Source organism: Pelophylax lessonae (genome assembly GCF_965119305.1).
Source record: "Pelophylax lessonae genome assembly, chromosome: 1".
In the NCBI taxonomy this organism is placed as follows: Eukaryota; Metazoa; Chordata; class Amphibia; order Anura; family Ranidae; genus Pelophylax; species Pelophylax lessonae.
Window position 1 is genome coordinate 223076479 of NC_138768.1, and position 144179 is coordinate 223220657.

General features: G+C 44.0%; 1 protein-coding gene across 2 annotated transcripts; it reads right to left on the reverse strand.

The window, feature by feature from the left end:
* Positions 1–23826: 23826 nt before the first annotated feature.
* On the reverse strand, positions 23827–101725 carry TRAFD1 (TRAF-type zinc finger domain containing 1). Of its 2 annotated transcripts, none has more exons than XM_082253498.1 (12): positions 101596–101725; positions 89154–89206; positions 85407–85542; positions 75718–75771; positions 57239–57638; positions 52021–52323; positions 46952–47022; positions 33583–33753; positions 29495–29636; positions 27003–27231; positions 24298–24319; positions 23827–24179 (listed from the first exon to the last, which is right to left on the reverse strand). In XM_082253498.1, the coding sequence occupies exons 2-12, from the start codon at positions 89195–89197 to the stop codon at positions 24132–24134; spliced, it is 1620 nt and encodes a 539-aa protein (XP_082109624.1). In that variant the 5' UTR covers positions 89198–89206; positions 101596–101725; the 3' UTR covers positions 23827–24131. The 2 variants fall into 2 exon arrangements, with proteins under 2 accessions (XP_082109624.1, XP_082109625.1); XM_082253499.1 differs by lacking the exon at positions 101596–101725 and adding an exon at positions 93745–93767.
* Between the last annotated feature and the right edge of the window lie 42454 nt (positions 101726–144179).

Genomic DNA, 144179 nt, shown 5'->3' on the forward strand with positions numbered 1-144179 from the left:
ACAGTCCAGCGCGAACCCGTAGGAGACGCGAAAGGGTAACGGGACTGAAACCGTTAGGTACCACAAAAGGGCGTTTGTAAAATACGCCATTGTTCGTTCACCATTTCGTGAAACTCAGCGGAGCAAGGAAATACCTGTGCCGCTGTCTGGGTTCTACGGGGTCCCCAAGGAGGACCACTTACCCAGCGGGTTGGGCTCATCCTCTAAATGCAGTGTCTCTTTAACCGAGGAAATAAGCGCAGACATAGCAGCACGTTCTTTGGCCATCTCAGGGGGGGGGAAATCATCCCGATCCTCATCCTCCGCCTCCCCAACCCGAATGGAAGGACTGAGACCCCTCAGGGGGTATACTGTCCAAGGCAACCATATCAGACTCAGAATCAGAGGATAGTGAAAGCCTAGGCCTTTTGCTAACAGCCCATTCTGACATCAATAAATACACCTTGGATGCTAAAGTCGCAAGAGCAGCAGTAAGGGTAGAAGATTCAGGCGTACCTGAATCACCCACCAAAGGCTGGGGGGAATTTGCTGTCCTGGGACTCCATGAAAATAAAACAAAAGTTTGTATGGCGCGGGCCCTTTAAAACGCAACGGCGGCGATACCCACCGCAATGCACCGCAACCAGGACCATAATTGAAGCACCCACAGATATTAAAAAATAGCCAATAGCAAGAGAATATCCCCCAAAACAGCAAGAAAGACCCCCAGGAGTGTTACCCCGCTGCTGAACGATTCCTCTGTATGCAGGAAAGGAAGTGATGTCAGACCGCTAGAGGCCAAGCAAAACACAGGCTAAGGAAAAATGGATGCCCATTGATTACAATGGGAGGCTCCGGGAAAATGGCCGCCAACACGTGTAAACACAGAACCGTGCCACACACAAGATGGCGCCCAGACGGCGCCAACACTGCAGAGGAAAATGGCTGCTGAAGAGCCCACAGTGAGGCCAGACAGCCGCCCACACCCAAAATGGCGGACCCACAGTTTTTTACTGCATCGGTCCGCCGCCACATGTCTGAACCCCCACACAAACACAAATAGTGCCGACAGGGTAGGGACCCTCACAAACCCCCACACAGCGTTCCGCACACAGTAACTCCCCTGCAGGGACCAGGAGGATGCGAGCCCCAGACACAGACATGAGGGAGTGAAAACAGACGCAGCAGACTGTCATCTCACACAGAGGCCCCACACAGAGTACTACTTACCGGACCAAGATGGCGTAGGTGCCTCTCCATGACGAGAACCTCCCACCCCAGATGGTGGGGGTGCCGTCCGCCAAAGACAGGACATATGCCACACACAGTCAGACCGCAACTGAGGCATCCTGGCGAGGTGGCCACCTTACGGGCGTTCGCCCCTGAGGACAGGGGCAGGTCGTTTGCGAGGCCAGGGCATACTCATAGCCTGCTAAACGCTCAATGGCGGGCTGGGATTCCATAAGATCCTCTGTCCTGGGAATCCAGGACGACCAGTGCGATTCCCAGCTCCGCAACGCTGTAGTCTTCCGAAGATTCGACTAAGCGCAGGAACAAAAAAAAAATCGAATAGTGCAAAGAAAAAACACTAGCATAAAATAAAGTAATAAAAACAGAAGAGAGGCTGAGACCGTAGCCCCAGCACAGGGAAAGCCCATCTTACTCCTACTAGGCAGAAGACAAACTGAATTGGGAATGAGGCTAGCCGGGGGTATTTGACCAGAGGGACAGCCCCCTGTAGGTGTGTCTATGTAAATGCTTTGTTTTTAACAAGTCTTATGCCTAGCTTGCTCCTGTGGATAAGAGGTCAATACCCATTGGTGAAGACTGTATGAGTGGGCGGCAACTGTCAAGAGGACGTAAGAGAAAAGAAGCTGGTGACATTCTCCATAGCCGACACAATGGGGCATCCCAGGAAGATTGTCAAGGCTTTTATGGATCTTTGGCAAATGGTAGAAATAAGGCACGCATTGAGGCGGCCATAGAGAGTGTCACCAACTTCTTTTCCATGTACATAGATCATTTCCTCCAAGCCCTAGCTCCAACCATCTTTGCCTATCCTTTACATCTGTCTGTAACCCAACCATCTTTCTTTTCCGGGATTTAGAATTATGCCACACAGAAACCAAAATATTCTCTAAAAACTACATCAAGCCAATCCATTTCCACAGCTCCCCTCATCCCTGGTGGATCACAAATATCGTGAAAAGTCAGTTTTGTCACCTTCAACACAACTGTACGCACAATGAGGACTGCATATCACAAGTACACCTTCTCCACCTACCTGACAGAACTTAATCAAAATCCCAACACCACACAATCTCAACCAGTTAGGTTCATCACGAAATTACACAACCAATACAAGAAGATGGAATATATCTTTCAAAGACACTAGGAAAATACTCCGCGAAGCTCCCCATCTAAAAGAATCCATCACAGATGCTCCAAAGATTACATACAGAAAAGCACAGAACATAAAAAGTATGATCGCCCCCAGCATAAATGAAAATTAACCAAGACTAATACTATCTCCCACCCTACTTTCTCCAATGTGAAGGGAATGTTCCAATGTCAAAAATTAACACGCCTTACCTGCAAGCATGTAGAACACGGGCTCAAACAATTTACTACGAAAAATATAACTGTTAAAATCAATGACTTCTACACCTGCTCATCGGAATTTCTCGTTTACCGTTTCCTGTCCGTGTGGTCTCCGCTCTATGGGACACACCATTAGAACATTACGCAAAAAGTTTGGAGAACACAGGCAGGCGGTAGAAAAAGGGATGGATACATCAGTATACCCAGACATTTCAAGGAATTTCATCCAAAATCTGCTGCAACACTCCGAGTCTGGGTCAAAGAATCCATATCCAAGGATCTCCCTCGAGCAGATCATCTTTCAAACGTCTCTGCAAGAGGTAGACTTACTGGATATATACCCTTAATAGTATGCTGCCAGGAGTACTCGATGAGGATCTAGACATCCAATCTATCCTATAACCTTTGCTCCCAACCTATACACCATTATTATATACTGGTGTGCATTTGGTATACTAAGCACACATCTACCCTGTCTCCTGCTACTGTCGTCAGCTGTGGTACAAGTTGGGAGGTAGTTGGTGTCGGCGTGCTGAGCCTTGTGATTAGTGTTAATTTCGACTAAAATATTTTCGTTGACTAAATTAACACTATTTTAGTCAACTAAAATATGACTAACTAAAACAATTCATATGACAAAAATACAACAAGCTAAAATAGCATTTTAGTCAAAAGACTAAAATACGAGTAAACCTAAAATGGCATTTTAGTCAGAAGACTATAACTAAAACTCAATCAAAATTTGCTACCAAAATTAACACTGCTTGTGATCCGTCTACACCGGCGCTCCTACTTAAGTACACAGCTATGATGGCCGCCCGGGAGTCCTGAGGAAGGAGCACGCATGCTCTGAACGCGCACCGTTTTGACCACACCCATCGCTGCCTCTTAGTCTCCTCTGTGATAATAGGCTGATCACTCACTTGGGTTCATGAAGAGCAGGGCCAACTTTGTGGTTGGATACCAGCTCTATAGCAGAGACACCTCAATGGGGAGGGTGCAACTCTTGTGAAGGAGAGGATTGCCAGAAGGTGAGAGGAACTTTTAAATTAGGATGGGGGGGTGGTGGTAACAGTTAAAAGTATACGGTGCAGTGAACAGGGGTCAATAGGCTCCATTCACTGAATAGTATCTTACTGCATCCGAGTGTGTGGTAAAATACCGCACAGCGTTTTTCAAAAAATGTTTTTTTAATTTACTAAAACACACTACTAAAATAGCACATGTGCTTTTATGAAGTGATGCGGTATTTTAGTAGTGAAACTGTGCGTCCTTAACCACCAGTAACTGTCATGGTTAAGGTGCAGGCCATGGTGTCCTTAACAACCGATGAGTCATCAGCAGGGAAAAGTTGAGAGCTGAATGTAAAGAAAAGAATTGCTGGCATTAAAAAAAAAAAAAAAAAAAAATCATGGGAGAAAAACTATATGACCATTCAGATTTGGTATGGATTTTGAGGGGAGCCCCCATGCTTAATCTTTTTTTTTTTTCCCCAACGGCGTGTGACTCCCCCCCCCCTAAATCCATACCAGGTTCTTATCTGAGCGAGCGCCCCCCTTCTAAACCATATTAGGCAGCCACATGGCCTCAACAAAGGGTAGAGAGGGGTGGTGCTTTGGCTTCCCCCCAAGCACCTTGGGGACAGGGGCCTCTTGCCCACAACCCTGGCCAATGGGTGTGGGGATCTCCAGGTGGGGGGCTTATCGGAATTGGAAACCCCTACTCATTGACTAAAACAAAAAAAAGTGATAAAAGTTAATAAAAAAGTGCTGGTTGAGAAACCCCTACCAACTCATTAATACTACTAGGACAGATTGGGAGTCGGCAGACTGTATGGTATAACAAGAATAAGTGCAGGACTTAAGAGGACACATTTTCCCCCATATATCATGATGACCAGGTTTAATACACAGTTCGCTTTAACTATCACTTTAATTCTTACATCATCAAGAAAAAAAGAAAGAAGAAAGAAGAAGAAAGAAGAAGAAAGAAGAAGAAAGAAGAAGAAAGAAGAAGAAAGAAGAGCCACTTACCAAAAAAAAAAAAAAAAAGTCACACTGGTAATTCTGCTGGCTGCAATTCAGAAGCTACAGGAAAGTGATAGGGTATGTTGGCGCTGCCAAAATGTAAGAATGGGGTATATGGGAGAAGCAATAATCCTTATAAAACACCAAGCAAATATAGTAGTACACCACACTTAAGCCACAAACAGTGCTTAGGTAAACGTCTATCAGTTATAGGTAATTTATGCTATACCAATAAATAGGTTAAAACTGCAGACATACTTTGATATAAACCATTAATAAAAAGTGAAGTGTAAACCTTAATGTGACTGAAAGCAGTACCTTAAAACCAGTAGGTAAAGTGCCAGTAATTTTCTGTGATCAAACGTAGTACTGTATATATAAATAAATTAAAGTGACCGGTGTAATAAATATTTTAAACACAAGGTGGCAGTGATGGTGTTATATAAATATAGATATCCGGGTGAGAGATATAGTAATTAAATACATATATGGTGGATTGTGCCAAGTGAAGTAAAAAGATAGATTTGGATAACTAATAAAAATATCTCAAAAAATTATTTTTTCCCGTTTTGGTGTTAGTATAAATAAGTGATGACTGGTGATGGAATAAATAAATGTTCCAAAAAATAAATAGATAATCACTAAATGTTCCTTAATAGATACTTGTAGAAAAAGTCCATAAATGCAATATATTTAATAGATATCTGAAGGTGCAGCAATAGTGCAAAATAAAAGTGTCAAAAAGTCTCTTAGAGGAGAGAAGTAAGTCCCAGTGATGGATTCAAGATGTGGGTGCTGGGTGAGGAAATTCTGTGCTCCCCTCTCAAAACAGCCCGCACTCACCAGAGAGCGGCACCCATACAGGGGTAACCAGCGTTGGATTTTGGGGATAAACCCTTGGTAAATCTCGGTTGGGCTCTCCAATCCTCCTGGGGTTGGTCTTACTTCCTCTCTCCCGTGATTAGGTAAACAAGCGGATAAACAGTAAGGGATATCAGGAGCAGCTCTCCAAATGTTGAAAACGGTATCCGATGGTATATAGATAAAAGACACCAATATAGTGATGTACCGTTTAGAATAATACAGTTTATTAGCAGGTATTAAGAAGTACTCACATTTAAAAACATGTAGCAGAATCCGTAGGTGAGTAGGGACCGCAAACCCCTCGTTTAGCGGTACTTCCGGGACGCCGTGCGCCTCACCAGCCGGATGTGCGTTTCACAGGGCGGAACTGACGTGCCTACGCTTACCTACGGATTCTGCTAATGTGCAAGAAAATATATAAATATTAAATGTGCGGGAAACTGTTATGCACAGGATGAACGTGCAAAAAAGCAGTTGTTATAAAGTGCGACAAGAAGTGATATAACTAAGCATATAATCAAGTGGGTGAAAAATAAATGAATGTGCAAAACAGTTATTTGCGGGTGAATACAAAGGTGCGGGAAACTTATTCGTGCAAAATGCAAAAGTGGTATTCAATCAGTCCATATAAATAATAAGTGATTGTGACCACGGATAAGGTGAACAGGTATCTTACGGTGACCCCCAGATGGGTGACTGGTGAGTGGTGGGGTGACCCCTAGTAGAAAGACCTACTCACCAGACGTACCCACCCCACACAGGGGTATAGAGCGGGTACTGTAGAGGTATCTCGTTAGATCCTGGCTCTGTGTGGTGGTTCCCTTCTTGGGGAGATATAATGTGGGGTCCGGAGTTCCTCAAATTGGGGTCCGGTAGTGGGATCCTATGCAAATAGTGTAGTATCCAGAACTTCGTGGGTTGGTCAAATGTGGCCACTCAAGGGTATAGAGATGGAAGGATTCATAGAAAAAGAGAGCTCGATAGTGTGATATCGTTTTTAAGCGTTTTATTTATCCAGCAGCAAGAAAAAAAAAAAATAAATAATGGATACTCACATGTACAAAATGATATAACAGCGAGGTATCGGCGTCCCGGAACGCAATGCGCAATACGCAACTAGAGACCGGAACCGGAAGTGACGCAATGGCCCTGTACTCGTTTCGTCATGTGACGTCTTCTGCAGCGTCCTATCACTTCCAGCGTGGGTCCTTTAGTATATCGGACCCCAATTTAAGGAACTCCGGACCCCACATTATATCTCCCCAAGAAGGGAACCACCACACAGAGCCAGGATCTAACGAGATACCTCTACAGTACCCGCTCTATACCCCTGTGTGGGGTGGGTACGTCTGGTGAGTAGGTCTTTATACTAGGGGTCACCCCACCACTCACCAGTCACCCATCTGGGGGTCACCGTAAGATACCTGTTCACCTTATCCATGGTCACAATCACTTATTTATGGACTTATTATTTATATGGACTGATTGAATACCACTTTTGCATTTTGCACGAATAAGTTTCCCGCACCTTTGTATTCACCCGCAAATAACTGTTTTGCACATTCATTTATTTTTCACCCACTTGATTATATGCTTAGTTATCATATCACTTCTTGTCGCACTTTATAACAACTGCTTTTTTGCACGTTCATCCTGTGCATAACAGTTTCCCGCACATTTAATATTTATATATTTTCTTGCACATTTGCACTTTATTTACCATTTTTTGTACTTTTGACCCACCACTATTTATATCATCACTTGCTGAATCAGCACTGCTTGAATTTTTATCAATTTATTCATTGTCATATATTTATTATAATTTATTCCGGTTGTAGTCTGTATTTTACATTACGCCCTCTGGTGGTTATATTTTATACCTCAAATTTTATAAGAAGGTTTTATACTCCTTATAACAACATATTTTCTAACTGGGCATATATAAATGGATTTTTGTAAAATCTTACCGTAAAATCCTTTTCTCTTAGCTCATTGACAGACGTAGTCCTCGGTGATACAGCACCTTCGGGTTATGTTGCCTCCACAGGAGCAGGACTAGACAGGAAATTAAAAAGCTCTGGCCACACCCTAGGGGCAGTCCCAGAGGGTATATCCTCTCTCTCTCTGCCTCAGCAAATCAGTTATGTGAAAAAGCAGTCTTTAGAGATTTTAACCCAACCCAACTCAAAAAACAGAGGGGCGGGGACTACGTCTGTCAATGAGCTAAGAGAAAAGGATTTTACGGTAAGATTTTACAAAAATCCATTTTTCTCTAGCGCTCATTGACAGACGTAGTCCTCGGTGATACAGCACCTTCGGGACGTCCCAGAGCAGTATCACAAATGAGGGGTGGGAAAATGAAAATCAAATCCCAATCTAGAAGGCCCAACCGGTGCCAACTAGAAGTTTACAATGCTCATCCTTAATGATGAGACTCAACAAAAAAGAGAAAATTTTTTTTTTTTTTTTCAAACAGAAAAAACCCTCGAGGTAGACCCCCGGTCTCCTCAAATTGCGGCCTGCAAAACCTTGCGGCCAAATGAGGCATCCGCCGATGCCGTCACATCAATTTTATAGAATTTTGTAAAGGTATGTACCGACGACCAGGTGGCCGCCTTACATACCTGGACCACTGACGCCTGATGGCGAAAGGCCCAGGAAGTACTGAGCCCTCGAGTGGAGTGCGCCCTAACAGGGAACGGAGGACTCTGACCCTTAATAGAATAAGCCTGTACCACCGTTTGTCTAATCCATTTGGCAATGGTCGCGGCAGATGCAGGCAAACCCTTTCTGGGGCCATCCGTGATCACAAAAAGTGAATCCGTCTTACGGAATGATTCCGTAGCTTTCAGGTATACCCTGATTGCCCGAACCACATCTAAGGAATGCAACGCATGTTCCCGATGATGCTTGGGCTGAGGACACAAGGAAGGTAGTACAATATCTTCATTCAGATGAAAATCTGAAACCACCTTAGGAAGAAAAGATGGCTTAGGATGAAGTACTACCTTATCCCTATGAATCACTAGGTATGGGGACTGGCATGATAATGCAGCCAGTTCTGACACCCTGCGAGCAGAAGTAATAGCCACCAAGAAGGCCACCTTCTGGGATAAAGTAAGCAAGGGAATCTCCCTGATGTTTTCAAAGGGAGGTTTCTGTAGAACCGACAAAACCAAATTAAGATCCCAGGGCGGTAAGGGCGCGCGGACTGGTGGAGCCAGGTGCCGCACCCCCTGGATGAAATTCCGCACCAAGGACTTGGTAGCTAAAGGCTTCTGAAAGAAGATTGCTAATGCTGAAACTTGACCCTTGATGGTGCTCAAGGCTAGCTTCTGCTCAACCCCTTGTTGCAAAAAGGCCAATATTCGAGTCACCGAATAGGTACGTGGAGGAAATCCTAAAGATTCGCACCACGCAATATAAGTCTTCCATGTGTGATAATAGACCTTGCTGGAAGTCGCTTTCCTTGCTTTAATAAGGGTAGGAATGACTGAAGTAGACAAACCTCTGTCCTTCAGTACTTGGGTCTCAATGGCCAGGCCATTAAAACCAGCGACTGTAAAGCATGATGGTAAATTGGTCCTTGAGACCACAGACACTCCCTGAGACGAAGTTCCCACGGAACGTCTGCGACTAGCATGTCCAAGTCGGCCAGGCCGGCTTGAGGAGGCCAGCCTAGAATTTCTAGGACCACTGGCGCTGATAGAATCTGAACCAGGCGTCCCTAGAGGTATCTGGCCCCGACCATCCGAGAAAGTCTGGTCGTTTTCTGTTCCCACACATTTATCAGATACCTGATTGTTATCAGGAAGGGTGATCTTTTCTGGTTGAACCTCAGGGACCGAAGTCACCCGACTAGAGGCTACTTGGCCTATCTGGTCAACCAGATCCGATTCCTGTGAGGTATAGGGACTAATCTTAGGAAAAGGTAAAGGAAAAGATCTATTAAGGGAACGGTAACTACCGCTTCCTGTAGTACTTAAATGTTGGAAGGGAAGAATCGCACCGGTAGTAGTGGTTGATGCTCGATCTAATGTCCTGAATACCGGTGAAAACGTCCCCCCACCCTTAAACCGGGTGGGGGCGCACCTTCAGGCTGTGTGCTCCTTTGCTTCGGGTTTGGCTGGGTTGGTCCTCTGCTTGTCCGACCAGCCCTTCTTGAACCCTCCTGGAGGAGTCTTGCCTTTCCCGCTTGTACCAGCCGGGCGCCCTTTATGGGCGGTAAAGAAAGGTCCTCGCTTGTTGCGAGGTCCCTTAGCTTTAGCAGCCTGTGGCAAAAAAGTGCTCTTGCCCCCAGTGGCATCCTTAATGATTTCATCTAGGTTGGCCCCAAATAGACGATTCCCCTGAAAAGGGAGATTTGTCAAGGTCTTTTTGGAACCTAGGTCAGCTGACCAGCATTTTAACCACAGCACACGTCTGAGGATGACCGCTGACATAGATGCATGCCCTAATAAGGGAGTAGTGTCCAAGGCTGCGTCACAGATAAACTGTAGCCCTTGTAAAATCTGTTCCATCAAATCAGATGTCTCCTGGGGAATATCTTTTCCCCTAAGGTCTTGGCGTACCAATCTCGCCCATTCCGTAAGTGTCTGGGAAACTAGACCAATAACAATTACTGGTCTAAATGCTGACCCTATCAGAGAGAAGATGGTGCGGGACTCTGCTTCCATCTTTCGATCCACCGGATCCTTAAAGGACGAAGTGTCCTCCACTGGGATAACCGTGGCTTTATTCAGCCTGGAAATAGGTGGATCCACCACTGGTGGTACCGTCCATTTCTTAATGATGGATTCCTCAAACGGATAGCGTCTAGCAATACGCTTGGAAATAGTAAAGGTACGTTTAGAATGCTCCCATTCTCCTTTAATCTGATTACCGAAACACTTGGGTACAGGAAAAACCTTCACCGTTTTGATGGGCTTATTAGTACCAAAAGGAATCTCTGTTTCAGTTGCCTCTGCCGGTAAAGCCTCAAGTTTTAAGGTTTCCTGCACTGCCACAACTAGTGCGTCCACCAATGCTTCTTCCTGAATTATAGCGGGGGAAGAAACGTCCTCCTCACTGTCTGAGGGGGCTTTACCTGAGACAACAGCCCTTGCAGAGGAACCTGCAACTGCAGTGACCATCTCTGAATCTGAGTCAGAGGTGTCAGATAGTATAGGGGTAGGCGGGGGTCGCTTCCTTGACCCCCGTCCCTGACAGGCCGCCTCCACCCGAGCCACCATAGACTCCAAAATAGCTGTAAATGCCTCTACACTCTGTGCACCGGCGGGTCCCGTGGCCCCCTCGAGGGAAACAGGTGGGGGAATATGTGTGGCAGGGTCCATGATAATTCCAGTCACTTCCTGGATAATATAATTCAAAAATAAAAAACTTTTTTTTTTTTTTTTTTCTTCTTTTTTTTCAGACCCCCAGCGCCACAAAAAGCCCCTTAGTGTTACCTGCTAGGGATCCCTATCGATCGAGAGAGAGAGAGAAAGACCCCCAGGCTCACCACCTGATGCTCAGAGTTTAACTGCAACAGGTTACAGCGCTGTCTTGACAAACAGGAAGTCTTTTGGCTGGCTGCCCAGGAAGAGAGGAGGCGGCTCCGCCCCTCTGCACGCCTTCCGGCGCCTCCCCTAGCTCCACGAGGTGTTTGGATCACCTCAAACATGGCCGCCCCCATGCTGGAGACACGAGGCTACGCCAAAATGGCGGCTCGTGCGATCCAGCAAAAAAAAATGGCGGCGGCCTGTACTGAATAGCGGTGTGCTGCAGGGCACACAACACTCTCTCTGCATGGGGATTTGGCGTGGTTGGCGGTACCGGCCCTGGCGGACCGCATGGCCATTCGGGAGGCCTGCTAATAGCTGGAGATCTGATTAGGAAGGCAGTCTACATGTCCGTGGCTTCTGACTGGTAGGTAGCTTATTCTTATCACCGTAAGATTCCCAGAATGCCACTGATTACAATCTTTTTAACATGTATACAATTAGATTGTTAGCTCCCAAACCAAGCCTCCTGGCTTTTTGCACATAAAATCACACTCAAAGTAGGAGGATCTGTGTCATTTATAGGATAGAGAGGGACTCTATCTTACCATACAGAGAGGGGCCCGCGTTCACCACAAGACCCGTCAGGGGAAAAGGGGGAACATACTACTCACCATACCGGAACCAGGCGGGCACCAACTCCTGACAGTACCCCTCTCCACCGGGGCGGGAGGGCTGTCGACCGATATGGACGCCGTGACTCATGGTCTTTGGCGTTTCAGCGAGACGTTTAACTCGCGGGGTCAGTCCTTTAATGGGACTTTGTCGCGGCCGACCCAGCGCGGAGCTATGGCCTGCACGCACTCGTAGGCTGAACTGGGGTGACCACCGGATCTCAACATCCAGCCCGTCGCCCAGTACAGCTTTCTTGCTTGAAGATCTCACAGGAACACTGGAGAAAAAAAGCTGTCTAAAAAAATCTTTTAAGAAAAAAATCTTGCCAGGACCTAAGATCCCAGCAAGGTATCTAGGTCCTTACTCCTAACTAGACAGAAAATAACTGATTTGCTGAGGCAGAGAGAGAGAGGATATACCCTCTGGGACTGCCCCTAGGGTGTGGCCAGAGCTTTTTAATTTCCTGTCTAGTCCTGCTCCTGTGGAGGCAACATAACCCGAAGGTGCTGTATCACCGAGGACTACGTCTGTCAATGAGCGCTAGAGAAATATATATTTTTTTACTTGGTCATTGATTTTTAATCTCACCCATTCCTCAATCACACCTATGCTATATATTTAATAATATTTAATAATTTTATATCTACTTGCACCTTATTAGAAGCAGCGCCATCACCCTTTATTTTACACATTTAATTATATAGTCTGTTGGCTATAGTTTTAGGGAGGCTGCAGCTCCTTTGTGCATACACCTCACTTGTCCTTTGATATCCTTAGCGCGGATTCATTCAGATATCTGTTTTGAGAGGGGAGCACGGAATTTCCTCACCCAGCAACCACATCTTGAATCCATCACTGGGACTTACTTCTCTCCTCTAAGAGACTTTTTGACACTTATTTTGCACTATTGCTGCACCTTCAGATATCCATTATATATATTGCATTTTTGGACTTTTTCTACAAGTATCTATTACGGAACATTTAGGGATTATTATTTATTTTTTGGAACATTTATTTATTCCATCACCAGTCATCACTTATTTATACTAACACCAAAACAAGAAAAAATAATTTTTTTGAGATATTTTTATTAGTTATCCAAATATATCTTTTTACTTCACTTGGCACAATCCACCATATATGTATTTAATTACTATATCTCTCACCCGGATATCTATATTTATATAACACCATCACTGCCACCTTGTGTTTAAAATATTTATTACACCAGTCACTTTAATTTATTTATATATACTGTACTACGTTTGATCACAGAAAATTACTGGCACTTTACCTACTGGTTTTAAGGTACTGCTTTCAGTCACATTAAGGTTTACACTTCACTTTTTATTAATGGTTTATATCAAAGTATGTCTGCAGTTTTAACCTATTTATTGGTATAGCATAAATTACCTATAACTGATAGACGTTTACCTAAGCACTGTTTGTGGCTTAAGTGTGGTGTACTACTATATTTGCTTGGTGTTTATAAGGATTATTGCTTCTCCCATATACCCATTCTTACATTTTGGCAGCGCCAACATACCCTATCACTTTCCAATACCTAGATATAGCTTCATACTATATTTTGGGGTAGGCTGCAGCCAATTAGTCTCTTCAATTAACTTATCCAATTTGCGCAGAATTCTTTTTCATCATCAGAAGCTGCAGGAACCCTAAGAAAAACGGCTTCTGTGTCACCATTCCCTCACTGGCTGTACCAATGAGGTGTTGCCCAACCTTGATCAGAGATTCTGCAGCATTTCAGCCAGGGAAGGAGTCATAGAAACAGGTGAAATGTTCTATTTAGCGATGATGCCACAGGCTAGTCACTGCCAGTAATAAGAACGCTAGTCTGCCATGGGCCTTAAAGGAACAGAGCACTTAGCCTCTGTCATAACCAATCATGCACTGTAATCATCATTCGGTGCTTAGGCAAAATTATAGACACACAACATCAATTTTTGAAAATAATATTAGGTATGAAATATTTTATTTGTTTTAGACATACAAACGTGAAACACAATAACACCACACATTACAGCAAATAATAGGTTTCTGTAGAAGACTTAAAGCAGAACTCCTGGCAAAGGCTTTCTTTTCTCATTATGGAAGTGTAAATAGTTACCTCTGCTAGGATCTTTTCCATAGTTGTATTACTGCCTTGTCCTTTAATATCACTAGCGCTAGTGTTGTTTATCCACTCCCCATCTAGGCTTGGCACAAAATACATGGCGTTATGTGAATGGTGATATGGTAATAGTTATAATGAAGGACAGTGCAGCAATCTGGTCATGAGATACACCTCAGCAGAAGTAACACACAAAAAAAAAGAAAAAAAATGCTCATAGTTCTACGTTAATAGCTAAAGAAACAAAAATATAAACAGCCAGTGCAAGGTCCAAGCAAACATTTCCAAGAATGTGCCACACACTACTAAAATATAGGACCTATAAAGTCCCTCATAGAAAAACAAATGACAGTTAAGGGAATGACATGACCGGTATCACAGCATGTAGACCAGCACAAGACCAGACCACAGCTATGAAAGATTGTATTGTTATAGCAGAGATGGTACAGACATTTGGTTTGAAAGCCCTCACCTTTCATTAGGGACATGTAATATAAGCCAACATAAATTAAAGCTGAACTCCAAGTAAAAAGTTAAAGTACAACATACTTCTAGGCAAAACTTTTTTTCCATTTTGGATAGAGTAAGGGAGGGTTATAATTGTGGAGATTTCCCTTTACTTCCTGTCCTATACCTATAGCCAAACGGGAATTGAGAGGAAATCCCTGCAAATTAAAAGGAATCTTTTACTTTTCTGGGGACAACCCAATATTTGGGATTTTCCTTACTTTCAATGATAAATGGTAAATGGGACAAATAGAGAGAGTGAATTTGCCTAATGGGGTCACAGCCAGCAATAAAAACTGACAGGTATTCTAATCCTTCTCTAATCTGTCCAAAACTAAAAAAAAAAAAAAAAAAAAGGTTTTGCCTTTAGTTATACTTTAAATACACTGTAGGAATACCCATATGAGAAAGGATTTGTAATTATTTGCCAGTGATCCAGACCATGTACCATACAGCACAGCCAGGTGACATCCAATCTGCACACTATACCTAAAGAAATCCTGTATTTTACCATATGCATGGCAAAGCTACGGTCTGTTTTAATGCCGTGGATGTGCTCACCTTTCCTTCAACCCTCAACTGCTCCATTCAGCCTCCAAACTCAAAATCAGAGCTTACAGAGGACTAAGGTCTTTCTGGAAAAGAGAAATGGACAGAGGGCGCACCAGCCTAGCGCATTATCTTTAAAACAATTTATTGTAATAAACATGAATATACATTATACTCACAAAACGATTATGAAACACGGGCAATAAGCAATGAGGGACCACCAGGGTTCTCCACTGGGCATCCTCAGCTGCCGCAGGCCGTGGAAGGATGTAGACCTCCAAAAAAACGCTTACGCGTTTCGGGGTGTTCCCCCTTCATCACCCTTGAGCTCTGATGAAGGGGGAACACCCCGAAATGCGTAAGCGTTTTTTTGGAGGTCTACATCCTTCCACGGCCTGCGGCAGCTGAGGATGCCCAGTGGAGACCCCTGGTGGTCCCTCATTGCCCGTGTTTCATAATCGTTTTGTGAGTATGTGTATACATGTTTATTACAATAAATTGTTTTAAAGATAATGCGCTAGGCTGGTGCGCCCTCTGTCCATTTCTCTTTTCCAGTATCTTCTTTGGGTTACCACGACCAGTTGAGAGTGGCAGCACAGCCTGAATTTACTACAATTTGACCTGAATCGCATTTTCCAGATACCAGCCGCAAGGCCACCCCTTAAGCGCAGGAGTCATTTGCTCTTTGTACACTAAGGTCTTTCTCCCTGTACCAAAAAAAGAGCTGGGTCACGAGAGGATGATGGACATGCTTCTCCATATCTAGGATTACTGGGTATTTTCCATACCCCTGGCAGCTAAACAGAACAATGAGGAAGTGAAGGAAAGGGGAATATGTGCTTGTGGAGAGGGAGGCATTAAAGCAAACCTTTGTATAGGCAAAACACAAGGTAACTTTGAGGCCTCATGCACACTGGACGTTATTAAAAAATAAAAAAAGCCAGTAGCATTAGCTGTAGAAAGCTGTAAAACGGAATTTTTGTAAAATCTTACCTGTAAAATTCCTTTCTCTGAGTCCTCCGACAGTCGCCGCCCACTTCATATTCATCACCAATGGGGTTATGTCCTTTATTCCGTAGGAGTAGCTAGGCAATAGAATATGTTAGTACAAAGACTTTTAACATATCCCACCCCCAGGGGGTGGTCCCCTCAGTACATAACCCTCCACTTCCTGTATCCAACTCAGTTTCAGTGGAATAGCAGTAGAGAGTACATCAAAACCCCAAAAGAGGGGCGGGGGCGGCGACTGTCGGAGGACTCAGAGAAAGGAATTTTACAGGTAAGATTTTACAAAAATTCCGTTTTCTCTTACGTCCTCCGACAGTCGCCGCCCACTTCATATTCATCACCAATGGGGATGTCCCAAAGCAGTGTAAATATGAGGGGTGGGAAGAACTCAGCCGCGCCCAAGGCAACGCCGTCTCCCCATCAGAGAAAGGAACCTTACCAAAGGAAGGAAACCAGTTGGGCATAAGAACAAAACACTCGCTCAACAGGAGCAAGAAAACCCAGGGAAAAAACAAAAATCCCAAAAAGCCAAAGAACCCGTAACAAGGGCTCTAGGAAACTGCCGCACTAAGAACCTTGCGGCCAAAGGAAGCATCAGCCGATGCCTGAACATCTACTCTGTAGAATATCGTGAAAGTGTGTACAGTCGACAAGTCGCCGCCTCACACACCTGGGCCACAGAGGCCCCATGACGACAGGCCCAAGACGTACTCAGAGATCTGGTAGAGTGCGCCTTCACAGGTACAGGGGGAACTTTCCCCCTCAAAGCATAGGCCTGATCAATGGTCCGTCAGATCCATTTGGCGATTGTAGAAGCCGACGCCGCCATGCCCTTCCGAGGACCTCCCGGAAGGACAAACAAGGCATCCGACTTGCGAGAAGACTCAGTCGATTTGAGATAGACTCTAATCGCCCGGACAACATCCAAGGAGTGAAGCAACACCTCCGTCGGAAGCTTCGGCTTCGCGCAAAGCGAAGGTTTGACAATGTCCACATTGAGATGAAAGTCCGAAACCCTTTTTGGAAGAAAAGAAGGGTTAGGTCGCAAGACCACCTTGTCCAAATGCACAACCAGACACGGAGACTTGCAGGACAAGGCTGCCAGCCCCGACACTTGACGAGTCGAGGTGATAGCCACCAAAAAGGCGACCTTCTTGGATAACAAAGACAGCGAGATCTCCCTGAACCTTTCAAAAGGAGCACGCTGCAATACTGATAGAACTAGATTCAAGTCCCAAGGGGGAAGAGGGTCCCTCCTAGGAGGGATCAGATGACGTACCCCCCGCACAAAAGTGCCAACCAAAGAATCAGATGCCACAGGCCGTTGAAAAAGAACGGCCAAAGCAGACACCTGACCCTTGATCGTGGCCAGCGCCAGACGCTGGTCAACACCCGTCTGAAGGAAGGGCAACACCCTAGACACCGAATAAGCGTCAGGAGAGAAACCCCTGGATTCGCACCAGGCAAAATACGCCTTCCAAGTACGGTAATAAACCTTCCCCGAGGAAGACTTCCTCGCATTTATTAAGGTGTGAATGAACTCAGGGGAAAGACCCCTGTTCTTCAGGACCTCGGATTTAACAGCCAGGCCGTCAAGACCAGCGACTGTAAAGCAGGATGGAAGATCGGTCCTTGCGACAGAAGATCTTCTCGAAGAGGCAGACGCCACGGGGCGTCGATTGCCAGATATACGAGGTCTGCGTACCAGGACCGGCGAGGCCAGTCCGGTGCCACAAGAATCACCGTGGTCGGTTCCGCGAAGGAACCTGGACAGCAATTGAATCGGTGGGAACGCATACATCAGTTGGTGCTGATGCCACGGGGCAACCAACGCGTCCGACGCGTCTGCCCGAGGATCGCGCGTCCTTGCCATGAACCGTGGTACTTTGTTGTTCAGACGAGACGCGAACAGGTCTACCTCCGGAAGACCCCACCTCGCGCACAACATCTGGAAGACAGCCGGGTGAAGGGACCATTCCCCCTGGTCCAGGGTCTGGCGGCTCAGATAATCCGCCTGCCAAATTTTCTCCCCCGGAATGTGAACTGCCGATATTGCCGGGACATGCGTCTCGGCCCAAGACAGAATCGCGGCCACTTCTCGAGCCGCCCGGGCACTCCTGGTGCCCCCTTGGTGATTGATGTAAGCCACCGCCGTGGCATTGTCCGTCTGCACCCGAACCGGGTTCCAACGACGAAGACAGAGGAGTATCGCTCGCAGTTCCAGAACGTTGATCGGAAGGGAGGATTCCTCCGTCGACCAAACACCCTGGGCGGACAGAACGCCCAGAACACCACACCAGCCCGACAGGCTGGCGTCCGTGGTGATCACCGTCCACGAAAGGGGACGAAAAGACTTGCCCCCCGATACTGAGGGGGATTGAAGCCACCACAGAAGAGCCCTTCTGGTCTGAGAACTCAATGACATCTGGAGATCCAGAGACTGCGGACGCCCGTCCCACTTGGACAATATCTCCGCTTGGAGATGTGAAACTGGGCGAAGGGAATCGCCTCGAAAGCCGAGACCATCAATCCCAGACACCGCATGCACGTCCGAATGGACGAAGATGGAACGTCCCTGAGGGACCTGACTGCCACCTGAAGAGCTGCGAGTTTTTCTTCCGGCAGGAAGACCTTCGCCTGGACAGAGTCCAGAATCATACCCAGGTAAGAAGACCGAACCGATGGGCACAATGTCGACTTTGGAAAATTGATCGTCCAACCAAACTCCTGCAGAGTCTGCAACGTGACGGACAGATCCTTCTCCAGACTCTGGCTGGTCGCAGACCGAACCAGAATATCGTCCAGATACCCCAGAACCGAAATGCCCTGGGCCCTCAACAAAGCCAGAACCGGTGCCAGCACTTTGGTGAACACCCTCGGAGCCGAGGCGAGACCAAAAGGCAACGCCACAAATTGGTAATGATCTTCCGCTATGGCGAATCGAAGGTACCTCTGGTGACCCTCGAAAATCGGGATGTGAAGATACGCATCCTTCAAGTCGATGGAAGCCATGAACTCCCCCGGAACCAGGGCAGCCACCACCGACCGCAGGGATTCCATGCGGAACCTGCGCACCCGCACAAAGCGGTTCAGCGCCTTCAAGTCCAGAATCGGACGCACCTAGCCCTCCTTCCTGGGCACGGTGAGCAGATTGGAATAGAACCCTCGAAATCTGTCCCGATGAGGCACCGGGACCACCACTCCACAAAACACACCATCTGCCCAAAAAAGGAACATGGTAAACCGCCGCAGCGGCGCTGTAATGTGCCCCAAGCATGAGAACTCAAGCCCCACAGCACACAGCCGTTCACACAGACAGAAAACTGACACAGAGTGCAGCCAGCCCCCCCTCCTGCAGCCCACAGCATGCAATGTGAGAGATAGGGAAAACGTAATAGTGTGAACACAGGGCAAGGTACACAGTCCCAGACTGACACCCCCCAGACAGACAGGTCCCCACATAAATGCACTTACCTCTTAAATGGCGTGGGGGACCCGCACAGGCGAACAAACCGCTGCACATGAGGCAGGGAGAGTCGCATCCAGGACGCATCAGAAGGTGGGTTGAGAAACCGCACAGCGTCCAGTGAGGTAGCCACCTCACCTAGCATCCCTGCACGGAACAGGGATGGGTCGTTCAGATAACTCAGGAGCGATACCTGACTGAACGCTCGATGGCGGGTCAGCCCGAGACGCAGCCCGCATGATCCTCTTCTTCCGAAGAACTAACTAACGCTGGTAAAATAACAGCTAACAAGAAAGAGAAAAAACTGAAATAAAATCCAAAGAAAGGAAAGAGAGCTGAGACAAGGTGCCCCAGCACAGAAACTTCCAGCTACTCCTGACAGCTAGACAAATGAAACTGAGTTGGATACAGGAAGTGGAGGGTTATGTACTGAGGGGACCACCCCCTGGGGGTGGGATATGTTAAAAGTCTTTGTACTAACATATTCTATTGCCTAGCTACTCCTACGGAATAAAGGACATAACCCCATTGGTGATGAATATGAAGTGGGCGGCGACTGTCGGAGGACGTAAGAGAAAATGAGTTTTTCAGCATTTTTCAGCTTTTTTTTGTAGCAAAGCTATACTCCTACACAAGCTTATGGCTCAAAAATGCCGATAAACATAGAATAGCCATGTTTTTCAGCTTTTTTTAAGCTTTTGGCACAGTTAGTATTTTTACAGCTGAAAAACTCCTCTCAAAACCCACTAGTTCTGGGTTTTTTTTTCCAGCCAGAAAACACCCAGGCCATAAAACGCTGATAACAGCCTATGTGAGCATGGACACATAGGATAACATGCTGGGGAGTTTTACTGGCTGCAGAAAAATAAAATAAAATGCCTGAAGCCAAAAAACAGCAGCTGTAATAATGTCCAGTATGCATGAGGCCTAGAGTCGGGTACACACTATTTGTTTTTTTCATGCAACCCCGTGGGTTAAAAGGAAAAAAAAAAAAAAAATGGTCAGCTCCATGTTTGGCTACACCGGTCAGTATGTTGGCCATTGTCTCCCGACATTCAGCACGAGGCATAAGTGATACAACCTGGTTCAGGATCCACCTCAACCTGTGAATGCCCAATGGAGATAAAGCAGCGCACAGATAAGACCACCCTCCTGTAAGCATTGTCATACTGTTAAGAGTGACAGCACTCTGCAAAAGCAATAGGCATATTGGTCTCCAGAAGTGTCAGCCCTGCCTTTTTGAGCCCCGGTTCACACTTGTGCGTGTGCGGGGTTCGCATGTAATGTCGGAGCGCACTGCTCCGACATTACATGCGATCAGCTGTGCGGTGCGAGTTTAGCCATACAGTTTGTATGGCTAAATTCGCATCGCACCCGCAGCAAACACGCACAGGAGGCATTTTTGCTGCCGCATCAGGATCGGATCGCACAGCGGTTCACACTTGTGCGATCCGATCCTGTGCGAACTGCACGATGGCACTGCGATATGCGATCAAACTGGGGGTGTCGTTAAGCTTACATTGACACCCCCAGCGTATCGCATATGGCAGTGTTAACTGCCGGGGGTGCGTGTGCGATGCGGGAACAGGCTGCGAATTCGCAGCCTTCCCGCATCGCATAAGTGTGAACCGGCACTGAAGCATGAAAGGCCGTTTCCTGCAAGTGACCTTGATCAGTAATGGAATGAAAATGTATGGGCTAAACTATACAGAAGCCACAGAATACTATTAGTTGCAGAGTACTCTAGTAATATGCATCCAATGGGACTGTAGTTACTACGTGGTGTAGCCCAGATACTTTAAGCTAAACCTTTAAGAGGGAATTTCCTGGAAAACGATTGCTTCATTTTCAGTGAAAGCAGATGAAACAACTCATTGGCCGCTATTGGGAATGTTATTTTGTTTTGCCTCAAATTCAATGTAACAAATTATTCCCATTATCCTTTTTTCCTTTAAAACAGCTCCCAGCAACCAGCAGTGGATTTGTTTAAAAAGGAAAAGCACCTGTCATGGTTTACATGCTGTCACACGTCACTAGAATATTCCAATATTCTGGTTTATGACTTTTGTGTTAGAGGAGGCAACTTAAAAAACCCAACACAGAATCTAAGAGCACATTATGTAGTGCTAAAACAGCATATTAGTATGGAGCTTAGGAAGCTGGCGTAATACCATGTAAAACATGAGAGCCAATGAAAATGTGCCCCATAAAGTATAGCTCACAAAGTCTGCTCAGCGCTTTTTGCAAACATTACTCCACTGCAATTTTGGAAAACAGCTTATGTCTTCATGTAGAAAAAATGCTGTAAGATACAAAAAAACTCAGAACAACCAATCAGATATCACCTTGTATTGAGCTTGCATCAGAAATTATTTCTGGCTGCTGTGATTTGCTGCACTTAACACCATGCGCAGAAGAGCTGCACAATGCTGGATAAAATGAGTATACAAAATTTTTTTTTGCTTCGAATAAAGATCACGATTCTCGGCGCAACATTTTCACATTATACAAAAAAATTGGGCCAACTTTACTGTTTAGTTTTTAAAAATTAATTAAAGTGTATTTTTTCCTAAAAAAAAAAAATAGTGTTTGAAAGACTACTACGCAAATACAGTGTGACAAAAAATATTGCAACGGTCGCCATTTTATTCTCTAGAGTCTCTGCTAAAAAAAAAAAAAAAAAAAAAAAAAAAAATGTATATATATATATCTATATATAGATATATCTATATTTAATATAACGTTTGGTGGTTCTAAGTAATTTTCTAGCAAAAAATATGGATTTTAACTCGTAAACAACAAGTGTCAGAAAAAGGCTTCGTCTTTACAAAGGATTTCCAGGCACCTGTCAAAAAAAAAAATAAAAGTCAGCAGCTACAGAAAGTGTAGCTGCTGACTTTTAAGAATCAGCCACTCACCTGTCCCACGATCCAGCTGTGAGCTCACCCCAGCCATCTTCATCCTCCCTCTGTGGTGCCAGCATTTTCACAATAGGCACCCAGCTGTGACAGCTTGTGGCTTCACATCTGGATGCCCAATGAGTGTGTGCGAGTCACGCTGTGCTTCCTGGATTGGTGGATGCAGTCTTCTGAGATATGTCAATGTCCCAGAAGACTGCAGGGGGGGAAGGAGGAGAACTTCCATTCCCGGGCGTAGCGGCGCTCAGAACGGAAGTGGGAGCAGGTACCTGTCAAAATCGGGTACTTGCTCTCCCACATTTTTTTTTTATTGTGACAGCTAGCAGGGAGGGAGAAGAACCCGGTTAACTGTCAAAGCAGGGATCCGGGAGGTGCGGGGGCCAGTCCGTTCATAACATATTACACCCTGAGTATGGGTGTAACAGGTAACATGTTTTGATAGGTGAACTTATCCTTTAACACACTCCAGAAGAGCAGTTTTTAGTCAGGTCAGGCACCACACCGATTCCCAAAAGTAGGTCCTGCACTACTTTTGGCAACATGAAACCCACACAGATGTCTCTTAAATCACCTCCAGACTCGCACTGAAATGCCGGTTTGAAACTCGCACGATTTCAAATCCGCCTTCAGTGTGAACCTTGCCTTATTGTCAAGTTAGAAGATAGAAGTCAAGCTGAAGTTAGAAGATGATTGGTTACTGTGTGCACCAGTTTTAATAAATCTCCCATATGATGTTACGTATCAATGTGGATAAAATGTCTATATTAAAAAAACCTGTACTGAAATAAATAGGTCAGCTGCCATTGCTTCCCATTACTAAAAATACTAGTTTCCTAGCGATCTTTGGTGTAAATACTTTCCAAATCGCTGACCCAGATCAAGCATGCAGCAACAAAAGTCAAAGCAAAAATCGAAGTCTTAACAAACATACAGATTAGAAAGCCTTGGGTTTGGGGACTCAGTATGGCCGACACTCAAACAGCATTTTCAGCTGTCTGGTGCAAAGACAACTTCACAGACTGTAGGTTTAGAGAAAGGCACCTGATCTCCTAAACCAGACAAGCAGAAAAATTTGTTGTCTGCACCCACCCTGCTCTAACTTTACTGGGAGCCATTGAGAAGTATACTGTGCCCACCACTACAGAAAGTTATGGCATAAAGGGGAGGGAAAAATAGATCATATTCATATTTTATCATCTTACGGGTGACTGTTGGTGTGATGAGAATGCGAGTAACCACTTTATTAAAAAAAAAAAACTAAAGAATCAAAATGCATTGACCAGTCAAAACCCTTCTATTTTTTTTTTTTTTTTACAGGAAGACTTGTTCATTTTCCAAAACTATTATGAGCTTTACATCATGATCTTTTATATTCTACTCTAGAATTACTGAGATCCTTCTTAGTGCCTACATAGCTGGCTTTTGAAACACCACAAAGTTTACACTTTTTTTCCATTAAAAAAAAAAATAAATAAAAATAAGCCACATACACTTATAAGGTCTCTGGTAATGCAAAGTTCTACACAAGGAAAACAGTTTAAAAAAAAAAAAAAATATATATATATATATATATATATATATATATATATATATATATATATATATATATATATAGGTTGGGGTAATTCCCCAGTAGATCTACATTAAGAAAAAAAATTCCCTGGTAAGCAATCAGACTCCAGTGGAATGTTACGTTCATTCACCGTAGGTTACCGAAACATCAAAGTCCAATTATCAAAATAGAATATTAAAAATAGAATACAAAAAGATTGTTAATAGTGATGCAGCTGAAGATATTTTAAAGGCTGGTATTACATACAATTATATTCTAGAAAATGTAGAATAAAAAGTGATTCTGGAGATCAAAAAAGTATTATATACTGTATATAGATCTATAGTGCTCTGAAAATTTAAGTCACAAACACATCATTCTTCCTTATCAACATCTTCAGGATTTATCTTCTTATTTGTCACCTGAATAGGAGTAAAAAGAGAAAAAAATAAAAAATTTATGTACAGAAGAAAATTATATTTTAAATATTTTATTTGAAAAACGTTTTGATTAAACCGGTTATACTTTGTAGCAAATTACCTTGTTTCTGGAGCCTTGATTCCTGCAAAACCAAAAAAATTTGTTAGATTTACCATCCATATTTGGTAGTCTGCCACTAACAGCTACAGGGCGCAGTCTTCCAGCCAGCAATCGTAAATAAAAAAAAAAACATTCAATCACAAAATAAAGTGGTTGTACCCCGCCCACTGTCTGCAGCGTCATTTGTCCCATTCTATGTTGTACAATACCTGGTTGATCATGCCTGTCCCTGTGTCTCCCTAGGTGTGCTGACCACAGTAATCATGGCTGCTGATCCAGGATACCGTGATCAGTTTATGTCCCTCCGTCATCCTGCTCTCTACACAGTGTCTCTACCTCTCTCCATATCAGTTCTGTAGTCTGTGAGCCAATCTACTCCCCACTCCACCCCTCTCCTTCCTGTGTAATTCTAGTCCCTGCAGCTGCTCCAGTAAAAGAAACCTGCATAAATTCCTTTGATCCTTACTAATTTAGGTGTCTGTTGAGCAGTGTCTGTGTGTTTTCCTACAATTATAATGCTAAATACCTTCTTTGCAGAGCTCTGCTGTGCTGACATGTGACCTCCCTCTGCCAACTTGCATTCATCATAGGGAACTCTCAGTCCCTCCCACTGTACTCACTTGCATCGGAAGGAAAGGAGAGGAAGGCCACATGACAGCACAGCAGGGGTCTGCAAACAGGGAATTTAGCGTTATCATTTTAGGAAAACACACACACGCACACACACACACACACACACACACAACTGAATAGGGGCCTAAAACAGAGAGAAAAAGTAGTTCATTCATGTGACTTTACAACCACGAAAAAGGAGTAAAGACTTTGCAGTAACTTACTTTTATTTGTAGCATCCCCACTGCTCCTATATTTGCTGCATGTATTTTTGTAATACATTTCAATGCCATTTTTTTAAAATCTTTTTCAAGAGGTAGTGTGACCACAAAAATGGGATTTTTGACTTACCATAAAATCCATTTATCTGATGTTCCTTGACTGACACAGCTTTTGATCTTTTTAACCATTTGGTTATACTGCCCCCTACAGGAGTAGGACACTAGGCAGAAAAAAGTCTGGCTACACCTATGGGCAGTCCCAGGGGGTATACTCCCTCTCTCTGCTATAGGTACTCAGTTTTCTTACAAGCGGTGTCAGAAGAATTACAACTCCACAGAGGGGTGGGTGCTGTGTCCGTCAATGAACATCAGAGAAATGGATTTTACGGTAAGTCAAAAATCCCATTTTCTCTTTCGTTCCTTGAAGGATACAGCTGTTAATCTTCTTAACCATTGGGACGCCTTAAAGCAGTGTTAAACATGAGGGGTGGGAACAGCGAAAAGGAAATTCCATAGGCTAAACTATAGCCAACCAGGTAAACAGGAGCTCAACAACTGGAGCCCACCTGAAAGGAACAATACACCCTCAAAGAGGACCAGGTCCTCTAAACAACAGCCTGCAAAACCAAGACCAATGAGGGGGGTGCCTAAAGGGAAGGAGGGGAACCCAGGGGTCCGACCGTCCCATGGGGGGAGTCACTTACCATACCAGGAACCAGGCGAGCACCACTCCAGACAGAACCTCCTCTCCATCGAAATGGGGGGCTGTCAGCCAGGAGGAACGCTGCAACTTGGGCCGAGACCTGGTCGTATGCGACCTCGCGAGACATTTAACTCGCAGGCGAGCCCCTGTCCAGTGGGGATATGTTGCGGCCAACCTAGGACAGAGTTGAGGTCTGCACGCGCTCGCTGGCCAGACTGGAGTGACCACTGGATCTAGATTATCCAGCCCGTCGCCCAGTTGATTGTAGCTCTCACAGGAGAAAAACCAGGAAAAAAAATTCTATCTAAAAAGGAAAAAAATTGCCAGGACCATAGATCCCAGCAAGGAACTATGTCCTTACTCCTGACTAGGCGGAAAAAAAACTGAGTACCTATAGCAGACAGAGGGAGTATACCCCGTGGAACTGCCCATAGCCAGACTTTTCTTCTGCCTAGTGTCCTACTCCTGTAGGGGGCAGTATAACCCAATGGTTAAGAAGATCAAGAGATGTGTGTCAATGAACAAAGAGAAACATTGGCTAGGAGGTGTCTAGTGGGCTTAACCCCTTCAGTGCCAATGCCATTGGATTGATGTCACTGCTCTAAAGATTCAGCGGTGTTGTCAACCCTCCCCAGACACACACACTTGCCCGAGCTTTGCAGTCACCTGATCGCTTGGAAAAGTGCAATACTTCCTCAGATTGGCCAAGTTTGTGACATCAGCCGATCTGACAATTGGAGAAAGCTTTTTGCTCATTCATAGAATTCAATGCTCCCTGTTAATGGCTGAGCTGCATTAAGTCCGACTCGATTTTGCTCCGGGAGTGGGACCGAAAGTTCTCATCCCATTGCCGAAACGCAGCACTGTATACTGTATGTAGCTGACGCTAAACACAGCCTAAACAGTGCACTCAGCTGCTGTAACCATTAGTGAAGTAAAATGATTCCTCTGGGCCAGTTTGGTCCAAACTAACAATTTAAAGTTCAATGAAATATGGATATCCGCTTTAAAAAAAGGACTGCAAAACCTTTATAACTGAAAAAAAAACACGCACACACCCCCGATTACATTATATATATTAAATTGAAGCACGTTCATTTTAGGAGCCATCAATAAAAGCCATCAGTGGTATAAAACCTGCATTTTGTACAAATGATAAATAGGTCTACCTATTGGATGCTCCACTAGAAGGTAGGTTGTCATGGCGCTGGTTCCTAAGGAACCTCCTATTTTCTTCTTGGTTTCTTTTTCTTGTGTCCTCCAGGATGGGGTTCTGCAGGGTGTTGTTCATTCTTGGCGACTGGTACCGTTTTTCTGTTAGAAGTGTTGTTCTCGCAGGACGTGGAGGTCTAGCTGCATTCTCCCTTGGGTATCGGTTAGTGCCCACACTGGCATCAACTTTTGTTGGTAGAATAACAAAATGCACATTTTATTTATTCAAAGTGTATTAACTTTTATAAAAGCATCTTTAGCTGCTTAACAGAAATCTGAAGGTGTCCCCTCATGATCTTATTTTTATCATTAGTATATGATATATGTGAATAATCAACTAAAATGACATTAGTGGTATTTACTGACAGGTTAAAGCAGTTGTAAAGCTCAGTATTCACATACACCTATTTAAATTCATAAATGTGTGCACTTCATAAGTCCATCTTTAAATTTTTTTAAAAAAAACTTTCCAATAATTTGTTTTCTGTTTTGCAAACTCAAATCACATGATCGTTGTTTATTTCAGAATTATTCACGGATCTACACGTGGGCGTGCACAAAGCTGGGCCATTCACGTCATTGTAGGAAGTGACATTTACCACCCAGAGTCAGTGTTTCTATAGTAATGAAACATAATCTTACCCGAAGGCATGATATCACTTCCCCTTTCCCCGGCTGCTTCAAAGAGGAGGAGGATCAGCGGAGAAAGCCACTGTCAATCAAGGGAGGAGTAAAGGGTGGGGAGGGAGAGGCGTGGATTTACACTGACCACAAAAGATATAGGCACACTGTGTGCTTGCACAGCGTGTCTGTATCTAACAGTGGGCTGGCAGGGAATCATAAAACGGACCGCACTAACATGGGTTGGCTGCCATGCTTAATATAGTCCATTTACTACCAGAAAGATGGGAACTAGAAGGATCAACCAGTTAATAGAGAAGCACTGCAGGCAAAAATGCAATAGTGATATTAAAAAGCTCACCTTTAGGCTCCATTCACACTGCCGCGACTTGTCAGCCTGACAAGTCGTGGTCCCTTGCGGTCCATTGACTGGTACAGGACCCGTTCTAATAGGAGCGACACAAGTCGCTCCGACTTAGAAAAAGGGTCCTGTACTACTTCGGGGCGACCTGGAGGCGACTTGCATTGACTTCCATTATGTGAAGTCAGTGCAAGTCGCGCCGAAGTCGCCGTGCACGGGACTTCACAGGTCGCCCCCGAAGTCGTGCCGCTTCAGTGTGAATGCGGTCTAAAGAGACAGAATTTTTTTTTATTTCCATGTTTAAAAACACTTTAAACTGTGGGTCGTTTGTTCTAAAATGGAAAACGATAACAGATAAGCAGGAACAAGAGCCCTTTGTTGTTTTATTACCAATTGTGCAATCAAATAGCAAACAAATAGAATCCATTTTGTGCTAACCCAACTTTAGCAACGTAAATTCTAAGTGGCTGCAACAGGTTACTGTACATGCGCATATTGGTCAAAGTAACAGTTTCACTCTTCTCTATGGAACATTAGAAGCATGTACTCCTCTTCCACTTGCTTGCCTGGAATTCCAGTTCACATTTAGGCAGGTTCAGATTTCTGTGAAGTTGTGAACTCTTGAGTAAGTTGAAACTTAAACACGAATTGTACACCCCTCCCCCATTCCTATCTGCAGGTACTCATGCCCGGTCACTGGCTACTCATTCACCAAACACTGCATTGATGGGAAGACAGGGGGGATATCAAGTGTTACCCCATAAATAGAAGTACCGGGAGGAAAGGGGAAGGTGGACAGGACATGCTGCTTATGTTCTATAAGTAACTTGTTCCAAAGTTGCTTGAACCTGACTAATGTACAGATTCAATAGAAGAAATGGCATTTAAAGTATAACCAATAGCTTGGAATGTTTTGGATAGTGGAGAGGGATTAAAACATTTGTCTTATTTCTGTCTGTGCCCCCATTAGGGAGATTTACCCTCTCTATTTATCCTGTTTACCTTCATCAAAAGTGAAAATAATAAAGAAAATCTTGAATTCTGGGTTGTCCCCAGGACAGTAATAGAGGGAAAGTCATCCAATGTGGACACTAGTTCTAGTGACAACCAGTGCTTCCCTCACTTTGGAGAAATTTCTTCTCACTTTATTTTGTCTTCGGGACAGGAAGTGAAGAGAAATTTTGCCAATGAGACACAGATGGTGCAAGAAAAATAAAAATAAAGAAAACTGACAGCAGTTATAGCCCTCCCTTACTCTATTCAAATTTAAAAAGAAAAAGTTCTGCCCTTAGCTATACTTTAAGTCTCTTAGCTAAAAGAGGCTGAGCCTCTTATTGGCCATCGTTTATTATAAATTCTTTGTACATTTTGAATTGAATTAGAAGAAACTGAAGCCACTGCTTCGGTATCGAAAGGTGGCTCTTCTCATCAGCTAAAGTATCCTTACAATGCCATCATCTCACTAACCTGTTTTGGGACCAAGGCGGGACTGAAAAGTTGGGGCTTCATAGGTTCTGTAAGGTTTCTCTTCACGCGTTGCATCATCAGGAAGCAGCGTTGGTGTAAAAGCAGAGATTTTTCCGGAGTCTGGACACTTCTCACACTGATCCTAAACACACAGAAAAAAGGGTAAGCATCCGAGGATTACAGAGAATTGTGCCAATGCTATACTGCTACAGTATTAGCCAGCAGTTCAAGTATATATAAAATACTAAACATACTCTGCCATATGAGAAAATTAGCCCAGAATGACAGCGTTTGAGTAAATGTTAGTTGTGCTGAAGGTAAATAAAAGGGTCTGGGTTTCTCAAAGCAATGGCCTTCCAGTTGCTATTTCTCTTCTGCAGGCTAGAAAAATGAAAGCCATCTGTAATGGGCAATTTGAGAACTTCACTGTCTTGCATGGTGATACAAGAGCTACTGCATACAATATTCTGTTCAGCACAATGGTGGCAGGCCTCATTCATATGTCCTAAATGGCTATGGTACTGTGAGTAATTGAGGCTGCTCAGTTTGTACAATAGACTGATATTGAATGAAATGCTGAAACGAGCGCAGCTATCTGCATATGCGTGGGCACTTTCACCGGTTACCTTCCGCTAGGCTTAGACATCTGCCCCTGGATGCAATATATCCAAGTCCAGGAGCAGACATCTGCCCCTAACCACAGTTAACTGCTGTATATGCAGATACATGATTACAGCCGCTGACAGCCCCAGCTTATCCAAATTGAATGGCATCACAACTAGTGATCGACCGATATCGTTTATCGTTTTTATCGGTAGATATTTTCACACATTTAAAATTTTGCAAAATAAACACAAATCAGTTACTGAACATGTAAAACTTTATTAACAATTTTAACATTAAGGGCTCGTTCTTCACACCTTAACTGCATGAGAACTGATGGGAAAACTTAAATTGCAGGGACATTTAGTTTCACATCATTCTGATTGAGTGCACTACTGCAGGAGTTTATTATGCATTAATGCGCACTCACTGCAATCATTTTAAATCACTACTGCAGTGCAGTCAGTGCAAAACTGCTAGAAAAAAAAAAAAGCTAGGCAACAACAGCAACACAGTGGATTGGATTGAGTCAGTGGACTACCTCTGCAGTATGGCACTCACTGCACTGCAACTACTGCAGTCAGTGCAAAACTGCTAGAAAGAAAAGCTAGGCAACAGCTACACAGTGGATTGGACTGGAGTAAGAAGACTACCTCTGCAGTATGGCACTTACTGCAACTACTACAGTCAGTGCAAAACTGCTAGGAAAAAAAGCTAGGCAACACAACAGCTACACAGTGGATTGGACTGGAGTCCGTGGACTACTGCTGCAGTAGTCCACTGACTCCAATCCACTGTCTAGCTTTTTTTTCTAGCAGTTTTGCACTGACTGCAGCGCAGCCAGTGCAAAACTGCTAGAAAAAATAGCTTAACAAAAGCTAGACAGTGGATTGGAGATGACTCAGTGGACTGGTGGACAGACACTACTACCACACTTTCAAATCAATACTCCCAGTTAAGTAGAACAATATTATAGTGCAGAAAGCATAACATTTCAGCATGTTCACCAGTTAAACAGCTTCTTTTCATAAATTACTGCCACTTCACTAAAAACACGCTCACTTGGTACCAAGGAAGGAGGAGTAGAACGGTATCTTCTAGCATGAGAAGCAAGTCTTTTGTAGCGTGCCTCATTTTCTTTCCACCACTGAGGAGGATCACTTTTTCTGTCAATTACTGGTTCCTTCAAATAGAGATGAAGTTCATCATCCAGGCTCATTATTGCAGATTCTGATGAATCCTCCGCATGAGGCCCCAATAAAAACAGTGAACATGGCATCTATTTCAACACAACAAATTTTCTCTTCTGTCCTTTGTCTTTTTGGACATTTTTCTTCTGCATCCTGTTCTTCCACATCAGAAACCTTCTCTTCTTGACTACTTTTTTTGTCAGGAGGAACCTCCTGCACCTTCTTTTGAACTTGAATCTCTTCTGTCAGCCATTGTTTTGCCTTGGCCAATACATCATCAGAAGAGAAAGGATGGTTCTTGTATCGAGGATCCAAGAGACATGCCAGCACAACATTTTTATTCTCCTCATGCGTCTCAAACCGTTTGGCGAGGCTGTCCCTCATGGCCTGCCTACATGCTTTAATGCCACATGTGTTGGGTCCTTCCCGTTGAAGAAGCATCTTCAGCACTCTCACACATGGGATGACAGAGGACACAGATGAGTCGTAATGACTCACCTCTAGTGTCACTTCCTCAATGGGTAGGAGAGTCTCAATAATGTTGACTACTATGTCCCACTGATCAGCAGTAGGACAAGAATGTCTTCCAAGTCCATATTCAACAGAATATATAGCGAGAGCTCGCTTCTGCACCAGCATCCTTTGTAACATGTGTAGCGTTGAGTTCCATCGTGTTGGAACAGCCTGTATCAAGTTGTTTTTGGATAGGCCAAGGTCTTCCTGAATGCACCCAAGTCACTGCATGGCAAGAATAGAATGGTGGAAATGGCCTGCATGCTTCTTCAGCATGCTAAGAATGTCAAGCAATGCTTTCTGGTTTGACAGACCATCATTTACCACAAGTTGGAGGGTGTGTGCCATGAAACTGAGGTCTGACACTTCAGCAAATCTCATACCTTTAACCATGTTCGCTCCACTGTCTCGCAACACAAGCATCACTCAGTCTTTGGCGATTCCCATTCTTCTAGCATGCCTAGAAACATTTTTCTAATGTACTCCCCCAGTGTGGGATCCTTGCATCACTTTTGTATTTAACACCAAATGGCTTCCTGTCCATCCGCTGTCAATGAAGCGGCATGTAAGACTCATTAGTGATTCTGTTTGTCCTGATCAGCAATCAGTCATGAATGAGAGTGCGTTGCCAGCATTCTCTGGTTGCAGCATAGTCTTTACTTTGTCAAGGACCTTTTGGTGAATCAGCATTTCAGTTCGATAAAATTGGTCACTCTTCAGTGTGTACCTTGGCTCAAGCATTGACACCAACAGCTTAAATCCAGAGAGTCAGACACTATTGTAAATGGCTGGTTATCAGTGACCATCATCTCTGTGATTACTCTGTCCAGCATTTGGGATCTTCCATCAGATTTTTTTTTTAAACATATCTAACCTGAGATAGTGATGTTTCACCTTGTGACTCATTTTGTTTTTTTCTGTCCTGCATTATACAATTCAACATGATGAACTCTTAAGATAGGCCCAAAGATTAGATGTATTTTTGGTTTTCGCAGTTATTGATCCCCATGCTTACATTATTTTTTGCATGTGTTGCACAGTGCTGCTGATTTTCCTTGAGATGGAGAAGAAAAATAGTCCCAGACCACACTTTAAATTTTTCTATCTCCATCCATTTCCATTGAAACTTGAAAAGACACTAATATAGGGTTAAACAAAATGGCTGGCTGGCACCCTGTGGTGGGTGGGTGGGTGGCTGGCACCCTTTGGTGGATGGGTGGCTGGCACCCTTTGGTGGCTGGCACCTGTGTGGGGGTGGCTGGCAGGTACAGGCCCAGGGCCAGTGGGTGGCTGGCAGGTACAATCAGGCAGGGCCTGTGGCTGGCTGGTAGGCCTGTGGGTGTGTGGGACTGGGTGGCTGGCTGGCACCGGGCAGCTGTGGGTGGCTGTGGCGGCTGTGTTACACAACGTGCACTGTCTGTGACTGGTCTTTGATAGAATTAGAAGATTACTCACTGTCCCAACCGACTGTGCACAGCATGCAGAGCAGACTCCAGTGTGGCTGCAGCGGGTACAACACACTGTAACGAGGCTAAGAAGGCCGCAGAAGCTGCCAATGTGCGCAACACACTCGATGACGTCATGGCAATATCGGCAAATCGAAAGGCCTATCCCGATATATCGGGGAAAGTGCATATTGGCCCTCGATAGATCGGCTTTGCCGATAATCGTTCGATCTCTAATCACAACGCACATGTGCAAGATAGAAAACAGCAATAAATATGTCTGCAGCTAAAATCATCTAAACCAAAAATCTTAAGCACACGCTAATTTCCACTATACCTGGTGATGGAAGAGGATTTCTCCCTCCAGCAGTACACCACAGAATTCACAGGGCAGGAGGACCATATGTGAAGTTTGGACAGGTTGGGAGGATGGTCTAACAATTTCTCCAGGAATGGGGGAAAATCTTCTTGGAATATTGGAGGATGTGATAGGACGTCTGCATCCAGACTGAAACCGAAAAAAAAAAAAAGAATCAGGACAAAACAGAAACTATTTTCTTTTTCTTCTTTAGGTGTCATAATGCTTTTACTACCCAAGTTATAAGCATCCTGCATGTGCCTGCAGGAACTACTCATATAAGTGAGTATTATTCCAGTTTTGCATTAACAGTAAGCCATGACAGGTGAGCATTTTAATCCTTAGAAAGATTGTATGTTACTGACAGGATTGCTAGGTGCAAATGGAAAAAGAAAAAAAAAAAAAAAAAAAAAAAAGAAGAAGTGTTCCGAACTGAATGATGCGCACAAAATAACGTGCGAGCACCACTCCCTACTGGAGTACTGTCCGCACAGCATGTTCATTTACACATCCCCAGGGAGTGTGCCATTGACAGGCTGGGATCACAGAAAATAGGTACAGCAATGCCCAAAGAGGACCAGCTGTGATGGTGGAGGAAGCTGGGGGCAGAACTGGGAGGGGGGGGGGGGGAGCACTATATTGATGGGGGTGGGTGATGAGTAGTGATGAACAGTTTCCCCATCTTCTCCCTGGACACTACATGACCTTGTCCCATTGGCATCCTTTTTACTGGATCTGAAGCAGTGGTACTAAAAGCTACAAGTTCCATGTTGCAACCACATAGTGCCAAGATGTTAAAAAAATCATTGATCTGCCAATTTCTATTGCAAATGGAGTTATATAATCCCATGTCATCTGCAGATTTAGGCTGACTTTCGTGGATCAGGTAATGTATAGTTTGAGAGTTGTGTGTATTCACAAACATGTGAGAGTCACATCGCAGTCTACGTGCCTTGTGATGTGAGCCTACTTTTAGAGTACCATAACTGCGATTTACCCTAGATTGTCAAAAGTATTGGGACACCCGTCTTTACACGCGCATGAACTTTAATGCCATCTCAGTCTTAGTCCATAGGGTTCAATATTGAGTTGGCCCATCCTTTGCAGCTATAACCGCGCTTCTTTGACTTTCAAACACTGGTCTTTGAATCCTTCCAGCATGCTGAAACTTCAAGTTTAAAGCATAATTTCCACTTTTGCAATCAAATTTGAGAAATCCCCATCATGCGTTTGTTACCATTCAAACAGCATACCTAAAAAAATTTCTTACCTTTTAGTTGTTTCTAATGAGAAGGTGTTATGGCTAGCTCTATTTCTGGACAGTCCCAAGTGTATTTGTCCCCACACTATCCCTCATTCACATACAATGTGGGAGGGAGGTTTCTACATTTTTAACCCATTGTTAGGACAGACCGCATTTAAATCTAATTTACAGCTGAAAATGAACACCTAACAATACAGACATTTCTCCACAGCCTACTAAATATAAAAAAATCAGGGAGAGCATGCAAAGATTTTAAAAGTAAAAAAAGCACTTAAAGAAGAAGTTGTAAAGTCAGAAGGTTTTTTTTATCCTAATGCAATAAGATAAAAAGTTTTCTGTGTGCAGCAGCCCCCCTAATACTTCTTGTCCCCCTTCTGTCCACGAGTGTCTCAGCTGACCGAGATTCTCCTTCCGGATTAGCTGAGACACAGCAGCGGCACCATTGGCACATGCTGCTGTCATTCAAAGTCCGTCTCCAATCGGGAGAAAGGGGGCAGGGCTGGGTCAGGGCTCCGTGTTTGAATGGACACAGAGAGCTGTGACTCCACTCAGATGCCCCCATAGCAGGCTGCTTGCTGTGGGGCACTGAACAGGAGGGAGGGGCCAGGATCACAGAAGAGGGACCTGAGAAGAGGAGGATCCGGGCTAATCAGTGCAAATTCACTGAAACAGAGCAGATAAGTATAAAAACATAACATTTTTTTTTTCTTAGAACGAGACTTAAAAAAAAAAAAAAAAAAAAAAAAATCCCTTTAACCACTTGCCGACTGCCTAACGACGATTTACGTTGGCAGTCAGCCCCTCACAGGCAAAGTGACGTAGTACTAAGTCGCTAGCCTGTGAGGCTCTAGGGAGCGAGCGCGCGCCGCTGACGGACCCCCCCGCGCAAGTGACCGGTGGACCCGATGTCCGCCGGTCACTCGCGATCGTCGGTTACACCGGGAGAAAGGCAAGCGGCTAATGTAAACAAAGCAGCCTGTCATTCTCCCCTGTGTAACAGCACAGATCATGTGCTGTTACATCACAAGCCACATCCAATCACAGTAAGAATCACGCCCCTAGGGACACACTTTACCCCTCCTTCTCAAATAAAGTTAACCCATTCCCTCCCAGTGTCATTTTTACAGTAACAGTGCATATTTATAGCACTGATTACTGTAGTAATGTCACTGGTACCCCCAAAAGTGTCAAAAATGTCAGTCAAGGGTCCGATCTGTCCGCCGCAATGTCCCAGTCACGAAAAAAAAAAAAAAAAAAAAAAAAACGCAGATCGCCACCATTACTAGTTAAAAAAAAAAAAAACAATAAAAATGACAAAAATCTCTTAGTTAGTAAACGCAATAACTTTTGAGCAAACCAATCAAAATACGCTTTTTGCGATTTTTTTTACCAAACATATGTAGCAGAAAACAAATTGGCCAAAAATGTTAAAAAAATTTGATTTTCACATTTTTTTGGGGACATTTCATATAAAAAAAATGTGAAAAATATTATTTTTGCAAAATTGTCGCTCTTTTTTGTTTATAGCGCATGATCAAAAAAAAAAAAAACGCACAGGTGATCAAATACCACCAAAAGAAAGCTGTTTGTGGGAAAAAAAAGGACGTCAAATTTGTTTGGGTAGAGCGTCGCACGACCCCGCAATTGTCTGTTAAAGTCACGCAGTGCCGAATCGCAAAATAGGCCCTGGTCAGGAAGGGGGTAAAATCTTCCGGGGAGTAAGGGGTTAAACTGTCATTTAACACTCAGAAGCTTCCTCGGTGGAGCGAAATGCATTAAGCAGGTGGATACTTCTGGTTTTGTCACATCCACTCTTTGGAAAGCAAATAGCGACTTTTGAATTCCAGAACTGCGTCATTACATGCTCACATGCCAGAGGAGAGTTTTGTAAGTGTGCAATTGGCTTTAATGTTTTTTTTTTTTTTTACAATAAAAAAAACGGATTTACACTATGGATTTCTCTCCTTATTCCATCTCCCTACATTCATATGAGATTCTTTAACCTACCTGCCGGAGTCATAAAAGAAAGAAAAAACATTTTTTGCCACTGGAGGATTATTTTTGAAACACAGGTGTTTAAACCCATCACTAGTCAGTGAGTACGGGCACATAAGGAGGGGAGCACAACGGCACTTGTTGGAACATACTGGCACTTGAAGAATAAGATAACCAGCACTTTAAAGGACTTCTTGTTCATGCACATTTTTTGCACTGATTGCATTTAATTTTTTTTAAAAGTATTATATATTGTGATTTAAATATTATGTTTCTGAACAAATAATGAATAGAGATACATATTAGGCGCTTTAGTGCCGGTTCACACTTGTGCGATGCGGAAACGCTGCGAATATGCAGCGTGTTCCCGCATCGCATCCGCACCTCTGGCAGTTCACACTGCCATATGTGATACGCAGGGGGTGTCAATTAAAAGTTAACGACACCCCCAGTTGCGATTGCATATCGCAGTGCGATCTGCAAGCTTGCACAGTATCGGATCGCACAAGTGTGAACCACTGTGCGATCAGATTCTGATGCGGCTCAAAAAAAAGCCTCATGTGCGAGTTTGCTGCAGATGCGCTGCAAATTCAGCCATACAAAGTGTATGGCTGAACTCGCATCCGCACATGAGATCGCATGTAATGAAGGAGCAGTGCGCTCCGAATTACATGCGATCTCGCAAACCGCACAAGTGTGAACCGGCACTTATGGTTAGGCAGTGCTGGGTACACACAATACCTAAGAGGAATATACACCTTACATCCCAATAGCAGTCTTGTACACACAGTCTACATACTACATAGCGCGGGGATAATACAATTTTAATATTAGTACTAGTAGTTCTATGTTTTTTGCAAACATAAAAAACTGGCGCAACAGGACTCAAAATGAACCTCAATAGCCTCCTAGGAAAATTATAATGGGAAGATGCACGGACCTGGATGTTGTGTGGCAAAGTCCAAAAAGTCCATAAGAAGCACCGGTCTGTGCACTCCAGAAGGCTGCTGACTCTCAAGTGGAGAAGAAACTTGCAATATACTGGAAAATAAGAACAGCGCCACTCTAAGTGCAATAAATTCAGTACTTTATTTGACATCTAATAATGCTGGGTACTCACAAGATAGAGCGATTAAAAAACATGGTGGATGTGTGTAAAAGATCCATTATTCCGGTGCCTGGGTGAGGGGGGGCTGATGTGCTCCAAACAAGTCCGTCCGACTGCGGGAGTAAGCAGTATCCGGACCCCGAGGACACCTGCAACGCCTCCGGCGGCGGACTTCCGGGTTGGGCGTGGAACGTGGGCGTCCGAATACTGCTTACTCCCGCAGTCGGACGGACTTGTTTGGAGCACATCAGCCCCCCCTCACCCAGGCACCGGAATAATGGATCTTTTACACACATCCACCATGTTTTTTAATCGCTCTCTCTTGCGAGTACCCAGCATTATTAGATGTCAAATAAAGTACTGAATTTATTGCACTTAGAGTGGCGCTGTTCTTATTTTCCACTATGTTTTTTGTAATAATTTTTAGCTGGGATTAGCCGGAGAATGCCCAAAGGCTATGTTTTGTACCAATACTTCTACATTTTTTCAATAAAAAGAAAATTAAAAAAAAAAAAAAAAAAAAAAAAAATCTCCATGGGTGGCGCTTAAAAAAAAAAAAAAAAAAAAAAAAAAGTTTACAGGCTACATGTACACGGGACGTTTTAAAAAAGATGGGTTATACTTACTGATAACTCCTTTTCTAATAGTCTTCCAGGACAGCCCATGAGACCTTAGGCTCCTCCCCCAGGGACAGGAAACCCATTCCAAAATTCAAATAAAAGGCGGTGCCTTAGTCCTCACCTTCAGTATTTCATGAGAACCGTAGGACACCCTGTAAAACATATACATAGATATATATATACACATATCATTTATACATAATACCAGATAAATCGGGTGGGAATCCGGCTGTCCTGGAAGACTATTAGAAAAGGAGTTATCAGTAAGTATAACCCATCTTTTCTCAAAGTCGTCTTCCAGGACAGCCCATGAGACGATAAGCAAGAAACTTACCAGTCTAGGGAGGGACCACTGCCTGGAGCACCTTTCGACCGAACGCCTGTTCCTGAGAAGATAGGAGGTCCAGGCGATAATGTCTAACAAAGGTCGAAAAGTTAGACCAGGTAGCTGCCTTACAGATTTGTTCTGGAGAGGCACCGGCCCTTTCAGCCCAAGACGTGGACAGTGCTCTAGTAGAGTGTGCAGTAATGAAAGGTGGAGTCACCTTTTTCACCATATAGGCTTCTGTGATAGCCTGTTTGATCCATCTAGCTAAGGTTGCCTTAGAAGCTTTTTCCCCTTTATGGGGGCCGGAAAATTGTAAAAACAAAGTATCATTCTTCCTGAAGGTTTTAGTCACCTCCAGGTATCTCAGAAGGGCTCTTCTGACATCCAAACAACTAAATTCTCTTTCTTTATTGTTGTTTGGGAAATTGCAAAAGGAAGGAAGGACTATGTCCTGAGTCCTATGAAAAGAAGAGACCCTCTTGGGCAAAAATCCTGTATCTGTTTTTAGCACAATCCTGTCGTCAAAAATCATAAGAAAAGGTTCTCTGATTGAGAGAGCCTGTAATTCGCTAACTCTTCTAGCCGAAGTAATAGCTACTAAAAATAAAGTTTTTAGGGTGAGCATTTTTACTGACAGGTCTACCAAGGGTTCAAACGGACTGGTAACCAAAGCCTGGAGTACCAGGGATAGATCCCAAGCTGGACACGTTTTAATCCTGGTTGGCTTTGTCCTGGCAATTGCTCTGAAAAAGGCATTCACATTAGGGTCTTCTCTAAGGGAGAACCGAAGGAAGACACTAAGGGCGGCAGCCTGTACCTTTAAGGTCCCTAGGGAGAGACCTTTGTCTATGCCTTCTTGAAAAAAATCTAAGATAGTTGGAATATCTGGGGAAAATCTCTGATTCTCCACCATCCAAAAATGAAATTTCTTCCAACTTTTTGCATATATTTTCCTAGTGACCGGCTTACGACAGCTGGTCAATGTTTGGATGACTCTGTCTGAGAACCCCTGAGAACCTAGAATTTGTTCCTCAGATACCAGGCCGACAGGTTTAGGGTCCTGAGAAATGGATGGACCACCGGACCTTGAGTTAAGAGATCTAGTCTCCAAGGGAAGGTCATTGGAGGTAGTGCAGCCAATGCCTGAAGGCGTGCCAACCATGGCCTCTTGGGCCAGTATGGGGTTATCAGGATCATCTCTATATCTACTAGGATTATGGAAATTAATTTTTCTATTTTCCTGTTTGCCTAGGAGGCAAACAGATCCACTACCGGTAGGCCCCAAGGGGTTGTGACTTTGAAAAACACCTCTTGGTTGAGGAACCAATTGTCCTGGTTCATCTGGTGGTGGTGCAGATATGTCTGTGATACCTGGATGGTCCAGCTTCGCCTTATTGATAGGTGAAGAGAGGATTTCCACCCCCAAAGGGTCCTTTTCAACTTGGTGGGAACCTTTACTTTCTGTTCTAAGGAACTTGACTATCCATCCCAATTCTGTAGGAAGAACATTTGGAGTGGACGTAGTTGGAACCCTGCCCAGGGGACCGCTGGGAAACAGGAGGTCATCAAGCACATCCTTCTTGTGACGTCCCTCAGAGAGACCCAGATTCTTTCTGGATGTAGAAGACAGAACTCCAGCCTGTGTCCTTGGCCTACTAGGTCTAGAATAAAAGGGCTGGAAGAAATCCTCTTCCATAGTGGGAGGAAGGCCCCTAAACTTCCTCCCACCCTGGGAAGGGAGTCATTGGGGCTTGTCGGGGCGTTGAGGAGGGTTAAACAGAATGTTGCCCTTCCCTTTTCCTTTATGCCCGGTCCAATGTTTTTTGAAATTTTGCTGGGTTTCAAAAGACTTCTGCTGTTTACCCCTGCCACGAGCATTCCTCTGAGCATAGGGGAATTTCTTCTTTTCTGGGAATCCCTTCTTTTTATCCGCTGTACGCTCCAGGGCTTCTGTTAGGCCTGGGCCAAAAAGGTGGTCTCCTGTGAAGGGAAGACCACAAAGGCGAGATTTAGAAGTAACATCACCTGACCATGTCTTGAGCCATAGGCTTCTTCTGGCCGTATTAGCCAAAGCTGAGGTCCTTGCTGCCATTCTTACAGCTTCAGCTGAAGAATCCGCCAGGAATCCAATTCCCTGAAACAAGAGCGGAAATGATTTATTAATCTGTTCCCTCGATGTTCCAGCAGACAAGTGTGTTTGGATTTGAGATAGCCAGAGCTCCAGGTGTCTGGCTATGCAGGTGGATGCCAGGGCTGGCTTTAAGCTCATAATGGAGGCTTCCCAGACCCTACGCAAAGAGATATCAGTTCTCTTATCCATAGGGTCTTTTAGAGCTCCTGAATCCTCAAATGCCAAGTCAGTGCCTTTGGAGATTCTGGAAAGGGAGGCATCCAGCTTAGGGATTTTGTTCCAAGGCTGATCCCCACTGTTGTCAAACGGATACCTTCTTTTCAAAGTCTTTGGAAAAAAAGGCTTTTTATCAGGAGAATTCCACTCCTGTTTAATCATATCCAATAGGGAGCTATGCACAGGGAACACTCTAGCATGCTTTTTATGACAAGCGTACATCAAGTCATGCTTAGAGAGATGCACTTCTTCCTCCTCAATTTCTAGAGTTGTATAAACTGCCTTTAGTAGGTTATCTACATCCTCCAAGCTCAATTTAAAGTTGGAGCTATTATGGGAATCCTTGTCTATGGGTTCCTCCCCTGATCCTGATCCTTCTTGCTCCCCACCGGAGGAGTGGGAAGAAGAAACTTCCTCCAAACCCACTGGGACATTCAAGGATGGGGCCTGGGCCAATGGAGCCTGAGCTGGGGTGGAAGGCTGGACTGGTGCCTGCATCTTTTCAAACGAGAGTTTTGAATGAACTAATGGTACTTTTTAGTTCATCTCTCACTGAGGTCAGCATTTTCTGGGTAGAGACTGCAGGGTCGTCTCTGACCAGTTTAGCTATACATGCCCGGCACACTGCTTTGTTCCAAGAGGAACTCAATTTCTCTCCGCATACAGCACACTTCTTTTTGGGGGGCTGAGGTGGGTTATTGTCCTGAGCCTTGGCCTGGAAGATAAAAGACAAGAGAATTATAATCAGGGAAACTTGTCCTCCTCCCACCTCCCGCTTATCCCCCATTTGTGATTTAGAAAAGAGGGAGCGGTGCTGCTTAACCCCTGCCCCTAACGATAGAAAAGAGAGGGGGGAAGCGGAACGGAGTTCCTAACAGGTATCTGCAAATAGGGTGTACATTTCCCCTTGCTTACCTGAGAGGTGCCGATGCCAGAGCCGACTTCCACCGCCTGTGCGGTTACTGTCGTGTCCATCGCTCTGTATGGTGGTCCCAGCACTGCTGTTTCCACCTAACATCGGTCGCCCATATGTACTCACTGTTCGCGCCTTCGGAAACTGGAACGAGGGTTTCCGGCGCCCGCGGATGCCGTCACTGCGCCGGAAGTGACACTGTCGCTTCCCGTGAGGCCAGAGTGGATACGCTGAGTTCCGCCCCCTCCGTTTTTGGCGCCAACTTCAAAATTTTTGCCGAAGTTAGCGGTTCCGGGTACACCGGACTCTGCTCCAAGGAACCGGCCGACCAACGGAGTGGACTCCCCAACGTTCCACCAGACAGCATCCGTAGTCCTGCCGAGAGGCTAGAAGAACAGGAGACAGCGGTCAGCCCCTATTGCGGCACTAAGGGGGTACCGCTATGGGCTGAGGAGATGCATCTTTCCAAGTCTTTCCAAGGACAGTCCAGGAGACCGGGAGCTTCAGTTCCAGGAACATGTTACCCCCTGTCCGGAGGAAACACTAAATACTGAAGGTGAGGACTAAGGCACCGCCTTTTATTTGAATTTTGGAATGTGTTTCCTGTCCCTGGGGGAGGAGCCTAAGGTCTCATGGGCTGTCCTGGAAGACGACTTTGAGCAAGTCATTTGAACGCTGGAATTTAACAGCTATGTAAAGGATGTTTAAAACGTCTGTTGTGTCGGGTTTGCAGCCACGTTTTTAGAGGTCAAAAAATCATTTCCCTTTAAACAGGAAAAACGCAAGCGCTAAACGCGGGTGATCGCGTTCAGTCGCGTTTTGCGTTTGAAACGCCGGTAAACACACGTTCTGAACATCCTGAACGCAAATAATTGCTTTCAAAAAACAACACTGAACTCAAAAGCCTGTAAATGACTAAACGACCCTGTGTACATGGACAGATAAGATAAAATGTAGATGGGTTCAGGGGCTTCTAAAAAAAACGCCCAACTGCTCCTAAACGTCCGTTTACAAGTAGCAGTGTACATGAGGCCTTAAAAGTTAGAGAAGGCAATACCCTCACGTGTGCTTTGAACACGGTTTACATTTGCGGCATAACTTGCGTATGCATTCGCGCTATGCGCGCGCACAAGCACGGAGGGATGTGCGCGCGTTACGTTTTTTTTTATTTTACACTCTCCCTCTAATTTTTTGTCTTGGTTACTTATATATAAAAACATCCCTTGTAACAGAAAAAGTGGGAATAAGGGATATAAAATTATCAAATCACCGTTTCGTCCAATTACGACGGAGTACCTCCACAACTGGGATTGAACTACAAGAAAAAGACACTGGGGAAATCGGGTCAACCCAGTCAAGCAGTTGAAAGGGAGAACAAACCATGATGTAGAATACAAAAATTACCTTTAAAAAAAATAATATCCAATCACAAAACAAGTGTGCATCAAAAACCCACCCCAGACACCTCAATTTAAAAAACCATGGACAACGTTGTCACGCTTGGCACAATCAAGCCTGACCCCAAACCCCTCCTCTGCACTTGAAAGCATTCAAAAACATCAAGATCTGCATTTTTTTGAATACTTTCATTTTAAAACTGGCTCCTTTAAGACTTCCAGTAAACCAAAAGCGATGTTGTGATGTCGCTTCCAGGTTACTACATCAGAGACCTGATCAAAGCCGATTCCAGCATTGTTCAGGTCTCTGACCAGCTGGTGGACATGCTGGCTGGTCACATGGGTCTCCCAGGAGAACCTGGGCGGAGTTCCGGGGGCATCCACTCCCACTGCTTGTTATAACAGCCGATCGGCTGCATAACAGCATCTGTTGTTATTACAAGAAAGCTAACCGCCAGCTCTAAAAAACGGTACCAGCAGCTGCAGCCATCACCCCAGTACAACCACCTGAATCGAAATGACGTACTGGTACATAATTTTGTGGCAAGTGGTTAAACCCACAACATAAAAACGATCAATAAAATGGTTCATTACATGCTGTTCATACTCAGTCACTAGATTTGTTTTCTGTAGTCTGGAAAAAAAAAAACTGGTTGATCCTGCTTGCTCTCTATCTCCACTTTCTGTTCATGTCCCCAATTCAGCTAGCAATTTTACAGCTGTGGTGGCAATTCTGCACATGCTCAGTTTTCAGTGAGTTTCTATGCTGAGCACTTCCTCCCAATCACATTTGAGCAGCCCATGTGACTACAGAATCACACATGTGGGTGGGCGTATACACAGTGGTAAATGACAGCCCACTCCCCCTTCCTCCAAGTCTCACTAACCAGATAAAATACAATAGGGGTGGGATATTACATCTTGATTGATGGTGGCTTCACCTCCCTCTTATTCGATGGTGGCTTAATCTCCCTCTTATTCCAAGACACAGGCTGGAGGGGTTTGGCACAGCCTGTGACTGGCTAAAATGCGCCCAAAAAACAATGTTATTGAAAAAAAATAAAACATTAAAAAAAAAAATATATATATATATATATATATATTATATTTGTATGACAATTTAAAACAGATTATTGATATTATTTATTTTTACTCTGTATTCCAAATGCGTTTTTTTTTTTTTGGAACATGTGACCAGCAGCCGAGGACTAAAAGCTCCTCCTGTTTATATTTCCCAGCAGACAGTCTGGGAAAGATCTGGGTCATGTGACAGTAAGTCAATTAGGAAGAAAGGTGCTTCGTTTTTTTTCTTATATTATTAAAACTACAGTGCCATCATTCACATAGAGAAATAGAAGGGATAATGTAAATTTAACTGTATTTAGTATTTTAACCACTTTAGGACCAGAGGATTTTCCTGCTTTACGTCCAGGCCACTTTTTGCAACTTGGCACTGTGCGACTTTACCTGACAATTGCGCGATCATGCAACTCCGTACCCAAACAAAATTTATGTCCTTTTTTTCCCACAAACAGAGCTTTCTTTTGGTGGTATTTGATCACCTCTGCGCTTTTCATTTTTTGCGATATTATTAAAAAAAGAGCGACAATTTTGAAAAAATAACAATATTTTTCTAATTTGACAGCTAAAAATTATCCAATATATTCAATTTTTGTCATATATTTAGGCCAAAATGTTTTTAGCTACATGTCTTTGACAAAAAAATTCTCAATGAGCGTATTTTTAACTACTTTAAGACCGGAAGATTTTACCCCATTCCTGACCAGGCCATATTTTGCGATTCGGCACTGCGTTACTTTAACGGACAATTGCGCAGTCGTGCGATGCTGTACCCAAATTAAATCTTTCTTTTGGTGGTATTTGATCACCTGTGCGATTTTTACTTTTTGCGATATAAACAAAACAAGAGCGACAATTTTGAAAAAATAAAAATATTTTTCAAATTTTTTTATATGAAATTCCCCCCCCAAAAAAAATGAAAAAATCAAAATTTAACATTTTAGGCCAATTTGTTTTCTGCTACATATTTTTGGTAAAAAAAAAAAAAAAAAAAAAAAATCGCAATAAGCGTATTTTGATTGGTTTGCGCAAAAGTTATCGCAGCTACTAACTACGGGGAAATCGAATCATTTTTATGGTTTGTTTTTTTTTTTTAACTAGTAATGGCAGCGATCTGCGATTTTTTTTGCGGGACTGCGACATTACGGCGGACAGATCAGACCCTTGACTGACATTTTTGACACTTTTGGGGGTACCAGTGACATTACTACAGTAATCAGTGCTATAAATATGCACTGTTACTTTAATAATGACACTGGCAGGGAAGGGGTTAAATATATGCCCGGTGCTTACTGACGTGTGTGGGGGGAGGGGACTGTGTGACACAGGGACAGATCGCAGGTTCAGCTATGTTGAATCCTGCAATCTGACCCTGCCTGTCACTTAGGAGATCCGCCCGCTTTGTTTACACCAGCGGGCTGATCTCCACACTCGATCCCCGGCGATCGGGGAAGAGCGGCGGTGATCACCGCCTCTCCTCCCCTGGCCCGACTCCCTCTGTGCCTGAATACAGCGTGAGCGAGCCTCTGGGGGAGGAGTCCAGCGACGTAGGTCTACGCTGCTGGACTATATCGAGCCACTTTGCCGCAGTACGCTCCATGTGAGAGGTCGGCAAGTGGTTAAAAAGGCAGCTAGCAATTTTACATTTTTTGTAAGTGAGCCCTGGTTCACACCAGTGTGACTTGTCATGCGATTTGACAGTTCAAAATCACTTTACAAGTCGCACCCCATTCACAGCAATGACCCAAGTCGTAGCGACTTTGAAAAAGGTTCCAGCACTATTTCAGTACGACTTGCATTGACATCTGTTAAATGAAGTCACAGATCTCAGCAAGCTGCACATGAAATCGCACTGCTTTGAAGTCGCACTTTTTCAAAACCACACTGGGTTGAACCAGGGCTGATGCTATGGTAATAGGAACATGTAACAAATCTAAAAGTAGGAAGTAGGTGTTATCCGTGCATCACAGAAGTACAGCCAAATTAGCTTTGTCTGTACTTCTCCTTTAAAGGGGCAGAGTTTCCAGCTGCTCCTGGTTCTGCGTACCTTTAAAGGATGAGGTGGGCACAACAGCGATCTAACAAGGTTTTGTAACCTTTGGAGAGGCGAATGGTGGGTGAAATTGGCTGGTAAGATGTTGGCTTGTGGGTGATTGCTGCTACCACAGATATGAGAACAACGGGCATTCTGGTAGAAAGTAATCTCCTGTCTATAGACACCAATAGCCGATTACAGATTTATATAGGCATAACTGTGCTGCTAGGTATGACAAAGAAATGGATCGGATAATTGTACCTGATGTAAAATAAGATCCTCCAGAGGGAACAGCTCTTCACAGAACTCACATGGCAACTGGGCGCTCTCAGCTGGAGAGAAAACGATACACTGTAAACACGTATCACCATGCATGCAATAAACTGACATAAGCTTTAATACATTCATTTTCTATTTCACGGCTTAAAGATGTGCCTCCAAGGGAAAAAAATAAAAAAAATTAACACACTCATAGCCGATAACAAAAAATTCAAAAATTTCTTATCTCTTTATTGAACACAGCCATTAAACATTCACAGTGCTGGAGGAAAAAGGTAAGTGAACCCTCGGAGGTAAAACTATAGGTGCACCTCATAAAATTAGAATCTCAAAAAGTTAATTTATTTCAGTTATTAAATTCAAAAAAGTAAAACTCATGTTTTATTTAGATGCATCACACACAGAGTGATATATTTCAAGCATTTCTCTCTTTTAATTTTGATGATTATGGCTTACAGCTAGTGAAAACCCAAAATTCAGTATCTCAGAAAATAATAATATTAAATAAGACTAATAAAAAAAAAAAAAAAAGGATTTTTAATAAAATGTTGGCTTACTACTGAAAAGTATGTTCATGTACAGTATAGTATGCACTCAATACTTGGTGAGGGCTCCTTTTGCATGAATTACTGCATCAATGCGGCATGGCATGGATTCGATCAGCTTGCAGCACTGCTGAGCTTCTATGAAAGCCAAGGTTGCTTTGATAGCGGCCTTCAGCTCGTCTTTATTGTTGAGTCTGGCGCAGCATTAATTGTGGCAGCAAATTTCGATTTAGTTTTAGTCATAGTCTTGACTAAAATGCCATTTTAGTTTTAGTCATATTTTAGTCTTTTGACTAAAAATGCGATTTTAGTCATCTGAATTGTTTTAGTCATATTTTAGTCTACTAAAATCTCCAGTACATTTTAGTCAACTACAAATAAATATGTATCTAAAATTTTCAAACTATAATATATATATATATACACAGTAAAACCTTGGATTGCGAGCATAATTCGTTCCGGAAGCATGCTTGTAATCCAAAGCACTCTTATATCAAAGCGAATTTCCCCATAAGAAATAATGGAAACTCAGATGATTCGTTCCACAACCATTTATTCATAAATCCTTCAATTTATAGTACATATAAAAAGATTATAGCATTGCGATAAGTTGTGTAACCATACAATGTCCATCCACAAATAGCCGCTTCCACAAGGGCATTGGAAGCAAATTCCAGCAGGAGCTACAGGGTAGCATTATGGTTCCATTTAATGAAGGTACAACATTTAGCAAATCACATGGTTGATGAATAAAACAGGCACATCTAAGTATGCAGGCATCCGGGGTAAAGCTGTCCACATAGACCATCTTCTGCACCGTCGGCTGCTAGACTGTAATCCTGAAGACCACCCTGCAGTAAAGCGACCTGAAAGCGAGGGGCAGCATGGAAAGGATGACGTAGATGATGATGCGGAGGATGGTCTATGTGGACAGCTTTACCCCTGATGCCTGCATACTTAGATGTGCCTGTTCCGATCATCAACCATGTGAATTGCTAAATGTTGTACCTTCATTAAATGTAACCATATTGCTACACTTAGAGGCGCCTCTCTTCTCTTTTATACTCAGCTGTGACTTGAGGCTACTTGTATATCAAGACATCGCTTGTATATCAAGTCAAAATTTATTTGAAAATTTTGCTTGTCTTGCAAAGCGCTCTTAAACCAAGTTACTCTCAAACCAAGGTTTTACTGTGTATATATATATATATATATATATATATATATATATATATATATATATATATATATATATCCCTGGAGTAAAAATCTAATAACATGCTATTTATGGTATTAAGGGTTGAACATGCACTACAGACAGATTTAGCCATTGTGAGATTATATATATATATATATATATATATATATATATATATATATATATATATATATATATATATATATATATATTAGTCTTTATAAATAAAACCAAGTTTTCATAAACAAAAATATTGAATATTGAACAGAAGTGCAACTTTAGATTACAAAAAACTGTAAACTCTATTGGCTGTGCCGTCGTTGCACATATTACCTGAATATATTACCAACATTAAATATTAAGAAAAAAAAATATAAGAAAATTCAGCAGCTTAGTAGATGCCCCCTACTTATGCTTATGTGGTAGTGCAATACATGTTAAAAAAAACTTTAATGTGCTATTTTTACAGGCTTTGAATGGAATTGTTTTGCCGATTTAGAAATGGCCAGCAGAGAAGTGTTAATTTTGATGTCAATTTTTGATTTTGTTATAATCATAGTCTTATGACTAAAATGTCATTTTAGTTTTAGTCGTATTTTAGTCTACTAAAATATTGTTAATTTAGTCGAAAATATTTTAGTCGACTAAATTAACACTGGTCTGAGGTCTCATCTTCCTCTTGACAATTCCCCACAGATTCTCTATGGGGTTTAGGTCAGGAGAGTTTGCTGGCCAATCAAGCACAGTGATACCATGATCATTAAACCAGGTATTGGTACTTTTGGCAGTGTGGCCAGGTGCCAAGTCCTGCTGGAAAATTAAATCAGCATCTGCATAAAGATAATCAGCAGAGGGAAGCATGAAGTGCTCTAGAATTTCCTGGTAGAGGGCTGTGCTGGCTTTGGACTTAATAAAACACAGTGGACCGACACCAGCAGATGACATGGCTCCCCAAATCATCACTGACTGGAAACTTCACACTGGACCTCATGCAACTTGGATTCCGTTCCTCTCCACTCTTCCTTCCACAGAATCTTTATGGGTTCTAGTCTCTGACTGGGCCACTCCAAAAAGGTGTTTTTTCTTTTTCACAAGCCAATCTGTGGTGGATTTACTTCGATGCTTAGGGTTGTCACCCCAACATTATCCTGCAAGATACTTTGTAAACTTGGGAATTCATTTTCTCCAATGATGGCAAGTGGTCCAGGCCATCCTGCCAGCAGGATGTCCAGAATGTCATCAAATTTGTGTCCTTTTAAGGCAATTTTTAATTTTAGAAATAGCCAAAGTGCAAAGTCAGGGGAATAAGGTAGTTGTTCAAGTTTCAGAATGCAATTCTTGGCCAGGAACACAAACACTAAATGCCTCATGTGCGGAAACATTCTCGTGGTAGAGAAGCCACTTGTTAGGCCAGCGTTCTGGTCTGTTCCTCCGAACAGATTTCCATAACCTTTTCTGAATTTCCAAGTAACAATGTTGGTTGACATTTGTACCATGTTCTGCAAACTCTCCGTGAGTTATCCCCCGTGTGATAAAAAGGAAAAACAAAAACAGCATGGTTTTGAACTGAGAACAAGACATGAGTGCTTTCTTTGGACAAGGTGAATTCTTTGTTTTCTACTGCATTAACTGGCATTTTGGGTCCTGATCAAACTGGAAATACCATATTTCATCACTGGTATAAACCTTATCAAAAACCTCTGCATTCGTCAAAAGATCAGATGAAATTTGAAGGCGACTCCTTCTGATCTTCCGTCAAGATCTGAGGCACCATCTTTTCAGAAATCTCCCTCATTCCCAAATCCCCTGTAAGAATCTGCAGCACTGTTTCCCAGTTCATGTTCAATTCTTCTGCCATCATTTGCACACTCAATCTTCAATCTGAGTGTATGGAGGTTCAAACTCCATCCAAATTTGCATCTGTCCTTTGCATTTTTTGGCTGCCCACTTCTTGCATCATGGACATCTTCCTGCCCCTCCCTTAATGATGTTCAAAAACATTTGATTTCTTCATGGAATGTTCACTTTAACCAGGTGCACAGTATATTTACTGCGGCAGTCAGCCCCGGCCAGGCAGAGTGATGTAGATCTACGTCGCTCGCCTGTCACTGGGTTTTGAGCCAATAGCGGGCGAGCGCGCGCCCGCCTCGGTTCGTTCACGGAGGAGTGCGGGCGTGTGACCGGCGGACCCGATGTCCGCCGGTCACACTGCGATCGTCGGTAGAGCGGGAGAAAGGCAGAGCGGCTTATGTAAACAAGCCGCCTATCATTCTCCCCTGTGTAAAAATGCAGATCAGACGGTTCTACATAGTAGAACCGTTGATCTCTGTTTTTACACTAGGAGACCTGTCCCACTACAGTTAGAATCACGCCCCTAGGACACACTTAACCCCTCCCTCTCCAATACAGTTAACCCCTTCCCTACCAGTGTCATTTTTGCAGCAACAGTGCATAATATATATATATATATATATATGTACTGGCATAAAACAAATTGGCTGAAAATGTTAAAAAATTTAGATTTTTACATTTTTTTGGGGGGGAATTTCATATAAAAAAAAAAGTGAAAAATATTGTTATTTTTGCAAAATTTACGCTCTTTTTTTGTTTATAGCGCATGATCTAAAAATCGCACAGGTGATCAAATACCACCAAAAGAAAGCTCTGTTTGTGGGAAAAATGGACGTGAAATTCGTTCAGGTACAGCGTCGCACGACCGCGCAATTGTCCATTAAAGTCACGCAGAAAAAAAAAAAAAAAAAAAAAAAAAAAAAAAAAAAAAATCGCAAAAAACCCCCTGGTCAGGAAGGGGGTAAAATCTTTCGGGGCTTAAGTGGTTAAGCCTGTTGTAGGAATGCTAAAGTTTCACTCGCTTGAGTGTGAATGGCTGTGTGACACATAATGACTTGTAGCAGACAGAAGTAAATGCTTCCTGTACTGCTACGAATACTATGAAGATTTTGCTTACACTGAGCCACTCTCACTGCTGCAAGTAGGAACCGTTTTACCTGCTAAAGAATTGTAAGTTCTGTGTGGTCCCTTTTCAACCACATCTCCAACCACACAAACAGTAGCAGCAGTAATCATAAGTGAAGGGGATAGCGACAGCAATATTTTTTTTTTCTTTTTTTTAATCGATAAAGGTTCTAACCCATCCCTAATCTATTTAAAGCTTAAAGTTTTGGGTAGAATGGGAATAAGGTTTTAAGGATTTTAATACAAATATTTAACATTTGGAAAAATAGAATACAAGACAACATATTTCTGACAAACTATAGTTCAAGATAAAAGAACAGGTAAATACTTACGAGAAGAAGCAGTGGGTACATTGAATTGGGCTGAATCGTCATTGTTAATTTTCTTTTCGTGGGATGTCATCCTCTTCACGTTGTCTGAAGAGTACATATTACTCCAGAAGTCAGGATCCCTTCTAGAGAAGGAACTTTCAGACTCAGAACTGTGGTCAGTATTGTTCCTTAGGGTCACAGGCTGGAAGAGATCAGAAAAGGGCGGGATACCAAATGTATCTTCTTGCAATGCTCTAAGCACTTCTTCGTTCTCTAACCACTGGTCAGCTGGGATGTCATCAAATCCATCTGCCAATGTACTCCCTTTGTCAAGGAAAAAGTGATGTGAAATGTTATGCACATTACCCCTTAGGTCAGTTAACGTGTACAATAAAGCAGTCGACGTGACAAAAATTACTGAAATATCAATATCTATAGCTTAATTTTTCAAAACTAGCTACAAATTTTGAATAAGAGTATTTCTATTCGATGGTAGAGGATATCAGATAAATGTTAATTATTTTATGGGGGGGGGGGGGGCAGACACTATTTAGCAGCTCAAAATTCACAACTTTCCAGGTTACATGACACTTCTGACATTCCACTTTGGGTACTCCTGGAATTTCCGAATAGTGAGTCTACTCCAGTCACCGCCCTGCTTTGGCTCCCACACAAATTACGCCTGCCCTTGTTGAGCCCCTTAATGTTGCATAGCTTGATAACTTGGCATTCCATCTGCTACTTGGACAATCTGATGTACCCTTTTCTACCTCAACAACAAATGGCATTTACATGGTGGTCAGATCATGGGTTAACGCAAGCACATCATTTTCTATTTGCTCACACCTTCCCAACCTAGGCATCGCAGAAAGAGTCTCATGAGGCGCCCCCCTCGGAATCTTTCCATTATTACACAACTTCGACATAAGAAAATGTAAAAACCCCGCTTTCCCTTTCTGAAAATTAATTTCGAACATGTATGTTAATGTTACCTTGGGCCCCAAGTACTCATCTTTGCCATCTACGCCGCTTTGAGCAGATGTAATTCTCTATCGTTCATACCCTACGTGGCACAAGACCTTGCGGCTTTAATAAACCTTGAGGACTGGAGCAAAGCCTGGTCAACAGTAGCAAAATGTTCCTTTAATACTGCTACCCTCAACTCCGTATACAAAATCCTTTTCAGTTGGTATTAGGTCCCTGCATACATAGGTAATAAAAACCCTGATTGCAGTAATAGACATTTCAGGGGCTGTGGCCAATGAAGGAATATCCTTCATATTTGGTGGTCCTGCCCATGGTTGATTGGATTCTACATTCTGGTCTAGTGTCTTTGGCCTACTGCGCATATTATTCCATTCAAACTCCTGCAAAAAAAAGTCAAATTGGCCCTGTTGCATTGTCAAATCCAGGGTCCTATCCCATACCATCAAAAACTGGGGACCTGTTTATTCTTGGCAGCCAAATGAACTATAGTCAAGGTTGGAAGAAACCCTCTGTTTCCTTACGGGAGCTAAAAGATCATGTGACAACCTTAATGATTAACTAAAAGAGAATTTTAAAATGACTCCCACTCTAAATTCCTCAAAGCATGGGAAACACGGCTCCATTACACTCTACATTCTTTATCTCTGGCCAGTTTATGCCATCTGTAGCATGTCACCTGACTAGTTCCTGAGTTTGTGGGGGCTCTCTTCTACCTCCCCACCCTCGACTCTCCCCTATTCTACTTTCTTCTGACTCCAACTACCATGGAGAAGCAATCCAAGGGGAAGAGGAGTGATTGGTTTTATAGAGACTTTGGGGTTTACTAAAGGCAAATAGACTGTGCAGCCTGCAGGTGCAGTTTCGCCAGAGCTTAGTGGTAATGGGGTAAAGCTTCACTTTGCAAAGAATACCCAATTACATGCAAGGAAAATTTACCAGCATTTTTTCTAGCACGTGATTGGATGATGAAAGTCAACAGAGCTTCTGCTCATTTACTAAGCTCTGAAGCAACTGCTCTTGCAGAATGCAACTGCAGTCTATTTGCCTTTAGTAAATCAACCCCTTTGCCTCTGAAAGGTGATCAGGACAAGTATTTAAAAGCCATCAGGTTCCTTCTAAAGCAGAACTCCAGCACATCCAGCCTTTGATGCCTCCGCTGTCAGCATGCATCTCTGAGCATGTCAGCTTCCTCACTGAGGAAGCCGAAAGACTTAGAGAGGCATACTGACAGACATCTATGTGGAGAGATGCAGGTACTGGAGGAAGAGAACCTGATCACTTCAGTGGGGAGGTTTGGTTCTGGAGGGTTGCCTAGGAGACATTTTAACACTCTCCCTCCACTCTACTACCTGGCCAATTCTTTCTGTGTGAGCGCATGCATGCTGCAAACTTTAGGAGCCGTGCACCTGTTCATTCCAGGTCAGGATCTACAGAAATTCCCACTGTACCTCAGGGCTCTCTCCTTCTAGTCAGTGATTTTAAGAGGAAAATGGACAGGCAGTGAGGATTTCTAGTCCTATAATGCTGTACTACCGTGTTGCAATCGCGTGCATTGCAAGCGGTTGAACTCAATGGGCGAGTTTGAGAAGCAGTGCCGCTTTGTCAAGCTCTGCAGCCTAAGTTAAAAATGCAGCAGCGTGTTAACAGTCCCATCCAGCTGTTATTTAATAGTTGGGGTGCACTGCCGGGGGTCGTCAAACCGCCCAGATTTACCAACCTCCCATCTGAAAGACACCTATTTCATAAGCAGTTGTATCCATTTATTCCTAGCAGCAGGGGTTTGTCTTCTATATGTTTACATGCTTACGGACCTACACAGGTGCAAAATTAATACAGAGCAGAATAGGTTTGGACCTCCACAACAGTTTTAATTTATTTTCTTTGGCCCCTTAGGAAAATGAATTGCCCACCTCTAGTGAAGAACACTAGGCAGGTAGGCAGGGCAGACAAGCGGGCAGGATATACATTCATAGCCATCAGGTTTCTCTAGGCACTGAAGACAAATGGTTGGGACATCCTTTTACAGCCATCATGTTTCTCTTGGCACCGCAGACAAGTTTAGGAGGTGTATTTAAAACTGCCATGCTCCCAGAAAAATAGGGAAATTAATGTATGTATAAGCTGCATAAGGAGTGTGTGGGCATGGAAGGAGTCCCTTGTGGATGGGGGATTAAGACATGTGGAGAGGGTCTGGCCACCAGTGGTGCAAAGAGGGAGAAGGGAAAGTTGTGGAGGGAGGAGTGCGATTCATGTGGGGAGGGGTGGCTAAGGTATTGTTAAAACAAGGGGTAGTCGTTTGGTTGTTTTAGTCACAAGAAGTAGTATCTGTGCCATATATTTGTTTTTCATTCTACTTTCATACACTAATTTACTATTTTCATACACTTATCACACACAAAAAGTAACTGTTTGCACACAAAATGTAACACATTGCATCTAAAATGGTCTCCAATTGCCAGTTCACACTGGGGCGACTTGTCAGGCGACCTGGTCACCTGACAAGTCGCCTGCCATAGATTAGCACAGGACCCGTTCTAATAGGAGCGACACAAGTCGCTCCGACTTAGAAAAAGGGTCCTGAGCTTCTTTGGGGCGACCTGCATTGACTTCAATGATATGAAGTCCGTGCCGGCCGCTCCGAGGTCGCAGTGTGAGCTGCGCACCGCGACTTCACAGGTCACCCGGCAAAGTCGGGTTGCGCCTGTGTGAACCGGCTCTTAGCTTAGTGGTTGTGTTTAGGCTAACGGAACTATTAAAACAAAAAAAAGTTTGTTGCCATTGGTGACCTCTCCTTATGAATATGCTGTTGCCTGGATATCACACTGAAAACTTTTGGAGCCGCTGACCTGAATCAAGAACACCAATAAGGAACTCTGAAGTTCATTGCTGTATGCTTTGCCATGTCAGGGATTACATTTTTGCATTACTAGCAGCAATAACACTAAAATGTAACAGAATGAGAGTGTTGGGTCCCTATTTAAAACAATGAAATGCATTACAATGTGTACTGCATATTACTAGTACCTCAAAATCTGTGCTATAGTCTCAGGGACAGTCGTAATAATTTTTGATGTGGTTATAGACATCCTTTGGAAAACATTCAGGGACAAACAGAACACAAGTAACTAGAAAACGTACAATTTCTGGGGAAATTGTGTGAAGTGTTCTTGCCGTGTGTGTGTGGGAGTGGCAGCAATTTGTGTGGTATGTGTGGGTGTGGTGTGTGCGTGGGAGTGGCAGCAGTTTGTGTGGTGTGTGTGTGGGGTGTGGCGTGTGTGTGTGTGTGTAGTGTGTGCGTGGGAGTGGCGGAAGTTGACATTTTGGCAGTTTGAAACAAATTAGATTTTAAAATAGGGCAGAGAAGAGCGGTTAAAAACAAACTGCTCCAACTTGCTCACTTCACTGGCGGTTGCCATTTTCAAACAGTTGTATTTTAAAAAATATAAATCCTACAGCGAAGAGCTTTATATTGTGAGAATCACAAGACCCAGACCTACATTTTGATGCTATGTATGATCATAGTATGTCTCTGAAATATTAAAAATGAAGGCACAGTCCCAGTTTAGAAATTGCCCTTCAAATCTGAGGTGGCTAGAGTAGAGTTTCAATGAATGTCAATGGGCAGCGTGAGTTGCAAACAAATGGTCATATTGTGAAAACTATCAGGACTATGGCTTAGCTTAGCTATTTTTAGTGGCAGCAGGGATAGCTGAGCATTTTGATATAAGATTTGTGTAGGTGGGCTTGAAAATGAGGGAGTGGTGGCAGTTTAGAAATCATGTTCTGATTTTTCAGCTCCCACTCTAGCTTTTGTCAGCTCCCACTCTAGTTTTGAACATTCCGCCATTCATTCCTATGGGACCAATTTCGCCACAAAAACGTTAATATTTAGTTCCACAAAGTAATAGCACACCAATCGGGAACAATCCGCACGTTTCGGTATATTACTGTTTATGTAGTGTAAAAGCTGTGGGAGGAGTTAGGGTGGTAAATTTGGCTATAATAATAAGAATATATATGTGAGATAACATTAAGTGGTCTTGCCATGCAAGAACACTTAATTATCCCATTAAAACCACCATCAACAGAACCATGATTCTATTTCCCTGTTTGTTTGCTAGGAGTATTGAGAAAGAAGAATGACAGAGCTGAGGCAATAGATTTAGTAAACATGCAATCAATTAAATAATTGAAGGTTTATATCCTTAGATTTGATGAGAAGCTAATGGGTTCTAACAGTCAAGAAACTTACCTCTGTTCTGTTCTCTTCTCTTGTTTTGTTCTGCTTCCTCATTTGAGGTCTTAAAAGATCGCGTTAAAACAGAATTCCCATAAAATCTTGCAGGTACATGTTTAGGCATTCGAGAAAACAGATCATCGGTGAATGTGTTCCTAGACTGAGATCTGTCAAACCATGTGCCTTCATAGACAGGATCTCTATAGCTCTGTGCTCTGGCAGGCTTTTTTGGTTCTGATACTTTGCCGCACACAGCAGGATGGTCCTTTAAGTCTTTGGTCATGACGCTGGATCCACATTTCTCACAGCGCTCCGTCCGAGCTCCACAATACTCTTCGTGTTCTCCAAGCTTATTAAAGGCCAGCTCTAGGTCACAAAATTGGCATATGACCAGGCGGAGAGGACAAGAAGAGAGCTACAAAGAGAAAAATCACATTAGCGTAAAATCATGTAGAACAGTTTTTAATAAAATTTACCTTATTTATCAAAGAGTTTATAAGAACTTCCATCCCTATTGCCACATATCAACTAAGGCAGGTCATAGACTATTCAAATTTATTCCCTGCAACCACGAGCGCTGACAGGGGAATCCCTCCTGCTGAGCAATTGCCTTCTCCCGCCCGCCTATAGCAGCCGATTGTGATAATCCCAAGCGAATCCGGCAGGCTGGTTGTACCAAAGTTGATCGATCGACCAACTTGGTACATTCAGCCTTCCCACTAATAATTTAAATCTCAGCCGGTTCCTGCTGAACCAGCCAAAATTCAAACTGTGTATGGCTGGACTAAAACAGAGACAGTGGAAAATGACAGCTGGATAACAGACAAATTCAAATGGATCCCCTAGGGCAATGATGGTGAACCTTGGCACCCCAGATGTTTTGGAACTACATTTCCCATGATGCTCAGCCACACTGCAGAGTGTATGAGGATCGTGGGAAATGTAGTTCCAAAACATCTGGGGTGCCAAGGTTTGCCATCACTGCTCTAGGGTAATGGTTCCTATTTAATGGCACTGAATACACATGGCTCCAACTAGAATCAATCATTCTGTTTTTCTGTTATCTTAATGGTTTCATATTCTCTTTGAAAGCTGGGCTGAATTCTCAAAACTAAAGCAACTGCCTTGCTTTCATACACTAAAAAAATAAAACTAGAAATTTCCTTATGTGTAACAACTATTGGACCAATTTTCTTTGTTCCAGTTTAGAAACATCAGCTACTAAAGGCAGCCATAGACGATTCGAATCTCAGCCAGTTAAGCAGGGACCAGCTGAGATTTGAACCATGTATGGGCAGGCTCATTGCACCCAAGTTGATCAGATACAACCAGCATGTCAGATTATTATAGCCGCTAGCAATAATCACTGTGTGTTCTCTCAGCAGGGATGACTCCCCCCCACCCTGCGAACAGAATAGCTCCGCAGGACTGACTGTGCTGATGGGGAAATTTAGTGATTTTCTTTCCTGCAACCACGAATCAAGCCAGCTATGGCATGCTTTAAAGGAGCTCTTCAACCAACCTCCTCCTAAATTGTATCTACTCTAGGAAGTTTTAGTTTATATGCTCAAGATTTAGCATGCCATTACACAGGAATGAATCAATTCGGATTCCATGTTTCTAATTTCTATCTAAACAGGGAACTTCTTCATGGTACCACCCATCATAGTCTACATGGAGGCTCCACTTTTTAACTAAACCCTCAAAATTTGGACAATTTATAGAAACCGAACAGCAAAAGGTTAAGCTCATATATAATACTCAGAAGATGGCAAGCATTTCTCCATCATAGGCAGTATGACAATTTCAAGAACAAATATATTTTATATGAAAATATCCCTTTAGAAATCTATGAGGTTGGATTCATACTGTTGTGGCATGTTAACGTGCATTAAAGCAGACCATTTGTTTGAGTGGTCTGCCTACAGCACCAATAAAGGGCACACTTTTTTTATAATGTAGCAATGCATTAACCTTCATTGTGTTAAAGCAGAACTAAACCCACTGATTTAATGGTTTAAAAAAAAAAAATAATAAAAAAAAAAACCTGTTAAATTCCGGAATACCGGGAACGCTCATTGTCACACTTGCTTGTGCTCTCTGTGTGGTCACAGCAACAAAAAGAGGTAAGCTTACCCTTTCTCCCACCTGGAGAGAGCGCAGCCCCCCCTAATGGATCCCTGCAGCGCTTCTACCAAGGCGGAGGAAACGCAATAACTGAGGGCATGGTGGAAGAGGAGGAGTTTTAAAGACTGCAGTGTTTCCTGGGAAAATTGGGTGGAGCTGCGCTCTCTCCAGGTTCTGTCCTGAAAGGCACAGAAAGTCCTGAAAGGCCCCGCTTGCATGCAATTGGGTATTGTTTGCTTTCTTTTGGTATTCTTTACCATGCAGTGCACAGTATATTTGCCTTTAGTAAATCCACCTGTGTCATCCAAGTGTGTCATCACTTGCTCTTCTGCCCTGTTCACACCACAACGTTGATGTCACGTCAGTATTTTTTTGCATACATGTTGCAGATTCCTGAGCAAAAAAAAAAAAACGGACGTAATACTAGTGTTGCAGTGTTAACAGGGCACATGGAGAATTTTTTTTTTTTTTGCCCCCTCATTATGCGTGCAGAAAAACTCTGCACATTGTTTGAATGAGACCTAAGATAGCAGTTTCATTGGCTCAAAAATATAGGAGGGTTTAGTTCCACTTTAAGGCAGTACCATTCATTTAAATGGGCTGAGTATCACACTAAAAAAGGTGTATGCACTATATTTGTAATGCAGCATACGGTAGTGCATTACTATGCATGGAGGGGCGCTGCAATGCAGATGAATTGGGAAGCCATAAAGAATAAAACGGCACTGCAGCACTCCTTACCATATCGAACAGATGTGAATCCAGCCAAATGTTATTCTGGAAAAAAACATGACTTTTTCTCATTTTACTGATTTGCAGGCAAGCAAATGTTACACTGGAGGCCTCCCCTTCAACACCATGGAAATTGAGGTGAAAGCGTATGTAAGCCCAAAATCTATTTTTCAGTAGGTCTGGTATCGTGCCTCACTGTGTGCAGTTTTAAAAAGCAAATAAATGTTATGTGAATCTATTGCAGAGTTTCTAGTGTTGAAATCCTGCCAGTGACAGCAATTTCTGATACAGGATGACAAAGCTAAGCCACGGCCTTATATTTAGCAGAAGTGCTGACAGCCTGCCAGCCTGACAACATTGCTGCCAGCATTGGTTAGCCTGATGCAGTTAAAGGAGATGTACAGCCAGTGCTCGTTTGGCTGTACATCTCCTCTGGATCACAGGAGTGCAGTTTGTTCTTCACTCATGTGACCCGTTTTCAATAGAGAGCGGTCTGAAGTCCCCTCTCTGACAGTCAGCAGCTCTCTGCTCACAGAGCTGTCAGAACCGAGCAGTCAGCGGTGTTCAATCGCTCGGTTCCAGTGTAGCGCCAATGCTGCATCCACCTAGGCAAGTATAAATCTAAAAAAAATAAAAATAAACCCCATACATCTCTTTTAAGCCGACCATAGACAAGCAGATTTTTTTTTTTCTTTTAACATTTGATATTGGAATAAAAGGGGACTTTCCTGAACGAAAACAATGTTTGCTGTTAAAAAATGTGTTCATTCAAGAAAAAAAAAAAAAAAAAGTTTCCATCCTGCGCCTTCATATTTTCTCATTGCTGTGGTTGATAAACAATTTAAACCCACCGAGTAGAAAATCCAAATATTCATAAACTAAAAAATGTTGGAACAAAATTCTACTACTGAATGACCAGTTTCACTGTAACTTACAGGTTAAAAAAAAAAAAGATTTTTGCAACAGACTCCCAACAAATTAATTGCTTAAAGGGTAACTCCACTTTCATGGGGAAAAAAATAAGCTAGCAAATAAAAAAAAAATAAAAAATATATTTATATATTATATATATATATATATATATATATATATATATATATATATATATATATATATATATATATATATATATATATATATATATATTTTATAGCATATACAACTGCGACACAACTCATGTTGTAATTGAATGTTATTAAAAAAAATGGATTTTTGTAAAATCTTACCGTAAAATCCTTTTCTCTTAGCTCATTGACAGACGTAGTCCTCGGTGATTCAACACCCTCGGGTTATGCTGCCCTCTACAGGAGTAGGACTAGACAGGAAAGAAAACGTTCTGGCCACACCCTAGGGGCAGTCCCAGAGGGTATATCCTCTCACTTCCTGCTCTAGCAAATCAGTTATGTCACAAAGCAGTGTTTAGAGAATTTAACCCAACCCAACTCAAAAACAGAGGGGCGGGTACTACGTCTGTCAATGAGCTAAGAGAAAAGGATTTTACGGTAAGATTTTACAAAAATCCATTTTTCGCTATCGCTCATTGACAGACGTAGTCCTCGGTGATTCAACACCCTCGGGACGTCCCAAAGCAGTACCACAAATGAGGGGTGGGAAAATGGAAATCAAATCCAATCTAGAAGGCCCAACCGGTGCCAACTAGAAGTTTACAATGCTCATCCTCAATGATGAGACTCAACAGAAATTTTTCAACAGAAAAAAACCCCCGAGGTAGACCACCGGTCTCCTCAAATTGCGGCCTGCAAAACCTTGCGGCCAAATGAGGCATCCGACGATGCCATCACATCAATCTTATAAAATTTTGTAAAGGTATGTACCGACGACCAGGTGGCCGCCTTACATACCTGGACCACTGACGCCTGATGGCGATAGGCCCTGGAAGTACTGAGCGCTCGAGTGAAGTGCGCCCTAACAGGGAACAGAGGATTCCGAACCTTAATAGAATAAGCCTGTACCACCGTCTGACTGATCCATGTAGACATGGTCGCGGCAGACACAGGCAACCCCCTTCAAGGGCTATCCGTGATCACAAAAAGTGAGTCCGTCTTACGAAAACAAGTTCGTAGTAGTCAAGTGTATCCTTCTGAACCCCATCCAAGGAGTGTAATGCAAACTCCCAAGGATGGCTAGTCTTAGGACACGGGGAAGGTAACACAATACTTTTATTCAGATGAAAAACTCTGAAAACCACTTTAGGAAGGAAGGATGGATTCGGAAGAAGAACCACCAGATATGGGGAACGACAAGATAATGCGGCCAGTTCTGACACCCTGCGTGCAGAAGTAATGGCCACCAAGAAGGCCACCTTCTGGGATAATGTAAGCAAGGGAATCTCCCTAATATCTTCAAAGAGAAGTTTCTGGAGAACCGACCACACTAAATTAAGATCCCAGGTGGTAAGGGTGCACGCACTGGCGGAGCCAGATGTCGCACCCCCTGGATGAAATTCCGCACCAAGGAATGATTAGCCAAAGGTTTCTTGAAAGAAGATTGCTAACGCCGAAAACCTGACCCTTGATCTTGCTCAAGGATAGTTTCTGCTCAACCCCTTGTTGCAGACAGACCAAAATTCGGGTCACCGAATAGGTATGTGGGGGAAATCCAATAGATTCACACCATGCAATATAAGACTTCCATGTGCTGGAAGTCGCTTTCCTTGCTTTAACTGGAGGTAGGAATAACTGAAGCTGACACTCCCTTGTCCTTCAGTACCTGGGTCTCAATGGCCAGGCCATTAAGCCAGCGATTGTAAAGCAAGATGGAAGATCGGTCCCTGAGACCGCAAATCCTCCCTGAGAGGAAGTCTCCAAGGAGCGTCCGCGACTAGCCTCACCAAGTCGGCGTACCAGGCTCGACGAGGTCAGTCCGGAATTTCCAGAATAACTGGAATTCCCTCCACCTCTATCCTGCGAAGAAGTTCCCGCAGCAACTTGAAAGGATGGAAGGCATGCCGTAGCTGATACTGCCCCCACGGGGCGATCAGCGTTTCTGCTGCGTCCGCTAGAGGATCGCGGCGCGAGCTACAAACCTCTGCACCTTCCTGTTAAGCCAAGGTGCTAACAGATCCACATCCGGGATGTCCCAATGAAGGGACAGCTAGTGAAAAACCTCTGGATGAAGAGGCCATATGCGATTGGATCCGAATCGGGCTGCTCTAGAGCTGCTCGATCCAGTAAATCAGACAAAATCTGATCGCTCTCAGTTCAGATACCCTTATTGGTAATCTGGATACTATCGGAAGAAATGACTTCCCCTGGTTGAGCATCGGAGACTTGCTGGTCCGCTCGCTCAACCGGATCAGATTGTCCAGGGAATCGGAATTCTGATTCCATTAAAAAAGAATCTCCTTCAGGAGAATTCGGGTATGAAACTGGGTATACGGTACTGCCTCTAAGAAGGCCACCATCAGTCCCAGCCAATTGACGGACAGCAACATCCGAATCGTTGACTGAACCTTCTGGAGTTTCTCCGCAAGGAGAAACTCTTGCCCAGGATGTATCCAACCTTAGGCCCAGATAGTTCAGTCTCCTGGTGGGAACCAGGGATGATCTTTGGGAAAGCGAAAAAACGCTGATGTCCTGCGATGATGGGGATATAAAGATAGGCCTCCTAAATGTCTATGGACGCCAGGAAATCCCCCTGATGCAGGGAGGCCACCACTGTATGGATGGACTCTATTTCTTCCCAAGTCCAGATTTGGACGCACCTTGCCCTCTTTCCTGGGCATTGTGAATAGGTTCGAATAGAACCCCTGAAACCGTTCAATGTTAGAAGGGAAGAATCGCACCGGTGGAAGTGATCGAAACTCGATCCTGTGTCCTCCAGAAACTGGTGAAGACATCCCCCCCACCCCAGAGATGGGTAGGGGCGCATCAGGCTGTATCTTCAGGCTTGGCTGAGCCGGACTTTTTGTTTAGCCGACCAGCGCCCTTTGAAACCCCTCTAAAAGGGGCTTTGGAGGGTTTCCGCCTTATCGCCCGCCCTCGCGGAACGAACAACTCTTTATGAGCAGAAAAGGAAGGTCCTCGTTAGTTACGAGGTCCTTTTATCCTAACAGTCTGTGGCAAGACAGCAGGTGGTACCGTCTATCCTATAAAGAGGAATTCCTTAAACGGATAGCACCTAGCCATGCGTTTGGAAATAACAGGGGTTCGTTTCAAAACGACCCCATTTGGGTAAAGGAAAATCCTTCGCCCTTTTGGTAGGCTAACAAGTACCAAAAAGGAATCTCAGTCTCAGCTACCTCTGCCAGTGTAACCTCAAGACTAAAGGTTTCCCGGACGGACACAACTAGTGCATCCACCACTCTTGTGCTATGGCGGAGGCAGAAACGTGCTCCTCACTGCTGAGGAGATATTACCTGAGACAACAGCCTCTGAAGTATCTGATAAACAATAGGGGTAGGCGGGGGTCGCTTCTTGACCCCCGTCCCTGACAGGCCACCTCCACCCGGGATACCAAAGACTCCAAAACTGCCGATAATGCATTAAAAACAAGTGGGGTACTGGAGGGTACTGCGGCCACCTTGAGGGGATCAGGTGGGGATACCTATGCGGCAGGGTCAATGATTATACAAGACACTTGCCAGCGACAAAAAATGACAAAGTAAAAAACTTTTTTTTTTTTTTGTGTCCCCCAGTCGCAACAGCGCCCCTCAGTGTTACCTGCCTTTTTGGACCCGAGAGAGACCCCAAGGCTCATCCCTGATGCACAGAAGTTTTCATCAGCTTGCTCAGTGCTTGTCTTGTTACAGACAGGAAGTCTTTGGCCCTATTTCCTGGGTAAAGGAGGCGGCTCCGCCCCTTAACACGCCTGCCGGCGCCTCCCCCTGGCTCCATGAGGTGTTTGAGTCACCTCGAACATGGCCGCCCCCATGCTGAAGACACGAGGCTACACCAAAATGGCGGCCTCGTGCGATCTACCAGACAATAGCGGCGGCCTGCACAGATAGCGGCATGTCTGCAGAAGGATCTCGGCCTCACAACCCTTCACCCTCATGGTGATCAGTGTGGTCGGCGGTACCGGACCCTGGCGGGCCGTATGCGGTCCGTGGCCGTCGGGAGGCATCTGCTTAGCTGGAGGAATGATCTGGAATGCAATATACATGTATAGACATCGCCCTGTGGCTTCTGACAGGTAGGATACCTTATACTATCACAGTAAAGTTCTAGTACTGCCACTGACTACAATCATTTTCACATTTTTACAATTAGATTGTCAGCTCCCAAACCAAGCCTCCTGGCTTCTTGTACACAAAAATCACACTCAATTAGGGGGATCTGTGACATGTTATAGGGGAACCCATCCTTACCATTACAGAGAGGGGCCCGGGTTCACCACAAGACCCATCAGGGGGAAAGGGGGAACATACTACTCACCATACCGGAACCAGGCGGGCGCCAACTCCTGACAGTACCCCTCTCCACCGAGGTAGGAGGGCTGTCGACCAATACGGACGCCGTGACTCATGGTCTTTGGTGTTTCAGCGAGACGTTTAACTCGCAGGGTCAGTCCCCGTCCAGTGGGACTATGTCGCGGCCGACCCAGCGCGGAGCTATGGCCTGCACGGGGTCGTAGGCTGAACTGGGGTGACCACTGGATCTCAACATCCGCCCAGTTCAGCTTTCTTGCTTGAAGATCTCACAGGAACACTGGAGAAAAAAAGCGGTCTAAAAAATCTTTTCTAAGAAAAAAATCCTGCCAGGACCGAAGATCCCAGCAAGGTATCTAGGTCCTTACTCCTAACTAGACAGAAAAAAACTGGATTTGCTAGACTACGTCTGTCAATGAGCGATAGAGAAAAATGGATTTTTGTAAAATCTTACCGTAAAATCCTTTTCTCTTAGCTCATTGACAGACGTAGTACCCGCCCCTCTGTTTTTGAGTTGGGTTGGGTTAAATTCTCTAAACACTGCTTTGTGACATAACTGATTTGCTAGAGCAGGAAGTGAGAGGATATACCCTCTGGGACTGCCCCTAGGGTGTGGCCAGAACGTTTTCTTTCCTGTCTAGTCCTACTCCTGTAGAGGGCAGCATAACCCGAGGGTGTTGAATCACCGAGGACTACGTCTGTCAATGAGCGATAGAGAAATTACCTTTTCAATGCGCAGCGCTGTAATTTTTGTAAAATTCAATGCAATATGGCTACCTGGAGATGTTCTGTACACAGAATGTGTACAGGTCACCTCCCAGAAACATCACTGATTTTTCCAGAAGTCTTCACTAAGATACAAGTCAGATTTCAGGCATCCCCTGCAGCAAAAAAAAAAAAAAAAAAAAAAATAGGATTTTTGTAAAATCCTTTTCTCAGTTCATTGACAGACACAGCTCCATATTCTTCACAATAGGGTTATGCTGCCCTCTACAGGAGTAGGACTAGGCAGACAACGCAAAAGCTTGGCTACGCCCTGTGGGCTGTCCTCAGCTGGCTTAACCCCCCTCTCTGCTTAGAGATACTCAGCTTTGTAACAAGCAGTAACAGAAGAATAAAAACTCCTTAGAGGGGTGGGTGTTGTGTCGGTCAATGAACTCAGAGAAAAGGATTTTACGGTGAGTACAAAAATCCAATTTTCTCTTCTGTTCATTGACAGACACAGCTCCAGATTCTTTACCATAGGGATGTCCCAAAGCAGTGCCGAACATGAGGGATGGGAAGAACAAACCCAAGGATAAAACACAAGCCAATCCAAGTAATAGTAGCTCAACTAGAACAGGAGCCCAAGCTGAAATACACCCCCAAGTGGGAACCAACGACCAAGTGGCTGCCATGCACACCTGTGCCACTGATGCCTGATTACTGTAGGCCCAAGAAGCACTAAGTGCCCGAGTAGAATGTGCCATCACTGGGAAAGGGAGGAACCTGACATGTAAGCGAAATAAGCCTGGGTCACCGTCTGTCTGATTCATCTGGAAAAGGTAGCAAAGGAATCCCCTTCCGCGGCCCATCCTTAATCACAAAGAGGGAGTCTGACCCCCGAAGGGACTCTGTGGCTGCCAAATAGCTCGAACATCATCCAGAGTATAAAAGAGAAATACCTCGGGATGACCCGGCCTGGGACGGCAGCACAATGTCCTCATTCAAATGGAAATCAGACAACCCTTGGGAGGAACGACGCCCGTGGTCACAGGACCACTTTATACCAGTGAACCACCAGATATAGAGAACAAGACAAAGCCGCCAACTCCGACACCCTGCAAGCAGAGGTGATAGCCACCAAAAAAGCCACCTTTTGTGACAGCGTAAGGAAAGGGATCTCCAGTATGTTATCAAAGGGAGATTTTGAAGAACCGACAGAACCAGGTTCAAATCCCATGGTGACAGAGGAGAACTTGCAGGCAGGGTAAAATGATGAACCCCCTGAAGGTATGTACGCCCCAATGAATGGAAAGGTCTTTGAAAAAAAGACTGCGGAGGCAGACACTTGGCCTTTCACGGTGCTCAAGGCCAGTTCCTGATTCAACCCCGTTGAAGAAAGGCCAGAATCTTAGCCAACGAGGATGGCCCCCGTGAACCGCACACCAGGAAATGTACACCTTCCACATCAGAGGATAAAGCTTCGAGGTGTAGTATTTCCTTGCCTTCCACATGGTTAAAATCACCAAGCCAGACAAGCCCTTCTTTAGCACATGGCTCTCAACAGCCAGGCCGTCAAAGCCAGTGATTGTAAAACAGGATGGAAGATCGGCCCTTAAGACAACAGATCGTCCTTGAGCGGAAGCCTCTAGGGGACATTGACAACCAGTCGCACCAGGTCGGCATACCAAGACTGGCAAGGCCAGTCCAGAGCCACCAGAATCCCTTTGTCCTCGATCCTGCGCAGAAGACGCAGAAGAAGCTGGAGCGAACAAAGGTGTAAATCAGATGGTACCGGCTCAATGAAGCCACCAGAGCATCTGTAGTGTCTGCCAGAGGATCTCTCAACCTGGCCACGAACCACGGCACCTTTCCATGGAGCCGGAGCGCCAACAGAGCCACCTCCGGAGTACCCCACCGCAGACAGATCTGATGAAACAAGTCTTGATGAATGGACCATTCCCCCTGGTCCAACGCCTGAGGACTGAGGTAATCCGTCTGCCAATTTTCCACACCAGAGAATGCAAAAACTATCTGCCCACCGGAGAATGCCGGACACCTCCAGGGATGCCAACACACTCCACGGCCACAGCCATGGCGTTGTCCGACTGAATCTGAACTGGGAGCCCCCAGAGCTGCTCTGCTCAATGATCCAGGTAAACCCTGATCGCTCGATGTTCCAAGACATTGATGGCAATCTGGACTCTTCCAGCGTTCAACAGCCCTAGGTCGAGTTTGGTCCCAGGAACCCTCCCCATCTGGACAGGCTGGCATCTGTTGTGATCATTGTCCAGTACAAGGGGAGAAAGGACTTGCCCTGTAGCAAGGTTGGGGAGCACAGCCACCAGACCAGAGAACTCTTTGTCGCCTGACTCAGACAAATCATTGTCCAGCGACTTGGGACACTTGTCCCATTTGACCAGAATCTCATTTTGAAGGAGTCTCATGTAGAACTGTCTAGACAGAACCGCCTCGAAGGTGGATACCATCAGGCCCCAACACTTGCATACACGCCCGAAGGGACGCCACTCCTGGGCCAACAGTTGAATCTTTGAAAGTTGAAACTTTCCCAGAGGAAGGAAACCTTTGGCTAGAGCTGAATCCAGAGTCAGCCCAAAATAATCCAATCTCCTGATCAGAACCAGGGCGGACTTCTGAATTCAGAAGCCATTCGATCTCCCGCAAAGTATTTTCCACATCGGCCATATCCCAGCACAGCAATCCCCCGCTGATGCAGCAACTCGAAGACGGGGGCCAACACTTCGTGAAGAACCGAGGAGCAGAGGCTAGACCAAAGAGTAACACCACAAACTGATAAGTGCACCTTCTCAGAGTGAAGCAGATAAAACCCTGATGCCGGGTGCAAATAGGAATGTGCAGGTAGGCATCATTGACATCTAAAGAAGCCAGGGAACCCCCCTTGATGCAGGGACGCCACGACTGTCGGAAAGGACATCATGAATTATAGCACCCACACAAAACTGGGGTTTCGACACTTGAACCAGGACAACAAGTCCTGCCCTGCCCACAACGGAGCTTGCAGCCGAGCTGGGGGCATGTGCACATTGGAAGGAAAGAACCTTTACGGAGGACAAGAAATGGAATTCCATCTTTGAACCAGATACAATAGCCTCATGGACCCACTGGTGACTGACTCAGAAGGTCAAAGGCCCCATGCCCTGTTTAGGAGATATTCCATCCTGACGTCAGTGGTCCATGCGCTCTAAAGGTCTGGCATATCGTGCCAGAGCTTCTTACTGGAACCGAGGGCTCCCCCCGCATGTGTTGGAGTGACGTCATCGCAGCTCTGGCCACTCACAGCGCCGGAGCCTGCGAACCTGGAAGAAGTGCCGGGGGACCACATCAGCCCCCTTAGCAGTGACTGATGCATACTAGCACATGCTGCCATTGTCGTGCACTTTTTTTCTTTTTAAGGTAGGCAACCGCTTTAAAATCCCTGCAATGTTCATTGATCACCCAGGAGGAAAACGTTTTTTTCTTAACAAAAAAGTGGACATTCACATGGACGCACTTAAAGTATAATTAAAAGGTAAAACTTATTTTTGGATAGAGTGGAGAGGGGTTAGAACACCTATCAGTTTTTATTGCCGTCTGTTCCCCTGTTAAGGAAATGCACCCTCTCCATTTGCCCTGTTTACCATGATCATTAAAAAGGGAAAGAAAATAAAATCCCAAATTTTGGGTTGTCCCCAAAGAAGTAATAGAAGGGGAATCTTCCAATGAGGGCACTAGTTCTGGTGACCTGGGGGTCTTCAAGGAATTCCCTTAATTTGCAGGGATTTCCTCCAACTTCCTGTTTGGCTATGGAACAGGAAGTGAAGGGAAATCTACGCAATGGGACACAGATGGCAAAAACAATTGACCGGGGTTATAACTCTCCCTTGCTCTATCCAAAATATAAAAAAACATTTTTTGCCTATAGTTCTACTTTAAAGAGGAAGTAAAGCTTTCTCTGTATCTTGTACCTATAGGTAAGCCTATAGTAAGGCTTATCTATAAGAAATGTAAATATCTACTAAACATGCACTGTTTAGGAGATATTTTCTTTGCATGCAGCCAGTGACATCACTGGCGCATGCACTCGGAAGGAAAGGCCGTTCCTTCAAAGCCCTGTGCCATGAACAGCGGCTCCAGCGCGCATGAGCAGGATTGAGGTCATCGCAGCTATGACCAATCAGATGGCCAGGGCATGCGAATCCAGAAGGAAGACCCGGTATAGATCGACGCTGTGGGGGATTTGTTTTAAGGTAAGTATCTTTTAAAAAATAAATCTGAAAGACAAAGGCATATTGAGCTAGTATGCGATACATACTAGCTCATTATGCCTTTGTCTTTCAGGTTTTTCATTTTTTTTTTTTTTTTTTAATTTTTGGGGAGGTTTACAACCTCTTTAAGCATACACCCATATGAGGGTCAGGCTTTGCCCGCATGGAATGCACAGGTGTCCACCGTGTATCCATGTGTAAGCAGTCCCATTCAGGTGAAATGGGACACAGTGGCTGTATGCACACAGCCACCGCTCCCAATTTGACAGCCAGCGCGGGTGTGCGTTTCTGAACACACACTAAGAGATTGGTTTTTATAGAAATTTTCTTTGTCTAGCACATTAGACTTCTCCTTTTCACTTTTAGTTTGGAACATTTGGTTTTACTGCTGGATGTCCGGGACTTTCCACTGGCTATGAATGGCAACATTTACACACAGATAAGCCAAGAAACCAAAGCCGAAACAGAAAGCTTATGACAATTCCAGTTATCCTTTACACCACAATAATTGCGTTCTGCAGGTATTCAATTGCGTCATTTTGTGTCTTAAAACAAAAAAACACACAAACACTATAAAAATATAACCACCACTATTATTTTTATTATCATCATCAATAATAACAATTATGCCAAGATTTCTTACAACCATTTTATCATGGGCTGCACATGGCACCTAGTCCTCCCTGGGTTAAGGCTGAAGTCACACAATGGGGTTGATTCACCAACCTTTACCACAAGTGATGAGAATCATGTTACTCGTCTGCATAAAAATTATCACATGTGGTAAACTAAAATCAATTCACAAAGAAAAAAAAAAAAAAAGTGCTAGTAAATATCGCATAAAAAGCTCTCAAGTCCAATTCACAAACAGACCAAAGCATTAAAAAGCATGCGATAAATTACCACCAGAGTGTAGGTGGCAGTATTGCATGCGGTATTTGTCAAAAAGTAGCCTGGGGGCCCCACGCTGTTTTTTTCTCAATTTTCTTTACAATCAGCCGTTAGCGGGGAAGCCACTGACAGCTGAAGAGTCATCATTTGGTAAGGACGGCCCGCTGCATAGAAACCAGCATTGACAAAAAAAAAAAAAAAACAGCGTGGGGATCCCGGTCCGCAACCAGCTCAACGTGGCAAATTACCGCATTAAACAATGCAGTAATTGCTGCTAAATCAAATACCGCATTCGGGAATTAAACGGTAAATTCCTAGTGTATTGAATTTTCAAAACTGGATTTACCACATGCAGTATTTTATCGCATTTTATTTGCCATTATTTAATTATTTGTCTCCTATGTATCCCAATCACACTGCAACACCATCTAGGATGGTATACGCGATAAAATGCAGGCATGCAGTATTTTACTGCAGCGCACTGTGCCAAATCGCATGGTACTGTACAGCAGCACATAGCATCACACTGCTACACATTGCCATGAATAAGGTGGACGTTTTGCACACTTTACATAAAAATGTATTTTTTTTTTTTTTAATACAAGAGAAGAGCCGTGGGGTGAGGTGAATTGCGCACAATGCTGCCCCCTACTGCAGCTGGAAAGGGCAGCTAACGGAGCTCACCCTAAACCACAAGTTCACCTTTTGCACCAAGTTACATGTTACACCTGTATTTAGAGTGTAACATGTAACCCCTATGACAGCATATGGGGTTCTCTCTCCACGGCAGTTACTGTCACATTTAAAATCATCATGTCTGTGCAGGACTCCACCCACACAGCCTGGTCATTCATTCACAGGGATCTGTGAACTACAAGTTCTGTCTACCACCATGGCAGACAGTCTTGTAGTTCTCAATGGGCTAGAAGTGCAGTAATCAGTGCACTCATAGTCCATTGAATCTTCCTCCAGCTCTCCAACTGACAGCCCAAACAGATGAACAGTCAGAAAACTGGAGAACTGTCTGCAGGAGTCTGACATTGTACCCTTGATGCACTGATAGTGGGCACAATGCTTTCCAGGCTCCTGTAAAAAAAAAAAAAAAAAAAAGATAACCAATGTACATTTTTCCTGCAAAAATATGTACACTTTTTTATAAAGGCAAAGCTAGACTTTATTATATCCATGCTCCCCTAAGAAGGAGCAAACATTGGGGACCTGTACTCTAATTGTACAGGACCTCTCTAAAATTACATTACATTCTCGAACATTAATTCTGAGGCACTGTGTACAGGGTGGGCGGTAATAAAAATGTCAGCCATGGGGTGACGGAAGCTGCATTAGGAAATTTAATATATGTGCACTGGTGGGAAGTGGGTAAAGTGACACTTTGTTGATGTTTAAAGTAGGACACAGTAGTACACCAATAGGATGGTTAATGTAATGCAAATTGAAAACAAAGGATTTTTACAAATGTCAACTTTGGATTGTTTCAGTCTTCGATAGAGTAGAGAAGCATTTGTACCAGTCAAGTTTTAGTTACAGTTGTATTCAAAATTATTCAACCCCCCAATGCTGTAAAGGGTTTTAGGGAATTTAGTGTACATTTGTAATTGTATTCAGAATGAAATCCTACAAGGACTTCTTAAAGAACCACATGCAACTAAAATGACATCAATTGGTTTTGTAATACAGTAGTAAATGTTTATTTTGTGAATTCTTCATTGACACAATTATTCAACCCCTTAAAGACTACCACTCCGAAGAACAGAGGTTCATTGAAGTGTTTTCAATCAGGTATTGAAAACACCTGTGGATGTCAGGGAGCAGCAATAAAGCCTAATAAGCACCAATTAGGCAGCTTTAAAATGACTGTGATACTCAGCTCCTTCTAGACATTTACTGGTGTGGTTACAAACATGATGAAGTCAAGAGAATGGTCCAGGAAGACAAGAGAAGAGGTGATTACTCTTCACAGGAAGGGCAATGGCTATAAGAAGAATGCAAAGATGTTAAACATACCAAGAGACACCATAGGAAGCATCATTCGCAAATTCAAGGCAAAGGGCACTGTTGAAACGCTACCTGGTCATGGCAGAAAGAAGATGCCGACTTCGACTGCTGTGTGCTACCTGAAGCGTAGAGTGGAGAAAAGTCCCCGTGTGACTGCTGAGGAACTGAGAAAAGATTTGTCAGATGTGGGTACTGAAGTTTCTGCTCAGACAATACGGCGCACACTGCGTAATGGAGGCCTCCATGCCAGAACTCCCAGGCGCACTCCCTTACTGTCTCCAAAGAATAAGAAGAGTCGACTGCAGTATGCCAAAAGTCATGTGGACAAACCACAGAAGTTTTGGGATAGTGTTCTGTGGACTGATGAAACAAAATTAGAACTGTTTGGGCCCATGGATCAACGCTATGTTTGGAGGAGGAAGAACAAGGCCTATGAAGAAAAGAACACCTTGCCTACTGTGAAGCATGGCGGGGGGTCAATCATGCTTTGGGGCTGTTTTGCTTCTGCAGGTACAGGGAAGCTTCAGCGTGTGCAAGGTACCATGAATTCTCTTCAGTACCAGGAGATATTGGATGACAATGTGATGCAGTCCGTCACAAACCTGAGGCTTGGGAGACGTTGGACCTTTCAACAGGACAATGATCCCAAGCATACCTCCAAGTCCACTAGAGCATGGTTGCAGATTAAAGGCTGGAACATTTTGGAGTGGCCATCACAGTCACCAGACTTAAATCCGATTGAGAACCTCTGGTGGGACTTAAAGAAAGCAGTTGCAGTGCACAAGCCTAAGAATGTGACAGAACTGGAGGCTTTTGCCCATGACGAATGGGCGAAGATACCCGTAGATCGCTGCAAGACACTTGTGTCAAGCTATGCTTCACGTTTTACAGTTATAACAGCTTTTAAAGGATGTTGTACTAAGTACTAAGATTGAATGTCACTTGGGGGTTGAATAAAACTGATAATGATGTGAGCACAGAAAAGACATTTGTGGTTATTTCATTATAAAATGTTATGTTATATTTGTGTGACCTACACGTGCCTCTTTGATTTAATTGTATCAGGATGACTGAATGATCAAAATCAATGTCAAACTGGCCAAAACAATCAATTTCAGTGGGGGTTGAATAATTTTGAATACAACTGTATGTCCGGTGCTCTGCTGAAGAAATTTCCCTTTCCTGTCAATAAGCCAGGACAACCTTTTCCCCAGAAAGAAACTAAGGAACTCTCCAACAAAAACAACATACACTATACACTATATTACCAAAAGTATTGGGACACCTGCCTTTACACGCTCATGAACTTTTAATGGCATCCCCAGTCTTAATCTGTAGGGTTCAATATTGCGTTGGCCCACCCTTTGCAGCTTTAACACCTTCAACTCTCCTGGGAAGGCTGTCCGCAAGGTTTAGGAGTGTGTCTATGGGAATGTTTGACCAGTCAAGTTCCTCCACCCTAAACTCACTCCATTTCTTTATGGACCTTGCTTTGCGCACTGGTCTAAATAATTTTGAGGGGGGGGGGTGGGGATTATGGTGTTGGGTTGTTTTTCAGGGGTTGGGCTTGGCCCCTCCAGTGAAGGGAACTCTTAAGGAGTCAGCACACCAAGACATTTTGGCATTCGTGAAGCATTCCCCCTCGCCATTAATCCAGCATTGCCCCGCGTTCCCTCCCAGCATTAATCCAGCATTCCCTCCCAGCATTATTCCAGCATTCCCCCCCACGTTCCCCCCTCCCCCAGCATAAATCCACGCATTTCCCCCACGTTCCCTCATGGTATTAATCCAGCATTCCTCCACAGCATTCCCTCCCAGCATTAATCCAACATTCCCTCCCAGCATTAATCCAACATTTCCCCCACATTCCCTCCCAGCATTAATCCAGCATTTCCCCCACATTCCCTCCCAGCATGCCCCCATGTTCCCTTTGCGGTATTAATCCAGCATCCCCCCCCAGCATTAATCCAGCATTCCCCCCCCCCCCCCCCCAGCATTCCCCCACGTTCCCTCCCAGCATTACCCCACATTCCCTCCCAGCATTAATCCACCATTCCCCCACATTCCCTCCGAGTATTAATCCAGCATTTCCCCACATTCCCTCCCAGCATTAATCCAGCATTCCCTCCCAGCATTAATCCAGCATTCCACCACGTTCCCTCCCAGCATTAATCCAGCATTCCCCCACATTCCCTCCCAGCATTAATACAGCATTCCCCCACGTTCCCTCCCAGCATTTGTGCAAGATTTATTAAAAAAGTTTTAGAGCACAGCTTCATTTTTTTTTTTTAAATGACATTGTGCTATGCGAGAAGGGAAATACACAAAAGGTACTATATACAATAATTACTAACCTCATGCTCCTCCAACAAATTCTTCTCCATGGTCATTTTACATTTACAAGTCACCTGCAAAAATCCCAAATAATAATGGTGAGATTCACTTTTATGTCAAAACAGTACATCATAAACTTACACTGCGAGTTAAGACACCATCAAATGTTTTTTCCTTAACCCCTTTCCAACGAGTGTATGCATATAAGTGGTCTCGCAGAAGTGGGTCTTCATCCGTGGGTCGCATATATGCACCGCTGGGTTTGGGCTGAGATCGCGCTACACAACTTGTATCCAGTACAGAGAACAAGTGGTCAGTGACCAATCCGATCCCCGGAAGGCCCAGTTCCCCATCCCCTGATCACGGTGATAGCTTCTGATTGACTAGCACAGTGATCAGTCTCTGTACAGCCTATGCCTGTGTTGTTTTCTCCTTTTGAATGGTGAAATAGAATCTTCTTCTCCTTGCTGGAGAACAAGATTGGGAAAAAAAAAAAAAAAAAAAACACCACAAACAAGTTCGAGTCAGGTTTGAGACAAAATGTCAGGGTACTTTGGGTAGAATATAAAAAAATTATTTTTTTAAATTATCAGTGTGTTTTTCGGTAAAAGAAAAAAAAAAAAAAAAAAAAAAGTGCATTATTGTTGCTGGGCTCTACTATGAGTACAAACAACAATTAACATACACATGTGATACTACTACAATTGCCAGGAGCAGAATTTATTTTAGGTTGTTTTTTGTGGTTATAGGTTATGGTAATAGTAATTATACAGCTACATTAAAAAAAATTTATTTATATATATATATATATATATATATATATATATATATATATATATATATATATATATATATATATATATATATATATATACACATATACACATATACATACATACATATACACACACACACACTTTACTATTCTAGGCAAGTTTTTTTTTTAAGTCGAAAGTAAAAGGGGAGGAGAGCCTTCCTTTACAATTTACCACCAAATGAAAGCCCAATATTTGTTCTGAGAAAAAAAAAAAAAAAAAAAAAAAAAAACACACAAGCCTTTTATTTATCTAGATACACCAAGTAGTTGTAATAATACAGTATGTACAGTTTTACTAACACATTTCAAAAGTTGTAAAACGGTGCTCAGGCGTTAAAATTTGTTTTACCTTTATCATGTTGTATTCCAAGCCTAAAGTAGAGCCATGGCCTCAGGTTAATATATATATATATATAAAAACAGGGCAGCAGTGGCAGACCTGCCAATTCTGGTGTTCAATGGCAATGTATATAAACTCCTCAAAAAAAAAGTAAAGGAACACTTTTTATTCAGAGTATAGCATCAAGTCAATGAAACTCCTGGGATATTGACCTGATCAGTTAAGTAGTAGATGGGGTTGTTAATCAGTTTCAGCTGCTTTGGTGTTGATGAAATTAAAAACAGGTGCACTAGATGGGCAACAATGAGACAACCTCCAAAACAGGAATGGTTTTACAGGTGGAGGCAAATGACATTTTGTTCCCCTACTCATCTTTTCTGACTGTTTTTCACTAGTTTTGCATTTGGCTAGGGTCAGTGTCACTACTGGTAGCATGAGGCGATACCTGGACCCTATATTGCACAGGCAGTCCAACTCCTCCAGGGTGGCACATCAATACATGCCATTGCCAGAAGGTTTGCGGTGTCTCCCAGTCTCAAGAGCATGGAGGAGATTCTAGGAGACAGGCAGTTACTCTTGGAGAGCTGGACAGGGCTGTAGAAGGTCCTTAACCCATCAGTGGGACCAGTATCTGCTTCTTTGTGCAATGAGGAACAGGATGAGCACTGCCAGAGTCCTACAAAATTACCTCCAGCAAGCCACTGGTGTGAATGTCTCTGACCAAACAATCAGAAAAAGACTTCACGAAGGTGGCCTGAAGGCCCGACATCCTCTAGCGGGCCCTGTGCTCACTGCCCGGCACCATGAAGCTCGATTGGCGTTTGCCATTGAAAACCAGAATTGGCAGGTCTGCCACTGTGCAAATTTGATAGACGTGAAAGGGTCTGGAGAACATTATGCTGCCTGTAACATCATTCAGCATGGAGGGACGCACAGACTTCTACAGGCTAGACAATGGCACCCTGGCTGCAATTTGGTATCAGGATGAAATCCATGGACCCATTGTCAGATCCTACGCTGGTGCAGTGGGTCCTGGGTGCCTCTTGGTTCATAAAAATGACCGTCCTCATGTGGTGAGAGTATGCAGCCAATTCTTGGAGGATGAAAGAATGGATACCATTGAATGGCCCCCACGCTCGCCTGACCTAAACCCAATAGAACACCTCTGGGACATTATGTTGTTTCGGTCCATCAGATGCCACCTCGTTGCAGGTCAGTCTGTTCAGGAGCTCAGTAATCCCCTGGTCCAGATCTGGGAGAAAAATACCCCAGGACACCATCCGTCCTCTCATTAGGAGCATAACCCAATGTTGTCAGGTATGCATACAAGCACGTGGGGACCATACATACTACGGAATACCATCTTGTGTTGCTGCAATGAAATTTCAGCAAAATCGACTAGCCTGCTGCATCATTTTTTCACTTTGATTTTCGGGGGGTGTTGAATTCAGCCCTCTGTAGGTTGATAACTTTATTTTCCATCAAACAATGTGGCATTCTTTCATTCCTAACACATTACCCAGTCCAGATCAGTATAGATATCCAGCTATCCAGCATGATATTTTTCCTCATTGGGATCTGATGTGTTTTCAATTAAAGTGTTCCTTTCATTTTTTTTTTTAGCAGTGTAGTTAGGTTATTATATATGTACTAGTGATTGACCAATTATCGGCAAGGCCGATATATCGAGGGCCGATAGTGACTTTTGCCGATACTGTATATCTGTATCGGCCCCGGAACTGGCCGATATTCCAAATATTGCTCACGTAAGGGTAAAATAATATCACATAGCATAATTCTGTTTACAAATGTTATTGAATATGCCACTCACATACAGTGGGTACGGAAAGTATTCAGACCCCCTTAAATTTTTCACTCTTTGTTATATTGCAGCCATTTGCTAAAATCATTTAAGTTCATTCTTCTTCCTCATGAATGTACACATAGCACTCCATACTGACAGAAAAACAAACACAGAATTGTTGACATTGTTGCAGATTTATTAAAAAAGAAAAACTGAAATATCACATGGTCCTAAGTATTCAGACCCTTTGCTCAGTATTTAGTAGAAGCCCCCCTTTTGATCTAATACAGCCAGGAGTCTTTTTGGGAAAGATGCAACAAGTCTTTCACACCTGGATTTGGGGATCCTCTGACATTCCTCCTTGCAGTTCTGTCAGGTTGGATGGTAAACGTTGGTGGACAGCCATTTTTAGGTCTCTCCAGAGATGCTCAATTGGGTTTAAGTCAGGGCTCTGGCTGGGAAATTCAAGAACAGTCACGGAGTTGTTGTCAAGCCACTCCTTCGTTATTTTAGCTGTGTGCTTAGGGTCATTGTCTTGTTGGAAGGTAAACCTTCGGCCCAGTCTGAGGTCCAGAGCACTCTGGAGAAGGTTTTTGTCCAGGATATCCCTGTACTTGGCCGCATTCATCTTTCCCTCGATTGCAACCAGTCGTCCTGTCCCTGCAGCTGAAAAACACCCCCACAGCATGATGCTGCCACCACCACGCTTCACTGTTGGGACTGTATTGGACAGGTGATGAGCAGTGCCTGGTTTTATCCACACATACCGCTTAGAATTAGGGCCAAAAAGTTCTATTTTGGTCTCATCAGACCAGAGAATCTTATTTCTCACCATCTTGGAGTCCTTCAGGTGTTTTTTTAGCAAACTCTATGCGGGCTTTCATGTGTCTTACACTGAGGAGAGGCTTCCGTCGGGCCTCTCTGCCATAAAGCCCCGACTGGTGGAGGGCTGCAGTGATGGTTGACTTTCTACAACTTTCTCCCATCTCCTGACTGCATCTCTGGAGCTCAGCCACAGTGATCTTTGGGTTCTTCTTTACCTCTCTCACCAAGGCTCTTCTCCCCCGATAGCTCAGTTTGGCCAGATGGCCAGCTCTAGGAAGGGTTCTGGTCGTCCCAAACATCTTCCATTTGAGGATTATGGAGGCCACTGTGCTCTTAGGAACCTTAAGTGCAGCAGAAATCTTTTTGTAACCTTGGCCAGATCTGTGCCTTGCCACAATTCTGTCTCTGAGCTCTTCAGGCAGTTCCTTTGACCTCATGATTCTCATTTGCTCTGACATGCATTGTGATCTGGAAGGTCTTATATAGACAGGTGTGTGGCTTTCCTAATCAAGTCCAATCAGTATAATCAAACACAGCTGGACTCAAATGAAGGTGTAGAACCATCTCAAGGATGATCAGAAGAAATGGAAAGCACCCGAGTTAAATATATGAGTGTCACAGCAAAGGGTCTGAATACTTGGGACCATGTGATATTTTAGTTTTTCTTTTTTAATAAATCTGCAACAATGTCAACAATTCTGTGTTTTTCTGTCAGTATGGGGTGCTATGTGTACATTCATGAGGAAGAAGAATGAACCTAAATGATTTTAGCAAATGGCTGCAATATAACAAAGAGTGAAAAATTTAAGGTGGTCTGAATACTTTCCGTACCCACTGTATGTACAAATTAAAGATATAAGCAATTCCACATTAGCAGATCTGCTGGCAGATCGTTATCTCTCACCCGCTTGCCGTAAGTGATACCCGGGTGACACCGCTTTGTTCGGCATCCACTCAATACTGCTCTCTCACCCGCTACATCTCCCACCCACCAGTCTCTCACCCACTTGCCGTAAGGCACACCCGGGTGATACCGCTCCGTCCAGCATACGATGCCGGGCATGACCACGCACGTGACCTTCGAGATGGTATGCCGGAGGGAGTGGTATCCCCCGGGTGTCACTTATGGCAAGTGGGTGAGAGATGGATCGGTACTGGGAGAGTGGGAGATGGAGCGGGTGAAAGACAGAGCAGCATTGAGTGGATGCCGAATGGAGCGGTATCACCCGGGTATCACTTAAGGCAAGTGGGTGAGAAATACCGATCTGCTAATGTGGAATTGCTTATATCTTTAATTTGTAACATTTGTAAACGGAATTATGCTATGTGACATAATTTTACCTTTAACCACTTGCTGACCGTCGCACGACTATATACTGCGGCGGTCAGCCCCTCACAGGCAGAGTGACGTATCGGTACGTCACTAGCCTGGGAGGGTCTGGGGAGCGAGCGTGCGGCGCGCTCCCGAGCGGTCACGGACCCCCCCCGCGCGTATGACCGGCGGACCCGATGTCCGCTGGTCACTCGGCGATCGGCGGGGGAGAAAGGCAGGCAGCTTGTGTAAACAAGCTGCCTGTCAGTTCTCCCTGTGTAGAAACACTTATCATACGGTTCTACTATGTAGAACCGTTGATCAGTGTAACTACACCTCAAGCCACAGCCAATCACAGTTAGAATCACGCCCCTAGGGACACACACACAGCCCCTCCCTCTCAAATAAAGTTAACCCCTTCACTGCCAGTGTATTTTTACAGTAACAGTGCATATATATATATAGCACTGATTACTGTAGAAATGTCACTGGTAACCCCAAAAGTGTCAAAAATGTCAGTCAAGGGTCCGATCTGTCCGCCGCAATGTCGCAGTACCGCAAAAAAAAAAAACGCAGATCGCCGCCATTACGCGTTAAAAAACAAAAATCTTTCCCTTTGTTAGTAAACGCGATAACTTTTGCGCAAACCAATCAAAATACGCTTTTTGCGATTTTTTTTACCAAACATATGTAGCATAAAACAAATTGGCCGAAAATTAAAAAATTTTTGATTTTTACTTTTTATTTGGGGGAATTTCATATAACAAAATGTGAAAAATATTGTTATTTTTGCAAAATTGATGCTCTTTTTTTGTTTATAGCGCGTGATAAAAAAAAAAAAAAAAAAAAAAAAAAAAAAAAAAAATCGCACAGGTGATCAAATACCACCAAAAGAAAGCTCTGTTTGTGGGAAAAAAAGGACGTCAAATTCGTTTAGGTACAGCGTCGCACGACTGCGCAATTGTCCGTTAAAGTCACGCAGTGCCGAATCGCAAAATACCCCCTGGTCAGGAAGGGGGTAAAATCTTCCGGGGCTTAAGTGGTTAAATGAGCATCACCACCTAATGGTTGAAAGAGGAGAAGACTAGTCTTGGACCCTGACATAGGATGTACAAAATATCGACCCATATTGGCCGATACAGATATGCGATGGCCAAAATATCGGTATCGGCAATCCCTAATATGTACTGTACTGCATCTGAGTTTACTCTTTGCCATTTGGTACCTCTGCAAAGTCTACTGCGCCCCAGTGCACAATAGTGCTCACTTACACTAGATGTTGGTGGGGGGTATAAAACCTTACAGTTGAGCTGCACTTTTACTGTCCCCAACCACTATTTCCGCCAGTGTTCAGTGGTATACATATATGATGCTTTGTCTAGAAAGGAGGGCTTGTGAGACACAAATGGAGGATTTGTCTGATCCAAAACAAGGTTTCTTTTTAATTTAGAAAGCTTTTGTCTCACATACTATCTAGATTTGAGACTTGTTTAGACTGCCTTACAAGAGCCTTTAGATGTACTTTAAATTCTTATATTTTATTGGAAAACCATCTAAGGCAATTTTACATTGCAACATTATCATAGCAAATAAAACCAAGTTAGTTTTGAGAAGGTACCCTTGGTTTTTGTGTGACGGAACCGTCCGGCACCCAGCTTGGGTGTCTCTGTCAAGATACAGCTTGCTCCAGTCTGGAACCAGGAACCGTGTATTTTAGCTGAGCACCCAAGACTAGGCGACACTAGCTTAGATGCAAACTGTAACTCTTTGTTGAAAATTCACACATAATTTATATAGCACATACCACCTCATCTCAGACTATCCAGCACCAGTCTATGAGGCAATGTTCATATCATGTTCCAGCAGTCTGAAAAAGTAGAATTTATTGCTCTTCAACTCTTCAAATATTGTTGATAAATATTACTTTAATCAAAAAAAAAAAAAAAAAAAAAAAAAAAAAAAAAGGTACAGTGTGATAAATATTCTGTCCCAAGTGGGGGACTTCTCCAACTCTGTAGGAGAGCCACCATATTTCCTCTGACTATTAACCTGTGCAAGATTAAACTTACACCCTTCCATCCACTCCAGAAAGGAAGCCTAAGGCTCCTTTCACACACTATGTCCGTCAAACGGACTCCGCTTTTCTCAGCGGGGGAATCGAGCCGCCGATCCCCCGCTGAGCAGAAGGATGACAGCTGTGTCTCTGCGCTGTGTGCGGAGACACAGCTGTCAGTTCCCCATGCATCTCTATGGGGGAAATCGGATGGGAACGGACCGTCGGTCCGTTCTTATCCGATCCGCTGGACAGATGGAAAATAGGGTTTCCATCCGTCCAGATTTGACTGATCGGATCGGGACGGATGTCAGCGGACATGTCTCCGCTGACATCCGATGCCCCATAGGAATGCATGGGGGGGGGACCGTTCAGATCCGCCAAAAAAACGAACAGGCGGATCTGAACGGTCCGCCTGTGTGAAAGGGGCCTTATTGTCTTTATTCAGAGAATTAATCCAAGCTTCGCTCTCAGCATTTCTTTAACGTTGTTGCACATCATTAGGGAATGATCTGCTCTCTCCATGGGATCAGAGGCTAAACAGAGCTCTTCACCATGCTCTGACTGGAAGGAGAAGATAAAATCTCCAGTCTTCCTTATGGGCCATAATCAGTGGGTAGGAGGCTTGCCCCTAGTCTCCTCCAAAAGCCTCTGTTCTGGTTGGTTCTGTCACACCTTGATCATGAGGCAAGCCCAAAAGCCTGTATTATCAAAAGGAAACAAGATTGGATCCTCTGATGAAGTGCCTTATAGGAACATTTTGATGCAGGCAGTTCTGAGGGACAGGTGTGAAAAGGTGGCAGGTAGGTTAGATGGCAATGAACTAAAGAAGGTAACGGCATCTGCAGTGATAATTTCTATGTGCGACATGGCATATTAAAGGATAGGTTTACTTTTTTCTAACATGTTTCACCCGTATTTAGGGTGTACCATGTGCATTTTATAATGCCTACTCCTTGTGACAGTGGTTTGGGGGGGGGGGGATCTTCTCCCTGCACCCCCTGCCACAATTCCAAAACAGCACGGCTGTGCAGGGCACCACCCACACAGCCAAGTCATTCATTCACAGAATTCTGTTACTGAGTGCCTACAAGTACCATCAGCGATTGCACAGTGACGGCTTGAATTTCTCAATGAACTGCGAGGGTACCGGTGTAACGTGAGAATTACCTACCCCGTGAGAAAAACCTACCCCTCGTCACTTCCGGCCAGGAACAGCTGAGCAGCGCAGCAGTGCGCATGCTCACAGCCCCGGATACCTAATGGAAGAGCTGCGGATCAGACTAGTGCGCATGCGCACTAGTCTGAAACGATCTCGGTGTCCGTTAAAAAAACCTACCGACGCGGCGGTGACATAAAATAGCTGTGCTGCACTATGAGTCATCTCCGCTCCTGTCCCGGTCACTTCCCTGATCTTGGCTACTAAATATAAAAGCGGCTGGCGGCTCCGTGATTTATCTTTTCATACAGCCGCCGCCGCTTTTATATTTACTAGCCCAGATCAGGGAAGTGACAGGGACAGGAGCAGAGATGACTCATAGTGCAGCACAGCTATTTTAATGTAACTGCTCGCGTTAGTGACGAGGGTAGGTTTTTCTCACGGGTAGGTAATTCTCACGGAACACCGGTACTTCGGTAACTGCCTGCCCATATCAGGAGGTACAGGTAGACAGTGTACCGACAGTCTGCAAAAGCCTGACAATGCACCTGCAATCTTATAAATCACAGGTGCAATGTCTTCCAGGCTCCCAAGAAAATAAATAAATGCAAATTTTTTTACTTACAAAAAATATACGCATTTATTATTATTTATTTTTTTAAAAGGTAAACTTATCCTTTAACACAGCACCAGATCATGCATTCGTACATCTTATCTTACTGCCTTACTGTTTGTAATTGTAATCTGGCAATCCTCTGTATTAATCACCAGTGGTAATAGAAGTATGGCCAAAGTTTGTTTTTTTTTGGCCATGCTTCTCTTCTGGGTCACAGGAGTGCAACTATGTCTGCACTCCTGTAGCCCATATTCAGCCAACAGGCTAAAGCCCGCTATTGACTGACGTTGCACAGCCAGTTCAGACCAGACTTTGGATCACAACTTTAAGGTTCTCATGCTCTCTTCGCAGCTCAGCGCTCCACTGGGCACTGGAGGGGCAGGGTCAATGAAGACTGAGAATTGAGCGCTCAGCGGTCATGTGATAGCACAGTTCTTGGTCTTGGAGCCCATGGGGGACAGCTGCCACCATATAGGCGAGTATGTATGTTTTCTTTTTTGCTATCCCACTTATTCTCCTTTAACCTACAACTGTTAAACTGGGTCTGTTTCATCAGCAGAAGATAATCAAATGGCTCTGGTTGGTCTAAGGCCTCATTCACACTATGTTCAGAGACACAAGTTTTTTGCACTTTTTTTCTGCCAGGGCAAAGAGAAACAAAGGTTTCGTGCCCTGTTCACACCACAACATAATCATTATGTGTGAATTGTTTTCTGCGCAGGAATATCTGTAAAATGTGGGCTGGCATACTACTTTAAGAGGATGGAAGTATTTGGTCATTACCGGAACATGTTCAGTGTCCATGTGCTCCTCCATGTCGCTGCTAGGAACTGGCTCTTTGCATATCTTGCATATGCGGATATTACGTTGACAGTGAATCTCATGAATAGTGAAATTGACCATAGGGATGTCACGTTTACTAGAGAAAAAAAACAGTAATTAGTAAGGTAATGTAAAAAGGTCTATTTCGCATTGTCTCATTTTCATACAATCATAAAAGGTAAGTAAAGGACCTTTTTTTTTTTTCAGTTGTCTTAAAGACAAAAGTTGTAAAGCTGGAAAAAACAGGTACTTTTTTGTACAGGTGCCTCTTCTGGTCCCTCTATTTACAAAGACGTAACATAATAGTACAGCCCTCTGCTTGGAAAATCCCTTTAATTGCACTTCTCAAGTATAAAACAGGTTGAATTGCCCTACCTGCTGAAGAAAAATGTTCCCCTCAACCACCACCCCGGTTGGCACTGCATGAAAGCGAGTACTAACATGCTACACATCTGGTAGTCCTGGTCTCTAATCTTGCCCTTCCTGATGCAGATCCTTACAATACATTAACTGGTGACCAGTGGCGGCTGGTGTTTAAAATTTTTGGGGGGGGGCGCAAACAGAAAAATGTAATAGGCATTGCTTTGCAGCAAAAAACGCTGTAAAAAAATTGTGTGACTTTGAGGTCACAAAAGTGTGAAAGGGGCCTTCAGTAATTAAGGTATAGTGTGCCCCTTTCAATGCAGAGTGACCACAGCATGCCCCCTTACAATGCAGAGAGACCAGCGTGCCCCCTTTCAATGCAGAGAGACCAGCGTGCCCCCTTTCAATGCAGAGAGACCAGCGTGCCCCCTTTCAATGCAGAGAGACCAGCGTGCCCCCTATCAATGCAGAGAGACTAGCGTGCCCCCTATCAATGCAGAGAGACCAGCGTGCCCCCTATCAATGCAGAGAGACCAGCGTGCCCCCTATCAATGCAGAGAGACCAGCGTGCCCCCTTTCAATGCAGAGAGACCAGCGTGCCCCCTTTCAATGCAGAGAGACCAGCGTGCCCCCTTTCAATGCAGAGACCAGCGTGCCCCCTTTCAATGCAGAGACCAGCGTGCCCCCTTTCAATGCAGAGACCAGCGCGCCCCCTTTCAATGCAGAGACCAGCGCCCCCCCTTTCAATGCAGAGTGACCAGCGTGCGTGCCAAGCCCCCCCCCCCCCCCCCCCCCGAGACCAGTACACTTACCTTCAGCGGCAGCTTCTCCTCAGTCCTCCCGCCTCCTCCTCGGCCAATGGCATGGGGTTTGCCTTTAGGCCAATCAGGAAGCGGGTCTCAGACCCGCTTCCTGATTGGCCAGGAGGAGGATCTGTGTGACAATAGTGAATTTTCATTTGCTATTGTCACACAATGGGTGGGCTCGGGGTGCACTGCTCTGCGCCCCAGGTCCACCCTCTGCTGAAGCCTATTAGAGCCTCTGGCTCTAATCAGGTGATTATAAAAAAAAAAAAACCCATTGAACTCCATGCTTCCGGCACCCCGCATGTAGATTAGGGGGCCGGACGCATGGATAGGAGGGGGCGGAGCCCCTTTGCCCCCAACGCACCGGCCGCCACTGCTGGTGACTATCGTTTGCATCTTTGGGACAACAGAAATCCCCATTTCTCCTTTCTTCCGGGCTCAAATTCAAGCATTAAGAAAGGCCTTCTCAGTCTCAGTTTTTTCTTTTAGCTGCCAGAATGGCAACAACTAGAAATTGAAGATCTAACCTCCTCCTTCCATCAAATAACGGCCTACCGAAATCACCCATCTGCAGCAAATGGAAGAATTGACAGCCTGACTACATGACAAATTTGACCCAACTTTTTTCCCACCCAACCCAGCAGCATAAACGCAACTTGTGTATCGCAATTAGATTTAAATCACTAGTAAAAGGCTTGATTCAAATCCACTAGATGTAAATAATTTTTAAAGCGGAGTTCCGGGCACAAAAACATTTTTTCAATAAACATACCACCGGGACAGTCAGGGCTAGTACATTCCACAATGGCTAGCCTCTGATCTGTCCCGGTTCGCACTTACCTGCAAGAAGAAATACTTACTTATAAAATTTCTTCTACAGCGTTGCCATCTCTGTTGTGGGCAGCTGAAGCCGGCACGATCCTCTTCTGCGTCTTCTTCTCCATCACTTCCTCTTTGCGATGATTCCTGGGAGCTGAACGTCATCGCTCCCAGGAATCAATGCGACAGGACTGGCCCCTCTCGTCACTTCCGGTGCGGGGCCGCATTCCTCCACAGCTTCTGGGCATGCCCAGAAGCTGTTTAGCAGGGAATGCGGCGTCGCCCCGGAAGTGACGAGCGGGGCCAGTCCTGTCGCATTGATTCCTGGGAGCGATGACTTTCAGCTCCCAGGAATCATCGCAAAGAGGAAGTGACGGCACAGCCGCGGCACAGAGGGAGGAAGTAGCGAATAGGTGAGTATTTCTATCTACAATTACAAGGGGAGTAAAAAAAAATATATATATATATATATATATATATATATATATATATATATATATATATATATATATATATATATATATATATATATATATATATACACCTAACTATCCAATTCCTTTTCAGGTGAAGAGCCAGCGATTAGGTCGATTTTGTGCCCGGAACTCCGCATTAAAGAGCCAACTGTCATCCCTGTCCCACAGCGGTTCCTCCTGTGACCCGCTGTTGACTCACTGACAGTCCCATTCACTTTAAAGGGATGGCTGGTGATGCGGCAGTGACACAACAAGGTGAGGGACGTGGCGGCAGCAGATGAGTGGATGCCTGCTAACAGGCGCTGCCATAATGGATCTGAAGTGACATGTGCTCTTTAAACGGTAAGGACTCATTCTTGTTGGCAGTTAGTGTAAATGCATCAATGCAATGCATGTGATCTCAGCTTGCAGAGCTTGAATTTAATGAATTTACCAAAAATGGAAATTTTGCAGAATATACAGCCTTATGCTACATAACTACTGTAAGCTCCATTTCAAGCTGAATAAAACTAAATTATTAAATGTATCTTAAATAGAAAACTATCTTTAGATACATTTTTACTCTGAAAGCATTTTATTATCAAAATAAATCTAATTAAAAATGAGAATTTTTTAAAAAGGAAAAAAAAAAAATTTTTTTTTTTTTTCCCTTTTTAATTATCGATTACTATCCACCCTGCCTGTTACTCTGTTCAGATGCAGGGACTGAAGTGAAATACTCAGCAGGTATGGGTGAACATAGAACTCATATTTCCTCTCCAAACAAACAACACTGGTGTCTTAATATTGTTTCAGTGTTGTCACGTAGGGCTAAGGAAGTTGTTCATGAGTGCTGTGCAAGCTGTGACAAGTCCATTTGGAGCCAACAGGATCTTCTTTTCCCAGCCTTTGTAGTTGAACAAATGCTGCCAGGGAGGACAGGACGCGAAGTGAACCTTTACTTTACCCTGTATTGGCAAAGGAAGAGTTTACTATAAATGTTTCTTTCGAAAACTTTTTTTTTTTTTTTTTTTATTATTTCATTATTATTTATTATTTCATGGGATTTTATTTTATGATCATCAAGGGTAAAATTCATTAGTCAGGACATTTTAATGATATGAGCCCATATGGCTACCACTTTTCTTTTCGTTTTCCATCATTGCTGTAAATAGAGACCAGTTACTCCACAACTACAGACCTATCAAGCCTGGCCAACTTCACTAAAATGATGCTTTAAATAAAAAAACATAAAAAGTACTTACCAGTTTCCACAAAGACGCGTCTCCTGTTCAGTGCTGGAAGCCATGATCTGTTTCTAATGAAATCAGAAGAGTTTGTATCACTTTCACTTTCTGACGGCAGAAAACTCTTGTCACTTCTGGGAAACCTGTTCCTTATCAACAAATACACGTACTTCTGAAAATAGAAAGACATTATTTCTATTTATTTAGCACGGACGTCATTTGCAACATGGTATACACTGAAAACCTACAGTCGCTATAAGAAAAACATTACAAAAGTAGCCAAAAAAAAAATAAAAAGATTGTAAATCACTTATTTCTGGTCAATAAATTACACAAAAGATGCAAAGAAAGATTACACAACACTTTATTTTCCCTGAATGTAATATACACAGTTTGCAATAAATGGACAGGTTTTTGTTAGCAACCAACATAAACATCTTCATCCAAGGTGTTGTAACCTGTTACAACCAGTCAATTGAAATATTGATAGAGAACTAACTTTTTATGACTGCTCACAAAATTGTGTTTGAATTAAATAAACTTGCTAGATAACAACAAAACCGTTATCTCAACTGTGAAACATGGTGGAGAGAGTAATACTGGCATGGGTTGATTTTCTGCATTAACAGGGACCAATGAATTGTAGGCTGTATTGGATAATTCTACAACAAAGTGTCAGGGCACCTGTGGTTGTAAACCCTTGCATATAAATGTTTTTTACATTATTTAGTTACTTCCTAGTTTCATTGCCTAGGCAAATGATGTCATACATCCCAGCAGCCTTCAGGAGGGGAGGAGCTAAGCACCCCCTCTCAGCTAAGCACCCCCTTGTGCTTGCATGCCTGAGCTAAGGGTAAATTGATTCCAGGAAGAAAATGCTATAAAAAATCATCTGCCCTTAATGAAGTATGCCGCGGCCAAAAATGCTAAGGGGTTGTTTTTCTAAGAGATTTCTCAGCAAAATAAAGCATGGAGACATGGATGGATGGGCGAGTTTTCTTTGAATATTAAAAATGAATTAAATTGTGCTTTTGGTTTGTGGTGCTCAGATACAGTGTAGTTCCGCTTTAAGCTTAGCAACCACAAAGCAGCTGAAATACACTATCTTACCAAAAGTATTGGGACACCTGCCTTTACACGCACTTGAACTTTAATGGCATCCCAATCTTCGTGCGTAGGGTTCAATATTGAGTTGGCCCACCCTATGCAAGTAGAACAGCTTCAACTCTTCTGGGAATGCTGTCCACAAGGTTTAGGGATGTGTCTATTGGAACTGATGTGGACAAAAAGGCCTGGCTCACAGTCTCTGCTCCAATTTATCCCAAAAGGTGTTCTATCGGGTTGAGGTGTAGGCCAGTCAAGTTCCTCCATCCCAAAATGGCTCATCCAGGTCTTTTTGGACCTTTCTTTGTGCACTAGTCTAAATATTTGGTGCAGGGGGGGGGGGGGTGTTACGGTGTGGGGTTGTTTTTTGAGGGTTGGACTTGGCCCCTTAGTTCCAGTGAAGAGAAAACTCTTAAGGCATCAGTATACCAAGACATTTTGGACAATTTTAGGAGTGGCCCCTTCCTATTCTGCACAAAGCAAGGTCCATAAAGACATGGATGAGCGAGTTTGGGGTGGAGGAACTTGACTGGACTGCACAGAGTCCTGACCTCAACCCAGGGCCGGATTAAGAGCATCATGGGCTTGGTGCTGAGGATTTTGAAGGGCCTTAAGGGCCGTGCCTTGGCATGCACCCAGAGGAGGAAGGGTGCAGCCATGCATGCCTAATTCCACATGGGATGCTGTCTCTGAAGACCATAAACACATCCATGCATCGGCAACTGTCCCTCCTTGTCCGGCCTTCGTGCTGTGTGGGGAGGTTCTGAGGGAGCTGCCTGGGGAAGCGAGCATAGAAGCCAGACTTCTGCGTTTACAAGTGACAGAAGACCGGTAACAGTGAATATGGCCAACCCGGGGCCTATATAAAAGGTAGGGGCCTGGAGCTGCAGCTCCAATAGCCCCTACGTTAATCTGGCCCTGCCTCAACCCAATAGGGCATCCACCTTTGAGATTAATTAAGCTGGATACTCACTATACAACTTTTGTTGTTTGGATTTCCCTTCAACTATGAAGTGCAAGGACCTGCCTGATTGCACACACATTTAAAGTGTTTAGGTACGACCTCATATTATGTGGTTTTGGAAAATCTAAAGGAAAAAAAAATCTAATGAAAATTGTATAGTGTGTATCCAGCTTTAGAGTGGAGACTGCGAGCCTGGGCTTCTACTCCAACATCAGTCCCTGACCTCACAAATACACTCCTGGAAGAACGGTCAAACATTCCAATAGACACTCCTAAACCTTGTGGACAGCCTTCCCAGAAGAGTTGAAGCTGCTAAATCCGCAAAGGGGGGGCCAACTCAATATTGAACCCTACAGACTAAGACTGGGATGCCATTAAAGTTCATGTGCGTGTAAAGGCAGGTGTCCCAATACTTTTGGTAATATAATGTATGGCATGTATATCCAATCAGGCCTAAATGAAAGTTTAGGAAAATGGAGTAGATACCTAGCAATAAAAATAAAATAAATAGATAATTAACAATATTTTCATTTTTTTAGTGAAAGCCCACTTTAACAGTAACAACCTCACTTTAACTAGAGTCTAAATTACGAAGGCCCGTTGAACCTTGTAGCTCAAAAATGCTCAACAAGCCAACTCTTATTTATTTCAATAGCCCCTGTTCACATGTGAGCATTCTGTTGTCAGAAGCAAAACACCTATTGCTCAAAAAAGTACATGAGCTTCTTTTTGGCAGATTGGACCCCACAGACTTCAATTGGAATGTCTCAAAATGCTCAAAAACTCTCAAATAAAGCTTGAAAGTCACTCTGCTCAGGTGTGAGTGCAGCCTAAAGCGTTAGGTAAAGTGAACTGAAAAAGTACATCTGCATACACTTCAGTCAAAAAGTGAACACTATACCTCAATTAAAAAGTTAAGTAGCTCAGGCCCTTCACCCCTAACACCATACAATGTTACAATAAAGTGGAATTCCAGCGGTTTTGTGTTTATTAAAAGTAAGCAGCTACATAAAGTGTAGCTGCTGAGATTTAATAAACACACACTCACCTGTCCCACGGTCCAGCGATGCGGCCGGCGGGAGCCTCGATTTTCTCCCTCGACTCCCAGCGGCGCCGGCATTACAATGTATGGGCACCCGGCTGTGACAGCTTGCGACTTCACAGCCGACTGCGCATGCGTGAGTCGCGCTGTGATTCCTAAGTGGCCGGGCAATCTTCTGGGACCTAAGAGAAGAGAGAATTTCCACTCGAGCCGCCTAGGCAGCCCGAGCAGAAGTGGGAGTGGGTACCTGTCAAACCCCCCCAAAAAAAAAAAAAATGGACATGCCAAATGTGGCATGTCAGGGGTACTTAAAGCGGAAGTTCCACTTTTGGGTGGAACTCTGCTTTAAACAACAGGTGAAACGAAGAACATTACCTAAGAACACAATGCGCTATGGTTGTACTGAGAACTGTGAAAATCAGCAGCACAAGTCAAAACTAGAACAAGTTTAACCAGTATGGACATGAACACGTACTTTTTAATTTGGGGAGTGCCAAAAAAAAAAAAAAAAAAAAAATTATATACATAAGCCTTGAGCAATTATTAAAATCGACAGCTCACATACTTGATGTACTTTTTCTGTACATTTATATTGGTAACGCTTAAAGTGGTTGTAAAGTCACTACTGACAAATGCTGTAATCCCGTTTCTTACAGGATGATATAATTGTGCAATATGTGTTTTTTTTTAAATTATTGTGCAAAATGCCTTATTTACAGCACCACGCTGGGTGCTCACATGACCTGCAGGCTCTCTCCTTCCCAGCTCTGAGTACTACAGCGGGAGGGGCCGAGATTCCCCACTTTACGTCAGATGGGAGGTCATGTGAGTGCTGTAAAAGGTATTTTGTGCAAAAAAAACAAAAAAAAAAACAAACAGTTACTGCACATTATATCATTGCGTAAGAAAAGGGAATACAGGATTTGGCAGTAGTAATGTTACAGACTCCCAAGCGGACAGGCAGGGGGAGAGAGGAGAACAGCGAGCTGACGGAGGCATGTAACCTGACCACGGTAATCATGGATCAGCAGCCATGATTATCTTGGTGAGCACACTAAGAGGGACACAGGAAGGAGAAGGATCAACCAGGTTTTTTCTTTTTTTAGAACATAGAGAGGGACAAATGACAACGTAAGCATTATGCTATGTATCATGCTTTAAATAAGGATATATTTTTTTATTTATTTATTTTTTTTTAGGGTTATAACCAATTTAAGAATACGTCCACATATACACAAATTGAATGAGTTTTGAACCACATGTGATTCACATGGTATGTGAACCAAAGCAGATTTCTATGGTGCCGATTACATATATGCAATGCAGCAGCAGTGTGAATTTGCTGCGATTTAAAAAATTCCTGTAGCAGAAGAAGTTTAGGGAAAAAGTTTTAATGCATATTTTCAATGCTTTACTTTCCAAAAGATTTGTAATTCTGTACAGCCGAGCTTGTAATTTGTACAGATCTGTAACAAAGCCAAGCAGGTTTATACACTTACGTACTGGTTCAGCAATTTTCCAAGGGGCACACCTGTCCTGGTAACTCGCCTAGGCGAGATTTAAATAAGAGTAAAGTGACACTAAACACTGGTGAAAAAGAATCCAGTAAAATCAGTAATTTTTTTGCTAGAAAATTACTTAGAACCACCCCCCCCCCCCCCCCCCAAACATTATACACATATATATACACACACACACTTTTTTTTGTAGCAGAGACTCTAGAGAAAAAAAAAAAAGGCAGTCGTTTCATTATTTTTATGTCACACATACGCAATTTTCTGGGAAAAAATAAACTTCAATGAATTAAAGAAAAAAACTAAACAGTAAAGTTAGCCCAATGTTTTTGTATAATGTTAAATGTTGTATAATGTTAAAGATAATGTTACGCTGAGAATCGTGATCTTTATTTTAAGCAAAAAAAAAAAAAAAAAAAAACCTGATTCTCATTTTATCCAAAATCGTGCAGCTCTAACATACACATAGTACAACCAATTAACCTACCAGCATGTCTTTGGACTGAGAGGAAGCCCACACAAGCCTAGGAAGAACATGCATTTGGAATTCAGCTTTGCATAGTGGTTAGATCTTCTGCAGCACTGGAGTCTTTGCTGCGCAGTGCAGTCAGGCCATTACCTGCATGGAGTTTGCATGTTCTTCCTGGGCTTGTGTGGGTTTCCTCCCACATTCCACATGCTGGTAGGTTAATTGGTCGTAGTATGTGTATGTTAGAGCTGCACGATTCTGGATAAAATGAGAATCTCTTTTTTTTTTTTTTGCTTACGATTCTTGGCGTAACATCATCTTTCACATTATCTAAAAAAATTGGACCAACTTTACTGTTTAGTTTTTCTTTTATTCATTGAAGTGTATTTTTTCCCAAAAAACTGAGTTTGAAAGACAGCTGCGCAAATAAATAATAATTCAACGACCACCATTTTATTCTCTAGGGTCTCTGCTATATATATATATATATATATATATATATATATATATATATATATATATATATATATATATATATATATAGTGGGTACGGAAAGTATTCAGACTCCCTTAAATTTTTCACTCTTTGTTATATTGCAGCCATTTGCTAAAATCATTTAGGTTCATTCTTCTTCCTCATGAATGTACACATAGCACCCCATACTGACAGAAAAACACAGAATTGTTGACATTGTTGCAGATTTATTAAAAAAGAAAAACTGAAATATCACATGGTTCTAAGTATTCAGACCCTTTGCTCAGTATTTAGTAGAAGCCCCCTTTTGATCTAATACAGCCAGGAGTCTTTTTGGGAAAGATGCAACAAGTCTTTCACACCTGGATTTGGGGATCCTCTGCCATTCCTCCTTGCAGATCCTCTCCAGTTCTGTCAGGTTGGATGGTAAACGTTGGTGGACAGCCATTTTTAGGTCTCTCCAGAGATGCTCAATTGGGTTTAAGTCAGGGCTCTGGCTGGGCCATTCAAGAACAGTCACGGAGTTGTTGTGAAGCCACTCCTTCGTTATTTTAGCTGTGTGCTTAGGGTCATTGTCTTGTTGGAAGGTAAACCTTCAGCCCAGTCTGAGGTCCAGAGCACTCTGGAGAAGGTTTTGTCCAGGATATCCCTGTACTTGGCCGCATTCATCTTTCCCTCCATTGCAACCAGTCGTCCTGTCCCTGCAGCTGAAAAACACCCCCACAGCATGATGCTGCCACCACCATGCTTCACTGTTGGGACTGTATTGGACAGGTGATGAGCAGTGCCTGGTTTTCTCCACACATGCCGCTTAGAATTAAGGCCAAAAAGTTCTATTTTGGTCTCATCAGACCAGAGAATCTTATTTCTCATCATCTTGGAGTCCTTCAGGTGTTTTTTTAGCAAACTCCATGCGGGCTTTCATGTGTCTTACACTGAGGAGAGGCTTCCGTCGGGCCACTCTGCCATAAAGCCCCGACTGGTGGAGGGCTGCAGTGATGGTTGACTTTCTACAACTTTCTCCCATCTCCTGACTGCATCTCTGGAGCTCAGCCACAGTGATCTTTGGGTCGTCCCAAACGTCTTCCATTTGAGGATTATGGAGGCCACTGTGCTCTTAGGAACCTTAAGTGCAGCAGAAATCTTTTTGTAACCTTGGCCAGATCTGTGCCTTGCCACAATTCTGTCTCTGAGCTCTTCAGGCAGTTCCTTTGACCTCATGATTCTCATTTGCTCTGACATGCATTGTGATCTGGAAGGTCTTATATAGACAGGTGTGTGGCTTTCCTAATCAAGTCCAATCAGTATAATCAAACACAGCTGGACTCAAATGAAGGTGTAGAACCATCTCAAGGATGATCAGAAGAAATGGAAAGCACCTGAGTTAAATATATGAGTGTCACAGAAAAGGGTCTGAATACTTAGGACCATGTGATATTTCAGTTTTTCTTTTTTAATAAATCTGCAACAATGTCAACAATTCTGTGTTTTTCTGTCAGTATGGGGTGCTATGTGTACATTCATGAGGAAGAAGAATGAACCTAAATGATTTTAGCAAATGGCTGCAATATAACAAAGAGTGAAAAATTTAAGGGGGTCTGAATAATTTCTGTACCCACTGTGTATATATATATATATATATATATATATATATATATATATATATATATATATATATATATATATATATATATATATATATATATATATATTTATTTATTTTTTTGGGGGGTTCTATGTCATTTTCTAGCAAAAAAAAATACTGATTTTCTGACACTTGTTGCTTACAAGTTAAAATCAGTATTTTTCTGTCATTAAGTGGTTAAACTGCCCTCATTTACAGAAGAAGTTTATCCCTTTGATCTATGATACAATGTTTCTTCCTATTTCTCAGCACTTCTCAATGTTGTGATAAAAAAAAAAAAAAAGTGCAAAGTTTAACAGCTTTCAGCTGTGAGCAGAGAAGGGCTCTGCACTGAATTGTGGAAATGCGGGATTAGGATTGGGGGGGTTGAATTGAGATTGTGATATTTTTTTAACGATTAATCATGCAGCTCTAGTGTATGTATGAATGTATGTGGCATAGGGAGTTTAGATTGTAGGACAGGGACTGAAGTATGCGTACAGTATGAAAACCACAGTGTATATTGTAATGTGGTATATATATATATATATATATATATATATATATATACATACATACATACATACATACACACACACACATATACATACATACCTTGAAAAACACGCCTTCCATTGAAGTCTTTGAGAGCGCACCACAGCTGTAACACCCATGTTGCACTCTCATAGAAGTCAATGGAAGGTGCTTTTTCAAACATGGAACCAAAGATGCAGCAAGCAGGATTTTCCAAAACGCAGCACACTTAAAAAAACAGCGCACGGATGTGAACAGTTACATAGGTTTTTTAGGGACTATTTTTCATGCGCATTTGATGCGCTAGGAAGGTGTGAACAGGGCCTTAGACTTCAAGGAATCCCATACAAATTCAACCCAGTAAGGCCTAGTTTATACTTGTGCTTGGCAGGGTGGTAAAAACAGGGAGCTCAGCTGCATTTTTATCACCACCAACTCCACCCCAAAGGCAGCGTGATGGGGAATATACACACAACGCGGCTGTAATGCTTGGGGCAAAAAATTAGGAAATCCCCTCCCGGGTCATGTTTGGCAGGCTGTACGGCCTGCTGAACATAACCCGTTCAAGTCAATTGGGCCATGGTGCAACTGCTCCCCAACTGTGTTGCGGCACAGTGGTACTTGCTTTAAGGGATAAAAACAGGCAGAGAGGGGACATAACTGCTCCTCTACGCCTGTCAAAATCCCTCTGAAAGTGATCCACTGCAGATGTTCTTCAGAGGATAACACTCATTTAAAATGAGCATCGTGTAGGAAATGTAAAGTGTTACTAAACCCACAACAGTAAAATCAGTCTTTATATGCAGTAAAGCATGCTTGTTCTACTCACTGTGGAACCCATGTTGTTAATCCTCTTCATTGTGTAAAAAGGCTGCTTGATCCTGTCTTCTCTGATCTTCCCCTTCTTCCACTGTTCCCAATCCATCTCCCAACCAAACAGAGCCTTGGGGCTCTCTGCACATGCTCAGTTTGATGTGTATTGCTAGAGATTTTTTTTTTCCCTAGGAGGGTGCATGTGATCAGCACAGGGCCAATCAGCACTGTCCAGACAGAGGGTCTTGCAGCCTCACAGAACAATTAGGGGGGAATGAAAACTCCTCATACAAGCTTTAACCAGTGCTCAGCCAGACACCAATAGAAGTCACAAGGCTGCTCTAACTGTTGATGAGAAAAGGTATTTAGCAGTTTATATTTACTAAAATAAATTGAATTTCCATGTTATGTGTACTGCTGGAGACCAGAAATTGTGAATGCAGGGTCCTGGGCTTAGTAACACTAAGTAGAATTGAGGAAAAACGTATTTTTACTAGTTTAGGATTGGCCCCAGTACAGTAAGGCCTCATGCACACAACATTTTTTCCCCCTGCTCTGGATGCCTTCGTTCTAGGGAGGAAAAAGCAGCGAAAAAAAAACCCCACAACACGTAACCCCTTGGCGCTGGCGCCTACTGGCCCTTTAAGGCGTTTCAGATCAGATACTTGCGATCGGGATCTTTCCATTAGCCGCTGGTAACTTTGCCGGGAGCAAGCGGTTTTGGCACAGCTCTGTTTAATTGTAGGTACGCACAGATGCGGTCTCTCGCCATTAAGGCCCACCCACAGAGAGGCTGCATATAAGAGTACAGCAGGCAGGAGTTAAAGCTGCAGGTTTGCAAATGCGTTTAGGCCAGGGCTCGACAAACCCCAGGCGTCAGGTCGTATTGGCGGCTAGAATTAGTGGCCTGGCGCCTGGGTTACACTATGACAGGTGTCTTGGCCCCAGACATCCCAAGTCTCCTATGAGGTGCAGGAGTGGCACTTGCAGGTGTCAGGGAGCCGAAGCCGGCATGCGGAAGACTCCCGCACCTCGCAGGAGACTTGTTATGTCTGGGGCCAAGACACCTGTCCCAGTATAACCCAGCCGCCAGGTCGCATTGGTGGCTAGAATTAGCAGCCTGGCGCCTGGGTTACACTGCGACAGGTGTCTTGGCCCTAGGCATCCCAAGTCTCCTGCGAGGTGCAAGAGTCTTCCGCATGCGGACTGCGGCTTCCCGACACCCGTAAATGCCGCTCACGCACCTCACAGGAGTCTTGGGATGTCTGGAGACAGAACGGTGTCGGTCAGCTGTGACGGAACAGAGCTGATGCTTCCTGTATAGTTCCGGCTCCGTCCTGTCAAAGGCGGAGTGATATGAAATGCACTTCGCCTGTGTGAATAGAGATACAGGAAGCATTGGCTCTGCATGCTTCCTAATGCGGCGCTCCTCACACTCTCCGCCAGCAGTGAGTCACATGTGCTAGGGGTGCAACTATCCCCCAGCACATAATTGTAAATATCCCAGCATGTGCATTGTTTCTGACTCCTCCCACCATGACCACTTCAAATCACTGAAGTGGTCATGGTGGTTGGAGCGTTTCTAAACAAAGTACACATGGGTCCAATGCCCGGCAACATCAGCTGATTCAATAAAAACTGGCCACCATTGGGCCCGTGTGTATGGCAGCCGGTCCGACAGAAGCCGTTCATTCAGCATGCGCAAAAAAAAAAAAACTGGCTTCTATATTTCAAGCAAGTTTGTCAAGCCCTAGTATCGGCGTTCCTTCATTCCATTGGCCAGAATAATAAGTTACGCCAGCCACTGAAATGAACGCTCAATCCCTGAAATACGCCTATCGTTTAGGTGCATCTAGAATTTTTTATTTTTTTTGCCAAAACTCTTCTGAAGGTGCAAATGGTGTTTTCTTTCTTCTGCCTCTAGGCACACTCGCTAATATAGAGGGGTGCTTAGCGGCAGAAAGACGCCTCAAACCGCTGCATTTTAACCCTCCGTGTGCATGAGGCCTAATAGAGCGGAAATCTTCCAGGGAGGACTCTAGTTCTAAAGACACCCTGGGGATTCCCTCACTACCTGTTGTAGCTATGGGACAGGAAGTGAAGGGAAATCTCCCCAATGGGACACGGATGGCAGAAAAAAAAAAACAGTCAAGGATTAGATAAACTTTTTTTTTTTTTTTTTTTTTTTTTTAATGGATAGAGTAGGAAAAGGGTTATTCACAACAGATGCACTAGGGTGCGTTTGTGAGCAAATTCCCAATTATGATTATTATTATAATTAGCATTCAGGATTTATATTGCATCAACCATTCGCACAGCACTTTACAACATGAGTGCAGACAGTATAGTTAGTTACAATACAGGAGGAATCAGACGGCCCTGCTTGTTAGAGCTTACAATCTAGAAGTGATGGTCAAGTGATACCAAAAGATAATAGTTGTTGGGGGGAGGAGCTGATGTAGAAAATTAAAGTACAGCTGTTAGGTGGGGTGGGGGGTAGAATAGGCGGGTTTTTCAGGGATCGTCTAAAAGCAAACGGAGTATGAGATAGTTGCTGGGGTAGGGAATTCCACAGGATGGGGAGGCTCTGGAGAAGTCCAGGAGGAGGTGTAAAGGGAGCTAGCGAGCAGGAGGTCTAAAGCTGGATACACACTATCCAACTTTTGTGGTTGGATTTCCTTCAGATTTACCTTTTCTATGTAGTGCAAGGGCCTGCAGATTGCATACAAATTGAAAGTGTTTAGGTATGACCTCATATTATATGGTTTTGGTAAATCTAAAGGAAAAAGTCTTCAGAAAATCTTATAGTGTGTATGGCCCATTAGGAGGAACTAAGGCTGGCCATACACTATACAATTTTCTTATTCAATTTCCTTTAGATTTACCTTAAACTATGTAGTGCAAGGGCCTGCCTGACTGCATACAAATTGAAAGTGTTTAGGTTTGACCCTATATTACATGGTTTTGGTAAATCTAAAGGAAAGTTGAACAAGAAAATTGTATAGTGTATGGCCAGCCTAAGAGAACGATTAGGTTTCCAATTCAGGACAACCAAAAAATAATGGCTCCTTCTGAATGCAGGTCACACCAGCACGTTGCATTGTAGTGCTGAAAAAAAGTATAGGATTTACTACTTTTTTTTTTTTTTCCCCAGCGCAGCACAATGCAATGCGTTTAGTCAAAAGCAAAATGCACATAAATGCAACACACTGTGAGGCAAATCAAGGTAAGCAATGCAAAAAAAACAAAAAAAAAAAAACACAAAAACAAGCGCAATGCATGTAAAACGCACGCCAGCGCATTACAAAAAAAAAAAAAATGCAATGCACTGCAACACACATGGCATAACAGATGCACTGTGGTGTGAATGAGCCACTAGACAACAAATAGCAACCTAACCTAGGAGCTAGCTTCATATAGGATTATGTGTCAGTTACTTGTCTCACATCAGCTGTCAGACTCATTACCTGATGTGGAATTTCAGCTGTTATGGAGAAGATATTGGGGATGTAATAGGAGGGTGAGATCCATGGAGGTTGTGATGATCCAGGACTGCCCCAGGTTGTGGTTGTTATTAAACCTGACTCACCACCTCCTCCTCCTCCTGACCTATGATGACACAGCAGTCTATGAAGTCCCCCCCCAATCACACACACTGCACCCCACATACACCACACTACCTGATGATCAGAGGCTGGCAGGGTGTGCTGGGACTTGTAGTTCACCAGCCGATTCCTGTCTAATAGAGAGCCCAGTCGTGTAGCTGGCGATCACCTCTCACAGCCCCATCCAGAGTAACACCCGAGCGGTCCCAGCACTCAGACACTGGCAGGCAGGTGATCGCTCATCACACACACAGACCGACCATGGTTTCCTTCATCAGACACACACAGAGACAGGCCATGGTTTCGTTTCTCCTACCTCCTCCGATGATCAGGAACACAGAACTGTCAGCAGCACCTCACCCCCACCGCGGGCTCTACACAACAAACAGGATCCGGCTACTTCCTCAAGCTCAGCCGCCAGCCCCAGCCTCCACTGCCATTGGTCCGCCGAGCTGTCAGTCACGCCTAAGCCTGCCCGAACCGTACGCGACTTTTCATTGGCCGGCACTGGCATTGTTTTTTTTTTTTTTATATATATATTTCTGAATTGGCTTGTACAAATCTACATTCTAAAGAAATGCAATGAAAACAAAAGAAGCATCAATCAGCCATACCTGTATGACCACTGACAGGGAAAGTCATAGGTGTGCACAGCTCATTGCTTTAGCGTTTATTCACATCAAGATTGTAAGCTCTAAAAAGCAGAGCCCTCTAGTTCCTCCTGTATTGAATTGTACTGTAACTGTATTGTCTTCCCTCACATTGTAAAGCGCTGCGCAAACTGTTGGCGCTATATAAATCCTGTATAATAATAATAATCAATGCGTTTTTTTCATGCGTTTTTCAGAAACGCAGGACATTATTTTAAGGCCTCTTTCACGCTTGTGCGACTTGTCCAGCAACTTGGGACTGCAAAGTCGCATGACAAGTCGTACTCCATGATTTCCAATGAGTTCCGTTCATAGCTGTGCGACTAAAGCCCCGTACACACGTACCGATCGTCGTCATACAAACGTTCGTCTTTTCTCCCCGGGATGTCGATGTCTGTTGAAAAGTGCAAAGACAGCACAAGAATTTTGTCCGCCGACTTCAGCCGACTGCAGAAGTGATGTCATGTAATGGTTAACTTTCCCTGTGTTTTTTCTTTTCTGAGCATGCCCAGTCTTGCAAATCTGCGGTCTGTCGGCTGATTTCTGTACTGACTGGCAAACAATCGTCCGTTCTGGTGTCCGCATACAAAAATTTTCATGTTTGCAAGAAAGACTCTTGTCCGCAGAATGTGCGCAGACAGCTGTCGGAGGCACCATACTAACAAGCGTACAATCGGCAGATCTTTCGTCCGCCGACGTTTGTATGACGACGATCGGTACGTGTGTACGGGCCTTTAGGGTTACCACATCATCCCTTTAATCCAGGACACTGTCACATATGAATTGCACAGGTTCTGAGGATGATATAATGCACATAAGGCACCAAGTGAGTTTAACCACATTACCACCGGAGGATTTTGCTGTCTTATGTCTAGGCCACTTTTTGCGATTCGGCACTGTGCACCTTTAACGGACAATTGCGCGGTCGTGCAACGCCGTACCCAAACGAAATTTACATCATTTTTTTCCCACAAACAGAGCTTTCTTTTGGTGGTATTTGATCACCTGTGCGATTTTTACTTTTTGCGCTATAAACAAAAAAAGAGCGGCAATTTTGAAAAAATAATATTTTTCACATTTTTTTTATATGAAATTCCCCCTAAAAAAATGTAAAAATCTAAATTTTTTATCATTTTAGGCCAATTTGTTTTCTGCTACATATTTTTGGTAAAAAAATTGCAATAAGCGTATTTTGATTGGTTTGCGCAATAGTTATTGCGTTTACTAACTAAGGTAAAGATTTCTGTCATCTTTGGTGGGTTTTTTTTTTTAACGAGTAATGGCGGCGATCTGCGATTTTTTTTGCGGGACTGCGACATTGCGGCGGACAGATCGGACCCTTGACTGACATTTTTGACACTTTTGGGGGTACCAGTGACATTACTACAGTAATCAGTGCTATACATATGCACTGTTACTGTAAAAATGACACTGGCAGGGAAGGGGTTAATTTTTATTGGTGATCGAGGGGTTAATGTATGCCTGGTGCTTACTAACGTGTGTGGGGGGAGGGGGACTGTGTGACACAGGGACAGATCGCATGTTCAGCTATGCTGAACCCTGCAATCTGTCACTGCCTGTCACTTAGGAGATCCGCCCGCTTGTGTTTACACAAGCAGGCGGATCTCCACACTCGATCCCCGACAATCGGGGAAGAGCGGCGGTGGTCACCGCCGCTCCTCCCCTGGCCCGACTCCCGCTGTGACTGAATACAGCGGGAGCGAGCCTCCGGCGGCGCGCACGGGCCGCCGAGAGAGGGGAATGTCTGGCGAGTAGCAGCTCAGTGAGCAGCGGTAAAGTGGTTAATTACCACCTTAAAGTGGACTTCCACCCAAAACTGGAACTTCCGCTTTAAATATTCCTAGCCCCCTGCAATACCACATTTGGCATGTTATTTTTTTTGGGGGGGGAGCAGGTACCTAGATTTGACAGATACCTGCTTCCACTTCCGCTCAGGCTGCCTAGGCGGCTCAAACGGAAGTTCTCCTCTCCCCTTCCCTCCCTACAATCTTCACAGGTCCCAGAAGATTGCCTGGCCATTCACGATGCGCAGCGCGACTCCCGAATGTACCAGGCTGTGAAGCCACATGCTGTCACAGCCTGGTGCCCACACTAGAGATGCCAGCACCACCGAGAGGAGAGGCGAGGAGCGAGATTTCGGGGGGACAGGTGAGTGTGTTTATTAAAAGTCAGCAGCTACACTATTTGTAGCTGCTGACTTTTAATAAACACAAAAAACAAGTGGAACTTCTTTGCTTTAATCAGCCACAGAACCTGTGTAATTAATGTGTGTCCTGGTTTGAAGGGATGAGGTGCCAACCCTAGTGGGACTTCAAGTTTCAACGACTTCAAAGTAGTCCCTGCACTACCTTGGCACAATGTTGATGCATTTTGAGGTCCATAGACCTTAAGATTACACAGGCATTGCTTCAAGTCCAGTTAAAATTGTGGCAAAATCTAGCAAATTTTAGGTCGCACAAGTGTGAAAGGGGCCTTAAAGTGGAGTTCCACCCAAAAGTGGAACTTACTCTTATCTGATTCCTCCTCCCTCGCCACGGCAAGATACGTCAGCAGTTCGGCCCCCTCCTCCTACCTTGCTGCCGAGCCAGTAAGATAGCGCAGCAAGCTTCGCACATGCGCAGTAGGGAACCGGCTGTGAAGCTGCAAGGCTTCACTGCTAGGTCCCCTTACCGGCAATAGAGGTGGCAGCAGCACCCTACAGCCAATGGAAACATCGGCTGCGGTGCCTACATGGCTGGATTCCAGGACAGGTAAGTGTCGTAATATTAAAAGTCAGCAGGTACAGTATGTGTAACTGCTGACTTAAATTTTTTTTTTTTTTGGGGGGGGGGGGGGGGGTGGAACTCCACTTTAACATGGGTTCCTATGAAAACATTCACATCAGTGCATTTTTCTGACTGCATGTTTGGAAAGGGTGAGGGACTAAAACTGTGTCTTTTTTGCATTTTTGTCAATAGACTTTAATGGACAAGCTGAAGAAAAGCATTTTTAATCTGCCCAACAACAACTTTTTCGCGAAAACAAAAAACGCAAATTGCCGCAAAATCACTGTAAAATCGCAGGAAAGAACACAAAAAGCACAGCAAAAAGCACTGCAGAAACACTCAAAAGCAACATGCATAGGTGTGAATCAAGCCAAAGGCCCCTTTCACACGGGCTTTCCGTTCCGGTCCGCCTTTAATTTTTTAGGTGGACCTGATCGGATGCTCCATGCACCCCTATGGAGCAGCGGATGTCAGCGGTGATATGTCCGCTTCTACCCGCTGGTATGCTATCTGATCCTTTCCGTGACGGATGGGATAGGATCGGATAGGATTGGATGAAAACGGATAGGCGGTCCGTTTTCATCTGATCTCCCATAGAGGAGAGCGGGGATCTGACAGCTCCGTCTCTGCAGAGTGAGTGGAGATGGAGCTGTCATCCGCCTGATAATCCATCCACTTCACAGGTGTGGCATATCAAGATGCTGATTAGACAGCATGATTATTGCACCAGGTGTGCCTTAGGCTGGCCACAATAAAGGCCACTCTAAAATGTGCAGTTTTACAGTATTGGGGGGTCAGTATCTGCTGTGACCACCATTTGTCTCACGCAGCGCAACACATCCCCTTCGCATAGAGTTGATCAGGTTGTTGATTGTGGCCTGTATAATGTTGGTCCACTCCAATTCAATGGCGGTGCAAAGTTGCTGGATATTGGCAGGACCTGGAACACGCTGTCATATACGCCGATCCAGAGCATCCCAAACATGCTCAATGGGTGACATGTCTGTTGAGTATGCTGGCCATGCAAGAACTGGGATGTTTTCAGCTTCCAGGAATTGTGTACAGATCCTTGCAACATGGGGCCGTGCATTATCATGCTACAACATGAGGTGATGGTCTTGGATGAATGGCACAACAATGGGCCTCACTATCTTGTCACGGTATCTCTGTGCATTCAAAATGCCATCAATAAAATGCACCTGTGTTCATTCTCCATAACATATGCCATCCCATACCATAACCCCACCGCCACCTCGATTCAGAAAGTTGACATCAGCAAACTGCTCACCCACATGACGCCATACACGCTGTCGGGATTATTGGGGGTTGATTAAAATAATAATAGGTAAAAAGAAAAATGATTTTAAAAGCCATGTATATTTCATATTATGCATAGATTCTGAATGGTGCAGCGTCCATTTTGTTTTTAAGGTGAAAGAAGGTTCATATATGTCTTGTTGCAAAATGTCTCTTACAAGTTTACAAAGGGTCTATGGTTTCAACAGAGACCTTTGTATTTCTTTTAAAATCATAAATAAGAGGCCTTTTGACATCTCTATCAGATAAGACTCAGTCAGTCTGACGCTATGTTAAGGGGGGATATCTCAGTCTGTCTATATGTATTTAACAATGGACAATACCCCAGTATACAATAGGTGCATTTAATATATATATAAGTTTTTAAAGGTACATCATTATGTGTGTGAAGATATTAGCCATAATTATGTCATTATATTATGCAAGGCATATACATATATATTTAGGAATGTTATATCACATTTTGGGTTTATATTCTTAAAGTAGTAATCTTACTTAGACTTAAGACTAGAGTGAATACTAATTACTTCATTTTAAGGTATGTGGTAGGAGTGTTTATAGAAGAATTGCTTTGGATTAGACTAAGTGTTTTAGGTATCATAAATTCTACCAACATAGTCTAGATGTCTGACAGCCTTTGGCATGGTCAAATAAGTAATGGACTTTTACTAGCCGACAGGTCAGAGGTCATTAGATAAGAAGAGTGGTAATTGTTTTCTAATTATTATTTAACTACAAAATCTAATGAACGGTACGATACTGCCCTCTATAGACAAAATACCAAATGCAGTTTTGGGATATTTCAGATATTCCCATATAGAAATATTATATTGTATTAAAAATATAATTATTGAAATGGCATTACTTGCCAAGGTGAATGATGGAGATACAGATGGACATTTATGTATGTACTGGGAGTCTGGACAAAGTTTTATGTTGTGTTTTATGATTACTCTTACATATAGAGAAATCATCCTTTAATTTTATTATACCAAGTGTTGGGTTAATTATTTAAGAGGTGTGTCTCTGACCTCACCAGTTTAGGTATAGAATATCCCAGCCAATGGAGATAATGTTTCATCCCTCGGGTTTTACTTATGGTAATTTTAATAGCCCTTTGTTCTTTCCATATATAAGAACACCCCAGATATGAGAGAGGACACATCACATTACACTACTGACAACACACCTTACACTTACATCACACACGCTACTATGTCCATCTATAGACTCATCCAGACATACTCTATTTGGTCCATCATTCATCTGAAACTTGAAGGGAAGCCACCATCTTAAGAAAGACATCCATCTTAGGACTCTGGTAACGCCTATTTGAAGCTAGCGGCCATCTTAAGTGTGGTAAATATGCCTTGCTATGTTATTTGATTTTATTCAACAATTGTTTATTCCTTCCTTATGTGTTTTATATTGCAGATTTAAGGGTAATATGATTACAATCCCAGCCGTATAAACCATAGTAGATTTTTCTCTAAAAAGCTGATTTTTGTTTTTATACATTTTTATTAATATCAGATTTAGTGCATTATTTGCAATTTTAAGTCTTCCGTTTTGCATGGCTTATTCTCACTCATCTGCAGTGAAGTGACTTTCGGCTATGCATTGCGCAGACCATTGTAGTCTGTTTATATAGAACATTTATTTATATGGTTTATGCTTTACCTGGGAAGAAATGGTAATTTTACTTTCGCTTTGCTTTCACTTTGTTTCAGTTTCACTTTCATTATTGAGCTAAACATCACATTGCATTGATTGTTTGAAGTTAGTATATTTTATGTAGAGTTATTTTTATGTGTCGCTTCTTGTTTGATCATATATTGTGATTATGGGCCTAATTCAGTATAAGTTTGGAGTAGAGCTGCTCACTTCTCCAGAAATAACTCCAGCCTAAACTCATTGCATCCTAATTAGGTAAGTGGCTGGAGTTAAACCATCAACTAGATGCTTTAATGAATTCGGGTTTGGAGTTAACTTAGGCTGAATTTGAGTTTGGAGTTAACCAAATTCCCTTTGTGTTTTTCATAAAAGGAAATTTGTCTATTCTGAATCACTATTACACAGCAATGTCATCTAATATGGTTTATTTTAATTTTAAGGTATAGTTATGTATCTTATGTGTTTTAACCTTTAGATTTTCTAATAGCAGACTACACAGCTGGCTAATTAGCAGTCTTCATTCTTTATTCATCTGAAACTTTCAGGCATGTCTGATTGTATTCAGCACTTTGGTGTAGTGGGCTAAGCTCACAGCCAACGATTGCTAGGTCATGAGTTCAAGGCCAGACCATGATAACACCCTGTGTGTCATCATTTTTTTTTGGCCACATAGTAATACATTGGCTACATCACCTAAAATTGCATGTCAATGGCCATGTATATTCAAGAAACAAACATGCATATCTGCAGGGTGCAATTATGCATTTGCCAAGTTTCAGTATTTATTTATAGCTGTCTAAAATTTAAGAAGGTGATGGCACACTTGGGATTTGAACTCATGCTCTCAGTGTTTATAGCCAGGAACACTAGCCACTAAACCATTGAGCTGAGCATGATTACCCCTGGAATATTTATTCCCATGTTTCAATAGTTAACCACTTCCTTACAGGGCAGTTACACCACTTCCTGCCCAGGCCAATTTTCAGCTTTTTATACTGTTGCATTTTGAATGACAATTGCGCGGTCAAACAACCCTGTACCTAACACAAATGTATGACAGTATTTTCATGAAAAAATAGTGCTTTCTTTTGGTGGTATTTGATCACTGCAAGGTTTTTTTCTATTGGCAAAAAGAAGACCTAAATGTTTGACCCCTAAAATAATGTGTTTTTGTTTATGTAATAAAATTTGTTAAATCAATATGTTTTTTGTTGCACTGACGAGCATTGATGAGGCTGCGCTGGCAGGCACTGATGAGACACTAATATGCAGAACTGATAGACAGATAGGTGGCACTGATATGCAGCATTGATGGGCATTGATAGGTGGCACTGATGGGCAATGATTGGCACTGGTGGGCAGCACTGAAAGATGGTAATGATGGGCAGCACTGATGAGGAGGGCACTAACAGGTTCCCTGAGCACTGATTGGCATCAATGGTGGCATGGGTGGGCATCCCTGGTGGCTCTAGTGGCATCCCCCAAGGGTCTGCACTGGTAATCAATGCTCTGATTACAAGCACAGACCCCCCCCCCCCCCCCCACACACACACACTTACTTTGCATATGAATGCCATTTCTTCACAGCTGAAAGTGGCCCTCACCATGATTAGCCAGTTGATTGTGACCACTTGCTGGAATGTGTGCAAGCCAATTTGGTGTCATTTCTGGTCCAGGGTGAACGCCAATGTGCCATTTGCAATTTATTGTAAAGAGATTTTGCTTTATTTTAAAAATGGCGCACACAGACAACTAAAATGTATTGGAAATGTTTTACCTAGGCCAGTGATGGTAACCCTTAACCCCCCCCCAAGATGTTATTGCCCTACATTTCCCAAAATGCTCATGTACTCTGCAGTGTAGATGAGCATCATGGGAAATGTTACAAAACACCTGTGTTGCCAAGGTTCATCATCACTGACCTAAGCCAACTAAAAAGGTGAGTGAGCGCTGTAGCAATCTTTTATTTAGTAATCATTTTTAGTGATTTTTTTATTAAATGTTTTGGTTACATTCATCCACAGCGGCTGAATGGAAATTTTGTATTATTCCTTAATTTATATATTTTTAGCAAAATATATACATAAACACTTACATTTTTTCTTACAATTTAGCCCCCCCCCACACACACACCCCCCCACACACCCCCCACACACACACACACACACACCCCCCCACCCCCCCACACACACACACACACCCCCCCCACACACACCCCCCCACACCCCCCCCTACCACACACCCACACACACACCCCCCACCCCCCCCCCCCCCCACACACACCCCCCCACACATCCCCCCCCCCACACCCACACACACACCCCCCCACACACACTTCCCTGGAGTAAAGGAAGAAACCCTACCCATGTTCATACTGTACTGCCATTGCACACACACAAAAAATACAAGAAATGGATTACATTCAATAGACACAAAAGGTATCTGAATTACATCTAGACAAATATGAAGAAAAGAAAACAAAAAAACAGGAGCTGTGTACAAATGAATAAGTTTTATTGAACATGTATAAAACATCAGTAATCACTCAAGCAAGCATGTGAAATGCCCCCCCCCCCCCCAAAACCCCCAAATCAAGTAATTTTTATTCAAATTACAGTGCAAAGATACAACATATGATGGATAGATAGAGCTTACAATATCCAAAAGTCAAGCAAAATAAGTTGTAGACACCTTAGTATTAAGCATAAAACATACCCAACATACTTTTATGTTAATTGTTTGCATGAGCCTGCCTTTTCATTTAAATACCATCAAATCAGTAGAACATACAGCTACACAGAGGCATGAAAATAAAAAAAAAAAAAAACATGCATAGAGTACATAAAGACACACTTTGCAAAAACTATACCAAACAGTTAGAGCATGAAAAGTATTCATCCAACAGAATACACTTACTGCAATATGGATCATTAGGCATGGCAGCAAACCCCCCTACCCCCAAAAGCAAATTCGGACATAAAGACCTGTGGCCCTTCCACAGGCCAAATGATATGATCTCATACATCCCTTTATATAACCTTGGTTAAACTACACCCACCCAGTATAAGAAACGCCCAGCAAAGTAATTAATTGGGTCTGTTGGTTCCTAAACCAAAATCACCAGTTCACTAATGCAGTGGTTCCCAAAGTGGGGGTCGCGACCCCCCGGGGGGTCGCGGAGTGGGGAGCGGGGGGTCGCGAGATGCGTGTTATACGCCGATATTAAAAAAAAAAACGGCCAGGAAGCATCGCCGAGAGCAGAAGGGGCGGGCCGGGCCGAGGAGAAGGAAGGACTAGCTGTCATTAGAGCAGAAGGGGCGGGCCGAGCCGAGGAGAAGAGAGAACGAGCGAGCGCAGTCATCGGTAGTCCCGCCTATGACAGACGTCACACGTCTCGGCAGAGGAGACGGGACTTCCGATGACTGCGCTCGCTTGTTCTCCCTTCTCCTCGGCTCGGCCCGCCCCCTTCTGCTCTTACGGTATGACAGCTCGTCCTTCCTTCTCGGCCCGGCCCGCCCCTTCTGCTCTCGGCGCTGCTTCCCGGTCTTTTTTGAAACAAAATGAGGTTAGTTCCAATGGCGCTTGCGATGCTGCATATTTGGACATTGCGCTTGCTAGGCTGCATGTATGGACACTTGGTGGGCTGCTTATATGGACACTTGGTGGGCTGCTTATATGGACACTTGGTGGGCTGCTTATATGGACACTTGGTGGGCTGCTTATATGGACACTTGGTGGGCTGCTTATATGGACACTTGGTGGGCTGCATGTATGGACACTTGGTGGGCTGCATTCATTGACACTGCTGGTGGGCTGCATGTATGGACACTGCTGGTGGGCTGCATGTATGGACACTGCTGGTGGGCTGCATGTATGGACACTGCTGGTGGGCTGCATGTATGGACACTGCTGGTGGGCTGCATGTATGGACACTGCTGGTGGGCTGTAATTTGTTAATAAAATAGCCTGGCTTAGAGATTGTGTTCCTTTTTGTTTTAGCTCTGTCAGTATGTAACCAAATCGCAAATCTTACATACGAGGGGGAGGGGGAGGGGTCGCGGGTCGTCAGCAATCTAATATTGGGGGTCGCGGTCTGAAAAGTTTGGGAACCCCTGCACTAATGAATGAGTGTTTGGCTGGCCATCCATGATCAAAGTTTCTTACAAGTCAACACACATAAGAAATGCTTTCAATAATCTCAGCATGAGCACAAAGTGGCTTTTTCATTTAGACTAATGGGCCATACACACGTGCAGATTATCTGCAGACTTTTGTCTGCAGACTTACCTTTTCTATGTAGTGCAAGGGCCTGCCGGATTGCATACAAATTGAAAGTGTTTAGGTTTGACCTCATATTATATGGTTTTGGTAAGTCTGCAGACAAAAGTCTGCAGATAATCTGCACGTGTGTATGGGGCATAATGCCTCGTACACACGTACCGATCGTCGGCCGACCGATCGGCCGTCTTTTGTCCAGGGCTGTCCTGTCTGTTGAAAACTGCAAAAGACTGCACACGAATTTTGCCGGCCAAGAACAGACGACTGCAGAAGTGATGTCATGTGATGGTTAACTTTCCGTGTGTTTTTTCTTTTCTGAGCATGTCCAGTCTTGCTCATCTGCTGTTTGTCAGCCGAATTCTGTACTGACTGGCGAACAATCGGCCGTTCTGGTGTTGGCCAACAAAAATTTTAATGCCTGCACGACAGATTCTGTTCGGCCGAAAATGCGCTGTCGGCTGTCGGAAGCATCATACTAACAAGCCTACAATTGGCCGATCGGTCGTCGGCCGAATATTTACGGCCGACAATCGGTACGTGTGTACGAGGCTTAAGGCTGGCCATACATGTTCCAATTTTCTTACAATTTTCTGTCCAATTTTCTTGAAATTTACCTTCAAGTATGTAGTACAAAGGCCTGCCTAATTAGATACAAGTGAATGTGTTTTTTAGCTTTGACCTCACATTATGTGGTTTGTGGTAGATCTACCAGAAAATTGTACAACAAAAGTTGAACATGTATGGCCAGCTTAATGGGCCATACACACTATAAAGCCTCGTACACACGTACCGATCTTCGGCCGTAAATATTCGGCCGACGACCGATCGGCCGATTGTAGGCTTGTTAGTATGATGCTTCCGACAGCCGACAGCGCATTTTCGGCCGAACAGAATCTGTCGTGCAGGCATTAAAATTTTTATTGGCCAACACCAGAACGGCCGATTGTTCGCCAGTCAGTACAGAATTCGGCCGACAATCAGCTGATTTGCAAGACTGGGCATGCTCAGAAAAGAAAAAACACAGGGAAAGTTAACCATCACATGACATCACTTCTGCAGTCATCTGTTGTTGGCTGACAAAATTTGTGTGCAGTCTTTTGCAGTTTTCAACAGACAGGACAGCCCTGGACAAAAGACAGCCGATCGTTTGGCCGACGATCAGTACGTGTGTACGGGGCTTAAGATTTTCTGAAGACTTTTTCCTTTAGATTTACCAAAACCAGATAATATGAGGTCAAACCTAAACACTTTCAATTTGTATGCAATCTGGCAGGCCCTTGCACTACATAGAAAAGGTAAATCTGAAGGAAAAAGTCTTCGGAAAATCTTATAGTGTGTATGGCCATACATGTTCAATTTTTGTTGTACAATTTTCTGATAGATTAACCACACACCACATAATGTGATGTCAAAGCTAAACAACACTTTCACTTGTATCCAATTAGGCAGGCCTTTGTACTACATACTTGAAGGTAAATTTCAAGAAAATTGGACAGAAAATTGTATGGCCATACACACTATAAGATTTTCCTTCAGATTTACCTTTTCTATGTAGTGCAAGGGCCTGCCAGATTGCATACAAATTGAAAGTGTTTAGGTTTGACCTCATATTATCTGGTTTTGGTAAATCTAAAGGAAAAAATCTTCAGAAAATCTTAGTGTGTATGGCCCATTAGTCTAAATGAAAAAGCCACTTTGTGCTCATTCTGAGATTATTGAAAGCATTTCCTATGTGTGTTGACTTGATGTAGTAATTTATATATATATATATATATATATATATATATATATATATATATATATATATATCTTTTTTTTTTTTTTTTTTTTGGGTTGTTGAATTCTGAGTTCTGGGGTTGCACTGCATATGTTCAATCAATTTGCAAATTCTCAGATTTGCAAGCTCAAACACTGCTATTTTTCAGAGTGTAATGTGGCTCTATATAGGAAGCAAAACTAATATGGCTCCCCACTCAACAAATATATTAATTTCACACATATACAATGTTTTATTTTTGGGGTGTTGCTTGTCATATATAACAACAGACAGTTGTAGGTAGTTCAGGGATTTGAACACCCAAATACATTGTTGCAAGGCAGCTGTGCTAACCACTTGGATATTTTGGTCAGTTTATTTAATCAAGCTCAATACATATTTGCAACATTTTTGCAAAACACAATTTACACAAACATAATCACTTTGTTACATTTATTTAAAATACAAATTTTTCACAGAAATAAATGTTTTAAACACCTATATATAATTTCCAGCATGCAGGATTATTTTTAAAAATTTGTTGATTTTATACAGTTTCACTAAACTAGGTTAATTATTTGGGAATTGTGGTCTCTGAGGTTTTTTTTTTTGTTGTTTCTTGTTATCTTTATACCAAGCATACATGCACTGGCACCTTAAGAGCCCATTCACATTGAGGTGACACGACTTCGGGGGGCGACCTGTGAATTCACTGTGCACCGCGACTTGCAGAGACTTCACATACTGGAAGTCTATGCAAGTCGCTCCGAGGTCGCCCCAAAGTGGTACAGGACCCTTTTTCTAAGTCGGAGTGATTTGTGTCGCTCCTATTAGAACGGGTCCTGTACTACTCAATGGTCCGCGACATACCGCGACTTGTCAGGCTGACAAGTCGCCTGACAAGTCGCGCTAATGTGAATGGGCTCTAAAAATTAATATAGTTTGATTCAATAAGTCCATCAAAAAATTTTAATAAATAAAAATTATATATATATATAATTTTTTTAGGTAGTTAAGTGGTTAGCACCGCTGCCTTGCAACAGTGTATTTGGGTGTTCGAATCCCTGAACTACCTACAACTGTATGTTGTTATATATGACAAGCAACACTAATACGGCTTCTCCCCAAAAATGAAACATTGTATATGTGTGAAATTAATATATTTTTGGGGTTGGTTAGATATAGGAAGTAACAATAATATATAGTTTTTTGCATATATATATATATATATATATATATATATATATACACATATGCAAAAAAACATATATTATTGTTACATTCTATATCTAACCAACCCAAAAATATATTAATTTCACACATATACAATGTTTAATTTTCGGGGAGGAGCCGTGTTAGTGTTCCTTTTCATATATATATATATATATATATATATATATATATATATACACATAGGCAAATCAATAAATAAAACATATATATATATCTATATAATTATTTTTGGGTATCTATCTATCTATCTATCTATCTATCTATCTATCTATCTATCTATCTATCTATCTATCTATCTATCTATCTATCTATCTATCTATATATATATATATATATATATATATATATATATATATATATATACATATATATGTGTGTGTGTTTATATATATATATATATATATATATATATATACACACACACACACACACACATATATATATATATATATATTTATGTATAGATATATATTTTTTTGTGATTCATATATATATATATATATATATATATATATAGACATACATAGATATGTGCAAAAAAAAAAAATTTATTAGCGCCGGAATAGCGCCGTTTTACCGCGTATTTGCGGCGGTATTTGCCGCAAATTCAATAAAACTCCCACTAACGTTTTCAAAAACGTTATTTTCAGCCTTGTTTTTGGTTTGGAGCATGCTCACATGGGCTATCTGCCAGAAATTGACTCTGGAGCTATATTTGCATTTTACACTTTTATTAATATCTTTTTTTCTACTTAACATTTTCACACAGTTTAAAAGCAGTTTAGCTCACAATCATATAACACATCTTTCCCACACATTTTTTATTTTTTTTCTGCCATATTTTGTGATTTTGAAAAAATTAGTCCACCTTTTAGCTGGACGGTTTTTAAGTCCAGTCCTGACATTAGTTGATCTTAATGAATCTCACAGTTGGCGTTATTTTCCGCCCGCCGTTCTTTGAATACCAATTTCAGACTTAAAAATTTGCCGGTTCGCAAAATCCCGCCGAAACGCCAATTCTCCGTACTATGAATCAGGCCCTATATGTCTTGAGAATAAATATTTTTATATATATTCCACACTGTAGACTGTACTCACTAAGATTGGTATATGCTTTTAAAAAGAAATTAATCAATTAAAAATAATTCATGACATTGATTTGTGGCAATAGGTGAAGACTCTCCTTTCTCATAGATCTTTGCTTATTAACCATAAACAAATACACTGCTATATTCAGAGCAGTATAAATATTCTGACATAATTAAGTACGAGCGCGAATATTATTATAAATATTCTTACAACGCTGTCTGCCATCTGCCCTGTACAGGGAAAACCGGGATTCATCCGAGAAGAGAACACCTCTCCAAAGTGCCAGACGCCATCGAATGTGAGCATTTGCCCACTCAAGTCGATGACAACGATGAACTGCAGTCAGGTGGAGACCCCAATGAGGATGCCAAGCATGCTGATGAGCTTCCCTGAGATGGTTTCTGACAGTTTGTGCAGAAATTCTTTGGTTATGCAAACCGATCGTTTCAGCAGCTGTCTGAGTGGCTGGTCTCAGATGACGTTGGAGGTGAAGATGCTGGATGTGGAGGTCCTGGGCTGGTGTGTCTACACGTGGTCTGCGTTTTTGAGGCTGGTTGGATGTACTGCCAAATTCTTTGAAACGCCTTTGGAGACGGCTTATTGTAGAGAAATGAACATTCAATTCATGGGCAACAGCTCTGGTGGACATTCCTGCAGTCAGCATGCCATTTGAACGCTCCCTAAAAAACTTGCGACACATTTTAGAGTGGCCTTTTATTGTGGCCAGCCTAAGGCACACCTGTGCAATAATCATGCTGTCTAATCAGCATCTTTATATGCCACACCTATGAGGTGGATGGATTATCTCAGCAAAGGAGAAGTGCTCACTAATACAGATTTAGACAGATTTGTGAACAATATTTGAGAGAAATAGGCCCTTTGTGTACATAGAAAAAGTCTTAGATCTTTGAGTTTAGCTGATGAATAATGGGGGCAAAAACAAAAGTGTTGCGTTTATAATTTTGTTCAGTGTAGATTGTAACTAACGATCAGAAACCTTAATGTATTAGGATGAGCAACCCCTATTGATGTATAGAAATTTCTTGTAGGACAAAGAAGTATTTATTTCACAAATCCAAGCTGTCAACTCGGGGGGTATAGCCCTCATCCACTGTCTTGCTATACGTTTTCTGGTTTTAAATAAAGATTTATGTATGAAAAGTATGGTAAATTTGTCCAGGTCTGGGTTAGGAAAGATACCTAACAAACAAACAAACATTGGGGTGTAATGTTAACAGGGAGCCCATGGTGTCATAGCGTAATTTAACTACCTGTGTCCAGAATCCCTGTGTAATAGGAAAAGCCCATAATAGATGATAAAAGGCACTGGAACGAAGATTACATGAAGGACAGGTGATACCGTGGGCACTAACATAGCAGGTTAGTCTGAGCATGGTAAGATACGAGCGATGTAGAATATATAACTGAGTGAGGCGATCCAACTTAGGTGACACTGCCTTACTGTAACGCTCTGGGTTCTTAGTTCAATGGGGCTGGATCTACAGCTGCAGAATTCCACTCAGTAGTCTTGTAGAGATATGTTAAATCACCTGATCCAACACTCTTGACTCATCACAGTGGTTCAGCCTGATTCAGTATGCACATACACAAACACTCAGTTAATGATGTTGCAGGAGTGATAGGTAATTATGCAAATAGCAGTGAAATGATACACTGAAGGTATAGGCTTTGAAGAGTGACAGTAGATGATGATAAGCACTCAGATAGTGATGTTGCAGGAGTGATAGTAGATGATGATAGGTAGAAGTAATAGTTACAATGGATAACACAGGTATGTTAGTCTCTTTGTAGGTGTGTGGAGGTAGGTTGGTAACTGATGCGAGAATCGGATATAGCTGGTAACCAGGGGAGGACTGGGGCAGGGGGGCAATTGCCCCCCTGGGCCACTCCAATGCCCTGTAAAAGGGCTGCAGTGCTTCTGCTACAGACATGCCTCAAGGATTCCTGGTGAAGAGAAGTAAAAAGTCCCTGCTGCTGACCTACTGAATCCGGGGGTTGAAGACAAGGACAGAGCGCAGGCCTCCCCCCCCCCCCCAGCATGGATGGTGTAAGCTGTGTCTGAGCAGAAGCCGGTTTAATGCCCCACTGGAGACTCTCCTCCTCCTCCCGGCCAGCCCCAACCAAGCTGTCCCAGCTCCCCCAAACTGCCCCCTGCTGGCCAGGTCAGGAAGCGGGATTCAGCCGGTGACTAGAGAGTACCCTGGAGTGAGGACAGGAAGAGTGGGAGCGGGGCCGAGTCACTGCACCATGGGCCTCTTGTTTGTACTTGCCCCCTTGGCTGAGAGTTGCCAGTCTGCCCCTGCTGGTAACCGATGTGAGAATCGGATAGGGCTGGTAACTGATGTGAGAATCAGCTAGGCTGGTAACCGATGTGAGAATCGGATAGGGCTGGTAACCGATGTGAGAATCGGATAGGGCTGGTAACCGATGTGAGAATCGGATAGGCTGGTAACCGATGTGGGAATCGGATAGGCTGGTAACCGATGTGAGAATCGGATAGGCTGGTAACCGATGTGAGAATCGGATAGGCTGGTAACCGATGTGAGAATCGGATAGGCTGGTAACCAATGTGAGAATCGGATAGGCTGGTAACCGGTGTGGTATTCAGAGGTATGCACAAACAGAGTTGCAGGGTAACAGATAGCAGAAGACACAAGAGCTAGCAATCTAGTTCAGGAATGCAGGGTTTAGTAAGCAGTAGGCACAAGAGCTAGCAATCTAGTTTAGTAATGCAGGTGATAGATACTAGAGAGCATGTATCCTAGAGCTAGCAACAGTTCTGTAATGCAGGTATTAGTTAGCAAGTGTTGTTGATAAGAGGGGTCCCCTGTGGGGTACTTATCAATAGCCAGTAGTGAGGGAGTGCAGGACAAGGTAGCGAGGCTCCGGTCAATCCAGGTATAGTGTATGTAGCTGGAAGATTCTGCAGCGTCAGGTTAGGCAGGTATCAGGAGCGGTTGCACGAACAATGTGTGAGTGCAGACTGTCAGTTGAAATAGCCACTCAGTGCGGCACCTGATGATGATGTCAGCCCTGTTAAAGGAATACACACCTATATGCGTTCCACCTACCTGAGTGGTGGAACGCAACCCGGAAGTGAGGTGATAGAAAGGCACTGAGAGTACCAGGATCTTACACTTACAAGTATCCAACACCTTATTCCAGTCTTCACTTGCCATCTCTCCCACATCAGCTTTCGAAGGCTACTTAACCCGTAGGCCAATTTAGATGCAGAGGGGAGGAGTAACATACTATAAAATGTAGATATACATTTTCGAGATTCCTCCCCTAAATGCATCTTTTAATATCAGTTTCAAGAACAACAATCAGCTTGTATGTCTTATAATTGGAATTTCCACCACCCTAAGGACCTGTTTCCAAGGTTCCTATTGCCATAATACCTATCCTTCAGAAAGAGGTTTGAAATTCTACCATTGCTTTCCCAAAAACTAAAAGTCCTGATTCAGGACAAAGTGCTCCTGATTGAAACTCTTAAACTGTAACTAAAGACAAAACTTTATTTTTCTTTTTAGTTTTAAGTGGAGGGGAGAGGGATTAGAACACCTGCCAGCTTCCATTGCTTTCTGTGCCCCTGCTGGGGAGATTCCCCCAACCCCCCCCCCCCCCTCTATGTTTACCCTGTTTATTGTTATTATTGAGCGTAAAAAGTAAAAGAAAATCCCACATTTTGGGTTGACACCAGAACAGTAATAGAGGAAAAATCTTCAAATGGGGACACTGGTTCTGGTGAACCTGTTGACACCCCAGGATACCCTAACTTTGCAGAGATTTCCTCTCGCCTAATGTTGTAGCTATGGGACAGGAAGTGAAGGGAAGTCTCCCCTATGTGACACAGATGGCAAAAAGCAGGTGTTTTACATCCCCCTTACTTAATCCAAAATGAAAAACAAAGTTTTGCCTTTAGTTACAATTTAAAGAATTTGGTTGGGTAAACAATCAAGAAAAAAATCTAGAGTCATCTTAACAAATGGTCTTTCCTGGGGTAATCCTAGACCCCATGAAACATGCAGTAGGGTTACCAAAATAAAAATGTGTCATTCTCCTGTCGCCTGTCACATGTCAGCCTCACAATGTTTGGACCTTTTAGGTACCCTCTCCTCAAATATACCCATGGTAAACTATGGTCAGATCTAGGTAGGTGCTGGGGGGGGGGCTGTGCCCCTCAGATTTCCATTGTGCCCCCCAGGCCAGTCCCCCTATTGACACTGTACCTGCCCGGCTGAGTTCCTTCCCCCAGTTCCACACTCAGGGCCATGACACAAGTGGGCAGACTTGTGTTCAGTAAAGTTCAGTGACAATGGTAGAGAGAATAGAGCTGGCTGTGCTGTGCCCTCCCCCTCCTGTCAGTGGAGCACTCTTCCACACAACAGATCACACATGATCGCTAGATTGGGACTGTGCACAGTTTGGTTACCCGTCCATACACACATTTACTGCTGCCGGACGATGAGCAGTCATTGGAGGAATCAAACTGTGTGCAGTCCTGATATAGGGATCCTGTGTTTGGGGGGGGGGGGGGGGGCCTGGAATTTACAGGTGGGGAAACACAATGTAGGGGGGAGTTGGCGGGGGGCATACCAATAATTTGAGCTTGGGATGAGAGGTAGAGGAATTGGCGGCTATTTGTGCTGAAAAGGGTAATTTAGGGGGGATATTTCCTAGGAGGGGAGATGGGGGAATATGTGTTAGGAGGGGGGGGTGGGGGATAAATATTTACTAGGAGGGAGGATTGGGGGAGGGGGGTTTGTGCTAGGAGGGGGGTGAAGGGATATGTGCTAGGAGGGGGGAATATGTGCAAGTAGGGTGGATTGGGGGGTATGTATTAGGAGGGGGGATTGGGGGTAGGAATTTGTGCTAGGAGTGGGTGGGTTATTTGGGTTCAGAGGAGAGGGCTGGGGAGGATTTGTGCTAGGAAGAAGGATTTGGTGGGATTTGTGCTAGGAGGGGGGGATTGGTGGTGGTATTATGCTAGGAGGCGGGATTTGGGATATAGAATTTGTGCTGGGATGGAAAATCTGAGGGGAAAGAGGATGTGTGCTAAGAAGGGTGGTTCTTTTGGGTGTGAGAAATTTGTGCGGGGGGAATTGTGAGGATTTGAGCTGGGAGGTCAGATTGAGTGGCCTAGATTTGTGCTAAATGGAAGGATTTGGACTGGGAGGAGGGGGACTTATTGCATTGTTTGGGGAGAAATTTTTATGGCGTAGGCTATTAATGCTTAGGGGGTGAAAGTGCTGATCAGTGCTGTCTTTTGTTTTTTTTCTTTGAGGGGGAGGGAATTATGCTGAGACATGAAACAAGGGCACTCAACAGATTTCCTCTTCCTCTCACAGCACATAGCTGAGATTGGATTTCCTTACAGACACAGTCTCAATCTGCACATTGTATAGCTGGTGACATTGTTGCAGTTTTAACCTGTGAAATATCCCGCTCAGAATGGCAGTTGCAGTAGCCAGCTTCACACTGTACTGATGGATGCTGTGTTTGTAAGGGAATCCGATCTCAGCTGTGTGTTGTGAGGGGAAGAGGAAATCTGTTGAGTGTGCTGTGTTGGGTGGAGGAGCTCTGAGTACCCAGTGTAACAGAACCGCAACCCACACTGTACTTGTGGACTTCCGTCAGTATACGGCTTCCTCCCAGTCATTAACATAGATATCAGATTTTCCCAGCCGCCCCCATACAAAGCTAGCCGACAACTTAGCTTGTACTGGAATCTTTTCCTTTATTGAACAGTTTCACACTCAATTTACAGTATACTCACATGAGCACATCCCCCTCCTGATCATATTACCATATACACAGGACAGGGGTTGCCTGATTACAGATCAAGAAAAACGAAGAGCTTTCCAGTCACAACTTACCAACCATACAGCGACCAACCGAATTGCACTGTCTAACAGTATGCGTTAAAAACAGGGGTTTGGTTGCACACATTTGCAAATACATGCGTAAGCTGCAGGCCGTGGCAAGGCACCCTGTAATCTGCAGTCCCTAACTCTACAATTTAAAGAGTCTCTACAATGAGAGCACATGCATTTAATGGGATAGATGGAGGACAGGTGACTAGAGGGAGCCCACCCCTCCTTAAAGGCACAGGGTCACACTGAACACCCAGCACATCGCACAATGGCGGCAAAGGTGTCAGTGCATTGCCTGGCTCAATATAGATATCAACGATAATGCAAAAAGTGGTCACCACCTCCACCTATAACTGGTCTTAATGGTAAGGAGCACTGGAAGGGCGGACACAGATCAAGAAAAACAAAGAGATTTCCAGTCACAACTTACCAACCAGCCAGTGACCAACCGAATTGCACTGTCTAACAGTATGCGTTAAAAACAGGGGTTTGGTTGCACACATTTGCAAATACATGCCTAAGCTGCAGGCAGCGTCAAGGCACCCTGTAATCTGCAGTCCCTAACTCTACAATTTAAAGAGTCTCTACAATGAGAGCACATGCATTTAATGGGATAGATGGAGGACAGGTGACTAGACAGGTTGCCTGATTACATTATCATATGCAGATGAAATTGTATACACAAAAATAATTAACCTGAACTAATTATCTAACCATCTGGACAAAAACAATGTGAGTTCATTAACATTTAACAATGGAACAAACAGGTTTAACAGGATACACATCTCACCTCAATACACAGACAATAGGGAGAGCCTGTCTCTGACATTGAAGTTCAATACACATTATTATAGGTAAACACAGAACCCATTTGAAGCAATCCAAACCATTAAGTATCTGTCTTTAACTTCCAGTGATGGTGAGTACCGTCACACCCAGGCTGTGTGCAGTGTGGGGATGGGAGGAGATCTGCTGAGTGCTCTGCTAGCAGTGACCTTGTCCTCTTCTCTGCTGACCACTGTCTTCTGCCATGCCAACCCCATTACACTGCCTTGCTGACCCCTGTTCTCTGTTCTGCTGACCTGATAGCCCCTTTTTTCCCACCGTGCTGATCCCAGTCATATACTCTGTTGACCCTCGTCCTCTGCTCTGCTGACCCCTACTGACTCTTGTACACTCTCCTGTTGACCCCCTGTACACTGTCCTGCTGCACACTGTCCTCTGATCTGATAATCTACTGTACACCGTCCTACAAACTAATGGCCTCTATAGACTGCCCTACAAACTGATAACACTATCCTCCTCCCAGCTAACCCCCTGTACACTGCCTTACTGACCTCACATCCGACATTTTTTACTTGTAGGATTAGAGTCGGGTGATTAACCAATTATACCAAGCAGGTGCTAATGATCATCAATTTCATATGTAGGTTGAAACACAGTCATTAGCTCAAAACAGATGTGTAGGAGGCTTAAAACTGGATGAGGAACAGCCAAACTCTGCTATTAAGGTAAGGATGTAGAAGACAGCTTCATGTCACAGGTCATACACCATGGCAAGACTGAGCCATGACAAGACACAAGGTAGTTATTCTGCATCAGCAAGGTCTCTCCCAAGAAAAGATTTCAAAGCAGACTGGAGATTCAAGATGTGCTGTCAAAGCTCTTTTGAACAAGCACAAAGAAACAGGCAATGTTGAGGACCATAGATGCAGTGGTCAACCAAAGAAACTTTTTTTTTTTAAAGGTATTTTATTAATAAAAACACACAAACACGGGTAACAGAACCAGTACAGGTACAGGAGTACAATACAAAGTACAAAAAAGAAAATCGTGAACATGGCAAAGAGCAGGCATATAAAGCAGGAGCATAACAAATAACCTAGATGAGACATGCCAGCAATGAAGTCAGCCCCCCCCCCCCCCCCCCCGTACTCCCTCAGATAACAGTAAAGAACGAAATAGTTTCCCAAAAAAAAATTTTCTCTTTTTTTTTTTTTTCTTTTTCAATTTATTATTTAATAACTGGATATTTGCCACATTTTCAAGTAGAAACAAACAGTAACATAACCCTTCACGTAGTATATAACCACAATAGCAATGTAGGTACCATCCGACCATTCGTAAACAGAGAGTGACTCTGCCGACACAGCCCCTGCAGGAAAAACCCTTTGATAAAGAAATCCCCGGGAGCGGAGAAGAGCATACTAGAAAATAAACAGGGCCATCGGGCTACCCACCCATATGACAATACACAGGAGGCCTAAACCTCAGTTGACCCCAACACCGATGTCATCCAGGAGGACCACACCTTACGAAATTTTTTCGGGCATCCCCGGGCCAAGTAGGTAAGTTTATACATGGGAAGGGCATTATTGACCAATTCAACCCAGGCGGGCACCGTAGGCGGTGTATCTTGTTTCCATCTCAGAGCAATCAGTTTCTTGGCATAGAAAAAGAGAATACACAGTAGAGTTCTCTGGGACTGCCGAAGACCCTCCTCCTCCAGATTGCCAAGAAGGCACCTGTCAGGGGAACATATGTTCGGCAGTGCCAGTTTTTCTTCCATAAAAGTACACACCCCTCTCCAAAAGGACTGAATCACCGGGCACAACCACACCATATGTAGGAAGTCCCCCCTATCCCCCCGACAGCGAGGGCACAGCGGAGATTCAATTGGATGACCCTATCCCCTGCTGCTATCAGCCCGTGTGACTGAGCGCTGAGAAGATCTTCCCAGTCCATCGTCTCCAGCTGTGGCAGATCTACCTGCCACTTAGCTTGCAAGGCTGCCATTTTCTCTCCCCCATCGCCAAGAAGCAACCCATAATATCGAGAGATAAGTTTAGCGTGGTCGGAATTCATCAGTTCCTTCTCCAGCCGAGTCGGAACCAGGTGGACCCCCCGAAGTCCAAATTGCGCTGCCACCGCATGCCTAAGTTGTTGGTACAAAAACCAGCATGTCGAGGGGACCCCTAGCTCCAACCGCAACTCAGCAAAGGTCTTGAACGTATGATCCGAAAACAGCTGATGAGCGTACTTCTGATCGAAGCCCGCCCAACGCCTAGGCTCTTCCAGTTTATACAGATCTCGCAATTCCGGATTATACTATAGTGGGGCATTGGGGGACCTGTTAAAAGAGGAGCCTCCCACCCTAGTATTACACATATGAGTTATCTTACATGCCATCCGAATGATCTCAGCCCCCGCCCTCTGATAAGGCCCTTTCCTATATAAGGAGTTTAGGTGCGCCTCGTATGATCCCATAACCGCCGCCGAAGTGGTAACCGCCGCATTTGGCAGGTCTGGAAAAAAACAGGCATGCACATGCGTTAGTTGGGCCGCTAAATAGTAAGCTTGGAGGTCCGGAGCCGCTAGACCCCCAGCATGAGCCGGGAGTTTTAGCGTGCTAAGGGAAATCCTCGCAGGTTTCGCTCCCCATATAAAAGACAGTAGGAGGGATTCAATACTAACAAACAATCATTTGGGTAAGTACACCGGGGCCTGCCAGAACAGGTAGAGGAAACGGGGTAAGTATATCATCTTGAAGATATTAATCCTGCCCATCAGGTTGAGAGGCAGCTTGCTCCAAGTGGGCAGAGTCTGCTTCAACCGTTGGACCATCGGGGCAATGTTATTGTCAGCAAACCTCGTGACAGGTTGTTGGATGATCACACCCAGGTACTTAAATTTCGTCACCACCTGGAGCCTACGTGGAAGTACCAGGGCAGGGACCCTAAGCGGGTCAAAGGGAAAGGCCACTGATTTGTCCCAGTTTACTCTAAACCCGGAGAACCTCCCAAAGGATTCTATCACCTCTAAGGCCGCATCCAACGAGTCCTGGTGATCCGCCAAATATAGAAGCATGTCATCAGCATACAAGGAGGTTTTCTCTTCAAGGTCCCCCACCCTGCATCCCCGGATCCTAGGATCCCGTCTAATCAAAGCGGCCAGTGGTTCCATTGCCAGGGCAAACAGCAGGGGGGACAAAGGGCACCCCTGCCGCGTGCCCCGACAGATAGGAAATAGCTCAGTAATCTTGTTATTAACCCGAATGCGAGCCACAGGGGTATCATAAAGGAGTTTCACCCATTTGACAAAATTCGGTCCAAAGCCCAACCTGCCCAGCACCGCAAACAAATAGGGCCACTCCACCGAATCAAATGCTTTGTGAGCATCTAGTGACACAATCAATCGAGTATCCACCCCATCAGTTGGCACCTGAAGATTCGTAAAAAGGCGTCTCAGATTTATGGCCGTAGAGCGCCCGGAAATGAACCCAGTTTGATCCGAATGGATAAGAGTAGAGATAACAGTGTTCACTCTACGGGACAAAACCTTCGCCAGAATCTTAATGTCAACATTAATTAGGGATATGGGACGATACGATTCACAGTAAGTAGGGTCCTTATTCGGTTTGGGGATTAACACTATCAGTGCCTCACGAAGGGAGACTGGAAGCATGCCACTCTCAAAGGCTTCGGCATACACTGCAGACAGACGTGGGATCAAAGCCTCCGAGTAAGCCCTATACCACTCGATCGGAAAGCCGTCCAACCCTGGCGTTTTATTAGCCGCAAAAGAGGAGATCGCAGCCGCAATCTCCGTGCGAGTAATAGGTCCCTCGAGAGACAGGCTATCCTCCGCCTCCAGAGAGACCACAGGGATGTCTTGCAGGTATGAGGCCAATTCCTCCCGAGAGTATGCAGCACTGGAGGAGTATAGAGAACGAAAGAAGTCCAGAAAGGTCCCCGCGATCTCCGGTCCCTCCGTGCACAAATGGTGCTGGCCATCATATACAACAGAGATGGCCGTAACCGGGTGCTCAGAGCGAGAGAGATACGCCAATATCTTACTGTTCTTATTACCATATTCAAACACCCTCTGTTTCTGCTAGAGCATTTTTTTCTGAGTTTTCTCCTACAGGACAAAGTCCAATTGCCTGGCACTGTCCCTCCACAAGGTGTAGTTAGCAGAAGTGTGATTCCGGATGTATTCCCCCTCAGCAGCCGATGCCTCCGATTGCAAGGATTCAACCCTCCATGCCCTATCCTCTCTAAGCTGTTTGATCACATTGGCCACGGCACCCCGCATGGTAGCCTTAAAGGCATCCCACACGATAGCCCCGGAGGCAGTGTCCTGGTTGACCAGCCAGAAATGGGTCATTTCCTTGGCCGTAATGTTAAAAAAAACCTCCTCATTGAGCCACTGAGAACTCAGGCGCCACAGGTTGTATCCGACCGAAGAGGAGAGGCTAAGCTTAACTAGCATAGGAGAATGATCCTATACAGCCCTGGGCAAGTAGGAGACAGACAGTATTCTCGAAAGCAGATCTGGAGATACAAGACACAAATCAATCCTGGAAAGCGTTTTATAGGAGGCAGAGTAGCAGGAGAACTCCCTACCCGAAGGATTCCTCCACCTCCAGCAGTCCACCAGGTGATACTTTTCCATCGAGGCCGCTAGAGGGGAGGAAGCCGACGCATCACCCGGACATCTGTCCAAATCGGGCGACACGACTGCGTTAAAATCACCCGCAATCAGGAGGGGACCCTCCGCCACCTGTAAAAGCTGTGCCATCACCTTATCCCAAAGGGCCAAAGTGAATGGAGGAGGCATGTAACGAGACAAGAACGTATAAACCATACTATCTATCTGCAGTAGGATAATGACATACCGCCCATAGACGTCAGTAACAACATGTTTCACCGAGCATTTAAGGGATCGAGTAACTAGAATGGACACCCCCCTAGCATGGTTAGAAAACATTGAATGGAAGCCATGCGCCACAAACGCCCTCTTCAGGGCTAGAACTCTGGACCCAGTCAAGTGTGTCTCTTGGAGGCATATCACCTGAGGTTTGTAATTATTAATATAGTTAAACACCAAGGCCCTCTTCACTTTGTAATTTAGGCCCCTGACATTCCAGGTCAGCACAGTTAGTGTGTGCACAGCCATTGTAACGAGCAAAGTGGCCGCAGCCAGTTGGATCGAGCCATCACTCCCTGCACAAGCAGTCCTGTCCAGGGCCAGTCAGCAGAGTTCAGCACAACAGTATGAGTCAGAGACAGTACCAGGTAGTAACCGTATAGCATAGGAGTAACTTGTGAAGGTTGTAGAACAGTCCCCAATCGAAAAATAAAACCCCCCACCCTGCCCGTGGCCCCAACTTGCCCGAGCTTGAACCCCAAACAAAACCAAGTCATTAAAGGAGGGTGAAAAACAGGCAGAAGGGGTGTTCCTAGAGAGCTACCAAGTACTCAAGCCTGAGCAGTGCGTCCATCCGAGGCAAAAAAACAGGAGAGAGACACATCCATCGGTCAAAGCACCCACCTCCCCCCCATGAATAAAATAGCCCATCAGAGTATCAGGATCCAGGGAGAGGTCCCAACAGGGGAGAAACAGAGCAATACTGGGGGGACATGCGTCCCTCCGGGTCCCTCACGCTCTGCCCAGCGAGTCCAGCCACTGATCAGCCTCCGCAGGATCCAAAATGAACTGTGCCTTGCCTTTACACACCACACGCAATTTAGCAGGATATAGCATACTGTAGGGTAGTTGACGTTCACGGAGCCACTTTTTAACATGGACAAATGTAGCCCTCTGCCTCTGCGTGGCTGCCTAAAAATCCGGGAAGATGGTAATGGTGTCATTGTTAAAGCGCAGACCCGGGGATTCCCTGCCTTCCTCAGGGCTGCATCCCTATCCCTGTAATGGAGGATCCGTGCAAGCAGGGGCCTGGGCCGGGCACCCGGGGCAGGGGCCCTGAACGGGACCCTATGTGCTCTTTCCACAGCAAAGAGCGGGGAAAACGTGTCAGGGCCCAGGGCCTGCTTCAGCCATGTTTCCACGAATGTCTCAGGGGCCCTACCCTCTGCGCTCTCAGGGAAGCCCAGAAACCGGAGACGTATTGCGGCAGAGACGATCCTCCATGTCCCCCAACTTTGCCGCCTGGACCTTCTGCTCTGCCTGAATGTCCCGCAGGGCCGCAGGGATAGGGAAGACATCATCCTCCACTGCACTAATGCGCTGTTCAGCGGTAGTGACCCGCTGTCGGGTCTTTTGGACATCATCCTTAAGCAGTGAAAAGTCCACTCTAAGGGCATCAATATGTGAGGCAAGGGATGTGTGGCAGGTCTTAATGGCCTCCATAATCTGGGCCAGCGTGGGTTCCGGTACCTGAGAGGGATGATGAGCCGCGTGATCCACCTCGGGCCGGGCTTCTGGAGACAACACCGGCCAGTCCGCACTGTCTCCCATCCAGGATAGCTGTGTGGCAGTTGCGGGCGGACTGCCCGAAGAAGATGACCGGGCGCCATCTTGGGCCTGCCTCGAGGGACCCGGATCGCGGTCCGCGGGAGACGCCGGCCGGTCCCTGCCGTATTTTACATGAAGCGCAGACCCGGAGATTCCCTGGCCTTCCTCAGGGCTGCATCCCTATCCCTGTAATGGAGGATCCGTGCAAGCAGGGGCCTGGGCCGGGCACCCGGGGCAGGGGCCCTGAACGGGACCCTATGTGCTCTTTCCACAGCAAAGAGCGGGGAAAACATGTCAGGGCCCAGGGCCTGCTTCAGCCATGTTTCCACGAATGTCTCAGGGGCCCTACCCTCTGCGCCCTCAGGGAAGCCCAGAAACCGGAGGTTATTGCGGCGGAGACGATCCTCCATGTCCCCCAACTTTGCCGCCTGGACCTTCTGCTCCGCCTGAATGTCCCGCAGGGCTGCAGGGATAGGGAAGACATCATCCTCCACTGCACTAATGCGCTGTTCAGCGGTAGTGACCCGCTGTCGGATCTTTTGGACATCATCCTTAAGCAGTGAAAAGTCCACTCTAAGGGCATCAATATGTGAGGCAAGGGATGTGTGGCAGGTCTTAATGGCCTCCATAATCTGGGCCAGCGTGGGTTCCGGTACCTGAGAGGGATGATGAGCCGCGTGATCCGCCTCGGGCCGGGCTTCTGGAGACAACACCGGCCAGTCCGCACTCCAGGATAGGTCTCCCATCCAGGATAGCTGTGTGGCAGTTGCGGGCGGACTGCCCGAAGAAGATGACCGGGCGCCATCTTGGGCCTGCCTCGAGGGACCCGGATCGCGGTCCCTGCCGTATTTTACCATCGCCGGAGGGTGCCAGAGGAGGTAGGGAGACTCAAGGAGCAGTCTGGAGGTAAATCAAGCCTCGGATGGAGCGGGATTATGTAGCGGATCAAAGGTCAGCAGCGGAGCTAGGAAAGAACACTCCTCACATCCCGGAAGTCGGCCACGCCCCCCCGTCAACCAAAGAAACTTAGTGCAGCAGATGAAAGACACATCATGCTTACTTCCCTTCAACATTAGAAAATTTCCAGCAGTGCCATCAGCACAGAACTGGCAGAAACCATTTGGACCAAAGGCGTAACTACAGGGGTTGCAGGGGTTGCAATTGCAACCGGGCCCCATGCTCCAGGGGCCTGTGCGGCTCCCCTGTACACCTGGATAGGAGGGGGTGGGGGGGGCAGCATGTAGAGAAATCACTGCCCTCCTTTATCCTCTGGTCCCCCCCCCCCTCCCAATGTAATGCCCCCCCCCCCACTGTGCTCCCTCCCCTCTCCTGCCAGCTGCTGCAGGGGATGTGTCACAATAGAGAATCAGGAAGGGGGGGGGAAATATGTAATTTAGCAGCTCCTTCCTTTTCTGAATGGACAGAGTCATAGTCAGTCACATTGTAAAAAAATAAAATAAAAAGATAAAAAATAATACAATTAAAACACCAAAAAATAAAAACTACTGACACCAGTGGGTGAACTTCCAGGATCGCAAAGGTCACACTTGTGCCTGGGCCCTGGCATTCCACCACCGTGGGGAGGCCCCAAGATGGCAGGAAGGGGGCCCACTGCAGAACTTGTGAAAGGGTCCCTCTGCGGGACCGTAATAAAGGGCCCTAGAATCAGTGGGAAGAGCCCCAGGCTTGAAGGGAAGGGCCCCAGCCAGGGGTCCGGGGGGCCCTTCATGGTTTCTTGCCAGGGGGCCCTGAAGGTTCTAGTTACGCCTCTGATTTGGACCCAGGTATACCCATAGACTGTCTGGAGAAGCCTGGCCAAAAATGGTCTATATTGAAGAATTTGGACCAAAAATCCATAACTCTGACGCGGAAACAAGACTAAGCAACTCAACTATACACGAAAACATAGGAACTGGGATGCAGGAAAATGGCAGCAGGTGCTCTGGACTGATGAGTCAAAATTTAAAATATTTGGCTGTAGCAGGAGTTAGTTTGTTGGCCAATTATTAGTGTCTGCAGGCAACAGTGAAGTATGGTGGAGGTTCCTTGCAAGTCTGGGACTGCATTTCTGCAAATGGAGTTGGAGATTTGGTCAGGATCAAAGGTGTCACCAATGCTGAGAAACAGAGGCAAATACTTATCCATCATGCCATACCATCAGGGAGGTGTGTGACTTGCTCCAAATTTATTCTACAGCAGGGCAGCGACCCTAAACACACCCAAGAATTAACTTCAGTGTAAAGAAGAACAAGGAATCCTGGAAGTGATGATTTGGCCCCCACAGTGCCCTGATCATAACATCATCAAGTCTGTCTGAGATTACATGAAGAGACAGAAGGATTTAAGGCAGCTTTCATCCACAGAGGATCTGTGAAGAAAAAAAAAAAGCTGTTAGGTGATTTTAGTAGCCTTTAGGAGCGTTTAGTGTTTTTTCTGCTGGAAAATTGCTCCAAAAAAACTTTACAAAACATTTTTTTTTCTGCTCGTAGATGCTGAACCTCAAAATAAGCTAACAGCCTAAAGTGGTGTGCATGGACACATAAGATAACATTGTAGCACCCACCTAGGTAGGTGCTAGGGAGAGAGAATATAGTTTTGAATCCTTTCTGCTTACCAGAGGGATTGCAGGTAAATTTATATTGTTCTCTACCTACCAGAGACCAGGATCTGCTACTGAGGTCTGCTCAATGTGCTCAGGTGCAACTCAGTCTGTCAGAAGAGTGTTTTACACTGGTCCAATAGGGAGGCATATTGGATCGTGGGAGGAAACCTGACAAATTAGCACAGGCATTTAATACAGCCCTGGTGATTTTGCAGAGGAAAATGCCTTTGTGCATGCTGAGATACTGTATAAATGCCAGGAGCACATGTGCTCAGGGTCTTTTCAGCTGGAGAGCGGAGTCCTTTTGGGACTGCCTCCTCCTCTGTAGAGGTACCATACGGCCTCAGGTGGTCGACCTGAGGGCCTAAAGAGAAAGAAAGGAACTGGACCCGGAGGTCCTGTAAAGCTGACAAAGAGAGGAGACACTGGAAGGATCTGATTCTGCTGTGCAGTGAATACCAATCTGTGTCAAGGAGCCTAACCTCAGGGGGCCCACCCCTGCAGTTAGAAGAGTCAGTGGACAGGTGTCAGTGAAGGGGATGCTAGAGAGTATCCTAAAGATAAAGTAGATCACCAAGTCTATTGCTGGAGAAAGAGAAAGCAGACTTAACCCTTTCTATACATGTGGCAGTATGGTTTAAGCAGTGAGACTGCTTCCATAAGCAGCGTGGTGAGGCCAAGTGAGAGTTGTCCTTATCCAATGTATATAGTTCCAGTCGGAGTATCCCACTATTCCCTTTTCCCATCCACGTTCCACAATAAATACTAAAAACCAATACCCCTGGACTGTTTATTGAGCAACGAGTCATTGGGAGTAAGGATAAATGTGTTAACTGTACCCTAAGTCAGTGGTTCCCAAAGTGGGGGTCGCGACCCCCCGGGGGGTCGCGGAGTGGGGAGCGGGGGGTCGCGAGATGATTTACAGAAACTTTTTTTTATTATTTTTAATGCGAGTTAATGCGAGACACGGCAGGCAAAAACATTGTTTTTTTTTTTACTGGTCAATTTTGAGATTTTCGGATATTTGTCTTCAATAACATGTCTTCTTTCAGACTGTGGTAAAAAAAAGTCCGAAATACACATTTAGGTCTTTATTTTATTACACTTTGTCTGTTTGCGTCTGTAGATTTCGCGTAAATAGGAAATAGAAACCCTTTATTATAAAAAAAATAGGTGGCTCTTAACGTTTTTCTGGCATAGCGGTGCACGGCAAATATTTAATGCATTCAATGAAAATATTCAATGGTATTCAGTGCAAAACAAAAATGAAAAATACAATTAGCCAATAAAATAAACAAATTATTGTGGTATTAATTAGCCCATAAACAATATTTATTGTAAAGCCTAAACGAATTTGTTTAAAGAAAGAGGCCGCTCACTCTAACGTTAACCAGATAAATGTTAGCTTTTATGAAGCGCATATCCAAGTGTTTGTGCGGAGTGGAGCACGCACTATATGACATGGATAGAGGCGCCGCTGCAATCACTCGCATTTTCCTATCAACAGTGGAAACAACTTAAAATACTTCATTTCTGGTCGGCAGCTTGTTCGTATTCTGTCTGTAAGCATTTCACACTTATGGATGTATTTGTTTTTGTCCATAATTTGTTAATAAAATAGCCTGGCTTAGAGATTGTGTTCCTTTTTGTTTTAGCTCTGTCAGTATGTAACCAAATCGCAAATCTTACATACGAGGGGGAGGGGGAGGGGTCGCGGGTCGTCAGCAATCTAATATTGGGGGTCGCGGTCTGAAAAGTTTGGGAACCCCTGGCCTAAGTGACTGTGTGCTGGTGATCAGAGGAAGCCCAGCAAGTCATCATAAAGCAAGTCCTACGAGGACAGTGCTACAACATTACTTAGTTTCTAGGAGCAGTTCTTTCTGAGCTGGAAGCAGATACAAAGGATACAAACATGTTTGTGAGAATGGCAACCCTTCTGAGCATAGGACGGAGGTTCCTGAGAAAGAAATTTCTGTGCCAAAAGTATTTTTTATCTGATGTTACAAACCAGTCAAGTATTGTGGATAAGGAGAATTCATCTTCTTGTTAGTGATTCAGTGGTAATATGTTTCTTTAGGAAATCACGTGAAAGTGTCAAAGGATGTTGTGTTTACCTGGTGTTATTGTCTGGCGCAGTTTAAATATTGTCAAGAAAGTGCAATTTCCATGTTGTCGCGTACCTTGGCACCAATGATTTGTCTCAGAATGATGCGCATTCTGTACAAAAGGATTTTCGGACTTTGGGCCAGGATCTTCAACAGTTAGGGTGTACTCTTACATTTGCAGCAGAGGTCTTACCTGTCCATAATGCACAACAAGGGGAAGTACTTGGTATAGCAGAGTTCAATGTTTGGTTAAAGCAGGGGTCGGCAAGCCATTGATCCCAATCCACCAGTCAACACATCCCTGCATTGCCGGTACCCCCCCCCCCCCAAATGAGCCTTCACTGCTCCTCTCCCCCACTGCAGAGTGGAGAGCAGGACATATTACAGTACTGAATGGAGGGTGAGAGCTTCCGGAATTAACTGTTCATATTGACCAGCAGGTGATTGGTTGCTTGTTCATGTGAAAAGTTAACTCTGGCAGCTCCCTGGGACTCCTCTTGCTCTCCGCTTTGCTGCACAGTGTACACCAGTATAAGGTAGGGGGACTGCTACCTACACTGTGTGTGTATGTGTGTGTGTGTGTGTTTCGGGGAGGGGGGGGGGACAGAAGAAAGTACAGTGGGGGGGGGGAGCACAGGACTCTGGAATGGGGGGGCACAGGGCACTACAGTGGGGGGGGGAGATGTGATGTGAAGGGGAAAAAGAAGTAGAGGACACTACAGTTGGGGGGGAGGGTAATGTGAAGGGTGGCAGAGGACACTGCTTTAGAGGGAGAATAGGACAGTGCTATAAGGGGAGGCAGAGGACACTACATGGGAGGGGTTCCAAAATGGGGCAGAGGTCACTACGGAGGGGAGATATGAAGGGGAGCACAGGACACCACTTTGGGGGGGGGGCACAGGACACTGTTATAGGGGGCACAGGACACTGTTATAGGAGGCACAGGACACTGTTATGGGGGGCAAAGGACACTACGCTGGGGGTGATGTGGAGGGGGGACAGAGGACACTGCTACAGTATGGGGGGGGCACAGACACTACAGTGGGGAAGGGGGTGATGTGAAGGGGGCAGAAGACACTGCTATGGGGGGACTGGGCAGAGAACACTACGAGGGGGTATGTGAAGGGGCAGGATACTGGTATTCAAAGCAAGAAGACATTACTGTATGGGGGGGGGGCAGAGGACACTATTGTGGGGGGATGATGTGAAAGGGAGCTAAGGACATTACTGTGGGTGGGGAGCACCGGACACTATGCTGTATTTTTATTATGGGCCTGATTTTTTTTTTTTTTTTTTTTAAAGGCGAAAAAGTTTCTAGTAGTAAAAATAAAGCAGTAGATAGCAGGGTTTGTCATGTCATGTGCACTAATGCTCGTAGTTTAGGCAACAAGCTTTGTGAGCTGGCAGCTCTTATGTCTAGGGACAACATGGACCTTGTTGCAGTTACAGAGACATGGTTCAAAGATTCAAATGACTGTGAAATAATTATACCAGGGTACACACTATACAGAAAAGACATGTAGCAAGGTTTCCAGGCCTTTGGCCTGATGTGGGTCTGCCATTGTTACCGGTTACCTCTCCAGCCCATGTGAGCTGCGACCCTGGGTGTGAGAACTGAGACATTGACAACTCCGGCATCTTTTTTTTTTGGTTTTATTGTAGATAGGGGGATGGGAGAAGGGAATGAGTGGGATACTCCTTGAGGCTCAAAGTAGGTACAACTTGGGACTTTATCCAGGAAAATGTCTGTCAACGCTGCCTTGACACCAGCCGACGCTAGCCAACGCTCACTGACGCTTAGAACACACTATAACTTGAAAGAAGTGCGGAATCCTCGACTTTAGGTCCAGAAGACTCAGGACTATGGAGCATAGAACTGCTGACACTGCTGCACTACAAAGTCACTGACTACCCCCTCCAGCCTAGCACCGGCTAGAGGTAGCTTGTGGTGAATTCCCGTATGACTGCAACTCTCAACTGATACTCTGTACAATTCAGGGCCCAATCTGCAGACGCCCCCTTTACACTTTTAGCTCTTCAGGGTCCACTGACTATGTACCCCCTTTAACGGCTACCCAAGTGTTGATCAGCAGAGGGAGACGTCCTTTTTCCCGGCAATTCCCTGTGTAGTAATTGAGTAGTATAATCCCAACCATAAGATCCAAGAGGAGAGTCAGGTTCAGCTGTTGAACGACCGGGTAATAATGCAGTAAAATCCCTCTCCAGGAACGAGACGCGGCTACGTTTTGAAGGGTCAAGAAAAATAACTCTTTATTGAAGCAAGAATACAGGCTTTTATACACCTGGGGAGTATATCAGACACTACTTAAACAATGGCCCAACATCCACCCAGACAAATAGGTAAGGTCATTACCACACTTAACAAAAGCTGCCTCAGCCGAAATCAACATAATGTAGACAAAAGTGCATCGTTAATCAGCAGACATTCCGTCTCTAGGCTGGCCCTACCTTGACTTCATGGAATGTCCATATAAGGAGTCACTTCCTGGGGCTCACAGTGCAAAGAGAGATATGATAGCATGGAGTGTAAATAACCAAATAGTTGCTGGGAAATCCTTCACACACATGAACCAGGTAAGCACAAATATTCTCTGTCAAAGGTAAGGTTCTGTTACACCCCCTTTGCTACTTCAGGGTCCTCAACCTAGGTACCCCCTTGGATCCCTGGATCCCTGAACCTCCTCTGGAATGGTCTCCTCTAACACTTCAGGCAGATCCCCAGGGGCAATCCTCAGTACTCACAACCTGTGTAGGCTTTCCTGGGACTGGACCCCTCTCACTCTCCGCTGGTTCTCGGCACACCAGATCCTCAGCTCAACTCAGCACTCTCTCTAGATCCTCAGGCGACACCCCAAGACATCCACTTCCTCAGACAGGAGGAGAGACAGCCGTTCTCTCCCTCCTGGGACTCTGCTCCCGCCAAAGAAGCCGAACCATGCGCCCCTTCAGACTTATATGCTCCCCCAGAATACTCTGCTGCAGAATCTGCCTCCTGGGGTAGATACAAGCCTGAATGTATCTCTGATTGGGTTTCCTCCACTGCCCTATCAGGAGCCTCCTTTAGAGCCAGTGGGGAGACTCCCCTTCTCAGAAGACACACTTGGGAGTCATGACAACCTACATGAAAAAAAGAAACATGGCCCTGCTGTTAGGAAGACAAGGCCTACTATGCTTTTACCTAGCACCTACCTGTAGGGTGCTACAGAAAGAATAGGAAAGAGGGGAGGGGGAGTTGCCATATACATGAAGTAAAAAAGCATACCTAAGGTTAATAATAAAAAAAAAAAAAAATGAAATACTTGAAACTCTGGAGGTCTGCCTTCAAACCAGAGATGGATCTTCACTTAGAATTAGTGTAGTATACAGAGCCCTAGGACTGACTAACCGGCGCTAGCCCAACCATGGGTCCCACTGGGTCCATTGACCCAAGTGGCACTTTGAGAGGGGCGGCAAATTGATGACCACTCCATTTCATGGAGGGCAGGCAGGATCTTCAAGGGCGGTGGCCTGTGGTCTATTGGAATGTTTGACCATTCTTCCAGAAGCACATTTGTGAGGTCAGGCACTGATGTTGGAGAGAAGGCCTAGCTCGCAGTCTGCGGGCTAATTAATCCCAAAGGTGTTCTATCTGGTTGAGGTCAGGACTCTGTGCAGGCCAGTCAAGTTCTTCCACCCCAAACTTGCTCATCCATGTCTTTATGGACCTTGCTTTGTGCACTGGTGGGCAGTCATGTTGGAACAGGAAGGGCCAACCTCAATTTATTCCCACAAAGTTGGGAACACGAAATTATCCAAAATGTCTTGGTATGCTGACGTCTTAAGAGTTCCCTTCACTGGAACTAAGGGGCAAAACCAACCCCTGAAGAAAAACCCCACATCCTAATTCCCCCCTCCACCAAATGATTTGGACCAGTGCACAAAGCAAGGTCCATGAAGACATGGATGAGTGAGTTTGGGGTGGAAGAACTTGACTGGCCTGCACAGAGTCCTGACCTCAACCCAATAGAACACCTTTGAGATGAATTAGAGCAGAGACTGAGAGCCAGCCCTTCTTTCCAACATCAGTGACTGACATCTCAAATGCAATTCTGAAAGAATGGTCAAACCATCCCATAGACACACTCCTAAACCTTGTGGACAGCCTTCCCAGAAGAGTTGAAGCTGTTCTAGCTACAAAGGGTAAGCCAACGCAATAGTTAGATTATCCAGTGGGTTCAAGATGTGGAGCTACAACCAGGGCTGGCACAGGGGGTGGGCAGTAGGGGCAGCTGTAGGGGCATGCCCAGATCATTGGCTGCCAACCAGCGAGCAGGGGCTTCATGTCTGCTTTGACGGCTACTACTTTCATAATCTGCACCAATATGCTCACTCTAAACCCCATCCGCCCACAGCTGACACAAAAAACACACCGTGCATACGCAACTACCTTCTAGCTGCTAGAAAACAAGTGTACAGTGCACACTCCATGCTAACAATGGGCAGCCAGAGTAAGGGGGCAATGAAAGATATTCTACTGAGAGTGAGAAGCAGGAAGGGTCTTGTTGTTGTTGTTCAGTTGTTTAGTCGTGTCTGAGTCTTCATGAACTCATGAAACATAGCGAGCCAGGCTTTTCTGTCCTCCACTGCCTCCCGGAGCTTGCTTAACTTCATGTTCATTGTTTGGATGGTGCTATCTATCCATCTTGTTTTTATGTCATCTACTTCGCCTTTTTCCTTCCATGTTTCCCAGCATCAGGGTCTTTTGCAATGAGTCCTCTCTTTGCATTAGGTGGCCAAAGTATTGGAGTTTCAGCTTCAGGATCTGTCCTTCCAGTAAATATTTAGGGTGGATCTCCTTCAGGGACTTTCAAGAGTCTTCTCCAACACCATAGTTCAAAAGCATTAATTTTTTGGCATTCAGCCTTCCTTATGGTCCAACTTTCACAGCCATAGGTTACTACTGGGAATACCATAGCTTGACTATACTGCACTTTGTCGGTAGGGTGATGTCCCTGATTTTTATAATGTTGTCTAGGTTTGCCATTGCTTTTCTCCCAAGAAGCAAGCATCTCTTAATTGCATGACTACAGTCACCGTCTGCCGTGATCTTGGAGCCCAGAAAGATAAAACTGTCACTGTTTCCATTTCTTCTCCTTCTACTTGCTCAGGAGGGATGGGACTGGTTGCCATGATCGTAGTTTTTCTAATGTTTCATTTTAGGCCAGATATCTACCTGTGCTTTAGTGTGTCACTGCTCCACCAGAACCCATTGCTATATGCTCCCTTACTAAACTGGTGGGTGTTAGGTTCACCATACAATGACCATATGACCATACAATCTTTGTACAATCAAATTTAGATTTAGCAAAATGATGGAATATGAGGACCTCCTCAATCCATTTTTATCCACTCAGGAAGACCTTTGCACCAAATTTTTATTTGTTTTTTTTCAGGCTTTTTAAAATTTTCACTTCCAGTGACAGTGACACATTTTCTGTCCTAGAGTGACAACGCACACTTACTGTATTGTTACTGCATTACATTATTATCTTTTGAAGATCAGCATTGTCACACTAAGGCCCCTTTTACATAGTGTCGGCAACCTAAAGTTTAAAATTCAGCTGGAGGAGGCTGTACACATGCAACATTGAATGTGCCATAACGAGTTGACAGATAGCACCACTTATCAGACTCGACCACTCAAGTCAAGACAGGGCTAGTGTGAACCTAGCCTAAGACAGGAAAGAATCTATGCATAAAAAGTTTGCTAAATTAAATTTGCCATATTCTGTGTTATAGATCTATTTTGTATGATCATTAGCATCATCTAGTGGCCATAATGCAGTACTTGTTTTTAAATACCTTAACCTCCCTGGCGGTATGATTATGTCAGGAATTACATACCAAAAGCGGTACAATTGTTTTCATGGAAATTTGGCGTTATGTATTATAGGCCTACAATTCTTAGTAATTACTGACTTAAACCTGACCAAAACAAGAGTCTAGTAGACATCCCAGATGTGATAAATTTGAAACACAAACGCGTGAATTATAATCGAATCAATAATATTATTTTATTATTTAATATATAATATATAATAAAATTATAGTATTGATTAGATTATAATTCATGCATTATATATTATATATAGATATATGTGTGTGTGTGTATATATATATATATATATATATATACACACACATATATATATATATATATAACGCATGAATTATAATTGAATCAATAATATAATTTTATATATATATATGTGTGTGTGTGCATATATATATATATATATATATACACATATATATATATATGCATATATATATATATATATATACCGGTATATATATATATGCGCATATATATATGCATATATATATATATATATATGCATATATATATGCATATATATATATATATATATATATATATATATATATATATATATATATATATATACATATATATATATATGCATATATATATATATATATATATATATATATATATATATAAAATGTGTTTTGTGTTTTGTGCAATGTTTTTTTTTTTTTTTTTTTTAATTTCCCTCCCTAGTTCCGCTCCCATGCAGCATTGCTGCTGCAGGGAACGGAACTAGGAAGTGATCAGACCGACGGAGGACGGAGGAGCGGCGAGACTCTCGGCTGGCGATCTCAGCAATGAGAGATCATCGCTGGATCGCCAGGATAAGGTAAGAGAACACCGCTGCGCTCTCTGCACATCCACCCCGAGCGTGACTCGGGGTTACCGATCCTGCAATGAAAAATCCACCCCGAGTCATGCTCGGGATTACCGCCAAGGTGGTTAAAGCAAAGTTCCAGCCGTTTTTGTGTTTATTAAAAGTCAGCAGCTAAGTGTAGCTGCTGACTTTTAATAAACACACACGCACCTGTTCCACGGTCCAGCGATGCGGTCTGGCGGGAGCCTCGGTTCTCTCCCTCCTCTCCCCGCAGTGCCGGCATCACTAGTGTGGGCACCCAGCTGTGACAGCATTCGGCTTCACAGCCGGGGGTGCACTGCGCATGTGCGAGTCACGTTGCACGTCGTGAGTGGATGGACAACTTCTGGGACCTGTGACGTGTCCCAGAAGATTGCAGGGAGGGAGGGGGAGAGGAGAACTTCTGCTCGAGTCACCTAGGTGGAAGTGGAAGCAAGTACCTGTCAGATCTAGGTACCCACCCCCCCCAAAAAAAATTACATACCAAATGTGGCATGTCAGGGGTTCAGGAAGCCTTAAAGCGGGACGTTCAATTTTTGGGTGGAACTCTGCTTTAATCAGATAAAAAAAAGATCATCATTAGGATTTAAAAAAAAGTAATTATTAGAATTTACATATATTTTAGGCCTTTTCTTTATGAAGAGGAAGGGATTGCCACAAACACGCACACAGATTTATAACAAACATTTCAAATTTCCTACGAAATCTAACAAGCTCTTCAAATGCTTTTTAACACTATGTATGACTGAATATTATAAGTGATGGTGGAATGAGGCCTACTGATTGCAGGGATCTGACCATGTATGGCCACCTTTGGACTTACATTTTGTTCACACCATGTCCGTTGAGCTGCGTTTATCTTCACACCACAGAAAAATGCAGCTCAACAGATATGGTGTGAACAAGCCCCTAACGATATTGCCACCACCTTAAACAGGCCATACACCAGTAGAGTTTTGTTTGAATGTTTGATTTTGCCATCATTGAGTCAACTCATTTCATTCGAAAGCCCTTAAAATTTTGGCCAGTCCTGCTACTTGAATGGATTTTGTTAGACATATTAAACAGTTTTTTTTTTCTTTTTGTGCCTAGAACCTGCGCATTAGAATATGTACGATTTTTCACAGTTAGAATTTTGTTTATTTGGGAAAAAATGTACATCCTGTTAATTCTAATTTTTTCAGCACTACAGTTGAAAATGATTGTTGATTTGGCATCACAAACAATAACAAAATTAAATGAATTTTCTTAAAATGAAATATTTCAAATCAAATTCTCTTAGTATATGGTCAGCACTAGTCTGGCCATATGTAATTTCAGTGGCTCATTATCAGATTCCAAGGGGGGGTGGCCATTCTGCTTTGGAGAACAGCTGTCTTTCAGGAGTCACTGCCTAGGTCTGATATCACAGAAGTTAGTTGCCTTCACATTAGCATTCACTTCGGCATCTGCCAAGAGGGTGGTTGAACTATGGTAACATTTCAGTATCTTTTACCAATGCAGTTGGTTAAGAGGGCGGTTGTGCCATCTTAAGTTGCAAAAGCAGTCAGAGGAGATTGTAGACATTCGGCGGGCATAGGAAAAATTGTAACCCAGTTGGGTTTGGTAGGCATTACTATAGCCCAGTGTTTTTCAACCTTTTGAGGCACCCTTTGAAAGCAAATTAAGTCTCGAGGCAGCCTAGTCTAATGCCTCGTACACACGCATCGATTATTGGCCGTGAATTTCCGGCCAACGTCCGATCGGCCGATTTTCGGCTTGTTAGTATGATGCTTTTGACAGCCGACTCCGACCTTTCGGCCGAAAAAAATCTGGTGTGCATGCTATAACATTTTTGTTGGCCGTCAACACAACGGCCGATTTTCCGTCAGTCAGTACAGATTTTGGCAGACAAAAATCTGATGAGCAAGACTGGGCATGCTCATAGATGAAAAATAAAACGGAAATTAAACCATCACATGACATCACTTCTGAAGTAGATTTTTGTTGGCCGAGAAAATTCGTGTGCAGTCTAGAGCACATTTCAACCAACACAACAACACTGGACAAAAGTCGGACGATAGGTCGGCCGATAATCATTGCGTGTGTACGAGGCATAAGGCTAGGTTCACACTAATGCGGGTGGTTGCAGGTGCAGGAGTTGCAGGTGTTCACGCACCCATAACCACCAACAACTAAAATGTGCTGTTCTTTACAGATGCGTGGGGTTGCCATTCATTCCTAATAGCACCCCTACGCATCTAAAAATGCAACGTCTTTTTTTGACGACTCAAGACGACTTCAAGACGACTCAAGACCACTCAAGACGACTTCAAGATGACTCAAGACGACTTCAAGATGACTTCAAGATGACTCAAGATGACTCAAGACGACTCAAGACGACTCAAGACGACTCAAGACGACTTCAATGACTCAAGACCACTCAAGACCACTCAAGACCCCTCAAGACGACTTCGAGATGACTCAAGACGACTTCAAGATGACTTCAAGATGACTCAAGATGACTTCAAGACGACTCAAGACGTCTCAAGACGACTTCAAGACGACTTCAAGACCACTCAAGACGACTTTAAGATGACTCAAGACGACTTCAAGACGACTTCAAGACGACTTCAAGACGACTCAAGACCACTCAAGACCACTCAAGACCACTCAAGACGATTTCAAGACGACTTCAAGACGACTCAAGATGACTCAAGACCACTCAAGACCACTTAGGACTACTCAAGATGACTCAAGACCACTCAAGACGACTCAAGACGACTTTAAGACTCAGGACTCAAGACGACTTAAAGACGTCTTCAAGACGACTTCAAGACGACTCCAAGATGACTGACTCAAGACGACTCAAGACTACTCAAGACGACTTCAAGACGACTCAAGACGACTTCAAGACAACTTCAAGACGACTTCAAGACGACTCAAGACGACTCAAAACGACTCAAGACAACTCAAGACGACTTCAAGATGACTTCAAGACGACTCAAGACGACTTAAAGACGACTTCAAGACGACTCAAAACGACTCCAAGACGACTCCAAGACGACTTCAAGATGACTTCAAGACGACTCAAGACGTCTTCAGGAAGACTTCAAGACGACTTCAAGACGACTCAAGACTCAAGAGGACTCAAGAGGACTCAAGACGACTTCAAGACGACTTTAAGACGACTCAAGACGACTCAAGACGACTTCAAGACGACTTCAAGATGACTCAAGACTGAGCACTCAAGACGACTCAAGACTCAAGACGACTCAAGACTCAAAACGACTTCAAGGAGACTCAAGGCGACTCAAGACGACTTTAAGACGACTTGAAGACGACTCAAGACTCAGGACTCAAGACGACTTCAAGACGTCTTCAAGACGACTTCAAGACGTCTTCAAGACGACTTCAAGACGTCTTCAAGACAACTTCAAGACGACTTCAAGATGACTCAAGACGACTTCAAGACGACTCAAGACGCCTTCAAGACGACTTCAAGACAACTCAAGACTCAAGACGACTCAA

Bases quoted from the DNA above. Each gene is read 5' to 3' on its own strand.
- TRAFD1 (XM_082253498.1), bottom strand. From the start codon at position 89,197: ATGGCTTCCAGCACTGAACAGGAGACGCGTCTTTGTGGAAACTG. The intron at 75,772-85,406 runs GTAATGACCAAA...GGATTTTTGCAG, and splicing joins TGGACACTGAACATGTTCCG to GTGACTTGTAAATGTAAAAT. The intron at 27,232-29,494 runs GTTAGTGAGATG...TACCAACAAAAG, and splicing joins CCGCCTTGGTCCCAAAACAG to TTGATGCCAGTGTGGGCACT.